The sequence below is a fragment of the Cimex lectularius genome, unplaced genomic scaffold, assembly GCF_000648675.2.
Source record: "Cimex lectularius strain Harlan isolate CLEC.00 unplaced genomic scaffold, Clec_2.1 scaffold183, whole genome shotgun sequence".
Lineage (NCBI taxonomy): Eukaryota > Metazoa > Arthropoda > Insecta > Hemiptera > Cimicidae > Cimex > Cimex lectularius.
This window is the reverse complement of record NW_019392802.1, coordinates 756728-900906: the sequence shown is the minus strand read 5'-3', so window position 1 is coordinate 900906 and position 144179 is coordinate 756728. Positions and strand designations below refer to the sequence as shown.

At 35.0% G+C, this 144179-nt stretch overlaps 7 protein-coding genes and 1 non-coding gene across 15 annotated transcripts in view; 2 read left to right on the top strand and 6 right to left on the bottom strand.

Annotated features, from left to right (window-relative positions):
- Nucleotides 1–36965: 36965 nt before the first annotated feature.
- On the bottom strand, nucleotides 36966–40557 carry LOC106669085. 3 transcript variants are annotated; one of them, XR_002910509.1, is made up of 4 exons: nucleotides 37854–37877; nucleotides 37398–37560; nucleotides 37227–37325; nucleotides 36966–37168 (listed from the first exon to the last, which is right to left on the bottom strand). XR_002910509.1 is itself a non-coding variant. In XM_014398352.2 (4 exons), exons 1-4 carry the CDS (start codon nucleotides 40498–40500, stop codon nucleotides 37095–37097), a joined length of 351 nt encoding a protein of 116 aa, XP_014253838.1. In that variant the 5' UTR covers nucleotides 40501–40557; the 3' UTR covers nucleotides 36966–37094. The 3 variants fall into 3 exon arrangements, 1 of the variants encoding a protein (XP_014253838.1); XR_001340861.1 differs by lacking the exon at nucleotides 37854–37877 and adding an exon at nucleotides 37796–37828; XM_014398352.2 differs by lacking the exon at nucleotides 37854–37877 and adding an exon at nucleotides 40486–40557.
- Nucleotides 40558–44781: 4224 nt separating this feature from the next.
- Nucleotides 44782–53651, bottom strand: LOC106669047. Of its 4 annotated transcripts, none has more exons than XM_014398295.2 (4): nucleotides 51413–51508; nucleotides 46075–46237; nucleotides 45053–45148; nucleotides 44782–44989 (listed from the first exon to the last, which is right to left on the bottom strand). In XM_014398295.2, exons 1-4 carry the CDS (start codon nucleotides 51425–51427, stop codon nucleotides 44913–44915), a joined length of 351 nt encoding a protein of 116 aa, XP_014253781.1. In that variant the 5' UTR covers nucleotides 51428–51508; the 3' UTR covers nucleotides 44782–44912. The 4 variants fall into 4 exon arrangements, with proteins under 4 accessions (XP_014253781.1, XP_014253780.1, XP_014253782.1 ...); XM_014398294.2 differs by having other exon boundaries at nucleotides 51386–51486; XM_014398296.2 differs by lacking the exon at nucleotides 51413–51508 and adding an exon at nucleotides 53545–53651 and having other exon boundaries at nucleotides 44783–44989.
- Trnav-aac lies at nucleotides 52141–52213 on the top strand. The gene has a single exon. It is a non-coding gene; the product is annotated as a tRNA-Val (tRNA).
- A 2114-nt stretch (nucleotides 53652–55765) lies between the features above and the next one.
- On the bottom strand, nucleotides 55766–57890 carry LOC106669045. Of its 3 annotated transcripts, XM_014398290.2 has the most exons (9): nucleotides 57643–57889; nucleotides 57435–57577; nucleotides 57340–57375; nucleotides 57236–57280; nucleotides 57131–57166; nucleotides 57027–57071; nucleotides 56915–56956; nucleotides 56015–56110; nucleotides 55766–55939 (listed from the first exon to the last, which is right to left on the bottom strand). In XM_014398290.2, exons 1-9 carry the CDS (start codon nucleotides 57741–57743, stop codon nucleotides 55863–55865), a joined length of 621 nt encoding a protein of 206 aa, XP_014253776.1. In that variant the 5' UTR covers nucleotides 57744–57889; the 3' UTR covers nucleotides 55766–55862. The 3 variants fall into 3 exon arrangements, with proteins under 3 accessions (XP_014253776.1, XP_014253777.1, XP_024083852.1); XM_014398291.2 differs by lacking the exons at nucleotides 57131–57166; nucleotides 57236–57280 and having other exon boundaries at nucleotides 57643–57890; XM_024228084.1 differs by lacking the exons at nucleotides 57236–57280; nucleotides 57340–57375 and having other exon boundaries at nucleotides 57643–57890.
- Nucleotides 57891–61770: 3880 nt separating this feature from the next.
- On the bottom strand, nucleotides 61771–79667 carry LOC106669044 (protein lethal(3)malignant blood neoplasm 1). Its single transcript, XM_014398289.2, has 4 exons — nucleotides 79437–79667; nucleotides 66728–66848; nucleotides 66536–66667; nucleotides 61771–62568 (listed from the first exon to the last, which is right to left on the bottom strand). Exons 1-4 carry the CDS (start codon nucleotides 79455–79457, stop codon nucleotides 61793–61795), a joined length of 1050 nt encoding a protein of 349 aa, XP_014253775.1. The 5' UTR covers nucleotides 79458–79667; the 3' UTR covers nucleotides 61771–61792.
- Nucleotides 79668–82577: 2910 nt separating this feature from the next.
- LOC106669040 (cysteine-rich with EGF-like domain protein 2-B) lies at nucleotides 82578–85388 on the bottom strand. The gene is made up of 2 exons (XM_014398286.1): nucleotides 84669–85388; nucleotides 82578–82730 (listed from the first exon to the last, which is right to left on the bottom strand). Exons 1-2 carry the CDS (start codon nucleotides 85386–85388, stop codon nucleotides 82578–82580), a joined length of 873 nt encoding a protein of 290 aa, XP_014253772.1.
- A 4762-nt stretch (nucleotides 85389–90150) lies between these two features.
- On the bottom strand, nucleotides 90151–96152 carry LOC106669078 (facilitated trehalose transporter Tret1-like). Its single transcript, XM_014398340.2, has 2 exons — nucleotides 96071–96152; nucleotides 90151–91473 (listed from the first exon to the last, which is right to left on the bottom strand). The coding sequence occupies exons 1-2, from the start codon at nucleotides 96096–96098 to the stop codon at nucleotides 90185–90187; spliced, it is 1317 nt and encodes a 438-aa protein (XP_014253826.1). The 5' UTR covers nucleotides 96099–96152; the 3' UTR covers nucleotides 90151–90184.
- Nucleotides 96153–127272: 31120 nt separating this feature from the next.
- The window catches only part of LOC106669075, an 89863-nt gene continuing 72956 nt past the window's right edge, over nucleotides 127273–144179 (top strand). Inside the window, exon 1 of the mRNA XM_014398336.2 lies at nucleotides 127273–127355. Within this exon, the coding sequence (XP_014253822.1) occupies nucleotides 127320–127355 (36 nt within the window). The 5' untranslated portion in view covers nucleotides 127273–127319. The remainder of the gene's footprint in view (nucleotides 127356–144179) is intronic.

Here is a 144179-nt window from a genome sequence, read left to right as displayed (position 1 = left end):
TCTGCACTACAGTTGCTACATAGTGGTGAGAGTGCGAAAGAATGTTTCCTACCGCCTGATCAAGTGGTGTATGTTGAACTGAGTGAGAATGGTGTATGATATAGAGGTAAATATCAAGAACCTTCATGAACCTTGACGTTAGGGTTATAAGCAGGGTTACGCAAGACTCAAGTCTGTCGCACTTGTTTAATTTCTTATTATTTTATTTGTATCTAACTCCTCATGCATTGTTTTATTCTTTGTAATCAAGTGATGTACTTTTCCTATTGAAACTGAGCTTTTGAGTAGAGCAATGAATTTATAAAACTGGCTTGAAAAAAGAAAATATGCGACAGTCAACCTGGCTTATTCCATTTCTGATAATTTTGTCGTCAAACCTCTTTCGGATATTCGAGTGATGTTCAGCTGTATGATATTATAAACAGCCCTGAAACGACATAAGTTTAGGAAAGGCATGACCTTTCGTCCAGAACGATCGTAGTTAAGCCACTTGACCTTAACCCCATAGGTTGTTTGGTTTGGGCCTCTGACAAATCACGAGTACCTCTAATCTGGGTCGGATATTCCGGATGTCAAGATTTCAAAGATGGCTACTTAAGATTATTTAAGGTATTTAAAGAATTAGAAGAAGGAAGAATTCATGCACGGCTTACACAAATCGAATCGGCACGATGGATCATTATCGTACCATTAAATTCTGAAACATTGTTCTTAATATTTTTTTATATAACGTAATTTGAACTGATAAAAATATTGGGGATTTAATGTTTAGCGATTAGTCTTGTGATTAATCCATTTATTTTTTTTCGTTTTTGAAAGGTAGTGACCTTTTCGAAACAGCTCCCAGGTTTCAATCTCCTGATTGACCGGACTCGGTATCATACAAATTGGGTTAATCGCGTCTGGCAGGACGATTTCGAGTCGAATCCTTCGACAGTCACGCAACCCCGTCAGCCAAATTACCGGAGCCGGACATATTACGATGCCACGAGTGTCAAGCCATTAGCCAGATTGCTCCTCTTTAGCCGATTGCTAGCGTGTCTGATCAAATTAAAGTCAAATTTGACGTAAGGGTTCAATCCAGGGTATAAAACGGCCTGCACTCCGGCCTAATGAAACACCGCTATACGATGTATAATTTGTTTGTATATAGACACCTGAAGCATCTTAGGATAATGAAATATTGAAATATTTCAAACCAAAGCAGCGAGGTTAAGCCGACAAAAACGATAGGTTCATCAACCATAGACTTCAACTTCAGATACTGTTTCTACTCTAGAGAAGATGATATTGTTCTACGTGGTGAGGTTCCATTACCAGTTGCATCAATAGTATTTTTAAAAGGAATCTGGGCTGATAGGGGACCGCGGTAGCCGAGTGGTTAGCGTGAGAGACTCTCGGCTCATAGATGCCACGGTCGTGGGTTCGATTCCCACCGTCGCCTCTGGCCCTTTTTTCACGATACCCCCCCCCCAAATATGAACACACATACAAGAATTCGTCACCATGGTTAATATGCAAGGATCATAAGGCAAAAAAAAAAAATCTGGGCTGATAGGGAACCGCGGTAGCCGAGTGGTTAGCATGAGAGACTCTCGGCTCATAGACGCCGCGGTCGTGGTTTCGATTCCCACCGTCGCCTCTGGCCCTTTTTTCACGATAACCCCCTCAAATATGAACACACATACAAGAATTCGTCACCATGGTTAATATGCATAGATCATAAGCCAAAAAAAAATCTGGGCTGATAGGGGACCGCAGTAGCCGAGTGGTTAGCATGAGAGACTCTCGGCTCATAGACGCCGCGGTAGTGGGTTCGATTCCCACCGTCGCCTCTGGCCCTTTTTTCACGATAACCCCCCCCCCAAATATGAACACACATACAAGAATTCGTCACCATGGTTAACATGCATAGATCATAAGGCAAAAAAAAAAAAAAAAATCTGGGCTGATAGGGGACCGCGGTAGCCGAGTGGTTAGCATGAGAGACTCTCGGCTCATAGACGCCGCGGTCGTGGGTTCGATTCCCACCGTCGCCTCTGGCCCTTTTTGGCTGATAGTAGGAACTTACCGTGCTAAACCGGATAGATAGTTTCTTCTAAAGTTTTAAAATGTATTGTGGACAAGGACAAGTTTAGGGCATAGAGCAACCAGCACCTTCAAGGTCTGTTTTAGGTCTGTTTTATATGCCTCTTCACTTGGTTGATTTCAGTTTAGAATGTAAACGAAAATAAAAGCTTAGCTGGACCGATTGAAATGTTGGATTTAACTGAGATTTAATTTTTTTAAATTAATTTTTACATCTGTAAAACAATTACAGGTATACGAATAACTATTATATTTAGTGTTCTATTGATCAAATTACTTTTTTCAATGAATTAATCTTTTTATGCAAGGGTTTGGTTGAAATGAAAAAGCTAATGACACGAGTGGGATTCGAACCCACGACCTTTAGCTAAATACGCCGCTGCTCAACAAATGGAACTCATTTTTAGAGTAGCGGCTTATTTAGCCGAAGGTCGTGGGTTCGAATCCCGCCCGTGACATTAGCTTTTTCATTTCAACCAATACCGTACATAATTATACAATACATACACAATGAGTATTGGACTGTGAGACGGTGAACTCATGCCCGACCGGCACTGGTTCACTTGTTGGGTCCGTCTTCACACGCGAATTTGTTAAATTACTCAAACGCGTTACGGCAATGCGCCATCTTCAGTGAGGCGTTTCTAGTTCGTTGAATTCCTCACTGAAGTTGGCGCAGTACCTTAAAGTGACCCAATGCCGGCCCAGTATGAATTCAGAGCCTGGATCTAGCCATAACTTACGATTTTCGACCTACTTAGATTAATAATTAATCAGATTCCAGGCAGTTTGGCTAGAAAAGTAACCCAATATCATAGTTAACTTTTAACTACAGCTTTCTTTACCGTGCTTCAATCCTGGCGGGTTAGTCAATCTCGCTCGTGGCACTAGCTTTTTCATTTCAGTCAAAACCTTAAATAAAAATATTAATTATATACGAATAATATTGAAACGAAAAACATGTAAAGAAAATCACCCAGTGGTGAGCCTCCTTTAGAAAAAATAAATAATAACCAATTTTCTTCATCACTATGTAGGGCATCACGTGGGCAAGGCGTCTCCGTCGACGGGGAGGATTATTTGAGATGGTAGTGGAACTGAGCTGACGGACCGAGGCATTAGGATGGGTGGAAAGGAATTTTTAGCTAGCTTTTCGCTACTTCTAAAACAAAGGGAATATTAAAGTCCCGGTGTAGGGTAAGGTTTGATACATAATAAAGAGGGTTAACAATTTTTCTTAGGACTTCAGATTGAAATCTTTGGGTTGTGAGGGTTGTCCCCCAGGGTTCGATGCCATAAGTCCAAATAGGTTTGGGAACTATGGACTATATTAATCTTTTGTAATTAAGTGGAAGTTTGGATAGTCCGTCGAGTACTGGTGATAGCAGTTTGTAAACATAATCGAAAAACGACCACATGACATTAGAAAGTCTAAAATGTTTCGAAATCTCCATTTTCGGTTAAAATGTGTACTTTTTGAGTCTTTCGAGCCTGAGAAATATTTTTACAAGGAGTGTCAGTTTAGAAAATATATATATATAAATGTAAACAAAACCATGATGAACTGTTCTCAAAGGCGATTTCAGCACTATAACTCCATTTAATAGCTAAATAGATGGAGATAATTTTCAGTTCGACACGTGATAAATATGATTTTCTTTACGACCACGGCCAAGGGACAAGTAAAGGAAATCTAATTAAGGCGTCGAAGGGCCGTGGGCGGGTTTTAATGCCCATAAACGACCCTTCGGAACACGTCGACCCGTGTTTGACACAGTTCGGGTGAAAATAGGCGTCATCTTAAGATTACAGATTAACGGATCCTTCGACCGGAATCTCCAATTCATGGTATTCGAACAGGTCGATTTCTGTCAACACCTCTTTTAATCCCAGGACGTATCTTTCTTCTTTTTTTTTCGTCTCGAAAAGGAACCGGCGAAAGACGGATGATCAGCGGTGCCCGCCTCGTCTTTTGATCCGGCGTGGGCGGCAGGCCGATGCAGACGGACGTTTTCGTTGTCGGGAGATAAAAGGTAAAAGCTTTCGATATTTTTTTCCTTCGTTTCAACCCTTTTTCTTAAAATCGATTTTTTTATTTATTCTGGTGTGGATATTTATACCAAGACCACCTATGACGACACTTAAAAATCGTTCATGTCCATCATTTCTCAGAACGTTTTCTTCGAGCAAATAGCCGTAATTCTGCCGACGGTTCTAACCTTTCCATTATCGGAATAGTCGCTCATTAAACTAACATTTAAAGGAAATTATTACTAAATTGACTACGCCGCCTATATGTTCCAGAACAAAGGATTCTTATAACGATTTCTAAGAATACTAAACGATTTGTACATAAGGGGTATTCACGATCTTTGTGTTAACCCTGTTAACTCTGTTAAGTCCTGTAGGTAACCAACATGGCAGCCATGAATTTAACAGCTGTTTTTGTTTACACGTATTTTTATTTTCAAATACGCATTAATTAAATCAGACCAGAAGGACAAAAAGGGAAAGAAGTATAAGCTCCGAGTTGCACGGGTAAATATCTTGCCTAAGCAAAGATATTAGTGGTACTCACGATGTTTGTGTTAACCCTGTTAACTCTGTTAAGTTCTGTTAGATCGAGAAAAATGACGACATAGGATTGTAAGGATCGGCTAGTTAACATTGTTCAATCTATTGGGTTGTCCGGAAAATAATGCAGGATTTTGGTATTAAACAAAAAAAAAGAAACTAGTTACTTTAAAGCAATGTTCTTTAATCAAAATAATTTCCCATACTCTCAATACATTTCTCCCAACGTGTTGGTAACTTATTAATTCCGTCTGAGTAGAATTCAGAATTTTTAGAATTGATAAAGTCAATAAATGCATTTTCCAGTTCCGTTTGATTTTTGAATATTATGTGTTGTAAGTAGTGGTCCAGGTGTCTAAAAAAATGGTAGTCAGTAGGCGAGAGGTCCGGAGAGTAGGGTGGGTGAGGCAAAGTTTCATAGCCAAGCTCCAATAATTTTTGTGACGTTACACGTGACACATGTGGTCGAGCGTTGTCATGCAACAAAATGGGCCCTTTCCGATTGACCAAAGAGGGCTTCATTACTGCCAATTTCTGATGCATGGTATTAATTTGGTTACAGTATGATTCAGCATTGATGGTTTCGCCAGGATTTAAGAAGCTGTAGTGTATTAAACCAAATGAAGCCCACCATACCGTAACCATTACCTTTTTTTGATGAGTTGGGGGCTTTGGAAAATGTATTGGAGCTTCTCCTTTGTCGAGCCACTGTCCAGAACGTCTAGTGTTATCGTAGAGAATCCACTTTTCGTCACATGTAACAATTCTGGCCAGAAATGGGTCATTTTTGTTTCGACAAAGAAGTGATGCACAAACATCAAAGCGCTGATTTTTTTGGCGATCGTTTAATGAGTGTGGAACCCAATTTTCGAGTTTTTTCACTTTTCCAATCGCCTTGAGGTGGTCAGCGACGGTCGTTTTACTGACTTTGAGTTGCTCTGCAAGTTCTCGAACAGTTGTTTTGGGGTTTTCTTCCACCACTGATCGCAGAACATCATCATTAAGAGAGGAAGGCCTTCCACGACCTTCTTCATCTTCAAGGCTGAAATCTCCCTCCCGAAATTTTTTAAACCACCTTTGCACAGTGCACTCATTAACACAACCCTCGCCCCAGACTTGGTTAATGTTTCTAGCCGTTTGGGCTCCGCTTCGGCCGAGTTTAAACTCGTAAAAGAAAATCGTACGAAATTCTCGCTTTGAGATTATAAGGATGACTGAATTATTTCCAAGTAGCGGAATGCTACAGAGGTAAACAAACAATATCATTTGGAAGAGGATTAATAAGTGTTGACATTCATACAAATGAGTAATCCTGTAAACTTAAACAGAATATTTTATATAGATTTTTTTTAATGAAAACTTAAAATCCTGCATTATTTTCCGGACAACCCGATAACAGGTGCCAATATTAGGCGTTAGGTCGAAAATGTAGTCATATTGCTATCCGTTAGGGCGTAGGTAACCAACATGGCAGCCACGAATTTAACAGCTGTTTTTTTACACGTATTTTTATTCTTAAATACGCATTAATTAAATCAGACCGATACATTTCTTTTGTTAACTTTTGACCTGTCCTTATACTCTCATTCATACTAGATACATCCCATATCCTATAAAGTTGCAGGCTATTAGACATTAAGATACAAGTTAGGTATGTTTGACACGAATTGATGCATGTCTTTTGTTAGCATTTTTCGAGTGCATAGATAAAAATTAACATTTAACATGCTAAGAAAAAGGTGGGCATTCACGATCTTACTGGACATTTCTCTATTCGAGTTAACACCATTTAAACATAATGCTCATAGGTAGGGATCCCCTGACTCTTTCACTACTGATGGAAAACACAATGGGATTGCTTTATGGGTGATGTTGTGATATAGATTTTCAATTAATCCTGCTAAACTAGAATTGATAATGTTTAGCAGGAGAAGAACATTAGATAATTTTAAAAACCCTAAATTTCAGGGTATAGAATTAAAGTTAGTGGATTCAATCAAATTCCTTGGTGTGATGCTTGACATGAAACTTGATTGGAAAGGTCATGTCAATAACATAGGAAAGGCACTATATCAATGGTACAATGTAGCGGTATTGTCGGTAAAACATGGGGCATCAAACCATAAGTAGTCAAATAGCAGCATCTTAAGAACACTTATGGAAAATAAAATTAAGGAAAAAGTTGATGACCTCAATGGGTATTGTACCAGATAGGACTAACACCACGAAGGCTTAAGCAAAAAAAAGCAAAAAATTATCATATTGCGAGTTCCGTGTTCTGTCACTAAAGAAGAATTACTCGAACAGTTAATTGACAATGGCCCGGAATTTAATGAAGATTTCAATACTGAAAATGTTAAACCCCTTCATACGGTACCCTATGGTGTACACCGTGAAGGTACAGACAAACTGGTATCTTGGGTTGTAGAAATGCTACCCAAGCAATGGGAAATGGTTGTGAAGGCAACCAAAATATTCCTAGACTACCAAGTTTGTCCAGCAAAAAAGTATGAGGAGACAACCCGTTGTTTAAAATGCCAACGATATGGGCATACATCACGCCTCATCATCATGCTAAATGTGCTGGGGAACACTCCACTAAAACGTGTACAAGTGAAAACCAAAAATGTGTAAACTGTGCTAGTGCGGGACTTGATAGCAAACATAGGTCTGACTCAAGAAAGTGCCATGTACACGCACGAGAAATACAGAAAATTAAGCACACCACAGAATACGGCAAGTTGCCCTCAGCACAACCAACTAGGAGCGAGCGAGCCCTAACTATGCAAATCGAAACTGAAAGTGCCATAATTACAACACCCACACCACCCAACAGTGACGAATAAGTGTAAATGTTAATCTAAGTATCAGTGAGTGATAAATTAGATTTAATTGTATATTGTATATTTAGTATTAGCATATTGTAGTTTATTGTATATATATTATTAGTGATGATCGACCAAACGGTGACCATACTCGTTTAAGCCAGTTATGGCTTAACCGTAAGGTTTTCCCTCAAAATTAGTTTGGGAAGGGAAGGAAGATTAATTAATCGTTTAATGAATACAATTAAAACAAAATTTATTAACGATATGGACAGGAAAATAAAAAGAACTCTTATGCCACACGAGGATAAACGAAATTAAAATTAAAATGAAAGTGAACCTTGTAAACAATTAACAATAACAATAACTGACACTCTTCTGTCAGGCATCTACTTATCTGAGTGCCTTTGGGCTTTGGTATTTCAAGTAATAAGCTGTCCACTTCTTGACTCTTACACTTCCGGGAACACACTTTTGCTTCCCACAATCCTCTATTACCTTTTCAGGAGTGCGCCTAGACGGGCTGGGGGTGTAGGTTGTAGCGTCACAGTATGTACGAGGGGTGCCCACTCTCTTTCTCTCCTTGGCGGGGTTCAATGTACGGGGAGATTGGGCACTCCTCATTAGCACGTAAGATATTTGTACGGTGCGACCCTCACGTCATATCCCGACGAGGCACTTCCCCGCCGTGGCTAACGCCTGGTGACGTGAGGGTTGGGCCTTCAGGGGTATATGGTTGCAAGACAATCCTGTGTAAGTCCGGAAACGGACATAGGAACAGGCAGCCTTAGACCTTTGAAGGGTATTCTACCAGATCCCTTTTGCCGTTTTTGCGAAATAAAAGAAAAAACGGCAAGGCACTACCAACAGAATGTGATAGGTATGCTACGTCTAGATTTGAAATCTTTGAAGGAGAGGCCATCACCAAATCACTCTCGGAGCTTAAATGGTCCAAAATCTTGGGGTTTGTGAACAGGTCCAAGAGATTTATGCAGAACACGTGAGCCGACCAAGTCCCAGACCTTTTAGGGAAGGGGTACGAGTCTACCCAGGCATTTAACCCCTCGGGTCTTGGTCGCCCACCCTGCATTATATATATATATATATTGNTTATATATATATATATAACACGATTTAACATCTTACAAACATCGTGAATATCCCTACTGGTCTATAAGGTAATACAGTTCGAGATTTCCAAAATCTCTAGAATGGCTATTGAATATATTCCATTAGAACGTGATATTCCACTTTTCACCTATTTACTTAAGACTCCTGGGTTATAAGCAAGCCCTATTTAATACTATTCTCTAAACTGCTCAAAAACGAATAGCGATATTTGTAATTTATTCTTTTTCTATTAATTTTGGACCTTTCCGTTAATGTGCCTCCGAGAACAGCCAACATATCTCTCCGGTCAAGTTGCTGAAATGCTTGAAATCCTCCGTTAAAGGAAATCATAGGTACTGAAACATTTTATTTGAAGTAATCTTGCAATAATAATTAAGAGTATAAATTGGAAATAAAAGAAATCATATTTGAGTCCCTGGGGGCCAAAATTAAACTATTTCACTATTTATGTAAGGTTTTGGTTGAAAAAAAAGCTAGTGCCATGAGCGGGATTCGAACCCACGACCATGACTTCGATCCACTCGGACCCCAACTTCCCACCTCAACCTACCTTCAATGGTAGAGCGGAGGTGTATTTAGCCGAAAGTCGTGGGCTACGAATCCCGCTCGTGACACTAACTTTTCATTTTACATAAAGTAAGTAGTAATCTTACATAAAGATTAATTAATTGAAAGAAGTTATTTCGTCAATCGGACACGAAATTCGGTTCTACGAAAACTTTTTCCATCGTAAACATATTTCCGTGCAACCTTCCAGCCATGGGTCAGCTCATCCATGCGAGTTTAACAATATTTTAATTGGAGTTATCCTTCTAAAAGGTTTATTATCTCTTTATAATAAAGCTGGATGTTCTTAGTTGGCCAACTGAGATGATTATCGAGCACAATATCAATAGTTTGATAAACTCTCGGGAGCAACGGCGATTACGACACGTCGTAATTCTTAGACACGGAAATGGTGTCATCGTGGATCATTTTTATCCAAAAAAAAATATTTTCAAGATACTCGATTTAAGATATGCTTTATCTATGTCTCACGATTATTTAAACTTCATTACATGAGAAAATTAAAAGATAAATGAAAATTGTGGAACAGTGGACTTAAAAATCGTTTCATTCTCATAATAATTACAATTAGTAAAACTTATTATATGGATATTTATGCTCGTTTTTTAGGTTCGTATGTTGTTTGTTGCTGCTTCAAAAAAATGAGTACCTTACGGTCATACACTGACCACTATCATCGTTAGAGCGAAGAAACTAACTTAAATTACTGAAAATTGTAAAAAAAAATTGTTACACGTCAAAAAAGGTTCTCAGTCTTTTGACATGTTGGCTGAGTTAGCTAAAGAATTTGCAATAGTAGAGTAAGAGTTTGCTAAGTCTTCTACTGCCTTAGGATATGATTTATGGGATTTGGTTCAAAATGACTGAAGAGGAATTCAATAAAACTTGGAAAAGTCAGCCAGCACTTTTATCCACATCTATGGCAATTTTTCGAATACGGCAGGAAAAAAAGCCAAATACATAAACTAGTTTTTAAGAGCAGTACAGCTGGATTTTTAAAGTTTTGTGTTTCCGCAAAAGAAATTATTTTTGAGATACTCGATTTAAGATATGCTTTATCTCTTTCTCACTAAACTTCAATATATGAGAAAATGAAAAGATAAAGAAAATAAGTAGGTAATAGAAGACTTAAAAATCGTATCATTTCAATAAAAATGACAGCACAACTTCCTGAGATCTATGAAAATTATTTTTGAAAATGACAACTTTTACACTATAACAATTCATTTATTTGAGACCATCTACTATTATAAACTTAATTATTATGCACTGTGGGTGTTACAACGAAGTTAATTGCGAAAGATCTGATAAAGACGTGATTGAAAGCAAATAATAATTATTTAACCGAAATTTATTGGCTAAAACGACTTCGTTAGAGATCCAAAGGAGGCCCCAAATTGGAAAATAAAAAGTCAGAGTCAATTTCTTCCTTTTAGGCCCTCCGGATATCCGAGCCGCCTTAGATCTCTGGCCGTCCACAATCGAAACTTTTGAACCGGGCATTGATTAGTCGACTGAAATTGAATTGAAGCTTAGACAATCAGACCCGGGAATTGTTTATGTTTTTTCGCCAGGACGCCCACGTGTAAATCTCTGCTGAAACATTTCGTCCTTAAGTCATTGGTGCTTAATTTTTTTTCCGGGACCACTGGGGGCTAAAGTATTTCTCCCGCTGCGACACAAAAGATCAATTGTGAAATTAACCCTTTATTTCCATACACCGAAAAGTGTACTATCTTCAAGGTAGTTGTGCACTTTGGGACTTTGTGTGGCCAGTTGTTGGGCTAATGCTTTGCAGTCAAATGCACCCAATGAATCTAGGGTATTCACGATATGAAGTAAGATGTTAACTCGTGTTAACTGGAATGAGAAATGTCCAGTAAGATGGTGAATGCCCCCTTTTTATCTTAGCAGGTTAAACGTTAATTTTTTCGCAATTCTGCGTGTGGCGATTGGTAGAACCAAACCTAAAGCTATAATAGTCCTTCAAGGCTTGTTGTTTGTTTTGTTTATCTTTTGTGTTAAATTGTAAGATGCCACAAGTTAATAAAAAGGGAAAAATAATTAACGCTTTCATTCAAAATGCGATCTATGAACTCGAAAATTGCTAACAAATGACAAGCTTCAATTCGTGCCAACATACCTAACCTATATCATAAGATCTAACAGACTACAACTTTATAGGACATGGGATGTTTCTATTATAAATGAGAGAATAAGGACAGGTCAGAAGTTAACAAAAGAAATGTATTGGTATGATTTAATTAATGCGTATTTAAGAATAAAAATACGTTTAAACAATAAACACCTGTTAAATTCTTGGCTGCCATGTTGGTTACCTGCGCCCTAACGGATAGCAATGTGACTATATTGTCGACCTAACCTCTCTAACATTGGCTCTGGCCTGTTAGATCGAGCAATGTTAACCAGCCGATTCTTACAAGTCTACCTCATCATTTTTCTCGATCTAGCAACATTAACAGAGTTAACAGGGTTAAAACAAAGATAGTGAATACCCCTATAGTCTTTCCACCCCTGTAACTTTGAAGCCTTACGCACCTCCATTACGCTACTGCAATTTTTAAAAGGCAATAACACCAAATAAATTAGCGACAGGCATGGGACTATGGCCAATTCACAAAAAACCGAAATCAACACACCATATTTTGAGTTTTTTTTAACTGCTGGAATGATCGTCGTCTAGCTTCTGCATCTTTCGATATAGTATGTAGGTCACTTGTTGGCAGTAATTTCGCGATATAAGCCATGTCCTGCGTCGATTTAATTGTGTACGTTAAGCAGGTCCTTCTCACATAATAGTTCATTTTTGTGTATTCCTATTTTACGCATATGCTTCTTTAAATACAATAACAGAGTCACGTTAATAAGAACATCAGATGTCCAGCATTGTTTCTACTAACTTGCGTTAGCCAATTTAGGCGTACAACTATTGATCTTTTGTTTAGAATACCACCAGGATCTATCGGGTTTTTCTGTCTTTATACCTAGCATATTAAGTTAAATTTGGTAGTGTTGGTATAATTATGAATGAGAGTATAAGGACAGGTCAGAAATTAACAAAAGAAATGTATTGGTCTATTTCAATTAATGCTTATTTAAGAATAAAAATACGTGTAAACAAAAAGCAGCTGTTAAATTCATGGCTGCCATGTTGGTTACCTACGCCCTAACGGATAGCAATGTCACTACATTTTCGACCTAACATCTAACATTCGCCCTGGCCCGTTAGATTGAGCAATGTTAACTAGCCGATTCTTACAAGTCTACGTCATCATTTTTCTCGTTCTACCAGCACTTAACAGAGTTAACAGGATTAACACAAAGATCGTGAATACCCCTAATATATCGAAGAATAATTAAATTAAAACAATTAGACATACAAGTTTTTTGTTGTCTTCGATCTTCTACCTATTTTATTAACTTGCTGCTTAACATTTCTATTTCTTTGATATACTTACGTGCAAAAGAGATTTTTTTTTGCTTTAGATATTATATTCCAATTTTTTCTCACGTGAACATGAGATATTTCGAATACCGGTCTGACTTTCAAGTGAAAAATTCTTGGGGAACCCATTACGAAAAGGGGGTACAAATTCCTTCAATTGGCGAGTCCGGATGCCGTGACAGAGAGGTATTAAGGTGTCAAAAATTTTTCGCCTAATACCTATCATTTGTAAGGGAGTGGGAGCAACACCTTTCCATACCCTCTGGTAAAATCCCTAACACGACTACCTAATCCTGAAGGTTCATTTAAATGTAATTAACTTCGTAATATTTTTAAATTAGCCGTAATTCCGCAACTCCGCGCTTAGCAGACTTAAAATCGTTAACGGATCTTAATCTTCTTAGTGACAATTTATTTTAAGTTATTACTTTTTTTTTAAAGAAACATTTCGTCAGACTTGCGTTTATCTCTTGGTTCTTTTGTTTCCTTCCAAAATTATACACGAGCAATATCGAATATTGTAATTATAGGAATTGTCTGCTGACATTTGTATATACCCTCTGGCCGGCACTTACGGCCCTCGATTCTACTCACGCCTAATATTCTAGAAACAAACAAAGTGCAACAAAGGAAAGGTTTGGTGAAGAATTTTTTCCTTCTTCTTTCCCCTCCCCGTTAATTTTTGGTAAAAAATCATACACTAAATCTTTCCAAAACTGCTAGATTGAAAATTCGTGAAAAACTAAACCACTTTTACATTTATTAAGCTTTGTAGAGGTGTACAATTTCCTTTAATTACATGGAACCAAAATGCAGACATTTTTTGCTAAATGGGGAAAAATTGGTGAAAGTGTGAAAAACGATGAGTGGCGTTAATCGAGTAATCAATTTTTTTTGTCCTAGGAAAAATTTCTTTCCCCCACTTTAACTTAATACAAAAATCGTAAAAGAAAGAAAACTAAAATAAAACACATCGTTTGATATATAAAATGGATCATCAACGATTTTTCCTTAAGCAGAAAAATTGAGTTGACAAAACAATAAAACATAACGATTCTATTCTACAACTCAATTCATACATCAAACTCTTTTTAGAAGGGCGAAAAATTGAATTACAATACAATTATTCAATTACAACAAACACAATTCTTGGTAAATTTTAAACGAGGATTACTAGTTTCATAATGTCTGCATATTGATTTGTGTGAAAGTACGATAGCAGTTGGGTTAACCTATACTCCGTCTGTGACGTAACTAGGACGTATGCTTTCTCTATGGTAGAAAAATAAATCGACGGTGCATATATTATATATACTTATACTTTGTATATTATTTATAACTACACTATATCACATTTTACCTATATTATACTTTATATATACTAAATATATCATCATGAAAATATTATATACATGAATATTATGTACATGAATATGTACACACATATATTATGTACATGAATTTAGAATTGTTAGACTTAATTACTTAAATTGCTCGTGTAACTATTTTCCCTATTCCACCTTTTAGATGACAATTTTTCTCCTAATACCATGTGTATATTCATTCCATAGCAAAGTAAAGGTGTTGTTTTCTGTTTTGAAAACATTTTCTGCAAGACATTCATCAACCGTTAAATCTATTCAGCTTAGAACGGTCTAAAACTATTGAAAAATTTAATTACTATTAACGATTAATGATTTCATAATGTCCGAGAAATATTGTGAAATAAGTGTAAATAGTTAACCAATACTCCGTTTATGACGTAGCCTTTCTCTATGGTGGGGAAACTAAATCGCTTGTTCGTATAGGTATATTTCATTATGTGACCATTCAAAATGTATACGTAATCGATATTCGTAGATGTGGTTTTATTTATTTTATATTTTCTTGTTATTTGGTAAATTCTTTATTTAAAAAGAACAGCCATGTATTTGTGCTTCTGTTGTCCTTCCCACTCATCAGGCAGAATTTTTTCTTTTTAATGTACATACATAGCAAAACGTAATGTATTCGATGTAGTTTTAGTTTTGGTAAAATTTCATAAATATGTGCCTGAAGTTGGCTTGCTAGACTTAATTATTTAAAATGAATTTATAACTAGTTTATAAAAACTGTTTAGATTACAAATGTCATCGTAACGGTCATACATTTTTAGAAATTTACATTTAAATACATTATGACCACTTTGGACATATGCAGTGAATTATGGGGTTGGCCAAGCAACACATCCAATCCTTCCAATCAAAAGTTTTAAATAAAATGCCAATGCTCCTTACTAAATCACTAACCTCACCATCCACAATAACCTCAACATTCCTTTTATCCACAAAAACTTCTAAAAGTTCTCTTTCAAGCATTCGAACCTTATATACACCTCCTATCCCGAAAATACGCCTCTTCACCTTAAACGAGGATGCCCTCGAGACCTCCTCGCTCTGTAAAATGTTATATTAAATGAAAACGTTTTTTCGAGAAGTAGTATTCAAAAAATCATTTGCAGAACTAATGTACGTCTTTGAAGAATGGCAGAGCATCTTTAAATACAAAGTTGTCATTCTTTGTAGATTGTGTTGATGATAGATGGTTGATAAATAAATAAAAATGTGTACATAGGAGTCCGTTGAGAATTAAGAATATATACATTTTCAATATATGCAAAGCTTTTAAATTGATTTAACAGGATTGTGTTTTACAGAAACTTTCTCGAGTGAGGCGAGTGCTTACTCTTCGGATATAAACGGAATATTGTCAGAGATGAGATGTTACGATTCATGGGCCTTTCTTTTTTCATTCTTAGAGCATCGCAATATCTCGGATTTATAGGAACATAAAAACATTGGGAATCACTTTACACGTATCTTAATACCGCAGTACATAAGAGGTTTTGTATAAATGAAAACAATCATAGTATCTGGCATGTTGTTTGGCTTGAGTTGTTAGGCTCAAAACTACAGCAGGTCAAAGGAAAAAGCTGTTCCATTTTTCGAGGCGTTTTCTCCTGTCAATATCAACGTTTGTTAGTCTTGATGCAGTATTCTGTTAATAAATAATTAAAATAAAGCTTATCAACTGAACTCATTATTGGAGTCATAATCAGGTTATTATCATTATTATTACCATCCGCAGTTGGCCGGAAAATACCTTACAACGCGGTTATAACTTTTGTTTCTTTTAGGAGGTAACTTACTTATTGACTAAAAAATAAACTAACTTTAACTTAACTAAACTAACTTTAACTTTTATTTCAACTACGAGGTTACAAGAATCCTCAGGGTGCAGGTGTTTGAAAAAAGCCCAGTTGTAAGTATGTCGGGCTGGAATGCAGGGCAGCTGGATTCGAACCCTGGACCTTTACTCGATGAGCGCCGTGTCAACGCCAGGTCGATTCACACGCATCAGTTACGTGACAGTGCTGTGACGGCCCTTATTCCCGGCACTGTGATCATATAGGGCTCTCTATTCAAATCGGTCAGTGTTTCATCCATGCCTGGCCGTGGACTTGAGTGGCCAGAACGCCAACGCTTCAGATGATGAATTTTTGATTACCGCATTGATTTTGGATGAAGAAGAGCGACCACACGCAAAAAAACGGAAGTGGGTCCATCAAGCAACAAGAAGGGAATATATTAACAATAAGTGGACGATGGAGCAAAATTTCGCTTACTGTATAACTTAAGACTTGAACTTCTTAGTACAATTATTATTAAGTATAATTAAGCATTAAGCTGCGAACACTACAAAATTTACAGCGATGAAATGCAACCGCAGATAGACGAGAAATATTAACTGATTTTTTCAATTCTGATGCTGGATTCTTCCCATGATTATCGAATATACAACAACCTGGAAACAAATTATAATTGTAGTTCATAATTATACCCTGTTGCTATTCATAATATAAACACTACTGAAATATACACGTACTTTAGTCACCATACGGTTTGATTTCTGCTCCTATTTTTGTCCAGAAAATATTCTTAAAATCGGAGTCCATGTATCTTGAGTTTGCCTGATAAAAAAGAGGATTATTTCGCACCAAGTCAATGAGTTTTTCGTCATTCGTGTTGTACGGCCGTGAAAACTGTAAAATATCGTCAACGAGAAATCCGACGATCACGGTCCGGTGACAACGGCAGCACTGTTGCCACGAGCCACGGACACGGTCGCGCGCCGGTCACGACACTGTCACTTCACTGATGTGTATGAATCGACCTTAAACCGTTTCGGCCACCGACGCCCGGTTATAATTTTGAAAAACTTCATTCGAATGGTATGCTTGGTAAGATCCTTTTTTCAAAGGGTACGGCTTGACAAAAACCCCTCTAGAGACCTTGTGTAATGGGAAAATCGAAGTTTTTAAAGGAAGGAAAAGAATAAATTAAAATTATGGCTATTTTTTTTATTACGTGGAAACCTGAAAAATACGGCTTAAAATTAGCATAAATGTTGAATTACGGAATGAAAAAGTTTAACGGATTTAAATATAACGAATTGTTGTTTCTTTAGTAGTAAAAGAACTGATGAGTGGATCGAAGTAACGATAGCTCAAGTGGTACAGAAGCGGAGTATTTAGCCGAAGGTCGTGGGTTCGAATCCCCCTCGTGACACTAACTTTTTCATTTCAACCAATAACCTACATAAAGATTGAAAGAAGTATTTGGTTAATCGGACCACGAAATATATAATGGAATTAATACAGGTGTTCCCCTAGAGCTTAATAAATCTTGAGGATCATCAGATAAGCATCATGTTGCCGGTATTCCAGGCCGTTAATCATAATCCCCAAATTCAAGTATACATACAAATCCTGGATTGAAAACATCAACGTAAACATCTTATTAAGCGAAAACTTTTATATTACAATTTATTATTCGGGTTTGTTTGATAAGCCAATTTTGAAAAAAGGTGATCCAGCAGTGATCCGTTAGATTTGAACCGACTAAGTGGTAACGAATTGGGGTTTCGCAGATGAATTATACTGATCGATTTGTTATTCTAATTGGTGTCATTGACACGTTCTGCGCCCGTATGTTTAGCACTGACACGGTTACATTCATTACTTCCGAACACGTGTAACAGGGAACCTATCGCTCCACAAATTGGTCGGGGTGAAACTTAACACAGAAAAAATAAATCATCAAGAGAGCTTTCTAAGGTGGTTGAGATTCATTCGATCAAATATGCAACGATTTATTATTGGAATATTGTTTTTTTAAACTATCCATACATTATGAAGCTGGGCATGTAACACAATTACTGCTGAGTATGTACTCGGACTATTGATCCGAAAATCGTGGGTTCCAATCCGATAAATTTTTCTTTTGCAAAACTTTGTATAATTAATTTGAATATTTATAACCGTCCTTGTTCTTTTTTAATTTGATCAACATTCCATTGAGTCTAGAAACTTGGTATGCTATTTTGAACGTTTGTCTAACCTGTTGACCCAGATGGTCAGACGTAGGAATCGCCTTATCTAAAAATTCTAAAAATCCCGTAGTTAATCGGAATGAGGGATTTGCTTGAATCACGCTTGTTTCTTTGCGGCAGGACTGAAAGAGCTAATACGCTAACGGTTCTCACTCCAAGGTGAGAATGTCAGTCGTAAAAATATCTTCTGAGGATGGCTCGCGTGGCTGAGGCGATTTTGCATCGTAATCCGTCATTCCAAACAAAATTTACTGGAAGCCTTATTTACATTCCCATTAAATAAAGTTACGACGCCGACTCGAATCGAAACTGCCGAACCAACAGGAAACATCCAAAAAAAATAAAGCCTGATGAAACTATATTTTACCTGCCTAAACTAGATTTACTTGATGTGAAAGGTCGTTCTACTACAAACTGTTTGACTGTTATTTGCTGCTCAGAACAGTCTGTGAGCAGAAAAATCTTTTCCAAAAAGTGCATTATCATCCTCACTCTATCACAAATTATTTCTATAAACTATTCATATATAGCTTCTGCTTAGGGTGAGGTACGGCGACGAGTTCTCAAAGTCTGACAGATGCAACCAGCCGTTCCACAAGGTCTTCTTCGTTACATCATTTATATTCTGACCTGTCATCCCCACATTTGCGGACGATGCCATACTTTCTAACCTCTAAATTGGATCCTATCCAAGCTACCACCAATATCTAAGAACATCTCATAAGCTAAAGATTGGTATAAAAGTGAAGGACAAGACTGAATGAAGAAACCCAGTTTTAGATAGTTAGTCTTGCCTCCCACCATATACAACAGTAAAGAGATACCTATTTCCAAGGAAAATACTCAGAACGATACGTAGTTAGCAGAATGACGAGGAACCCTCTCACAAAACTTAAGAAATAACTACTAAACAGAAAACTTGGACAACTAACAAGACTTCTGGGATTGCCGGGTGGAGCACTGGCATTGTGTTAGTGCTTGACCAGGGAATCTGTCTAGTAAGGCTCCAGGTTGTCAAATTTGAGTTACTACGTCGAGATCCCGACTAAACCCAGTGCAAACAGCCTAAAGTAACACCAAGAATTCAGCACTATTCCAAGTCCTAAAGATTCCGGAAGTTGCTAAAGCCTACGGTAAAACTACCAACGCCTGGACTCCACGACGACCACATTTTTGTACATTAGGGTGTGCACTCACGATGTTTGTAGATGTTAACTCTTGTTAACTCGAATAGAGTAATGTCCCTTCTTTCCTTACCATGTTAAACATTAATTTTTCCCCAATGCTGCGCGTGGCGATTGGTAGAACAAAAATAAAGCTATCACCTGTCCTTGAAGGCTAGTTGTTGTTTGTTTTAAATTATAAGATGCCATAAGTTAATAAAAAAGGAAAATTAACCAACTCAACCAACTTATCTGCAACTTTAGAGAATATGGGATGAATCTATTATGAATGAGAGTGTAAGGACAGGTCAAATGTTAACAAAGACTGAAATGGTTAACACAAAGTTCGTGAATACACCTTTTATTTAAGCAGTCACAATTGCTAAATTAAGCCTTAATTTTCGGTCCAAGATCAAATTTTATTTAGACAGTACAATAAATGTACCTTTTGATCTAGTCACCCTCATCAGTAATGATATCATATAAGACTAGTTTTTCGTTGTTGTTGAAATTTAGGCTATAACCAGTGGGTTGTCACAAAAAACAAGTATTTACGTTTGCAATTTGGTACGTTAGTTTTGGTTTGCCTCGCTTCGCTGTGTGGTTCTGTCATACCCGTTTATGTTTTCCCCATATTCTGGCTTGCGAATACAGTGAAAATAGAGAGACCAGGTAATGATTCAGTAATCGATAATGACGAATTTACAGGTCCATCGCCTTGCAAATCACACATTAATCATTTATTTACTTTGCCACGTACATACGATTTTCGCCTTATGTGAGGGTTTTTCATTTAAAAAATATCCCATGGAAGTTCGTGCTTCGTTGTTTTGACAGTACTACCAACTTGATTTTCACATAAGCGCAATACTTTCCCTTGTAGTCGTTAAATGAAACAACCGTTATGAATAAAACGCCCAAGACGTGATCGGTTTGTTATTACGACGAGGTGTGTCAGCGTGATTTATCTTAAATGACAAGTTGAGTGTCGACGACACGGTAATGAAATATACCTATCGTTAATGCTTTTCCCATAAGCCGGTCACCATACATCACGCTGGATCCAGCACAAATCATTTACTTCCTGTGATCGTTACTCAAGGCATAAATCTAGCGTAAGGGCCGGGGAAAACTGTTAATTGGGCCCTTAGGGGTAAAAAAGGTAAATCGACAAACAATAAAAACGTCAGTGCGTTTTTCTTTTGGACTCAAAAGACTGAAATTGAAAAATTAAAGGCCTGGGCTGGGAGAAATTGCACATTGTTTGCTCCACTCAGAGACGGCTTCGATGTTTATTGCTTAAGATTGAAAATAATCGACTTTACAGGTGATAATAGACTTTTTCAAAAACCTGATAAAGTCACCAGTTTTCGTGGTCCGCTTGACCAATTAATGTCTTTCAATTATTTAAGGTTTTTAGTTGAGATAAAAAAGTCAGTGTCACGAGCGGGATTCGAACTCACGACCTTCGGCTAGATACGCCGTTACTCTACCACTTACGCTATCGTGACTTCGATCCACTCGGACACTAACTTCCCATCTCAACCCCACCTTTTGAAAAAGGAGGGAAAATTCAAAAGGTGGGGGTTGAGATGGGAAGTTAGTGTCCGAGAGTATCGAAGTCACGACAGCTCAAGTAGTAGAGCAGCGGCGTATTTAGCCGAAGGTCGTGGATTCGAATCCCGCTCGTGACACTGATTTTTTTTATCTCAAGTAAGAATCTGATAAAGGTTGGGGTGTCTTTGCCCACCGAAGTGTCCCTCATTGTTCGTAATACAAAAAACATTCCATAACGTAAAACATAATAACATAACATAAAAACCTTTTTGCAATACACACAATTTTGTATTTACAATATACATTTCCCATTCTGGGGCTTGTAAAGGAAACTTCTTAACTTCCAATTTGATAACTTTTCATCTGAACCATTACTACCCTGAAGATGTTATAATATACAATGAAAGCTTCGCGCACGAACAAAACAAGATAAACAGTCAAACAATTTACCTACTGAGCTATCGTACCTGAGAGCACTGTGGGTTGGGCACTCTGTCGGTGACGTGGCGTCAGTGGTGCCCTGGATATGGTTGCCCCGGATCTCAAGTAAAGATTTGAAATTTTTCATTTGATGCAGCATGTAAATCTTACGATTATTGTCTTGGAAAATAAAATATTTACACCTAGCCCGTTTTTCGTCTGCGGCTGGGCAACCCTTCCTCCTCATGGGCTCTCTACGCGAGGAATGACTAATGTGTTACCCACAAAAAATGAGCCAAGGTTTACTGGTTGATTCAGCTTCCAGTTGGACAAGGAATAATGCATTCGAACGTATTGTTCTGAAACCATGCCCCGAAGCATTGTTGTTAAACCTTGTTGAATGCGAGCATATGATTAACATACGTTAGGGAGATATGTTTAAACTTCACTGTTTTTATTGATAAAGTAATTTATAAGTAGTGTCACGCTAAGAGAGATATCAGCGGGAGTGCCACAGGGCAATGTCCTTGGTCCTCTCCTATACCTTATATTGACTAAGTGACCTGAGTCACTTGCATAAAGAAGATTGGACTACTGTGGCTACGTTTGCGGATGATACCGCCATCTTGGCTACTGGAGACAGTGTTGAAGAAGCAACAGCCAAGCCAAGGACAGCAAGGTGGCGCATTCAATTAAATGAGACAAAATCTGTGCATGCAACTGCAAGAACTGAATGCAGCGAAGTAATTGGGTATGACTTTAGATGCCAAACTCAAGTGGAAAGAGCATATTAAGAAAAAATGCCAAGAACTCAAAATCAAATTTCGAAAAATGTACTGGCTCCTTGGTCGAGGGATACTCGCAGGTTCTCCTTTACCTGTATGGACTTATGGTACCCAGCTTTGGGGCGGTACTAAGAAAACTAATGTGAAGATGATACAGACGTTTCAAAACAAAGTGTTACGGAGCATTGTGTATGCACCATGGTATATTCGCAACGACCATCTACATCGGGACCACCGGGTGGAAACCGTTGGTGATGCAATTCAACGCTTTGCTGTGACTCATGAGCAAAGGTTTCACCGGCATCAAAATGAGCAAGCTCTACAGTTGTTGGAAAACAGCGAAGAAGTAAGAAGACTGAAGAGGACGAAGCCCTTAGACTTGATGCTTCCCTAGTTGTGTTTTTATCACTCGTGTTCATGGCAAAAGTGCATTGAAATTTGTTTCTCTTGGACTGTGGAGGTTAGTGAACTAATTGCTCCTTAATGTCCATTATGTATTAAAGTGAAGTAACTAGATGGGTATGTACTCAGTTGTTATCGTCCAATAATAATAAAAAAAAAGCAATCAAGTGGTTTCTCATAGAGCAGCAGTGTACTAGTAAATAGAACTTAAAATAAAAAATTTATGGCAATTGTACTCTAATGTGCGAGAAGATCGCACTAGGATTTTACGAGGTGACAGATTTTATCGGATAGGCTAGTGTTTTAGTAACAGTTTGAAAGGAATCGATCTTGATTCCAGTCTATTATAATAAAACAGAAGATTTTTATCAAGTATCTCATTATTCAACTGATCCTATCTGTTACAAACAATCCGATTGGAGTTATTTCATGCCGAGAGAAAAAGCGGTGGCCGTTGGATCTTGTAATTGAATGGAAAACCTAAAATAACTAGACCGTCCTGTCTTTCCCTTCGTGTTTTGTTTAATTGCTTTTCGTACGTTTCATCTCTTCGTTCTATTTTTTTAATTGCCGGTCATTGTTGGTTGAGCGGGCCCGATTTCAACGACTGACGGATATCACGATAACACGGCCACACACATACTGGGTACCAAGGTTGCCGAGGTAGACTAAGGCGTAGACATTTGATTAATGGCTAATTAAAAAAGGGACAAATCGAGGCCGGCTCACGAAATCATAAATGGAAGTTTAAAAAAAATTGTAGTTATTTCAATCATACTATCGGAACCTACCATATGCTATCGGAGACAGTTAACAGAACAGAATTTTATTTATAAATATATACATTATACATTATATAAACTGGTAAAGTGGAGTATCTGTCTAGCGATACTTACATCCAGCTAGTTAGAGTACAACAAATTTTTTATTATTTACATTCACTAGTTTTCGTGGTCCGAATTTTTTATTATTTACATTCGCTAGTTTTCGTGGTCCGCTTGACCAATTAATGTCTTTCAATTAATTAAGGTTTTTAGTTGAGATAAAAAAGTCAGTGTCACGTGCGGGATTCGAACCCACGACCTTCAGCTAGATACGCCGCTCCTTTACCACTTGAGCTGTCGTGACTTCGATCCACTCGGCCACTAACTTCCCATCTCAACCCCACCTTTTGAATTTTCCCTCCGTTTTGCCATTTTTCAAATTGTTGGCCAGTTGGTGCCTGTCGTCCCTCGTTGCCTATTTGGCAACAGGTTGTACTGGTACTAGCTTCGCATTGCTTAAAAAATTTAATAGTTGCATCTCTGATGTATTCCAGCACCGACAACATGTTTGTCGGATTGTGAAGTTCGGATATGCGTGTGTATCTGGGCGAGTCCTTCGCAAGCCTCAGAAACTTGTTCTGTACAATCTGAAGCCTGGCGACATTAGTCCTGCATGTCAGGCCCCAGGAGGGGCGCCCATACAGGAGCATGGCTCGACCACCACCTTGTACAAAAGAAGCTTACTGGCAGGCGACAGCCAGACCGGTGACAGAGCAGAGGGAAAAGTACACGGATAGCCACTTTGCCCTTGTTTGTCACTGACATGGGGAGTGAAAGTGAGTTTACGGTCCAATATCACCATATGATATTTGACTGACTCAGACCACGACACAGTTATACCTTCTAATTGAATCTTTTTGTAAAGCAACGGTGTACGCTTGCTGAAAACTATTTTAATTAATTAATTAAATTTTAATTTTCCAACGGTTGCAGAAACTTTCTAAGCAGCGCATTGCGTTGTCTAATCTGTTCGATATCGTGTCGATCCTCCAAGAAGAGAGCGATATACGGGGCGAGGTATTTTGTTAAAATATAGGAAAAACAGAATGGATCCAAGGATAGAGCCTTGAGGAACACCAGGAACAATGTCTCTCGGTTGGGAAAGGGATGATTCAAAAGAAACACGGAATTGTCTGGATAAAAGATAGGAGTAGACTATTTTTATCATGTATGGAGGGAAGCCATATTCCATCATCCTGCTGACTATACCATTATGCCAAACAGTGTCAAAGGCCTATAGGACATCTACCAGAACCATGCCAGTATGCTTTCGTAAGTTAAACGCTAGCGTTATGTCATGTCTATCCTGGCTAATTGGGTATTGGCAGATAGTCGTGGCCTGAAACCAAACTGCTCCGGCATAAAGATGCCGTTTTCATGCAGGAATGCAGCTATGCGGGTGAGCATAACCGCTCGAATATCTTGCTAACAGAGCTAAGTAGGCTAATATGTATGTAACTATGGATTGGATGGGGTCCATACCTGAACAGTTGACAGTCGAACGAAAATTATACGAGAAACCCATAGCCTGTACTTAGTTTATTCATAGTAAAAATGAAACAACTAATGTTGTTTTTATCTGGTTACGACATTAAAATTATGGCCAGTCCTTCAGAGAACATGTGGAAAATTAGCACTGGAATTCAACATTGAGTGGTTGGATCGTATGATCCAACACGGTGAATGAATGAATGAATGAATGAAAAAATACTTTATTAGATAAACAAAAGAGAGTAAAAGAAAAAAAATTGTACATAACGGCAATGGTTATCAACCGTCTGCCGGAGTCGGACTATACATTTTTAATAAACAAGAAACACATTTCTTCTTAAGGAATAAACAAAAGAAAGAGAAAAAACTATATAAGTAAACTAAAATAACAACATATCTATTTATGCACATATCACATCCAGGGTGTCTCTGATATATACAGTAAATATTAAATAATTGAAATAAAAAACAAGCATTTTCCTGTAGTTCCCAGCTTCCATCGCAAACTTTACCAGATTTAAAGACTCGGGGTTATTTAATAAAGAGATTAGGTGCTCTCTCGTCAACGTGGGCAAGCCTATATGCCGTGCTCGGAATTCCGCTAAAACTGGGCATTCTGCTAGAAAATGAAAACAATCTTCTCGAGCCTGCCTGTTGCAGAGAGAGCACCTATCGGACCTATTGACTCTTGTGGGGTTATAATTAAAGTACAGTAACTCGCACCTAATTTTGAAAAACCAGCGAGCTAGCGGAATGGACGGAATTTTGCGCTATGTTCAAGAAAGGTTGACTGATATTAAGGTCCTTATACAGCAAAAACCTAGAATAATTTTGAGCATGAAGGAGACATTTCATTCTGTGAGAAGTGCGGATATAGTTAATTAATTTTGAGTGTAAAAGTGGCCACTCTTTGAAATTGTCCAGGGAAAAATTTTCATTCAGCTGAAATTTTTGAGCCAAGTTATTCCAGGAAGAGAACCATGATATTTTGGACCTTACGATTTCCAGCGCTGTATTCTTAGGAAGGCGGTAGTTAGGAAGGTTTAGAACCCTGCAGACATAGGAAGTATGTAAATGTAATGTAAATTGAAACAAAAGTTCAGCTGAGGTCTCGAGGTAGATCATGTAGTTAGACGTGAAAAAAGGGAGGTGATAAATTTTACGGATAAAATAGCGTTGTAGGGATTCAATTGTTTCATAGCGCTGGAAACCCCAAGCCTGGGAAGCATAGGTCACAATCGAGCGGCAAACAGCCAAAAACAGCTAGTATTTGCTGCACACCGGGACAAGATTATTGGAAGTGAATTTAGCCCAAATTGAATTCAATGCATATTTTGCAATATGAGCTTTTCGCTTGAGATGACCATTGAGTGAAAGTTTAGGGGTGAGAATTAGGCCCATATATTTATACTCACTGACTGTTTCAATGCGAGAGCCCTTAACCAGCGTTCATTAGCCGCAAGACTGCCTCCCCTACGAAAAACCATAATTTTGGATTTGTTTAGGCTGACCGAAAGATTCCATATATTACAGTAAGTCTCTAAGGCATTAATATTTTTTTGCAGGGTAACCGGTGAGTCTGACCGAATCACAATATCGTCCGCGTGCAAAAGAGTCTTTATTTCAATATTTCCATAGCGTATACCGTCTGTGCCTTCAGTGCCGCTCCTAAGCCATATCTGGCTCCTTGCAGCTTCTTGGCTTGCGCTGCTAATAGCTTTTTCGTTTATAGACGGAAGCTATGCTTTATTCTTTCCTCTCTTTATTCTATTCTATTTCACAGACGGTCGCATCTCTGCTCCACTTAACGAGCTCTTCGTTACAGTAAAAACTGCGTCCGGGATGGGCCTCGCGGAGGCGGCTCGCTTGGGATTTAAGTGGAGGAGGAATATGACTCGTACCGTCTTTGCTCTTTTGTCTATTTAGGTTTCCAACCTTTTCTCTTCATTATACGCTTCCAAAAATGTTGAGTCGTCTTTAGCCCAGCCGTCGTACTTATTGCTTGTCTCAGCACCTCCATATTAGCCGTTTGTGCGTTGTTTTCGAAGAGCCATTGAACACGCTCTACAATGTACTGCGGACAGCACAAAGCCACGTGGCCCACCGTCTCCGGCTCTCCACAATCGCATAGGGGGCTCGCCTTTAGATTGAAGGAATGGAGCTTAGCGGCAAAGTCTCCATGACCTGTCAATAGCTGGGACATATAATGATCCGTTTGGAAGTGTTTTAGTCTTAATCTGTCCTTTATGACTGGGAAGAGCAGATGGGTTTCCACCTTTCTTGCCATTCACCTATCATCCACTCTTCCGCTTCTTCTTCGGTCGCGACAGGGATCGATGGCGTCCGGCCGTTTTTGATTTCCCATTTGGCGCAGAGCGCCCTCGCCTTTAAGTCAACAGGAGGCCTACCAGCGACGACCTGTAAAGCCGCCGTGGAAACCGTCCTGTAACACTGTGTGACGGCGAGGAGGGCCGTGCGTTGAGCGCGCTCCAGCACTGCCCAGTCCGCTGCGGTTAACTCGCGGATCCACGCAGGAGCCGCGTATAGCATCACGGACTCGCACAGTGCCGTGTAATACACTTGTCGTGTTTTGTACGATGCCCCCCATGAAGCTCCGCTCAGAGAGCGGATTGCCGCGATTCTAGAGGGCACTCTGTTCTTGATGGCGGTCGCTTTGACACCGAATTTAAGCCCTGGTGTCATAGATAGTCCAAGGTACGTCAGGGATTCCGGGCTTTTTATCGTCTCACCGTCTATACGAATTACTGGCGGTAATTAGCTCCATAGCGTATACCGTATTCAAGACAATCAGGGAGATCGTCGAGGAAAAGGGAGAATAATAAAGGACTTAAGTTAGATCCCTGTCTAACCCCTGAGCGCACCTCAAAATATCCCGAGATATCCCCCTCCCCAACGACTGCAGAGCAAGATTGTGTAAATAAGGATTTCAATATTGAAAGAATTTTTATTGATAAACCAAGGCTGCTGAGTTTAAGTACAACCTTCCTATCCACACAGTCAAAGGCAGCCTTAAGATCCACGAGGAAGCCATATACTTTCTTATTTTTGTTTAAGTGTAGATTAATAATGTTGATTAACGATCCAACATGGTATGATCATTGAAATGCAGAAAATTTGTAAAACGGATGATCCTGATCTGCATGTACTCACTATTTTGTCTAGCAAAGATGGCCAGATGGCCTTAATACCATTTCAATGATTTTGGTATTAAGAATCTTCCATGATGATGTTCGTTATAATCAACAACTCTTTCCTCACCCTTGGCAGAGAAAATCAGGGAGAACTTGAGAACTTTGTAGACCTCAACAATTTACAAGTATTTACAACAGCTTGATTCGTTTGAAGAGCATCTAACAATAAGATGTCCTACTCAACTGTCTACATGTGCCGTCAATTTTTACCGACCTGAAATTTCGATGAGCTCGGTGATGAACCTGTAGCTTGGGTTCTTTCCAGCATGGCATTTGTTTTGGAGATTATGACACCACTGATAAGCTGAAATATGCCAGATGGATCCAAACAAAGAGGATAGACAAAAATGTTCACAAATGAACATGTTACATCGTCTGACTTACATTGAAGACACAATTTTCTCAAGGTTGAAATATATGCATGAAACATTAATGAATCTCAATGTTTGACGGCTGTTGTAAGTTATGCCACCCCGAAGATGTTTAGTCATTTCTTAAAACTTTATTGCGCATCCTTCCGCTACATGGTCGAATGGCGTAATCAATGAGTCACCTTCATAAAGGATCCCAGAGGATCATCCTCGATCCGAGGACATGTTCGTTCTTAGAACGAATTCTGCTTTTACGAGTCTCGCGGATCGGCATTAATATTCATCGGCGGTCCCTGAATACGGGGTGAGCGGTGCAATCCGGCGAGATAAAGCCCTGACAAAATACTTTTAGGAAGGTGTGTACGAACCGGCTGCGAGAGGCTCGGGAACCTTTTAAACCGACCCGCGACATTTATCAACGGACACTTTATCTCAGGGGAATTAATCGTCATTCTGTAAAGGAAAAGAAGGCGGCTCAGGACATCAGCAGACGCCATCTCCGGGCCATTAAGCACGCAAAGTAAATTAATTATTGTCAGTCTTTTCGCCGGCTGAATGGTGACTTTTGTCCGACACTTCCGCGTCTTAAGCGTCCATTATGAGCACGTCTCAATGCCCCTTTTGTCTCTGTTCTCATCCGGAGATACGGATGGAATATTGGATCCACCTATGGGGACCCCGTTAGTAATCGGCTCCCCGCGGTCGAGGGTTGACCCTGCAGTAAATTACGAGGGAGCGATCGAATAGAAACAACCTGGTATTAATGTACCCAACACGATGCCTTCTACAATGAGGATAAAAGAAATTCAATTCCAAAAATCAATATACAAGCTTGTTTACAAAAAGAACCCGACAAACACGAGCTTTTAAAACCCTAACTGGTAAATTAAAAAGTAATAAAGAGCCCAACGCTTTAAAACGTTAAATGGGCATGAAATGCACATTTATCATCTTACATCTCGAAGCTAAACTTGTCTTACTTATGAACAATAGAAAATCTTTGAAACACCATCTGGCCATCTCTGCTAGACCAAATAGATAGTACATGCAGATGAGGATGATCCCTTTTACAAAATTTCTGCATTTCAATGGTCATACTATGTGATTTTTTTTAAACAGCCTTTTATTTTTAACGCTGCGAATTTTATTGTAGAATTTTAATCAATTGGTGCGATATCAACTTTTTTACATTCTAAAAAATTATACAAGAGACTCAAAAATTCATGGATTTGTTTTGGAGATATAAGTTGCCCTTTAAAACTTACAACTTCAACTGATGATGTAACTAGTTAAAATTAAAAACTAGTTAAGAATATAAAAAAATAAAAAATGAAAATTTAGTTGAATAAAATATGAAAATTTAATTTGTGCAGATTTTTTTTAAACCTAAATTTAAAGCGACTTTATCATGTTTTAGAAACGCAAGAACTTTAATAATATCACTTCACTCCTGAAGAGGGCAATCTCAACACGACACGCAAGAATGGCACAATTGCACAGAAGACAAACACTTTGAGCCCTGAAGATGATCTCAATAAAGATCGAAACGTTGGCACGATAAAGAAAATGTTTTTCTGAAACCTACATCACACCAGACCGCATCTCACGATTTCTGAATAATGATATGTATAACGAACATCATCCTGGAAAATTCTCAATACCTTTTCTCATGAGAGTACGAAATCATTGAAACGCCATCTGGCTGGCCATCTCTGCTAGGCAAAATAGTGAGTATATTCAGATCCGGATCAACCCTTTTACAAAAGTTTCCGCATTTCAACGACCATACCACGCGAATTTTTTTTAAAAAGGTAGCCTTTTATTTTTAACGCTGCGTATTTTATTGTAGAATTTTAATCAGTTGGTGCGATATCAACTATTATACATTCTAAAAAATTATACAAGAGACTCAAAAATTCATGGATTTGTTTTGGAGATATAAGTTGCCCTTTAAAACTTTACAACTTCAACTGATCGTGTAACTAGTTAAAATTAAAAAACTAGTTAAAAATAAAAAAATAAAAATTTAGTTGAATAAAATATAAAATTTAATTTGTGCAGATTTTTTTTTTAAATCTAAATTTAAACCGACTTTATCATTTTTTAGAATCGCAAGAACTTTAATAATGTAAGTTCACTCCTGAAGAGGGCACTCTCAACTCGACACGCAAGAATGGCACACTACGCAGAAAACAAACACTTTGAGAGCTGAAGATGATCTCAATAAAGATCGAAACGTTGGCACGATAAAGAAGATGTTTTTCTGAAACCTACATCACACCAGACCACATCTCACGATTTCTGAATAATAATATGTATAACGAACATCATCCTGGAAAATTCTCAATACCTTTTCTCATGAGAGTACGAAATCATTGAAACACCATCTAGCTGGCCATTTCTGCTAGACAAAATAGCGAGTACAAGCAGATCAGGATCATCCCGTTTAAAAAAACTTCCGCATTTCAACGACCATACCACGTGAATTTTTTTAAAAGACAGCCTTTTATTTTTAACGCTGTACATTTTATTGTAGAATTTTAATCAATTGGTGCGTTCAACTTTTTTACATTCTAAAAAATTATATAAGAAACTCAAATATTCATGGATTTGTTTTGGAGATAAAAGTTGCCCTTTAGAACTTTTCAACTTCAACAAATCGTGTAACTAGTTTAAAAAAAATTAAAAAAATTGAAAATTTAGTTGAATAAAATATGAAAATTTAATTTGTGCAGATTTTATTAAACCAAATTTAAACCGACTTTATAATGTTTTAGAATCGCAAGGACTTTCAATATGTGACTTCACTCCTACTTTTATGAACAACACAGTTCTTTTATTTTTATTGTTACCTTGGCCAGTTTCTGAATGCGGATCAAAACATCAGGACCATGTTTGCTCACAAAGGTGAGTGAAGGGAAGATAGAGAACTCATAAGGAAAGAAAAAAAGTTAGGAAACAGTAGTTTTACTTTATAGATGGAGAGATAGATAATTTTATTTCCAACCATCGAAATTTTTTCTATGTACCTAATTATTGTAGTTTCAATTGTCTTTCAGCTTTATTTTGTTTCCTCTTCCTTATTTGGTTAGTAATTATGTCTTTCATTTTTGTTGTTCAGTTTTTACTCTTTAATTGTATTTTTATATTTATCATTTATATTTACCATTTATATTATTACCATGTATATACGTCCTTATTCTTTTTATATACATTATTTGTATTTTTACATATATTATTTATATTTTTTGTTATTGTAATTTTTTTTTATAGTGGATTTCGATCCGTAAATAAATAAATAAATGTAGTAGGGAGCGTTCGTCTTTACGACAGTGAAACATGCTTATCGAAACTTTTTTTTCATGAGTTTTTATAAGATTATTTGTATTTTTGTATGCGCCTCCATAGCATAATCATATCCCATTTTTTTAGCAGAAGATCGATCTCTATTAGAAAATGTAACACTTTTTTTTAGTACATCTACTTATGTTAAAGAAAATATATGTTTAATATATAAAAAAAAATATATGTTTAAATTGTAGGTCGATCCTATATAATTAGTAAGATATATAATATTTAATTTTTCCTAATGTTTAACAATAATTTTTATACAGATGTAAAATAAAGTGTTGTCCTGATTTATAGTAAAGTAGATGTTTGCGTTTTGTTTGGGGCAATGTTCACCTAGTGTGGAGCTAGTAATTAAAGTAAGTATTCACTCTCTGCGCCCAACAAAGAAGGTATTACCCACCAAAGGGATAATTAGGGCCGAGTGGGTGAAAAATAGATGGTTTTCTGTTGTGGTAGGTAGGCCGCATGTGTGGTCCGTCGTCCCGTGGGTGTGTTCTGTAACTAACCACGGTTACGGTCGACTCAGCTCCGACTGACTTACAATTAACCGGACCGACGGTGGAAAGGATTTCTGTAAATCCTTTTAATTAAACCGACCGACGGTGAGAAGGCGGGGTTTGTCGTTTTACATCGGAACGAAGGTTTTTGATCAAAAAAACATTTTTTTGCACAGTTCTCAAATCTGCACCTCGAACTGGCCGTACCAAGCACTCAATTCCAACCTCATTCAGGTAGTCATCCGCGAGCGCTATAGGGCCTGCCAAAATCCTGCATTAGCAAGAATCTGTTACCGATGTGGGAAAAATGGCACTACATGTTCTTCGATTATGTCTTATAAGTACCGGTTAAGTTAAATTGAAATAAAGGTTTTATAGCAATAAACATTTTTTTGCAGTTCTCAAATCTGAACCTCTAGCTGGCCAACCAATCAATTCCAACCTCATTCAGGTAGTAATCCGCGAGCTCTATGTGGCCTGGTAAAATCCTGCATTAGTAAGAATCTGTTACCGATGTTTACTACATGTTTTTCGATTGTCTTGTGTGCCACTTATGGAATGTTCACACCGTACACTCTGCAGCCATTCATAGCCCTTCCGAATATAAGCAGGGGCACTGCCCCACTGTAACCAGACTCGTCTGCCCGACAAGGTCTCACCCATCATTAACGGAACACCGTCATCGATAAAAACCACAGCAAGGGTACTCGCAGAATTAGCCTGATTCTTGCCTTCTTGCTAAAAACGTCAACTGCTGCACTCGGGTCTCTTCAACCACTGCGAAGTCAACCGACTCATGGCCCCGGACCTCAGCCAATGGTTCATCCGTCACGGATCACCACCAATGGCACATACACGGTCCCAGCCTCGTCCGGGCCATCTCGACCCTATCCAACAATACTGGCTCTTTTCAGGTCCACTATAAACTCCCAGTCACTAAATCTTAAAAGTACTTATGTGAAGAGATCTTTCTTGCACAACAACCAATTTGGTGCAAGCGTCTAAGGAAACGCTACTCCAGAACATCAATGGCCAACTGTGGAATGCCACCTGAGGAACCATACATCTTGGGGTGTACCTTTCACCTGAGCACCTCCATATGTAATTAGCTGTAATGTAAGATTTAACAGGCCAACCCTTACCTCATCTATGAAAAGGACTTGTCCCCAATTTTCCAATGTCCAATTCACATGCCCCTGTGATAATTAAAGCCTGGGCATTTTCTGAGCTGTGATAAAGAGGTTGAAGAGCCGGGTGTTAGGCTCTGTGCTTTTTTCACTAACCCTTCTTACATTTCTGGAGGAAATCGAAACATTTCAGACTCCTTATATCATTTTCTGTAATGCTTAGAGGTAGAGCTTGAAGACAGAGGAATCTATCATCTATCTCGTCCGTAGACCTAGGCCCTGTCCTGGCTTTCTAGTGCGAGGTCCTGTTTTTCTGAAGCACCAAAGCCCCTCCTACTGCATAGTGATTTACACTCATTCTCCTTCCGCTTCGCACTGGCTGTGTGAATCCTCTAATAATGTTAAGGTCTTGACACTGTCATACTCACTCAAATGGAGCTAGTGAATAAAGTTTAAGAATAAGAATATCCCTGTATCTCTGAAGTGCCAAAGAACCCTTCCCTTGTAGAGTGAGTCAGTCTCCTGGCGACTTCATGCTGGCTGTATTCACCTATTGTCTCCGGCATGTAAACCTAATTTACTGTTTATTTTAAGTATGATAACGCCTAATTGGCTGTAACTGACATAGAAAGATAGTGGTTTTAATTTTTAATTAAATAAATTGATTGGTGCGTTAAATTTTTCCTCCAGTGTAGTAAATAATTCTAATCAGTAATGCTTTCACATATATTAAAAACATATAACATTATAAACTTGGGTAAAAGAAAAATTGATGAAGTGATGACAGACAATGATGATTGAATAGTACAAAATACTTATTTAAAGGACAGAAAGTCTATACAAATTTGAATAAAGTGCACAGGAACAACCGGGCTGAGTGGTTACCTTTCTTCAAACTCAGGGAATCAAATGTTTTAATTGAGGTTAAAAATTTAATGAGGTTAACAGATTGATCTCCCCGAGTAGAGACTTTATAAATGTTTATTTTAAATTTGTCTCTTTATAATCTTTGAAAAAAATCATAGAATTTTCTGTAGATTTGATGAGTTTTTTAAAAGTCTGATGGCTGCTGGAGGTGACTCAACAGATAGCAGCACAATCATGATTGATGAAAAAAAATGTGGCTTCTTACATTATTTTTTTAAAATTAATACAGAAAAAAATAAATATATATGGCACCCTTGGTGTAAGTGTAGTAAATCATGTTTAAGGGCTGACAGCAACACAAAAAAAAAAAAAAGTAATGAATGAGTAACATAACATTATCAACCATGAGAAAATAACATAATAAACATAACAAATGGCAGAAAAATAATGGTTACACATTGTAAGAATTATAATTCTGAGAATTGTACTTTCCCCCAAAGGAGTGAATGTGCACTTGTTTATGCAAGTTAGAATGATATAGGTGCTAACAAAATTAATGATTACTTCAAAAAGAGTATAATAGTATAATTAAAGATAATTTTAACACAATGAATGAAAAGAAGCAGTATTGTATAAACAAAGAATTAAGCAAACAAAATTATGAGATAATTGGTGTCCTTTTACAAGTTGATAAATTAATGTTTGAAAAACACAAAAACAAGTAACTTTTTTATATAGACAAAATAAAGAAAGGGTCTCAAATTCGTTTTAAAAAATCAAATGAATGAAATAATTTTTAAAAATAAATTAATCATAATTTTATCCCAGTGAAACAAAAATAACGTAACTCACTTGTATAAACACAAAAAAATAAACCAAAAAAATATTATGAGATAAATGGAGTTCCTTTGACCAGTTGATAAAATAATGTTGGAGTGACAAACACAAAAAACGTATCTTTTTTTATATGTATACAAAATAGAGAAAGGATGTCAAATTCGTTAAAAAACTTAAACCAATGAAATAAATTTTCTTGCATAAATTAACGGTAATTTTAACACAGTGATACAAAAATAAAATAACTCACTTGTATAAACAAAATATTTAAGCAAACAAAATTATGAGATAAATGGTGCTTCTTTTACCAGTTGTTAAATTAATGTTTGTGTGAAAAACATAAAAACAAGTATGTTTTTTTATATATAGAAAATAAAGAAAGGATCTCAAATTCGTTTTAAAAAATCAAACAAATAAAATAATTTTATTAAAATAAATGAATGATAATTTTAACACAGTGAAATGAAAATAAAATAACTCACTTGTATAAAAACAAACAACAAAGTAAAAAAAATGAGATAAATGGAGTTCCTTTTACCAGTTGATAAAATAATGTTTCAGTGAAAAACACAAAAAAAGTATCTTTTTTTTAATATACAAAATAAAGAAAGGATCTGAAATGAATTCAAATAATAAATTGCAATTCAAACAATTGATAGTTAATAGGGTTAATAATTCAATTTGACTTGAAAAATAATGAACAAAAAGTGTCTTATTTTTTGAAAAATCTCCTTTTCACTTTCAGCAGCAAAATAATAACAATAATAATAGTAATAACAGTGATGAACAACAATGGACGAAGAACACTGGAATGGAAATTTTCAGTCTTTTAAACCAGATGAACTTTTTTTCTATATATACAGAAACCAGACCATCCAAAGACTTTTCTGTTGCACAGGCCAGCACAAAACCAACAGGCCCGTTCTTGTCAAAGTCTCTCCCCTCCTCATCAATGTTGCCAATGTAAGGGCACGTTTGGCAGCTATCATAAATACAACTAACACACACACACACACATACACACACCAATATCACCAAAATTGATATGAAGAAGGGAAAGTTGGTGGACTTTGATTGCAACATATGCTGGGTCTGCCATGCTGCCATGCTGCACATTATTCCTCAGCAGCGCACACTCACCAGCAAGGTGGAGAACAAAAGGCTCTTCTCTCTGCACTAGTGGGTGCAAAGCATGCCTGTAATCCATGAAAAACGAGAAGCAGCAGATACTGGTCGCTCCGCTACAGTAGGTTGCACTTCCCAAAAAAAAGATTTTCATACTCATTCCTCGGCTTACCAAGGTATATTGAATTTGTTATTATATGAGGGTGTAATATATTTTAGCCAAGCCAGAGGGGAAGTGTTACATTTGTTATGTAGAAAGTAAATATTTCTTAAACCGTGATGAAGATGTTCTTGTACTAAATCGAAACAAGAAGACGATTCGATAGAGATCAAATAGGGGTTATCACAGTATTGGAGACAAGAAAAGTTAATGTTTAAGCCAGTGTGATCGAATTTCACAGATTAAAGCACATGAACTTGGATTTAGTACAACTTTAAATTTACTGTACTACTTTACTTAAGTGAAAGTTGTTTAAAAGCAAACCATTCACTAAGAAGTCCCATGTCACATTGCATCTACCTTTCTAAATCTTTCCAAGATTTGCCAGACTAATGAACGAAATATCATCTACCTCAAATAAACAGATAATTGCACTTTAAAGATAAATTATGCTGGGTTTTATGCAACGAAATGCAAAATCAAAACATGCCAAATTGCAAAATTGTGCTGGAGCAATATTAAATATATGCAGGATAGACAGATGATTACAATTATGCATTATTTAAAAAAATAAATTTAGATTACAAGCATCTTTTAACAATTCCCTTGGGTTAATAGCTGTTTCATGTTATTTTTCAGCCTCTATTAATTTATAAACAAGTTATTCCGGATTTTTAAATAAAAGAAAATGCTGCTTCACTTTTCGCAAATAAATTTATTTACCTGTTTAAAGAATTGAGAAATTACCTAGCGTATTGAAAACTAACTACAAATAATAGTTAATGAATTGACAATTGCATAATAAGGCTTTTTAAAGATTATATTTAAACGCTTGTAAGACTTGCCAGTGCACCGTAACTGAGTCTTCTCTCAAGTTCCACCTCAGCTGTACAATTCTCTGCAAAAAAAAATTACATTTTAGGAAGAAATATTGTGACTGTTATTTCTAGGTGTACCTTCAAGTATTTTCTTCCCTTCGCTTTCAATCTCTTCTCTTGTCTTGTCTACAACAGTTGTTAGTTGGCCATTGTCCTCAATTGTGAAAGTGCAGTTTACTTAAAAAAAAAACAAAAAACACAACATATACATGTGTATATATAAAATATGTCAGTATAAAAATAGTTTACATGTTTCTAATGCCAAGTTTGCAACGGTAGTGTTGAGAAATTCAAGTTGTTTTTCAAAATCTTCTGCGATGCTAAAATTTGCAGGCGAATATGTATGATTTTTATCCGTTTCTTCAGTGTGGATTTCATGTAGTAAAAGAAGAAATCCAAAAACGACAAAGAACTGAAATGAACATGTGTTTAATTTAAAGTACTAAAGATGATTTTGCGATTGTAAATTTCAATTAATATTTTTAATGGGTCTCAAATAATTCTTTACGATATTGTTTATTTTCCATTGTAAAATGCCAGTGTTAACTAGAATTTTATAAACAATGGTAGAAAGATGGATTATTTAAGACAAGCTAAATTTGGTATACTTGTGCTCAAAGAAACAAAAAAAAATCAAGTTTTTATACTTTCACAATATTTATGAAGTTATTCACTATAAAAGATATATGTAAAACACCTGTTTACCAGAAAATCAATTCCACAAAAAGACAATTACATTTCACTTCAAAAATGAGAAATAACTATTGGAAAGTTTAGGTTGGTCGAATGAAAAAATCTCTTTGTTAACCTTTAATTCAATAGCTAAAAGCCTAGGAAGGTTTGTTAGACACAGTTTAAAGCAGTAGCATTTCAATGATAGAAAAAAATTTAGAAAAATCTAAGATGTTAAAAATGACTATTCATCTAGTCAGATACAATCTTACAGAAAGTACTAATATAAATTCTATACAAAGTTAATAATGAAGTCAAATGTATGGTGATTAATGACCGTTAATCAACAATTATTCAGAAATCGTGAGATGCAGACTGGTGTGATGTAGGTTTCAATTTTCTTTATCGTGCCAACGTTTCAATCTTTATTGAGATCATCTTCAGGGCTCAAAGTGTTTGTCTTCTGTGTAATTGTGCCATTCTTGCGTGTCGTGTTGTGTCCACTGGCACTCTCAACACGACACGCAAGAATGGCACAATTACACAGAAGACAAACACTTTGAGCCCTGAAGATGATCTCAATAAAGATCGAAACGTTGGCACGATAAAGAAAATGTTTTTCTGAAATCTACATCACACCAGTCCGCATCTCACGATTTCTGAATAATTAATGAAATCAAATATCATACACACAAAGATAAAACTCCTATTTTGTTATTTCTTTCAAACGACATAGTTATGTTAATGTAAGCCAAATTAAAAGAAGAAAGATCCATTCTAAATGATTATCACTTTGGTATGAGGGACATGGGACATTGATTCTAACCCGTACCATAACACTGTCTTTGAAAAGGCTACAATGATTCACACATGGCACATGAAGCAAATTGTTCTCCAGCATGGTCCGTGTCATCAGATTACTGCAAACCAAACCTACACTCATTCATGAAGGTTTATAACCATTGCCGAAATGTGCTTTTTGATTATGTACAATTTTTTTTTACTCTCTTTTGTTTATCTAATAAAGTACTTTTTCATTCATTCATTCATTCATGAAGAGAATATCACCTGTTGTTCAAATGACCAAGATGCTGATTTGCGAATAGTCGAATTACTCAAGGCCTCACAAAAAGAAGAGAACCTGATGCAGGACATCTTGATACTACGCTATTCTTCTCGAAGCCTTTTGGTGGCTGTTTTAGAGCTCACCCTTACATTACAAACTGTTTGAAGTTGGCCACCGTTAAATGACGGTTCCGTAGTACAATAAAATAATCATCTCTAGCCATCGTACATTGTGGTCGACCAGTATCTTCTTTTCGATCAAGAGTTCCAATGGCCCTAAACTACTGGGATTGTGGATGGTAAAGTGCAGCATACCCAGCACTTGGACTATATAGAGGATCGACTGTCATTGGCCAAAGTATTATTGTCGGGAACAATAAAAAGAGCAGTAACGTGAAAAATACTTTTAATTATAAAAGGAGCAATACACAAACATGTGTCAGCGGATAACTCACAAAGTAACAACTTCACTCTATTACAGTTACCGGTGTACCAACATTCATTTTATAAATTTATCTACCAATAAGTATCTGCCCAGGGGAGATCTCGACATAAAACCATGCCTTTTTAGAAGAATAAATTATTTATTAATTTTTTCTTCAAATTTATTGTTTCATCAAAGAAAGCAATTAGCAAACCAATTGACTCACTTGACAAGTTGGCTCTGGAAAGGACGAAATTGAACTGATTTTCTTTATTTTAATCTAAACAGTAAAGTAATTATACGCTATAAACAACAAGTTATTAATGTTATGACTAGTTATTATGGAAAATAAACAAATAAATAAAAGTATCTGGTTTTTTATCTTTTAGGGTATAAACATTGCGACCAAGTCAATTGATCAATCTACAAAGATAAATCCGTGTGTCAAGCATGTCAAAGGGCGAGGTCATCATGCCATCTGTTCAGAGATTCACTGGAAAACAAACTACAGACTATTTATTTAGAAATCGTGAGATGCGGTCTGGTGTGATGTAGGTTTCAGAAAAACATTTTCTTTATCGTGCCAACGTTTCGATCTTTATTGAGATCATCNATAATCCTGAAAGGATAATCTGGCCGAACCATTACCAACACATTTTTTCCCTTCGTCGGCTCCTTTCACCTCATAGAAGCCGACGCCTTATACAAAAATGTCTTTTCTATACCGACATCCTTCCCCACCCCTTCAAAATCCAACGTACATAAACACAAAATAGCAAAATCTCACTGGCACTCTCGACACGACACGCAAGAATGACACAATTACACAGAAGACAAACACTTTGGGTGAGTAGAAATACTTTGATTGAATATGTAAAAAATATATTTTGCATTGTATAAATTCACTTTTCCACATCCAAAATGTAATTGTAATATGTAAACAATGTTTGTAAATCCCAGGCCCTGAAGACGATCTCAATAAAGATCGAAACGTTGGCACGATAAAGAAAATGTTTTTCTGAAACCTTCATCACACCAGACCGCATCTCACGATTTCTAAATAAATATCGATTAACGGTCACTAATCACCACACAAACTACAGACTATTCAAAGGATATTTTTCAACGAATACACTGAATTCAAACTGTCTTAAACAACAAAGAACGTAGACATACCGATCTGGACAACATGGCGTTAAGAACTGGTCCAACTCCTACTCACTTTTAACCTTGCGATTCCGTTAGGCGAGTTAATTTCAGCATCCCTGCTAAAAAAAACTTGTTTTCACCATCGGCAGAGATGTCACAATCAGATCTTACTGTCTGCCCTAAAAGGTAGGATTTCCTAGGATAGTCTGTCTGGCTTTTAATTAATTAAATTTTTAATTCAATAGAGAGTATTTCAATGGAATCCACCTTGCCACGGGTCTTTTATGTTACACGACCACACAGCTTAAACTCTTAAAGCAACTTTCATTTCTATTGTTATTGTATGTTGTGTAATAAAAGTCCATATTGCCGGAGTTTTTAGATGTTTTTAGCATAATTGTCATGAGGACTTTGTTCCCCAGCGTTGCTATCTGAGTTTGACATCAGTGGAGGGTTCCGTTGACAATTATGTCGCTCATACTGTGGGTGAAATAAAATATTAAAAAAAAGGCTGTTGATTTCTTGCGTTATAAAGATATTCTGTATAATAAGCGATTTCGTGTTAACGGGTAAGCAATGACTGTTAAGGTCGATTCAGACACATCAGTGACGTGACAGTGTCGTGTCCGGCATTTTGTCCAACCGGCGGGTTTGAAAATATTCATGTTCCTTTCGCCATACAAACGATAAAAAAAGCTCATGGATTGGTTCTAAATAATCCTGTTTAATCGTTTGATATAAACGATTCGAAAAAGAAGAAGAAAATAAAAATAATTTCTTAAGAAAATTTAATAATAAAAAATCAAATTGAACGAAAATAAATGAGAACATTAAAGTGTGCCAATGTTTCAAATTAAATGAAATAACATTAAATAAAACCATTCACCCGAAACTCACCTTGCTGAAACTTGTCGAATTCACAGCGGCGACGCAACTTCGGGCCCGAGTCCGCCGTAGTCACCGGTGTACAGCTTCGGCTAATTTTATTGGTAGTATTAATTTCGGGTTGAACCAAAAAAATTAGTTAAATCACTGGCACAACTTTAAATACCGAAAGCGGTATTAAAGTATTAAGTTCTGCAACAAGCAAAGTTTTGCTCCATGGTCCACTAATTCTTAGTAAAGTGATAATTTGGAGATCGTGAGATGCGGTCTGGTGTGATGTAGGTTTTAGAAAAACATTTTCTCCATCGTGCCAACGTTTCGATCTTTATTGAGAAGTCCTCAGGGCGTGGGATTTATAAACATTGTATAAATTAAATTCACTAATTTCGTGGTCCGCTTGACCAATTAATATATTACAATTAATTAAGGTTTAAAAATGGCAAAAAGGAGGGAAGATTCGAAAGGTGCGGTTGAGATGGGATGTTGGTGTCCGAGTGGATCGAGGTCACGATAGCTCAAGTGGTAGAGCAGCGGCGTATCAAGCCGAAGATCGTGGGTTCGAATCCCGCTCGTGCCATTGACTTTTTTATCTCAACTAAAAACCTTAATTAATTGTAATTGTTTAAATTATATAAATACATGTAGGATGTGAATAGGATATTTGTATTCACTCAAAGGTTTGTTTTCTGTGTAGATGCGTCATTATTGTGTGTCGTATTGAGTGCCAGTGAGATATTGACGTTTTAGAAATGATAAATGATGGAGTGAGTGTGGTGTTCAATCCTTTTTAAAAAGTTCCTACTCACAGTAAGTTGTTTTGCAACGATCCGGATTTCGAGCCTTTTAGCTCATCATCAGGTTGAAGGATTTCTACAAACACGTCTCTCGACATGAATTGCCAAATTGAACCCGCTGATACTTCCGCCAAAGCGACGTCCCAATTAGCAGCTGATTTTTTTAATGGCGCTCAATTTGAACGTGCGAAACGCGGAAATTATAACACAAATAAATATTATACTAGTAAATACTTAATATTATTAAATTACTATAAAAATAATAACAATTAAAATAATTAGTTTAATTATTTGGATGTTTGATATTATTTATGTACATATTTAAAATGGGAGGTAGATCAAAATCTGTTATATTATTAATGCATTTATCACAATATTCAATTTTACATTTTTTAATTTCAAATTTCTCAAACCAATCTAATTCTTTCCCTTTGTTGAAACTATGTAACACTCTTGTATTTAGATTTGAATTGAAATTATGTTTTGTTTCTTTTAGATGGTCCTTAAATTACGAAAATTTGCTCGATTTAGACAAGTGTTCTTTTACTCTTGTTTTTATTTTTTGTTCTATATATTTAAAATCACAATCATTACAATTGAGTTGGTAAACCCCGTTTTTTGCCAAGTTATCTACTTTGTCTTTAGGTTTTGAGAGGATGTTTTTAACTGAATCCGAACTTCTAAAAGCTATTCTAAAACCTTCTTGTTTATAAACTTCAACCTGATGATGAGCTAAAAGGCTCGAAATCCAGATCGATGCAAAACAACTTACTGTGAGTAGGAACTATCTTTTTAAAAAGGATTGATGTTTTATGTATATAAGTTTGATTTTGACGGGGTGGGGAAGGAAATAGGGATAGAAATCCATTTTTATATGAGAAGTCGGTTTCTTTGAGGTGAAAGGAGCCGACAATGGGAAAAAATGGGTTAGGGTTCGGCCAGATTATCCTTTCAGTGTTATATAGACGGGGTTAGGGAAAGGAAAGTCAAATTGTGGAAGAACTAGACTATGTAGAAATGTGTCTATGTGAAGATGATCTCAATAAAGATCGAAACGTTGGCACGATAAAGAAAATGTTTTTCTGAAACCTACATCACACCAGATCGCATCTCACGATTTCTAAATAAATATCGATTAACGTTCACTAATCACCACGCCTTATATTAGATGTTTTGTGTGATGTGATGATATATGTAAGTTATCGATATTGAATTTGATCAATCGTATCCTAGCTGCGTATCTGTTCTGTAATTGATGCTGTGTTTATCCCTGATGATGTAAACCATTTCTAAAAAGTTACGTTTATGTTTGTTTTGTTCTGTGTGTAATATTTTGGGATTGTTGAAGCCGAAATAGAGATGATGTTCCAAATGATAGGTAGCCAGTTTTGTAAGATTTTGTTTGGGTTTTTTGCAATCATAGATATGTTGCTTTACTGTCATATCCAGATATTAGGTTGTAATAACGATGTATGTTGACGGACAATTTAAACAATTGATTTTGTCAATTACATCAGACCTATTTGTTGATATTGTCGGTGTGGGATCTTTAATTTTGGGAAAAAAAGTGCTATTTTAAAGTTATCAGAAGATAGAAATTGGTTTAATTTATGTGATAGGCCGTGAACGAATGACATATGTATGTTGGTTTGTCTATGTTTGATAGAATTGATGTAGTATTATTAGTAATTCTTTTTAATTAATTAAGGATTTGGTTGAGATAAAAAAGTCAGCGTCACAAGCGGAATTCTAACCCACGACCTTAGGCTAATACGCCGCTGTTCTACCACTTGAGATATCGTGGCCTCGATCCACTCGGACACTAACTTCCCACCTTCCGCTCGTGACACTGACGACAGCTCAAGTGGTAGAGTAGCCGCGTATTTAGCCGAAGGTCGAGGGTTCGAATCCTGCTCGTGACACTGACTTTTTTATCTCAACCGATACCTTCAATAAATATTAATTAATTGAAAAATGTTTAGAATATTGTTCAAATCTTTAAATGAAAACAACTTAAGGTTTAAGGACCAAATAATAGTTATTAAGACATGGGGGAGCGTGATCGCTCTGGGGGTGCTGTGTTGGCTGGCTAAGGTGGACTCTGTGGTTTGGGCAAATGGTCCCCGGGAAGCGGAGAGGGTGTGGATCTTTTCCAGGGGCATCTGTTGCCATGTCAGGTTTTGATCCAGATTCTCCTAATGCTATCGATATTCGGTGTATACCCGAATGGTAGTGGGTAGTGCCCTTTAGGGGTGGCCCGGGTCGGTTGGCGCGGATCCTTGAGGTGGCGAGGGTTCTCACGAACAAAATGATATTGGCTGAATTAAAAAAAAAATTGTCATGATTTATAATAGATTCCTTGTGAACGTTCAACAGCGTTTAGATGGTCATAGAACAACGCACATATTCGGTCGATTGTGACGTGTGTGCGTCGATTGTTTACTCTTTTAAGTTCGCGTATTGTTGTTTGAAGTCTTTTGACGTGCTTAATAATAGCTAATTTGTCATTCAAATTGCTTTATTTATCCATTAACAAACCGGTTATTTGAACTAATGTCATTCTTCAAACATCAATGGACTCGGTTATATCCTTGAAATCTGTAATTACACTGTAGACGTGATCAATGGGACTTTATCGACTAACTTTCTCATTTAAATTCCACTTTTTATTACAATTGCTTTTTTGTCAATTTGATAAAATTAAATGTCAATAAATAAATAATTTGTAATTATAATTAATAAACTGTCTTTTGCATTGCAAGGGAGAGTTTATCTTCAACCGCAGCATAGACTCGCAAGCGCTCCAGAACTGATTCTGTCCCCATTCGAATCCAGATCGCCTTCACAAATCTCTGCAAAAATATGAGTACAGTTTTAATGTGAAACTAAGTTTTAAGTTGTCTTTCATCAGGTACCGTCGAATATTTTCTTCCCTTCGCTTTCGATCTCTTCTCTCGTCTTGTTCATACTGATCAGATGGTCATCCTCTTCCACCCTGAAGATGCAGTTCCCTTTTGAAAATCAAAATTAGACTGATATACCATAGAGAAAAAAATAAAAACTATGTTATCATAAATTGATACTTTTGTTATTTTTTTTAATAAGTTGTTTTTTAAAGTTTATTATTTATCTTATTATTATATTCACGCTTCATATCTTCAGCTATGAACAACTAACTTTTTACTACTTAATACTTTTTTACTACTTACTAATACCTTTTACTACTTTTAAAGTTAATAAAGCTGAAGAGAGTGATTACCTCAAATCGATACATGTACAATAATACAAATATAAAAAAATAAATAAAAATAAGGGTATTCACGATCGTTGTGTTGACCATGTTAACTCTGTTAAATTCTGTTAGATCGAGAAAAATGATGACGTAGACTTGTAAGAATCGGCTAGTTAACATTGCTCGATCTAACAGGCCAGGGCCAATGTTAGATGTTAGGTCGAAAAGGTAGTCACATTGCTATCCGTTAGGGCGTAGGTAACCAACATGGCAGCCATGAATTTAACAGCTGTTTTTTATTTACACAGCTTTATCGGATAGGGGGTGTATCTATTAGGACTGAGAGTATAAGGACAGGTCAGAAATTAACAAAAGAAATGTATTGATCTGATTTAATTAATGCGTATTTAATAATAAAAATACGTGTAAAGAAAAAACAGCTGTTAAAATTATGGCTGCCATGTTGGTTACCTACGCCCTACCGGATAGCAAAGTGACTACATTTTCGACCTAACATCTAACATTTAGCCTGTTAGATCAAGCAATGTTAACTAGCCGATTCTTACAAATCTACGCCATCATTTTTCTCGATCTAACACGGTCTAACAGAGTTAACAGGGTTAACACAAAGATCGTGAATAACCCTGGCATGTTTTTGCATGTTTTCGTCTAAGGAATACAATGATGATAAAAATAACTATTTACTTGTTTCAAACTGCTGGTTTTCATCAGTAGCGTTCATAGTTTTCGTTGGCTTTTGCAACTCGTCAACTTTTCCCAAGTCTTGGAGAAAATGTGTTTTATTTTCATCAATTCCTCTGGAGTGAATTTCGTGTAGTAGGAAAAGACATCCACTCAAGATGAACATCTGGAATGAATCGACGTTAATAAAATAAATTAATACTACAATAACTAAATTTTATGTTTTAATAAGTTGAGACATATAGTATGATTATTTTTAAAATATTCCCACTGAGCGAAACATTCTAGAAATTCAACTATTAACACCCCAATTCTTACGATTTCCGAGACATTTTTGAATCCATACAATCGATAAAAGTATACAAAAAATTGACTCGGCAAGCCTTGTTGAAAGAAGTCATCATGGTTAGGTTATATTATCAAAGTATGGTTCTATGTTACAGAATATCAATTTTACTATAAGTATTGACGACTTATTTAAAAAATTACATAATAGAAAATTAATGAGATGTCATATCATTTTATTTCGGAATTCTCGAGCAAGGAATATGATACCCAAGAAAAAAAGTCAGAAAACCGCCAAACCTGAACAACTGAATCAGATACCCAAGAAAAAAAGTCAGAAAACCGTCAAACCTGAACAACTTAATCAATAGACAAGTTGTTGCAATAACACTCGATAGGTTAAAAAAATTTAAAAAACCGCAACATATTTCTTTCGACTGATATAATTTCACGGGATGTATTAATATCAGATTTGATATAATCTTATAATGACGTCAAATAGACATGGACATTATTGCTGACTATTGTTTCTCAAACGTCGCCTAAGCAGATAAAGCTGCTAAAAACCGCCCTAAAATGTTTCACTATTTGTTCAAATTTTTTCTATTTTCTGTCTTCTGTTTTTTAAAAGGTTTGTACAAAAGCAGAACAACAGCAAGCTACATTAACATTAAAATAAACAATTAATGTTTTAGTGGTCAATTGACCAAGTTACTTCTTTCAATTAATTATTCTTTTTATGTAAGGTCTTGATTGAGATCAAAAAAAGTCATTGTCACGAGCGGGATTCGAACCCACGATCTTAGGCTAAATACGAGAAGTCACGATAGCTCAAGTGGAGCAGCGGCGTATTTAGCCGAATGTCGTGGGTTCGAATCCCGCTCGTGAAACTGACTTTTTTATCTAACCAAGACCTTACATAAAAAGAATAATTAACTGAAAGAATTAAAATAAACCTCTAGATGGAAAAATACAAAACATGTAATAATAGATGCTAACATTAAAAATTATTTGTTTACTCAGATCTAATCACATAGAAAATAACGAAAGAAATTTTTTTAATTTTGGTAAAGATGAAGATAAATTGACATGGACATCATTTATAAAATCCACAGCGACATAGCTGATACAGAGGTACAACAAGCTGCTAACTAGCAACAAAAGCAACAGTACACACAGCACACATTATTTGTCGCAGATCTTCAAACATGGAAAGAAAAATACAAACCTAAAATAGATCTCAACACTAAAAATCATCTTTCTAGCCAGATCCTTACTAAAAATCTGTTGGCACTCTCAACACGACACGCAAGAATGGCACAATTACATAGAAGACAAAGTTTGAGCCCTGGAGATGATCTCAATAAAGATCGAAACGTTGGCACGATAAAGAAAATATTTTTCTGAAACCTACATCACACCAGACCGCATCTCACGATTTCAGAATAACTAAAAATAATAAAATGACATTTAGGCTGTAAGGAAAGATAAAGGCAATTAGACATGGACATCATTCGTAACACCAATAGACACCTTATGCAGCGGCACAAGAAGCTAGTAACAAGCTGCAAAAGCAACATTAAGAAATTTTTTGAAATTACATCTCCGTAGGTAGAAAGAAAAATACGAAACAGAAAATAATAGGTCAACTAGCCAGATCTCGTCAGACAGAAAAAAAAGAACGAGAAACTTTTGTCTATAGTTATAGTGGATAAACCGAATACCAAACATTTTGGTATGTCCACTCTTATTATTAACAAACATTTAGATAAATTATATTTACAAGGCACTTGAGTTTTAAGAATTTTTAAATAATAACGACAAATCAACAATTTTCCCTCTTATCTTTGAAAGTTTGGTTGATACAATAGTTCATAGTCAGTCAAATTTATACGTATTTTATAAGCACAGTTTTTTAAAAACGTGTTTTTTTTCTTTTTAATGAGGGTTTGCAACAGCAGAGGTCATATATACCCTCAGGGTGCCGGTGTTTTTGAAAAAAAAAGCCCATTTGTAAGTAGTAAGTATGTCGGGTTCGAATGCAGGGCCGCTGGATTCGAACCTGGAACCTTCACCTTACAGTGATGAGCGCCGTGTCAACGCCTAAACCGTTGCGGCCACCGACGCCCCCTTCGATTTTATATAGACGTCAATACGAAGAAGTTATTCTATATTCCAATAGTCCACTTAGAGAGAATTAGAGAAAAATAAAACCCCAGTATCTCACAAAATATTAAACATACTGTAAATTAGATTTCATCAATGTAAAGAACATTAAAAATTCCTATAAGATTATTTTTTTTATTGCAACCTTAATTAATCAAATTACAAAATCAGTTAGAACATAATTTTGACGATTTTTCAAATTCATTGTCTAATGTCTTTTACAAACGGCTTAAAACAATTAGTCATTAATGTGCTGAAAATTTTATTAGCAAGTAATAAAATAATTCAAATTAAAAAAAGACTCTTTGCTATAAAATTAAGCATTAAAAAACACGCTAAGATTTAACCGAGATGGAAAATTCTTAAAATGAAGTCCATTCCGTATATGTCACAGCTAAGTACGAGCTCGTAGCAAGTATTCAGGAATCCTGTGCTTTTATGAAAGTGGAGAAGCAGGATGAACTTTTGAGAACAGAAAAATATGTCAGGAAACGATGTCAACATGAATCCTCCAAGGAGGTGTATATTTTGGACATTTAATTTTTTAAAGCTTGTCGATTTTTCTTATATTCGATTTTGTACAAAAAAGACATTTTGGCGTCCTTTGTATACTTTCATTATTTTCTAATAGAAGATTCGATATTTTAATTAATTTTTTTAAATCATTTATAACCCATAAATCAAATTTTTAGCAATAAACATTAATTTTTCACTAGTGATAACTGACGGTTGAGAAATTAAGTACATGTTAAGTACATGCCATTAGTTGGGGTAACTTTCCTGTAAGCCCTATATCTGACAGTATTTAAAGAACCAAGAAAAGCCTAAAATTTTAGACAAAACTTCGGGAAATTGCCAAAATTTATCTATTAACTAAGCTGGACAGTGGAGAAGCAGGATGAACTTTTGAGAACAGAAAAATATGTCAGGAAACGATGTCAAGCTTGAATCCTCCAAGGTGTATATTTTGAACATTTAATTTTTAAAAGCTTGTCGATTTTTCTTATATTCGATTTTCTACAAAAGAGACATTTTGGTTTCCTTTGTATTACTTTTATTCTTTTCTAATAGAAGATTCGATATTTTTAATTAATTTTTTTTTTTAACTATTTGTAACCCATAAACCATATTTTTCGCATTAAACTTTAATTTTACACTAGTGATAAGTGATATTTGAGTAATTAAGTACGCGTTAAAGCTCCTTAGCTTGGGTAACTTTCCTGTAAGCGCCATATCTGACAGTATTTGCAGAAGAAAATCCTAAAATTTTAGACTAGAACGTTGAGAAATTGTCAAAAGTTATCTTTTAACTAAGCTCGTACTTAGTTTTCTAACGGTTAAAATAAAAAAACACAGAGGAATCTGGAAGGATTTTTAGTACTCTTTTTATTGATGCAATCAAATTTGCAGTAGGATTAATATTTCATTAATTTTTAAAATGATTTTACGTTTTTATAGGAAAAACTTGTGAAAGATTGAAGAAAAACGAAAAATGAAATATCACAAATTTGAGAAAGACTATGGACAATTTTGACTGGGTAGACGCACTCCACAAGTTCAATAACTCCATGAAGGATTCACATTCACAAGATACCCTGTATATTAATTTTATAAAAAAAACGACCACACCTGTGAGTTGTAGCAAAAATATTTTTGAAAAATTAACTTTGGAAAATTCGAAAGTATTTTGGTTATGAAAATCTAAGAAATTAATTTTTTTCAATATTTGGTAGTGTAACAATTAAACTGAAGTGAAAAACACCTAGATCCTTAATGGTGAGATGCAATCAAATAGATATGAAAATAATTTATAACATCAACTTACATAGCCGATGCAGAGACAAAAGAATCTGCTAAAAGCATATAAAAAGTAGACAAAGAAAAATGTAAAATAGAATAAAAGGTTATCAAACCAAAAACATTATCTCTAACCAGATTTATTTCCACAGAAAATGAAATGAAAGCTTTGATTATGAAGCAGGGCAGACATCCACATCACCAATAATGAATTCATATCTTTCTAGAAGTTTTATAAAAATTAAAAATATATTAATCGTTTTGTGTAGGGTATTGGTTGAAATGAAAAAGTTAGTGCCACGAGCGGGATTCGAACCCACGACCTTCAGTTCAATATGCCGATGCTCTACCACTTGAGCTATCGTTACAAGTGGTTAGAGCAGCGGCGTATTGAGCCAAAGGTCGTGGGTTCGAATCCCGCTCGTGACACTAACTTTTTCATCTCAATCAAGACCTTACATGGATTAAAATGTAGTAAAGGCAATAAAACTTTGTTCTTTCTTCTAGGCTGACCATAATTCATTCACATAAGGGGGAAAAAAATGAAAATTTGAACTTTGCTCCTTTAGCTAAAAATGAACTTGAATCCACATGAAAGCCATCACGGTGTTCTTCAATAATTTATAGTAAATAAAAATCTGATAATTATAAATTTAAATTATTTAAAGTTATCATTTATTTCATAACTGATCCGTGATAAGCTTATCAGATATATCCTTACAGGAAAAACAGAACATTTGAATTATTGACGTTAGCATCGTGAAAACCTCAGTCTAATAATGACCATATTTTCGCACTGTTCTGACAAAATCCGGCTTTTTGTAAAAGAAGAAAAAATATTCTCGTTTTACTATTCGATTAATCAAGTGAGCATAAATTTAATGATTGTGAGGGTAAATTCATATTGAATTTATTGAAAATTTAAGAAATTGCCTATTTTCTATACATGAGAAGTGATGAAAACAGGCGAATAGCGATCGACAAAGTCTAAAAGGCTAGTGAGCCCAGTTAGAAATAAAAGCAACAAATAACAACAATCAATCAAAAGCGGTACAAGTAAACATACCGAGATTCCGGATTGGGATAGGCTTACCGATCTGAACGACATGACGTTAAAGACTGACCCACTGCCGCATCCTACTCCACCGGCGTTTTATCCCTCGCTAATCCGTTAGCCGGGGGGAAAATCTTACGCACGGCAGAAACGTGTTTTGCCAATAAAACTGGTCTCGAGTCATCGCTGGGAAATCACACTAGAAAACCCCATAACCCCAAAAGTTGCTATTTTGTCAATATAGTTTCACGAAAGCGCTTTCGAATTTGTGTGATATTTTTTAATGACAGGCCAATCATTGATAACAGTGTGAAAAGCGTCAGACAGACAAAACCTGCTAGGTAGACTATAAATGTCAGAAAACAACAAAAATATTAACTTTTTGTTTCATTACATTAAATTTTGCAAATCAAAACATAAAATATAATTAAATAATATTTCTAACAAAACAACGAATTTTGCATTTATCATATACTCCAAATGTAATATGGCCATAATAATTTAAACAAAACTTTATATTTTATTAAATTCACTAGTTTTCAACTAAAAACCTTAATTAATTGAGATATATTAATTCGTAAAGCGGACCACGAAAACTAGTCAATTTAATTAGTTAAAATGAAGTATACCTTCACTAAAGCTCTCCGTGGACATTTCATTTGTCGCCGAGAATCAAATAGATTACACGACATTTGAAAAATGGCAAAAAGGAGGGAAAATTCAAAAGGTAGAGTTGAGATGAGAAGTTAGTGTCCGAGTGGATCGAGGTCACGATAGCTCAAGTGGTAGAGCAGCGGCGTAACTAGCCGAAGATCGTGGGTTCGAATCCCACTTGTGACACTACCTTTTTTTATCTCAAATAAAAACCTTAATTAATTGAAAGATATTAATTGGTCAAGCGGACCACGAAAACTAGTGAATTTAATATTATATATTGTTCTTGAGTTTGGTCAAGATCAAGTATTTTGTGTCTTGAATTTGTAGACGAGTCTCAAGAAAGAGTGGGGTTGAGATGGGAAGTTAGTGTCCGAGTGGATCGAAGTCACGATAGCTCAAGTTGTACAGCAGCGGCGTATTTAGCCGAAGATAGTAGGTTCGAATCCCGCCCGTGACACTGACTTTTTTATCTCAACTCAAAACCTTAATTAATTTATATTATAAATATTTATAATATAATTATTTTATATTTTATTTTTTACAAATTTATATATTCGTTACAATAATTAAAACAGACAAGACAAGTACAAACTATAGTCCGTTATACCAATAGACCAAATAACTTTTTTCAATTAATTAATCTTTGTGTAAAGTATTGGTTGAAATGAAAAAAACCAGTGTCACGAGCGGGATTCGAACCCACGGCCTTCGGCTTGATTCGCCGCTACACTACCACTATCATGACTTCGATCCACTCGGGCACAAACTTCCCATCTCAACCTACAACTTTTCGAATTATCCCTCCTTTTTGCAATTTTTCAAATGTCGTGTGATCAAGATTCAATTCTCGGCGACAATAAACTGTAGTATTTCTCTCAAAGAATTCCGGTTTTGAAGGGATATTACAGGGCGAAGTTTTAAGTCCCTTTCTTTATTCTTGTCCGATATCGCTCAACGTTTCACAAAATCGTTTGTATTTCCACTATATAGGGGTAAAAATTTACCCCTGTCGACCTTGTGCTACTATCACTTTCTTGGAACGAAACCCAAGAAAATTTAAATTTACTTAATAAACACTTTGCAGATATCGTTTTAACTATTAATACCAACAAATCAGTGGATATGTGTTCACGAGATCTGGGCACTGCTGGAAAAATGTTTTATGTAGTGATTCTGGTACCTGGGTGACCCGTTTCCATCTTCAGCTAAATTTTTACAAGCCAGAAAATATTTCTTGGGGAAAAATACTATAGCGACCCGCTCAGCAACGGAGCGATTAAAATCGTGTAAAAGTGATAATTGGGATTGAAAGTGCATTCTGTACGACTAAAACTTGGTCAGTGTGCTATTGTATACCTCGAAGATTCACGATAGCTCAAGTGGTTAGAGCAGCGCCGAATTGAGCGTCGTGGGTTCGAATCCCGCTCGTGACATTAACTTTTTCACTTCAACCAAAACTTTACATAAACAAAATAACAAGACTTAAATTCTACTGACTTGGAAAACAAAAATACCTTAATTTTAAAGACATATTCCAAAACGTTTCAGTAAATTTGGAGTCGTAGTTCTTCAGGATTTGAACCTATTTTCAAAAATCTAACAAAACGCTACCATATATTGCAAAAACAAAATGATTATGATATCGAAGCGTTGCAGTTTTGTGTAGTATTTCTATGTGAAAAATGACCACATTATCTAAATAAAATCCCTCAGAGTTTATCTTTTAACTTTGACCCTTGCATATTATCGATTGCAGATTGTTTTTTTAGAGGTTTTATTACGGATCAGCTTTTTACTATGAATGTTTTTGACTTTTGATATCACTTACATTCATTGTTGTGTTAGTTGATTAGCACCTCACTACCAGGTGTACACAGCTGACCTCTTATCCCATCTTCAAACCATCAGCCTAAACTTATTAGGCGATACAGCGATGCTCTCCAGTAACTCGGATCCAGTCTTTTCCATTCAAATCTTAATACAACATCCTACCCTACCAGAGGGAGTCTCGGTTGAAAACTTCAGGGTATTTTCCAACTGCAGTCTATCGACAAACTCTTGACGAGGAATCCTCAGACGACTGATACGTCAAGAGGTTATGATAGGATACGGAGTCCAATCCGATTACACGACATTTGAAAAATGGCAAAAAGGAGGGAAAATTCAAAAAGGTGGGTTGAGATGGGATGTTAGTGTCCGAGTGGATCGAGGTCACGATAGCTCAAGTGGTAGAGCAGCGGCGTATCTAGCCGAAGGTCGTGGGTTCGAATCCCGCTCGTGCCATTGACTTTTTTATCTCAACTAAAAACTCTAATTAATTATAATATATTAATTGATCAAGCGGACCACGAAATTAGTGAATTTAATGAAACCAATTAAGTTTGTTCGTTTTGTCAACTCGTGGATTTATTTTTATCGCCCGTTATTCTCCAGAGACTAAAACATTTCCTACTCAATCATTATTTCATAATCTTTAAAAATTACTAAACCGATCGCGGCAGAGTTAGGTCCTCGGAAATAAAATAATACAAGCCGGCGTCCCACAAGGGAGCATTCTTGGTCCCATCTTGTTTTCCATATAGACTGCTGACTAGACGGATGATAATGAAATTTTGTTTTCCTACCCGATACTATAATTAGTACCACTGTATCAATACCCAGGAACACCTCTTGCACTAATACATCCAAATTGCTTTTACGTTAAAAAATACTTTTGCCCTAGACTATACGCCAACGACAAGGAATGAACGATATGCAGACAATACTTAGAACTATACCTAGACAGCCCACAAGAGACTGAAGCGACAGTAAGTAAACAGAAGACTTGGACAACTAAGAATACTGCTTGGACCAAAATCAGACATGGCTATAACAAAAAAACTGACACTAATAAATATTTGGCATAGGAATCGAAGCTATGGGATGTCATGAATCATGATCCATCCGATAGGTGCTTATGTACTCTCCATGCTACTTAGTACATCACTAACCTAACATTCCTGATGTTCCTCTCTTCTATCTCGCATCATCTGAGTCTTCTTCGTCGCCATGGCCATTGACTCTCCTTTTCCTCGTCAGTGAGAGTTTCAGCTAAGTAGTCTCAAGACAGGCGTCCTCCCGGAGCGCAGTGATTTGACCCGGTGAAAATCATAGCAAAAATTTATAACATGAATGAACCTACGTGAGACAATAAAAATAAAAAATCCAAAGAGATAAAACTCATATTTTAGAAAAAAAGACATTCAAGGAAAAGTTGTATCAGTTTTGACGAAGGACGTCTGGATAATTTCAATGGTTATAAACTACCGTGATAATGGCATCGTGACAGGCAGATTTTCGCAATAAAAGGATTCTTATTAACTTAAAAAAGAATCATCAGTCAAGTCAGAATTATCCAAATCTTAGAAATAGTATTAAACGATAGTTTAAAAATAATCCGAGATTGATCCTTAAAAATGAGATACCACCTCCAAATCACGACCATGCCTATCAGAGTCCTTTGAACAATCTATTAAATAAAATATCATTTAAAAAATCTTCTAAGTCTTTTTTTAAATAACCCTTAATATTCGATCTCACAGTGTATTCAACTATGAATATTTATTAAATTTATTTATTCAAAAAATTCTGCATAAATTAGTAATAATTAAAGAAGTTCATTAATGAAATGAAAATAGAACTTTTGTAAAACAGCAAGTCCCTGGGAAAAAAGTTGAAATCCTTAGAAAAACAATATTTTCTACTATTTCAATTATCCAAAACTTTATTTACAGATTAACATAATTAACAGTCGAATTTTACACTGGTGCTTTTATTTTCTCTAAGTAGACCTTTAACCGCCGACCAAGCTGGCAAGCGCTCCTCGACTGACGGCTTTTAATTCAGGACCGCTATCTCCTTCGCACAATACTGACAAAGGGAAAAAACTTTTAATTAATTTAATTTTTAACAAAATTTTTTATAAGAATTATTGGGTTTACTCACAATCTAGTACGTTTTTCCCCATGTCCCTGAGTTCATCCATGGTGCCTTCGTAGTATTTTATCGTTTCATCTTCTTCCACCCTGACTACACAATATTCTGCAAAGAATAAACACTAGTAAGATGAAAGAAAATTAAAACTAGAGTAAATTTTTTAAAACGGCTTTTGGAGTTATGATAGTTTAAAAGGAAAGTTATCATTCTTTCCAATAAGCCTATAAAAGTATTTAAAATCATTCAAAATTATCCATTTTTAGCGGGGAAATCGGCAATTCATTGAATATCCTTTTGAAAATACAGATTTCTCCATTTTTACTGCTTTCTATCTAAAATTGCACTGTTTCCAACTTCAATTGTACAAATAACAAGAAAAATAGTTATTTTAATAATATCGGCTTATTAATAATTTTTACAATTCGACAATTGCCTCGTGGAATTCTTAAGGAAGAGGACCAAAGGACCTCCGGCTCGATGACGAATCCTTCCGAAAGACAATTGCCGATCTCAACACATTCCGGGTAATAAATCATTGAAAAAGTTATTTAAAAAAATATTTCCATTCGAAATATGCATTTATACATAAAATATACACAAGGATAAATAATTTAAAAAAAAATAAAAATCTGAAACAACTACGAATTCAAACGTCGAATAGGATGATTATCATAAAATTTATTATTTTGATTAAATCAATAAATTTTTTAATTATAACTTTATTAAACTGTCGGTAAATTTAATGACCTATTTGGAAGGACGTTTTGTTTTGACTTCGGGGTCGCTGAGATTCGAACCCATGCCCTTCCCAGGATGATTCGCCGTGGTAACCGTATAATATTACATATATATAGAATGTATACATATTTCTTATTTTTTCAAGCAAAAAAATTTTTTTTTCGAACTTACTTTCATATGTGGATGTTGAGTTTTCAGTTGTGCTGTTCATGCCTGAGGATCATGAAATGATCATGTTAAACAATAAAGATCGTATTTCAGTATTTTTCATAATAAAACTCACTTTCAAGGTAAACCGTTTCTAGATCATTTTCAGTGTTGTTCAGACCTATGAAATAATTATTTTAGTTAAATCTTGTCCAGAATGGATAAACAGGCACCACTTACTTTCATGCAGTTCTGTCCCATTGACGGACACCATGTCTGCGAAATAGGATTTTTTTTTAATAGACAGCTTTATAACAAGTATTTTTCTTTAAAAAAAAAACTCACTTTCGAGGTGAACCATTTCTTGGTCAGTTTCAGTTTTGTTCACACCTATGAAAAAATGATTTTAGTTAAATCTTGCCCAGAATGGATAAACAGGCACCACTTACTTTCATGCAGTTCTGTCCCATTGGCGGACACCATGCCTGCGAAATAGGATTTTTTTTAAATAGTCAGTTTTGTAATTTTTTGGCTTAGTACTTACTGTCAAGAGGTTTGGCGTGTTCGGACTTCGCCGCAGGATATGGAAGATCGACGCTTCCCGTCCTGGCGTACACGTACATAACAGAACCCGATCTTTCCTCAGGCGGTATGTGCATCTTGACGTTTTCTATGCTCGTCGAATTTCTATTCCAATATATGTATTTTTAAACAAGTTTTTAGTTTATCTAATTGAAAGAGGTGATACTTACACTATAGCTACTTTCGTTTCTTTCTGGCCTAAAACCGCGAGAAATAGTGCGAAGAAAACCGCACTGAGCGTAATATACAATTTTCCTTTGAATAAATACATTTTGAAATATTTAAACTGACCTTCTCCACGAGACCAGGTGTGAGAATGAACTGGCCAGTTCGACCGGTGACTTAATCCTTCCCTCTCCAGGATCCTGTCGGCTCTCCCACAAGAACAATCTTATCGTGGTATCTTGAGAAAAAGGGAACTGACAAGGATCTTCGGTTTGACTGTTGATTTTTGTTTTTAGGATTTGATCAATCGCCTCGCGAAGTCTGTAGGAAGGACCTGGCTGCGTCATCCTCCTTTTAATTGCCCCTTCAAGGCTAACACGAAGGTAAAAATAGTCTAATTTGCTCGATTTCCACGTAAAAATTATTCAAATTATGGCCGAGTGATGGGCTGTTTTTATGGTCTATTATAATTTATAGTAAACAGTTGCAGATGCAACTCTTTTCCAAGAAGCTTGATTCGCACCTTTTCAGATTCTTAAATTAGTTTCCCCCAATAAAACAACAAAAACAATAATAGATACTGGAGGTTGAAGTCTTCTTTAAATTGTAATCGATTGATTAATGAATCTATATAAGTTCGGGCCCACTATGTAAACTGCTCAAAAATGAATAGGAATATTTGGGGGCATCGGTGGCCGCAACGGTTTAGGCGTCGACACGGCGCTCATCGCTGTAAGGTGAAGGTCCCGGGTTCGAATCCAGCGGCCCTGCATTCAAACCCGACGTACTTACAAATGGGCTTTTTCACCCCGAGGGTTGATATAACCTCTGCTGTTGAGAACCCTCGTTAAAAAAAAAAAAAAAAACATATTTGTAATATAGATAGTAGTAAGATATCGAATAATTTTAATTAAATTAACTGATATATTCTTCTCAGTTGGATAAAATAGAAAATACAGACAAAAAAAATTGTTAATCCTCATTTTTAATTAATGATTTACTTAAGAATAGTAAACATGAAGAATACTCATTTTTTAAACAAACACCTTTTCTCGTCTTTTCCCCATTTTAATCTAGCTGTATTCTCTTTAAAAAGGAAAAACATCATCTTGAACCAGAAGCTCGCAATATTTACGCAAGAATGAGTCATCGAGGTCAACGGCAAGTGGATATCGCAGAGGCAGATGGCGCTTCTCACAGTGGTACTTAACCGATGCCACGCTACCCGACGCAAATCAAAAGTCCATTTTTCCGTAAGATTGTATTACCCCCATGCACATGTGCCTGATGCCACGCAACGCTACCCTACACTACGCAACGCGATCCCCACTGTCCAGATTTTCGTCGGGTAGCATCGAGTACAGTCGAAGAGAAAAGAACCGGACACTCATATTTTTAATCAAACTACGTGTATTATTGTCGTTATATTAATTACAACATACTTATTTTAATATAAACCAAATTAACTGTGATTAAAAATTAATTAATTCTTGCATGTCGTGTTGAGAGTGCCACAGAATGGCACAATTGCACAGAAGACAAACACTTTGAGCCCTGGAGATGATCTCAACAAAGATCGAAACGTTGGCACGATAAAGAAAATGTTTTTCTCAAACCTATCACACCAGACCGCATCTCACGATTTCTGAATAATTTGCTCCATAATCCATAGTTGTCTAGAGTACGCTAGTCCTATCCGATCTCCCTATCAAAAGTATCTTTGAACCAAAGTTGAAAGAGGCCAGACTACATTTTTAAGATATGCTGCTTTTAAATTAAAAAATCAATTCTGCGGATTACTTAGGATCACTTGTACTTAGCCCTAAACCTGTTACCTTTGAATCCTAGAAGGGAGCAAACTGATTCAATTCTCCTCTCTTAAGCAAAATCATAACAAATTTGGGGCGTCGATGGCCGCAATGGTTTAGGCGCTCATCACTGTAAAGCCGGGAACACAACGCTATGCGACGCTACCCGATGCAAATCCAAAGTCCAATTTTCCATAAGATTGTATTACCCCGTGGACACCTGCCCGTTACTATGCAACGCTATCCTACTCTAAGCTATGCGATCCCCACTGCCCAGATTTTCGTCGGGTAGCATCGAGTACAGACGAAAAGAAAAGAACCGGACACTCATATTTTTATTCAAACTACGTGTATTATTGTCGTTATATTAATTACAACATACTTATTTTAATATAAACCAAATTATGTAGGGTCCAATCTTCGTAGAGGTCATTAGACAGATGAAAAAAAATTAAATGCTGGGTTCACCGAGCTTTCAGTCGGGAACACACTTACGCCATGCGACGCTACCCGATGCTACCCGACGCCTTGTCACGTTTTGGTAGGGTGTGCACATCTATCCGACGCAAGCACACGTCGCGTACAATCCACAGCGTTTATCACAATCGCAACGCATCTTTTATTCTTAATGCACTATTTTGAGCAAAACTTTGTAATAAATTGTTAGTTAAATTTTATGAGCACAACCATCTAATGAATTGTTAGTTAAACTTAATTGTTTTAAATAAAGTTACTCCTAACCATCATAATTAAACAATGTTTATAAAAACTTTTGCATTTTTTATCTCGTTTAGTTTGGTTTACATTAAAATAACATGTAATTAATATAACGACAAAGTTACATGTACTTAGTGTGAAATAAACTACAAAAAACATGAGTGTCCTGTTCTGATGCTACCCGACATTACAAAATGGTGTAATTTTACGAGCAAAACTATGAAATAAATTGTTAATTAAATTTTATGAGCAAAACTGTGTAATAAATTGATCTAATTTTAGTATATGTACCGCCGAAGCGAGTACCAAAAAATCGTATTCCGTTGTTTTGATTCATTTTCTACCAAACCGTTAAAATTAATTTTTTAAATAAAACGTAATTAATTTTCAATCACAGTTAATTTAATTTATATTAAAATAAGTATGCTGTAATTAATGTAACGACAATAATACATGTAGTTTGAATAAAAATATGAGTATCCGGTTCTTTTGTCTTCGACTGTACTCGATGCTACCCGACGAAAATCTGGACAGTGGGGATCGCGTAGCGTAGAGTAGGGTAGCGTGGCATAGCATCGGGTTGATGTGCACGGGGGTAATGTATCCTTATGGAAAATTGGAGTTTGGATTTGCGTCAGATAGCGTCGCATGGCGTATTATCGGGTAAGTGTGTTCCTCGCTTTCGGCACGTTATAGTGCCATCATAAGGGCTTTCCCAAGGATGGAGAAAACAATTAACATGGAAAACTAGCGTTTTGGGTTTAAGGTTATGGAGCACATGACTAGTATATAACTGTAATTTTAGTTTTAAATATATAAAAAAGAAATTTTTATAAATATTCTCTGTGATCACAAAAGTACCTGTAAGAAAATGTAGCGGTGTATTTAGCCGAAGGTCGTGGGTTCGAATCCTGCTCGTGGAGCTAAGATTTTCATTTCAACCAAAACCTTACAGAAAAAGATTAATTAATTGAAAGAAGTAATTTGGTCAATAGACAACTAAATATAATGGATTTATATTTGTTCTTGATGATTTATTTGTAAAAGCTAAGTAGTTCTGATTTCAAAATGATTTAAAACAGCATTGATGATAAAGGAAAAATTCATCTTTGAAGTATTATATAATGTGGAATGTACTCAAATAATCCTTTTTTTTGTTTTTATTCACGATTTGTCTCAAATAAAAACAAAAAAAGGACTATAAAAGAAAAATTAAAAAAATAAATGTTTAAATTCAAAACTTTAATTTGTCTAAATGATTATCATTATTAAAAATAATATTAGAGAATTAATTATCTTAATCTTTAAGAAATAAGAAATCAATGAACAAAACAATGACTTAATTATTATTGATTACTTGATTAAATTATTTCACAAGTATGCTCCCAGTCATGTTTATGGTTTTTAAATCTTGTGTTTCAGGTTCATAAAGGATAATGAAGATTTAGAGAAGCCAAATTACAAAAGAAGCTAAAGCCTTGAAAATTATAATAATAAACAAAACTTTGCAACTATGTTTATAAAAAATATTTTTTCTCATCGGTATAATGATCAAATAAAGGTACTCATTTGTAAATAAATAAGTTCGAAAATGAAAGAATCACAGTCTGGTGGTTTAATTGTTTTCACTTTATTGGTAATACCATACGAATTCGTTTCCCAAAAGTTTATTCAGCTCTTTCTCACTTCCTTCCTCAGGAGTCTCGTCCTGGCCGACCCTAACCAACGTTATGTTGGGCTGGTAGCCGAATTCGTTTGCTGTGTAATTCACCTTCCTCTTGTAGCCGTCTCTTCCGTTGAAGAAGTAAGAACCGTTCTTTTCGCCGGCCCGGTTGCCGACTTCGTCGTGGCCGTGGTATGTCAGAGTGTAGTTGAACTTGTAGAAAAGTTTCATCAAGTCTTGGACGCTTTCTGGTACCTTTTCGCCTTCCTGTGAGCCTAGGTTTGAATCGAATTTATCTCTATTTTTATCTTTTTCCCCAGGTTTTTCTAATCTTGGGTTAAAGTGGTCGACAGAAGGTGAATTCTTGCCTGGAATTCCTGTCTTCATCGACTTATGAAATCCAGGACTTGCAGGGTTTGAAGTAATAAACTGTTCGTTCTGGTTTTTGTACTTTTCCCCTGGATTTTCCGTTCTCGGATTTAAAGAGTCGACGACGGGATATTTTTCTGGAAGTAGAGGTTTACCGGCGTAAGCGGCAGGGCCGACTTGGTCTCCTGCAGATCCGCGGAGTGGCTCGACTTTAGACGATTCTTTCTCTGGAGGTTTCGGAGTTGGAAGCAGGCATCCTCCGCAACCCGGTTTTCCGTCGAGTTTTATTTGTTCAGGCTGGTTCTTTATTTGATTGACACTATGGGGTTTTCCGCCTGCCACACCTGGAATCGAAGTCATCGGTTTCTCCGTGGCTAAAGGAAAAAAAATCAAATTTAGTCTGACTAATTTTCAAATATCAAACCTACAGCTATCATTAATGACCAATAATTAAATTGTACGACCTTAAAAATATTTCAGAATGTTGTTCAAACATTATGCAATCCATTCATATAGTTTTCCTAATTAGCATTTCGATGTGGAATGTTTTTTATTTAGTACTATGATTTTACGGTGTGTTTGGATTAAAATATAATAACGACGATTTTATGTAATATGACAATGAACCTTTTTCCACCTGCATGATCGTGTAAGGACGAAAAATTTGTTTATGGCTTTTTGAAGTCCAGTTCCTTTCATGGGCCTCAAGGATATCGAGAAGCAAGGTGAAGGTGAAAAAATTGGATATTTAGAATCACCACGAAAGCTCATATTACATGATCAAATGCAATAAAACTAGATTTTTAGACTTATGATAAGGAAAAAGGTAAGTTATCATTCTTTTAAATAAAGTACTAAAAAACATACAAAATTATCCAAATAGAAAGCTATTTTAGTGAGAAACAATTCATTAAATATTCTTTTTAACATTCATAATTTCTCCATTTTTACTGCTTTCTGACTAAAATTGCATTGCTTCCAACTTCAATTCCTTGTACAAATAACAAGAACATTCGTTATTTTAATATCTGTTTACAATAATCCTTACAATTCAACAATTGTCTCCTGGAATTCTTAAGGAAGAGCTCGAGGACCGAAGGACCTCCGGGTGGATGACGAAAATCCTTCAGAAACACAATGGCCGATCTCAACACATTATAGCTAATTAATTATTGAAAAAAATTATATTTTATATTTTACATATGAAATAGTTTTTTTAATTTATTGACAGTATGGGGTTTTCTGTCTGCCGCACCTAAAATCAAAGTCGTCGGTTTCTCCGCACCTCAAGGAAAAATTTAATCTGAATAATTTTCAGTAGTAAAACCTACAACTAACTCATTAATGACCAATAATTAAATTGTACGCCCTTAAAAATATCTCAGAACATTATGCATTCGAATCATATAGTTTTCCTACTTAGCACTTGTTTTTTATTTATTGTTTACTACGATTTTACTGGCAGTTTGTATTAGCATATTAAACGTCCATTTTATAAATAACAATTAATTAAGGTTTTTAGTTGAGATAAAAAGTCAATGGCATGAGCGGGATTCGAACCCACGATTTTCGGCTAGATACGCCGTCCATTTCATTTGTCGTCGAGAATCCAATCCGATTACACGACATTTGAAAAATGGCAAAAAGGAGGGAAAATTCAAAAGGTGGGTTTGAGATGGGAAGTTAGTGTCCGAGTCACGATAGCTCAAGTGGTAGAGCAGCGGCGTATCTAGCCGAAGATCGTGGGTTCGAATCCCGCTCGTGCCATTGACTTTTTTATCTCAACTAAAAACCTTAATTAATTGTAATATATTAATTGGTCAAGCGGACCACGAAATTAGTGAATTTATATATAACAATGAGCATTTTTCAGCCTGCACCCACATGTAAGAACGAAAAGTTGGCTTCTGGCCCCTAGAAGTCCAAGTTCCTCTTCCATTCCACTTCAAGGATATCGCAAAGCAGGGACATGGATTGGGTAATTAGAATCACCACGAAAGCTCATTTTGCATTCTCAAATGCAATAAAAGATCCAGAAATATTTTGCAAAATTTAGCATTTATTATCTTATTATTCTTTTTTTTTTAATTTTATTATTAAAAACCAGATTAGGAATTGCCAAGCAGGACGAACTATCCTGCTTAACAAGTGTTTCCGTTTATACTTAATATAATTTTTTTATATTGCAAACTGATTAAATGTAAAACTAAAAAAAGTTCTTTTAAAAATACTATCTAAAAATCTTCTTCTAAAAAATCTAAAAATCTCTTTCTAAGGCCAAGGATGAGTATTACTAATGTGGCAAATATATTGTTAGGATTTTTGACTCGCCGTACTAAACTCTAGAATCATATCTGCACTATAAAAAAAAAATTTGCTCCATAATTCATAGTTGTTTAGAGTACGCTAGTCCTATTCGGTCTCCCTATCAAAAGTATCTTTGTACCAAACTTGAAAGAGGCCAGACTAAATTTTTAAGATATGCTGCTTTTAAATTAAAAAATCACTTCTGCGGATTACTTAGGATCACGTGTACTTAGCCCTAAACCTGTTACCTTTATACCCTAGAAGGGAGCAAACTGATTCAATTCTCTTCTCTTTAGCAAAATCATAGCAAATTTGGGGCGTCGATGGCCGCAATGGTTTAGGCGATGACACGGCACTCATCACTGTAAAGCCGGAAACACACTTACCCGATGCAACGCTATGCGACGCTACCCGATGCTACCCCACGCAAATCCAAAGTCTAATTTTCCATAAGATTGTATTACCCCCATGGACACCTGCCCGTTGCTATGCAACGCTACCCGACTCTACGCTCTGCGATCCCCACTGTCCAGATTTTCGTCGGGTAGCATCGAGTACAGTCGAAGACAAAAGAACCGGATACTCATATTTTTATTCAAATTACATGTATTTTTGTCGTTACATTAATTACAGCATACTTATTTTAATATTAAACAAATTCACTCAGATCAAAACTTCATTAGTTTTTATTTAAAATAAATATTTTTAATGGTTGGGTAGAAAATTGATCAAAACACCGGAATACCATTTTTGATATAATGAAATTAACTACCAATTTATTTCATGGTTTTACTCATAAAATTACTTTATTTTTGTCGAGTAGAGTCAGAACAGGACACTCATATTTTTTGTAGTTTATTTAAAAACTAAATATATGTGATTTTGTCGTTATATTAATTACAACATTCTTATTTTAATTTCAACCAAATTAAACGAGCTAAAAATTCATGAGTTTTCATAAAAAATATTTAATTATGATGTGTGGTGATTAAAGATCGAAACGTTGGCACGATAAAGAAAATGTTTTTCTGAAACCTACATCACACCATATCGCATCTCACGATTTCTAAATAAATTTAATTATGATGGTTAGGAAGAAAATTTATCAAAACACCGGAATAACTTTGTTTAAAACAGTTAAATTTAACAAACAATTTATTTAAACTAACAATTTATTACAAGGTTTTGCTCAAAATAATGCATTAAGCACAAAAGAGCGTTGTGATTGTGGTACTGATTTGTGATTCACGCTGTACGTGACGTGCGCTCGACTTCGCATAGATGTGCACTCCCCACCAAAACGTGACAAAGCGTCGGGTAGCATCGGGTAGCGTCGCATAGCGTTCCATCAGGTGTGTTCCCGTCTTAAGGTAAAGGTCCCGGGTTCGAATCCAGCGGCCCTGCATTCGAGCCCGACATACTTACAAATGGGCTTTTTTCAAAAACACCAGCAAAAAGTGAGCTCTAACAATACTCGTATTCTCTTTCCTTTTTCTGTCCAAACTCAAAAATATAATTAATTACTTGCTTGTATGACTAGTACTTACTTTGTCCTTTTTATAACTTTAGATTGGTTACTATTGTTTCTTTGTAAATGGGCTAAATGTCGGTCTTTATTAATAAATAACTTTAGGAAGGTTTTCGTCCCTTTTCCCCCAAGAAGTTACAGGAAAAGCTAAAGTCTCGACGAATTTCGTTGGCAATATATCCATATATATACATTATCAGTATTACAATTTTACAAGGTTTTTAGTTGTGATAAAAAGTGAAAAATGGCAAAAAGGATGGAAAACTTAAAAGGTGGGGTTGAGACAGGAGGTTGGTGTCCGAGTGGATCGAAGTCATGATAGCTCAAGTGGTGGAGCAGCGGCGTATCTAGCCGAAGATCGTGGGTTCGAATCCCGCTCGTGCCATTGATGTTTTTGTCTCAAATAAAAACCTTAATTAATTGCAACATATTAATTGGTCAAGCGGACCACGAAATTAGGGAATTATCAGTATTTTTTTCTGTGATCGTAGTTTTAGAGCACTTACGCAATCCGATTTTGATGTTTTTCATTTTGATGATCTTGAAGTTGCCGTTTTCGTCTGTCGCGTAGACGGTCAGATGATAAACGCCGTCTGCAGTTATGAACCCGTATTCGCCCATTATAATGCCTTTTTCATCTGGAAAATTTCTCAAATTAGAAACAAAATCGCTAATAATTTTAATTCTCGGTTGCGTACTTTTTTCTTCGTATCTGTGCTGATAGCCTTCGATGTTGAAGCCGAATTTGTAAGGCCGGTTTTCGTCGGTGAAGCCGTCGCCTTCTTGGCATTTGACCAAATGAAGCCCGACCAACAGGATCTGCGATCAATGGAACCGTTGCACATTTAAATAATCCTTTGCTCTCATTCCATAAAACTTTATTCAGGACAATTATTTAGGAAAGGTCAGGTTTTTTAATAGTATTTAAACGCTTTCTTTCACAAATCTACACATTTTTAAAAAAGTGCCATTTTTAAAAATCGTCAGATAAGATTTATTGATTTTTGAATTACTGAAATGAAATAAGTGATTTTTGCAATCGAAAAACTTGACTACAAACTTTTCACACTTTTCGAGGAAACTGGAAGAAGTGCTAAACTGAAGTAGCAAGGCCAGGGTGTGTTTTTACGATGTTATTTTTGTGGAGTAATAAATGTTTTAATGCTTTTTATTATCATGAAAATTGCTGTGTGATTATTTATAAAGCATTAGTTGCTGAAATTCGTTGTTGAGATAAATTTTTTTTTCAAATTTCAATATTGCATTACATGATTATTTGGAGATCGTGAGATGCGGTCTGGTGGGACGTAGGTTTTAGAAAAACATTTTCTTTATCGTGCCAACGTTTCGATCTTTATTGAGATCATCTTCTGGTTCTGAGATTTGTAAACATTGTTTAGATTTTGCAAATACAATAGGATGTGAAAAAAATGAATTTTTGCAATGCTAGAAAATGTTAGATTCAATCGAAGTATTTATATTCACTCACCAGACCGCATCTCACGATTTCTGAATAATTGTCGATTAACGGTCACTAACCACCACAAATTGTATTATATTGTGCAATTTTCTAGCATTGTATAAATTCATATTTTTTAAAATTTAAAATGTCATTCTTGTTCCTCAACACGACAGACAAGAATGAAACAACTACACGGAAAACAAACACTTTGAGTGAATATAAATACTTTGATTGAATCTAACATTTTCTAGCATTGTATAAATTCGTTTTTTTAATCTAAAATTTTCTAGCATTGTATAAATTCATATTTTTCACATCCTATATGGATTTATAAAATCTAAACAATGTTTACAAATCCCAGGACCTGAAGATGAGCTCAATAAAGATCGAAACGATGGCACGATGAAGATAATGGTTTTCTGAAACTTGCATCACACCAGACCGCATCTCACGATTTCTGAATAAGTAGTACAATGTGTGGTGTCTAGTGACCGTTAATTAATGATTATTCGCGAATCGTGAGATGCGGTCTGGTGTGACGTAGGTTTTAGAAAAACATTTTCTTTATCGTGCCAACGTGTCGATCTTTATTGAGATCATCTTCAGGGCTCAAAGGGTTTGTCTTCTGTGTAATTGTGCCATTCTTGCGTGTCGTGTTGAGCGTGTCCCAGTGGGCTTGTGTAATTGGCAATTGTATAAATTCATGTTTTTGAAAATCTAAAATGTCATTCTTGTTTCTGAACACGACAGACGAGAATGACAAATTTACACGGAAAACAAACACTTCGAGTGAGTACAAATACTTTGATTGAATCTAACATTTTCTAGCATTGTATAAATTCATTTTTTTAATCTATAATTTTCTAGCATTGTATAAATTCATTTTTTATCTAAAATTGTTTAGCATTGTATACATTTTTTTAATCTAAAAATTTCTAACATTGTAAAATTTTTTTTCACATCCTTCGTGTATTTGTAACATTTAAACTATGTTTATAAATCCCAGGCCCTGAAGATGATCTCAATAAAGATCGAAACGTTGGAACGAGAAAGAAAATTTTTTTCTAAGCCTACTTCACACCAGACCGCATCTCACTATCTCCGAATAATCTTCTTAGTAGTTAGTTACACAGACTTAGTAGTTCTACGATATTTGAAAAATGGCAAAAAGGAGGGAAAATTCAAAAAAAGGGGGAGTTGAGATGGGAAGTTAGTGCCCGAGTGGATCGAAGTCAAGATAGCTCAAGTGGTAAAGTAATGGCGTATCTAGCCGAAGATCGTGGGTTCGAATCCCGCTTGTAGCACTGACTTTTTTATCTCAACTAAAAACCTTAATTAATTGAAAGATAAAGTGGACCACGAACACTAGTGAAGTTATTTTTTATTGTACGTGTTTGAGGCATTATTTCACTATAAAAAAACAGCCAGATTTGGTCTTGTAACCAGTTGATGTTTCAATCTTTGGACATCACAAAAATGGAATTCATAAAATGTTTATAAAGATGTGTGTGAATGCGATATTCACAAGTATAATAAATAATGATTCTAATGATAAGTTTTAACCTTTATTCATCCTTTTTATTGTACAGTATGCTATAGATCAACGATTTATGTTTTTAATGATGTCATATGTAAATGTCACAATATAAATATGGTACTTTATTTTACGAGTTGTCTTTTGATGGCCTCTGCGCCGTCGTAATTGTGTTTAATTTGGGTTATGGTTTGAATTATGTTCATCGAAATTTCAAATACTGGACTTCATGTTTACGCAATTCATTTTTTGATAGGGGCTTTAATATGTATAAGCAAAATATTGAACAAATCAACGACAATATGTGAAAACCGCCCACAAACGAGTGTTGCTGCAAACATATTTCGTAAAACGCTTATATAATAATCAAAGGTAATAAATTAAGTTTCATGTACATTAAAAAACTCTCGTACTTTATTAGTATGTTTTTCGGTATTTGTTAATTTTTTTTAACGACGTGGGTTATTTTGATTAACGCGTATCAGGTGAACATGCTATACAACCGAGGATACATTTGTAAAATCAATTTTATGATTTATTTTATTAGGTTTCGTGGTCGGCTTGACCAAATAAATTTTTTTCAATTAATTGAGGTTTTGGTTGAAATAAAAAAGTCAATGTCACGAGCGGGATTCGAACACACGACCTTCGGCTAGACACGCCGCTGCTCTACCACTTGTGCTATCGTGACTTCGATCCACTCGGACACTAACTTCCCATCTCAACCCCACCTTTGGAATTTTCCCTCCTTTTTGCCATTGTTGACTTTTTTATCTCAACCAAAACCTTAATTAATTGAAAAGAATTTTGGCCAAGCGGACCACGAAACCTAATAAAATGTAATAAGCAAAATGAAGCTTCACTAAAGCTCTCCGTGGCCATTTCATTTGTCGCCGAGAATCAAATAGATTACACGACATTTGAAAAATGGCAAAAAGGAGGGAAAATTCAAAAGGTGGGGTTGAGATAGGAAGTTAGTGTCCGAGTGGATCGAAGTTAAGATAGCTCAAGTGGTAGAGTAGCGTCGTATCTAGCCGAAGGTCGTGGGTTCGAATCCCGCTAGTGACACTGACTTTTTTATCTCAACCAAAACCTTACTTAATTGAAAAGAATTTATGATTTATTATCCGTCATTCTGCCTTCTTTCAACTTTTCGCGGATTGCTTTCACTTGAATTGTTATTGTTTTGTTTTTGTTAGCCTTGATGAAAAGTTTGACCAGGATGAGTCGTCTTTTTATGTTCGTTGTTAGCTCAAATCGTGGTAAAAGTTGTAAATGTCGACGATAATGCTAAACCAATAAATCTCCGATTGTCTCGTGAGCAGGAAGAAGCCGGCGGACCTTGACCGTTGCGGCTTCGCTTCCCGCGACGCCCGACGTGAAAGGAGTATCGAACGCTTTGCCATTATCGATATTAACTTTTCGTCTCCAAAGTGCGATCACGTAACGAGAATTGCGGAATAAACGGTTATTTAAAAAATATAAATAAATAAAAGCCCCGATAATCGATCCTTCGTTTCCGATCCGACTGCGCAACCTTGGGCTGTGAACTATGACCGGTGCTGATTTACCACCTATTTCCCAACGAGGCAACACCTTATATGAATGATTGCAAAATTGTTTGCCTGCGGTGTCCAAATGTATTAATTATTATTATTAATTGGCAGTCCGTGCAAGACCAAAATAGACTTTGATCAATAATACCACATCACTAATTATCATTAAAAAAACGGATTTCGGCCCTCCCATTCACTCCCTATCTCGCCCGCGTGAGTTTAGGAGATTTTGGAGAGAGAAAGAGAGGTATAGAGAAAATAGATAGAAAAAGAAAGAAATCTCGAGAAAGTCTAGTAATAAAACCAAGATTGCGTAGAGCCTTACCTAGATTTGTTTGTTGTGGTCACTGAAATCACCCTTTTTGTTGAAAACAACACAAAGGTTGTAAAGGTAAATGTTTACTTATTAAATCCATTATTTAGTGGTCTATTGACCAAATTATGTCTTTCAATTAATTAATCTTTTTACGTAAGGTTTTGGTTGAAATGAAAAAACTAGGGCCACGAGCGAGATTCGAACCCAGGACCTTCGGCTAAATACGCCGCTGCTCTACCACTTGAGCTATCCTAACTTCGATCCACTCGATACCAACTTCTCATCTAAACCCCACCTTTAGAATTTTCCCTCCTTTTTGCCATTTTTCAGATGTCGTGTATTCAGGAATCGATTCTCGGCGACATATGAAGTGGCCACGGGGAGCTGTTAGTGAAGTTAAACATCGTTTTACTTATTAAATCCATTATATCCAGTGTTCTATTGACCAAATTACTTCTTTTAATTAATTAATCTTTTTATGTAAGGTTTTGGTCGAAATGAAAAAACTAGTGCCATGAGCGGGATTCGAACCCACGATTTTCGGCTCAATTCGCCGCTGCTTGAGATATCGTGTCTTCGATCCACTCTGACACTAACCGTAAAGGGTTACAATAAAACAGGTTTTGGACTTGAATGATTGGATTCTATCGGAGTTTGATGCCCCATATTTCCATATGTAAGCTCATATCAATTTGTGTTGTATAAAGATAAGCCTTTTATTGTTGAGGGATAGTTTGAACCGCTGTCTAAGAGTAAAGAGAAAACGGTATTGACTATTATATTTATAGAAAAATCCTGTTCGAACGAATTTTGTGTGAAAGAATAAAATATAAATTGAACTGTTTAAATAACTAATTAGGCAATATATATATTAAAGCCGTGAACACACTTACCCGATGCAACGCTATGCGACGCAACCCGATGCTACCCGACGCAAATCCAAAGTCCAATTTTCCATAAGATGCCACGCAACGCTAACCTACTCTACGCTCTGCGATCCCCAGTATCCAGATTTTCGTCGGGTAGCATCGAGTACAGTCGAAGACAAAAAAACCGGACACTCATATTTTTATTCAAACTACATGTATTATTGTCGTTATATTAATTACAACATTCATATTTTAATATAACCGAAATTAAACGAGATCAAAAATTCATGAGGTTCAGAAAATTTATCAAAACACCGGAATAACTTTATTTAAAACAATTAAATTTAACTAACAATTTATTACATGGTTGTGCTCATAAAATTTAACTAACAATTTATTTCATGGTTCTGCTCAAAATAATACATTAAGAACAAAAAAGGCATTGCGATTATGATACTGATTTGTGATACACGCTGTGTGACTGTACGTGGCGTGCGCTAGACGTCGCATAGATGTGCACACCCTACCAAAACGTGACAAGGCGTCTGGTAGCATCGGGTAGCGTCGCATGGCATAGCATCGGGTAAGTTTGTTCCCGGCTTAAGTAAGACGATTGTTTTATGGGTTCTTAGATAAAAGAACTATTTATGATTAAAAAAGAAATTCAAGAACATTTTTGAACAATTTCTGAATGTTACAAGTTTTCAATCATGCATGTTACGAACGTACAATTTTTTTTAAATCTATGCAAATTCCGCCAATTTTTTGTGTTGAAAATCACCATTTGGTACATCCATTTTTTATCTAATACTTCACGACCAGAACCAAAAATTCAACTTAAAAATCAAACAAAACACATAAAAAAGAGACAACGAATAAATACAAATACAATACAAATTACTTGTAATTTTTTTGTATTATAATGTACATATTTTGACCGATTTTTCCGCTTTGGTTATTCGCCATGTTTGTTGTCTTTTTTTATGTTTTGTTTCATTTTTCTTTCCTTTTTTTTAAAAAAAAGTCAGTGTCACGAGCGGGATTCGAACCCACGACGTTTGGCTAAATACGCCGCTGCTCTACCAACTTGAGCTATCGTGACTTCGATCCACTCGGACACAACTTCCCACCATGGAAAATCAAAAAGGAGGGAAAATTCAAAGGGTGGGGTTGAGATGGGAAGTTAGTGTCCGAGAGGATCGAAGTCACTACAGCTCAAGTGGTAGAGCAGCCGCGTATTTAGCCGAAGGTCGTGGGTTCGAATCCCGCTGGTGACACTGACTTTTTTCATCAAACCAAAATACAGAAATTTTATAATAATTTATAATAGTTTTATAATAATTCAACCTTTAATCCTGAGCAATTTTATTTCCCATGTTCATTTCATTAACATTTGGTACATCCATTTTTATCTAATATTTCACGACCAGAAACTCGAAAAAAAATCACCTTTCCTTTTACCTGAGATTTATCGTTAAAAACTCAACGCTCCCGCATGTTCAAGGTACCGAATTCATTACGGACTGAGTCGAGACAGATATGCATCTCATGTGATTGGATTTCCTTGGGAAAAGTTGAGAAATGCAAAACGGGCACGGTTCTTTCTCAACGAGATCCATTCCGACCGGAGAAGACTGACAGCAACGAACCATTGTTAATTACTACAACAATCCTGCTATCTTTTGTTGGTGCCAATCCAAAAACAACCGAAATCTTAGAAAGATCAGATGGCTCAAGGAAAAACCATATCACAGTAAATACTAATTGATCAATCACTAAGCAATACTAGAAGATAATTGTACAAAAGTTTCCTTGTTGAGAATCAACCCTGAAAATCACTTTACCGTTATGTCGTGATCATAATGTGATTTCATGTTTATTTATGAAATTGTAAAACATTATGTTATCCATTAACCTGATTGGTCATAAGCTGGGTAAAAATTCATTTTCTGCTTTGAATATTGACGAATTTTACTGTTAATATACCGTTATATAATCGATAAGCGACCACTAAGTTTCACAACATTTCAAAAATAGTATTAAATTCTTATGATTTTCATTTTATTTGTGAATGGGATAAATAACATGCTTAAATAACATGATCAAACAAAAACCAATATTTATTCTTGTAGGTTTTTAGTAAAAATTCAAATTTTAAGTAACAATGGGGAGGCTACAAACCTAGGATCATCTATTTAAATAAGACTTCTTTTGGCAATACTAAGTAATAGCTTTTTTTTAAATTTGGTTTTCGATCTTTATTGTGGATACATTTCAAAATTATATATATCCATTTATATTTTAGTGGTCAATGACCAAGTTATTTCTTCAATTAATTCTTCCTTTTATTTAAGGTCTTGGTTGAGATAAAAAAGTCAGTGTCACGAGCGGGATTCGAACACAAGCTACAGCTTTCCAATGGTTGTTATAATTTGAACAACAGATATAAGGGGCGTCGGTGGCCGCAAGGTTTAGTCATTGACACGGCGCTCATCTCTGTAAGGTAAAGGTCCCGGGTTCGAATCCAGCGACCCTGCATTCCAACCCGACATACTTACAAATGGGCTTTTTTTCAAAAACACCGGCACCCTGAGGGTTTATATGACCTCTGCTGTTGCGAACCCTCGTAAAAAAAAAAGTTTTTATAGAACACCGGATCATCGGAGAAAAAGAGCTCCTTCAGCCTTGGTTGATAATCAATTGAGTATAAAGTAAAAGATTATTTGGAAATCGTGAGATGCGGACTGGTGTGACGTAGGTTTAGAAAAATATTTTATTTATCGCGCCAACGTTTTGATCTTTATTGAGATCATCATCAGTGCCTGGTGTTGTCTGCATTTCAACAAAAAAGTTTGTGTTTGAACAGTGATTGAAATGCAGACAACACAAGGCCCCGAGGTTGATTTCAATAAAGATCGAAAAGAAAATGTTTTTCTAAACCTACGTCACACCAGACCGCATCTCACGATCTCCAAATCATTAATTAACGGTCACTAAACACCACATATAAATTAAAAGGGTTCGGGAATTTTTTGCCCATTTATCCTTGTTTTTTCTCATTTATAATGTACACAAAAACAAAGGGGGTTGGCATAGGATCAAAGAATAGAAATACAGCTTTCCAATGGTTGCTATAATTTGAACAATATATAAAATACAGAGATCTGAAATTTTTATAGAGCACCGAAGCATCGGAGAAAAAGAGTTCCTTCAGCCTATACAGCTCAAAAATGTCAATTTTATTGTTTGCTGTAAAAATTCGTATTAAAAAATTTTTTCATATCGCTTAAAACGAATCCCAAACTTTTATTAAACAGTGACGTTTTTGGCCTATTTTACTGGAAACTTCTTTTCGTTTTTGTAATTTTTAGTCAATCTCATTTAATACTGCACTAAATATTATTTTCTTACTTAGATATTAGCTATGAATTTTTAATGGAGCGATAATTTTTTCGTCTTTGAAATGCCTCCGATTTTCTCCAAAAATCACAAAAATGGTAGTCTTTAAAAAAAAGCTCCAACGACCTAAAAGACAGTTTACTGAGATTTAAAACTATAAACTAAATGTGTAGAGATTAGTGACCGTTAATCGATAGTTATTCAGATATCGTGAGATGCGGTCGGGTGTGATGTAGGTTTCAGAAAAACATTTTCTTTATCGTGCCAACGTTTCGATCTTTTATTGAGATCATCTTCAGGGCCTGGGATTTACAAACAATGTTTACATTTAACAATTACATTTAGGATGTGGAAAAGTGAATTTATACACTGCAAAATATATTTTATATTCAAAGGCCCTGAAGATGATCTCAATAAAAGATCGAAACGTTGGCACGATAAAGAAAATGTTTTTCTGAAACCTACATCACACCCGACCGCATCTCACGATATCTGAATAACTATAAACTAAATGTTTAATCTATAAAGAAAAAAATTTAACTTAAAAATCAAACAAAACACATAGAAAAGAGACAACGAGTTAATACAAATACACTTAATTTTTTTATATTATAATGTACATATTTTGACCAATTTTTCTGCTTTGGATGTTCGCCATGTTTATTGTCTTTTCTGTGTTTTGTTTCATTTTTCTTTCTTTTTGTGTTTTTTTTTATTAAGCTAAACTTGGGAAATAAAGTTGCTCAGGATAAAAGGTTGAATTATTATAAAACTATTATAATTATCAAATTTCGGCATTTTAGTTCGATGAAAAAAGTCATTGTCACAAGCGGGATTCGAACACAAGCCGAAGCGTGAGTTCGAATCCCTCTCGTGACACTGACTTTTTTTATCTCAACCAAGTTTTACATAAAAGGAATAATTATATGTATCAGTCGGTTTGTTTTGGTAACTAGGATAAGATATTAATATACAGGATAGTATTAAATCTGGATTATATATACATATATATGTATGTATATATGTGACGACAAAGTTCAGCAGGTGTTCATCATAACTCAAAGGAAACAAAAATGTTCACATGAACCTGTTCGAATCTTAACCCTTTACTCATGTTTAACATTTTATGGGTTTTTTCATTTTTCATTTTTTGTCATAAATCTACTTGGAGCTATTGAACTATTCTTTTTGAGAAAAAAAAAAACATTTAAAAGAATGTTAAATTTTCTTTAAACAGGCACCATACTAGAACGTTCGATTTAATTTTTGGTCAAAAAATAACACTAAATGTAAAAAGAGCCCAATTTAAAATTTATTAAAAAACTAAATTAACAACATAATTGGAAAAATTTACGGTAGAGGTTGGCAAATTTCGTAACAACTCCTTCGTTTAACAGCATTCTAGCGGTATACACTTTTCATTAATTACATCGAACCAAAATGGAGAAATTTTATAATAATTTATAATAGTTTTATAATAATTCAACATTTTATCCTGGGCAAAATTTATTTCCCAACTTTAAATTAATAAAAAAAAACACAAAAATGAAGAAAAAAGAAACAAAACGCATACAAATAGACAATAAACATGGCGAACAACCAAAGCAGAAAGATTGATCAAAATATGTACACAAAAAAAAAGCGTCCCAAAAAAATTACAAGTATTTGTATTGTATTTGTATTAATTCGTTGTCTTTTTTAGGTGTTTGTTTGATTTTTAAGTTGATTTTTTCTTTATACATTAAATATGTAGTTTATAGTTTTAAATCTCAGTAAACTTTTTTTTAGGTCGTTGGAGTTTTTTTTAGTCATCACCGTTTTTGTGATTTTTGAAGAAAATCGGAGGCATTTCGAACTGCAAAAAATTAAGACAAATTTGGAGCGAATTTACGTAGGATAAGAAAATAATATACAAGATCGTATGAAATGAGACTTTATACATAAAAAGTTCGGCTTCTAGTAAAGTATGGCAGAAAAAAATTTTGGCTAAAATTTAAAAAAAAAATCGGATTCGTTTTAAGTACTCTTTAAATCCTTTAAATACGAATTTTCACAGCAAACAAAAATTGGGCATTTTATAGCTGGATAAACCGACGGAAAATTTTTGTACGATGTCTCTTGATCCACTTAAAAATTCAAAGCTAATATTTAACTAAGAAAATAATGTACAGTATTAAACGAGATTTATTAAAAGTTATAAAATCGAAAAGAAGTTTCCAGTAAAATAGGCCGAAAAAGTCATTGTTTAAAAAATGATTCGCATTCGTTTTAAGCATATTGAAAACGTGTAATGATTAGTGACCGTTAATCGATAGTTATTCAGATATCGTGAGATGCGGTCGGGTGTGATGTAGGTTTCAGAAAAACATTTTCTTTATCGTGCCAACGTTGATAGAATATAAAAAATATATTTTGCATTGTATAAATTCACTTTTCCACATCCTAAATGTATTTGTTAAATGTAAACAATGTTTGTAAATCCCTGGCACTGAAGATGATCTCAATAAACATCGAAACGTTGGCACGATAAAGAAAATGTTTTTCTGAAACCTACATCACACTCGACCGCATCTCACGATATCTGAATAACATATTGAAAACTTTTAAATACGAATTTTCACAGAAAACAATAACATAGACATTTTTGGGCTGTATAAACTAAAAGTAATCTTTTTCCACGATGTCCGGTGTCCTATATAAAAAATTCAGATCTTCCCTGTATTTTATATATTGTTCAAATTATAACAACCATTGTAAATCTGCATTTCTCTTCTTTGATCCTATGCCAACACCCTTTGTTTTTGTGTACATTATACATGAGAAAAACAAGGATTAATCGACAAAAAATTCCCGAAACCTTTTACTTTATGTGTGGTGTTTAGTTACCGTTAGTCAATGATTATTCGCGGAAATCGTGAGATGCGGTCTGGTGTGACGTAAGTTTTAGAAAAACATTTTCTTTTCGATCTTTATTGAGATCATCTTCAGAGCCTTGTGTCGTCTGCATTTCAATCACTGTTTTACACAAAATTTTTTTGTTGAAATGGAGACAACACAAGGCCCTAAAGATGATCTCAATAAAGATCGAAACGTGGGCGCGATAAAGAAAATATTTTTCTAAACCTACATCACACCCGTCCGCATCTCACGATATCCAAATAATCTTACTTTCTACTCAATTGATTATAAACGTTATTTCGAAATGTAAAATTTCTGCCACAGACGTGATTCGAACCCTCGATCTTTTTTATTTTGTACCGGATAAAAAATATTTTGACTTACACTGCATTGTCGATTGGTCAAAAAACAATTATTGTATTTATAAAGGAATTATTGTATTTCAATACAAAACTAGAATTTACTCTCATGCAGATTACTTCAAAATGCCCCTGATTTTATTTTCTTAAAAAATTACAAAAGTGGAGCCAACTGTGAAAAGCCTCGTCCGATTCACAGGCAACTTTAAGTATTTAAGAACCGTGTAAACTACACTACTTGCTTAAACTTGACATTATTAATTAATTTATTATTAACTAATCTCATTTTAATACGATTCTGTCCATTATTTTCTTATCGCAGGTGAAAAAATCAACTAACGTGCAAATATATACACAATAAAGGCAGAAATATATATTTTAGAAAATTATTTAAGTTAGGTACTTAAAATATTTTTATCGGCTCCTAGGTTTATTAGATAGAACTCTCAGAAAGTATCTAACATTTTTAAACTTATTATCACCAAAAAGATTTTCATTAAAATCTGTGATCCCAAGTCAGTCGCCTTCCAATACAATGTTTATTTTGACCCTTAGAAAAGGCAACAGATTGATTATGGAATTAGTTATATCTATCTAAATTTTGTTTAAGTGTTATCATTATGAAGTGCAAGTAGTTCAGTCGTTGCAAAAACTGTAAAGAGCATGATTGCAAATTGATTAATTTATTTTTCCGGCCCACCCAAAAATCTGAATTGCTGAGGTCTTTAGATATTTAAAAATAATTGACTTATAAAATAATTTAAAATGGTTTTATTCACTCGCCGTTTTCAAAACAAGGGATTTTTCGACCCCTGTTCACTAACAAGAGGTGTAATCTTCACTTTTATGAACCATTGAATGATAAAGCAAACTTTTTTTTATGGTTCCGAACTATATCAAATTAAATTTATAACAGTCTGATTTTACCCATTTTTCCAAGGGTGAGACCGTTTGAACCGGTTGTGAGTAAAGTGTATTATTTCAAGAACCACGGCCCTCGTGGTCTCTACATACCTCTAGGATGATGATGATCATATCGAAGATTTCACGACAATGGCAATGGTTTAAGACGAGCCGCAAAGCCCCACTCGCCAAGGAGAGCCCTTACCACTTTCCAATGATTACAATATCCTCCCGATTATAACATTTCCGAGGATTTACGGTCAAACAGAATGTCATAAGACCCGGGAAGAGGGTTTCGGATTTAAGACCGATGCCGAATTTTGCCGCCTGTAATGATTCAATATGTTAATCTAGACAGATGTTAAACATTGTAAATCATTCAAATAGCATTAGAGAATATTTGTTTAATTAATGATAATACGATAAAAAATCCAAAGGAATCGTTATTTGCATTTTATTGATGCCTATTAAACAGTCAAACAAAAATTATAATTCCATGATGATATAATATAAAAATCTTTAACATATCTCTTAGAAAAAAAACTTTCCTACGTTTTTATTTAACTAAAACAAAAGTAGATAAGTCATTCCAGGTAATTTTGTCCACCTATCATTTCAACGATCCATCTTAACCTGGAGTTCCTTAGGGCTCAAACTTAGAGCCTCTTTTGTTTCTTGTTTTCATAAATGACAATTACTCTGCGCTCAGTGATATAAATTTTCTTCTCTTTACTGAAGATAACACTAACACCTCAGTTTTTCAGGCGTAAATCTGGGCCATTAATGTGCAGAACACTTATGGAAAAGAAAATAAAATTAAGGGAAAATATATTAGAATTTTTTCTGACAGTCAGGCTAGTCTTAGGGCACTACAAAAAGATTTGTCAACCTCACCACTGATGGAGGAAACTGTAGATCTTATCAATAGGATCTCTTCCAGGTTTGAGAACAAGGTAACCCTTATACCAGCACATAAAGGACACTATGGCAATGAAAAGGCAGTTGGCTGGCCAAAAAAGGTTCTAATACTGCGTTTGTCAGGCCACAACCGGTACTACGACACTCTATGAGCACGGTGAAAGAGAGTATCAATAACTGGGCATGAAACAATTCCTTAGGGGGTGGAATATATCCCCCGGACACAGGCAATCGAAAGAGTTAAGGCGATCAAACCAGCAGAATCGAAATGGCTACTCTCTAACTCAAGGAAGGGAATTAGGAGGCTGATAGGTATCCTGACAGGCCACTGCCCACTGAGAAGACACCTCTCTGTAATGGTATTCTACCAGATCCCTTTTGCCGTTTTTGCGAAATAAAAGAAGAAATGGCAAAGCACTACCTTGCAGAGTGTGATATGTATGCTAGGTGTAGATTTGAAATCTTTGAAGGAGAGGACATCACCAAATCACTCCCCGATATTAAATGGTCCAAAATCTTGGGGTTTGAGAACAGGTCCAAGAGATTTATGATGGACACGTGAGCTTACCAAGTCCAGAGTAATTGTCATTTATAAAAACAAGAAACAAAAGAGGCCCTAAGGAACTCTAGGTTAAGTTGTCTCTTTAAGAGTAAAGAGAATTTAAATAGTTTTGGAGGATTAGATGGTCTGAATAAGAAGAAACAGGTTTAACAAATGTACTCTGTACTTACGTTTTAGGGATGGGGTACAAGTCTACCCAAGCAACCAAAACTATTTAAATTCTCTTTACTCTTAAAGAGACAACATAACCTAGAGTTCCTTAGGGCTCAAACTTAGGGGCTCTTTTGTTTCTTGGTTTTATAAGTGACAATTACTTTGTGCTCAATGATATAAATTTTATTTTCTTTGGTGATGATCTTACATTTGTTAAACCTGTTTCTTCTTATTCAGACCATCTAATCCTACAAAATTATTTAAATTCTCTTTACTCTTAAAGAGACAAGATAACCTGGAGTTCCTTAGGGCTCAAACTTAGGGCCTCTTTTGTTTCTCGTTTTTATAAATGACAATTACTCTGTGCTCAATGATATAAATTTTATTTTCTTTGGTGATGATCTTACATTTGTTAAACCTGTTTCATCTTATTCATACCACCTAATCCTCCAAAATTATTTAAATTCTCTTTACTCCTAAAGAGACAACATAACCTAGAGTTCCTTAGGGCTCAAACTTAGGGCCTCTTTTGTTTCTTGTTTTTGTAAATGACAATTACTCTAGGTTCAATGATATAAATTTTCTTCTCTTTGCTGATAATCTTACAATCTTTAAACCTGTTTCTTTTTATTCAGACCACTTAATCCTCCAAAATTATTTAAATTCTCTTTACTCTTAAAGAGATAACTTAACCTAGAGGGCTCTTTTGTTTCTTGTTGTTATGTATATATTTTTCCATAAATTATTAAATAATCTGATAAACTGTCCTCAACTCCTTAATATTCCATCCAAAACAACAGAAACCCTCAAAATTTCAACCCAGCCTACAGTAGGAACAATTATACTTTTCATTCTACAATCAACAGAGCTCAGAGACAAGCAAACTCATTGACATAGATTTTTTCATTGATAAAAGCACAAAAATTAGAAAAAATTTCATCTTCCATTTTGAAATTGTATCTAGTTATAGTTATATATTTTTATATCCACTTATAGTTGGGTGTTCTCACACATTTACTTATGACATATATTTTAATTATATGTTGTTTACCTAGTTTTTATGACTAATTAGGCTTTTAAGCATATGTTTGTATTAAATAAAAAAATCAAATAAATAGATGAAATAGATTATTGCTTCTGGATGACATCATTTGGTGATATTGAACAAATCGTAAGTTCTCTAGGTTTGTTTAACTTTGCCTAACCATCCCGCTTTAGGACCTTGCATATAACTACATATCAAATCCAAAAAAACAAGATATGCAAGAAACGGGCAAGCCCAGCTTCTCCTCTTAAGGGGTTGTAAAACTCCAGAGGAAGAGAGTGCTAGACCAACCCCACCCATATCAGGGGTGCAGAAAAAGGAGGCAACTCCAAAACCAAAAACAAATCCATCAAAGGGGACCCCATTGCCCCAAGAAGAAAAAAGGATGATGTACAAAAAAGAAGAAGGGACATGAGAACACATAGACCTCCCCTTCCCACAAGATGTGGTTCCCCTGTTTCTCCAAACATCAACTTAGGGGAAAGAAAACAAAGGGTTGGAGGAGGAAATAAAATCCACAGCACTGGAGTGCATCTATGTGAATTTGCACATTGCGACAACTTAAGCTGCCTCTTCACCTGAAAACACCTAGCCGTCCTGATCCACCACTGAGGCACCAAGGAAAGTGTGCACTTTCCAAGTTATGACTATAAGCAACAGCGGTTCCACAATAGACCTGTTTAGGTTGCAGTAGGCAAGAGCTCTTCTGTATCAACTCCTCAAAAACCTTTAAAAAAAAGAACAATATTGGTCTTATTTTATTTTATTTTTATTTTTTTCAGGAGAATGTTGGGACTGAGCTGGTCTTCATGGAAATTTTATATCGCCTGTAAAAAACTTTGATATTTCAATCTGTAGACATATTTAAGATAGCTTTTGTTGCTTTTGCCATGATGACCTTAAAATAGGTCGAAAGCTTGGCTGTAACAACTGAATATGCTTTCTTCTTCAAACACCTTAGGGGAGAGCATATTCATTCACCTTGATCCAGAGTGTTCATTGGTCTATTGTGCCATCTTATCTAGAGCTTTTCATTAAGCTTAAGGCATTTTACCAGATCTGAATACTTTGTTAAGAGCTCTCAGGTCCTTCAAAACTTGTCTTTTCCTCTTGCAGGAGTAGGATCTCAGCCTGTATAGACTTTATTGCGTTTTTTTATTAAGTCATTCTAGATTCAAGATCAGGATGATTAAGATTAAAAAACTAAATACGCAATGACATCATTTATTACAGAGTGTTTACAAAATTTATACAAAAATGATCATGAGCACAATTAACATTAATTTTGGAATGGATGTTGCAACATCAGTACCTTGGGGTGTAGACAAGCTTCTTAATACTCAACCAAACAGGACAAACGACTCTACTATACTGAAGTGACTACACTTTCTTAGGGATGGTCTTTTTTATTTTTCCTTTTACACACTTCCTGCGAGGAGTGCTTAGCACCCTGTAGCAGTGTTTCCACCGGACCGCTATAACCTTATCACTAACTTCACTAGTTTCCTGGTTCCCTTGACCAATTACCAATTGACCAATTTAATAAGTTTAAAATGAAGTATCCTTCACTAAAGCTCTCCGTGGCCATTTTATTTGTCGCCGAGAATCAAATTGATTACACGACATTTGAAAAATGGCAAAAAGGAGGGAAAATTCAAAAGGTGTGGTTGAAATGGGAAGTTGGTATCGAGTGGATCAAGGTCACGATAGCTCAAGTGGTAGAGCAGCAGCGTATCAAGCCAAAGATCGTGGGTTCGAATCCCGCTCGTGCCATTGACTTTTTTATCTCAACTAAAAACCTTATCACTAACAAAGGATATGCTCTGCTATTTCTTTTTCTTCCTGGCAATATTTGCAGTTTTTTTTTGGGGGGGGGAGGATTATTTTAAATTATCGCTCATGGACTTCTTGATATTCATTTTTATTGACTGTTTGTTTAGGGTTTTTTCCCACTATCATAGTTTCATAGTTAAAAAATTTTTTTTGCTGCTCCGTCTTCTACATATATACCTTTGGTATATTCCCCATCAGCAGTCCTAATTGTAGCCCTAATATATTTAATAGTTTTGCTGTTAGTTTCTGTGACGGTCTTTAATGAACTTAACGAAGTGAAGCACTGTTTTCTGCTGAATTCTCTTAACCTATTATTTATGTGTTCTCAGTTTAGGTTGGAGTAGGATTCATATAAAGTAATAAAAAAATTATGATTAAAATTGAAATTTCTGGTTTTTACAAGTTCTAATTCGAATTTATGACACACCACAACAACACTTTATGTATCCAATGATCAGTTAGAATGTTTAGTTAGGTCAAATCATCAATAGCAGTGTGCCATTACATTCTTGACAATCAATTTTGTTATATTTTATGATTTTTGTTATTTTTCATACATTCAGAACAAATAAAACTCTTTCTCCTTAAAGTTTTCTGTATGGTGTCCTTTGGTGACTGGCAATTAAAACTCTACGAACAATGTTTTAAAAGGTTAACTAGAGTGTTACAAAGATCATTGTTATTGAAAAATATCTAATGTTTTTTTGATTGGAGCTATAGTTTATTTATAATATCTCTGTAATATAAAACATATGCTGTAAACTTCATTAAATCAGTTTTTATCAGAATTCAAATTTGTTGAATTTAACAACAGTTCTTTCTTTGAACAGACACCATAATGAAGGCGGTATCCAGTGGTGCATTTGTCACACATATCCGGGCCAATTCCATGACAGCGGTTGCAAGATTTGTCACACGGTAGACATTCGAAGTGTCCATCTTTGTTAACGCAATGTTCATTATTTTTGCACGTGCCTTTTAATTTGCATTCGTTTATATCAACACAGCCGTTTTTATTTTTTTCCCAACCGTTGTTACACTCGATACAGTTTTCTCTCCTCGCTCCAGTACAACCTTTGCAAGCTTTGTCACATTCTAAACAAAAAAGGTAATTGTCGCTTCTATCTTCGTAAAAGTTATCTGCGCATTTATCACAATTAGCGCCGGTGTATCTGCAAGAACAGATGCACTTCCCATTGCCTTCTCTAGTACCGGACCCATTACATTTACCGTTATTCGTACAGACGTCTGGATATCCAGGGCAAGGAGTGCATTGCAGACCGAAGTGATCGACCGGGCAGCATGACTTTGTTTCATTTATGCACAACCAGTCATGAAGAATTCCGGGCTTCTTGTTGAACCACCATTTCTCGATAGCTTCTTCCCACTCTTCGACCAGCCTATAACACTGGCTTTGACCTTTCACTACATCAGAGCATAAGTGTTCCAAGACCTCCATTAGCCGAACTTCACTGTGAGCGTAGTTTCCTAATTTTTCAGCTTCCCATGCCGCGTCACCGCCTCCGAAATGTTTCTTGTTCGTTCTGTCCATCCCTCTTTTGATGCTGGACACGACAGTGGTGCATGCTTGGCAAATGGGAAATTGGGTTAAAAATTCCGGATTTGTTTTTGGATTTAAATTCGCCTTGACATGACTGAGAATAATCAAACCAATCAAACTCATTACAAAGTTCATATTTACAATTTCAATACATGAAATTTGTCTTATTTTTTTTTCTATGCATAAAAGTTAACCACATGACATTTTATTTAAAAAAACACCTGTTTTACAATCTTGGAATACATTTATTATTAAATAGCACTAAAATTTTTAGTAGCAAGTATATAAATAATTTTTATATAAATAAATAATATAAAATGGTACTAACATTTTATATTACCCTTTTTAGTACAATTTATTGTTCGACTCTAATCTTTCTTTTAACGATAAAATTCTCTAGTAATTTTGAGATATTGGGGTATGTTTATTAAGAAAATAGTTACATAATTAAAAGATAAACCTTTATTGACATAACACTAATGTTCTACTAGTATTAAAATTAGAATAAAAAAATTTAAAAAAAAGATGTACTGCAGTTTCGAAGTACTTGTTTTATTTAAGTAGCTGAAGTTGTTTGTAATAATAGGAGAATTTTTCAGCTTCTTTGAATAAGAGCCAAATGTCTCTCAATATTAAATTTAATGAGGATTTAATTTCTAGATAAATTCACTAATTTCGTGGTCCAGTACCAATTAAATCATTACAATTAATTAAGGTTTTTAGTCGAGATGAAAAAAGTTAATGGCATGAGCGGGATTCGAACCCACGCCGCTGCTCTACCACGAGCTATCGTGACCTCGATCCACTCGGACATCAACTTCCTATATCAACCTCGTTCGAATCCCACTTGTGCCATTAATTTTTTTTCATCTCGACTAAAAACCTTTTCTAGATAAATTTGACTTACACAAAGAACGTGAATTTTTCTGAACTTTGAAAGTGCTGCAGTAAATTGATTTTATGATTTTTTGCCAATGTTTATTTATAAGTATGTCGGGTTAGAATGCAGGGCCGCAGGACCTTTTACAGTGATGAGCGCTGTGTAACGCCTAAACCGTTGTGGACACCGACACACCTCGCAATTGCAAAATACAATTTTCTAACCTACATCATGCAGGTAATTCACAGCTATTTACAAAAAAGAACCAGGTTCCCTCAAATGACATTATCTCGCCACAGTAAAAAGATATTGCTGAGCTCACACAAGGTTCAGTTCTAGGGCCAACATTGTTCAACATTTTCATGAATGCATGCCATAAACTTTACTGTAAAATTGTGCTACTAATGATATATTGTTCATCATAGAGGGTGAATGTTTAATAGCAGCTGACCCATAGTTTTGGAAATTTGTAAAACTGAAATCATCTGCTATTCAGAATGTACAGTGGCCACAACTAAAAGTTAAATTAGACTCGATTTAGTTCAGTCAGAATTCCTGCTGTGCTTTTCAAGAAGGTAGAAGCATTAGCTTATACTTTATTTTAAAAAATCAATGAATACTATTGGGTTGTCCGGAAAATAATGCAGGATTTTAAGTTTTCATTAAAAAAAATCTATATAAAATATTCTGTTTACGTTTACAGGATTACTCATTTGTATGAATGTCAACACTTATTAATCCTCTTCCAAATGATATTGTTTGTTTACCTCTGTAGCATTCCGCTACTTGGAAATAATTCAGTCATCCTTATAATGTCAAAGCGAGAATTTCGTACGATTTTCTTTTACGAGTTTAAACTCGGCCGAAGCGGAGCCCAAACGGCTAGAAACATTAACCAAGTCTGGGGCGAGGGTTGTGTTAATGAGTGCACTGTGCAAAGGTGGTTTAAAAAATTTCGGGAGGGAGATTTCAGCCTTGAAGATGAAGAAGGTCGTGGAAGGCCTTCCTCTCTTAATGATGATGTTCTGCGATCAGTGGTGGGTGCAGAGCAACTCAAAGTCAGTAAAACGACCGTCGCTGACCACCTCAAGGCGATTGGAAAAGTGAAAAAACTCGAAAATTGGGTTCCACACTCATTAAACGATCGCCAAAAAAATCAGCGCTTTGATGTTTGTGCATCACTTCTTTGTCGAAACAAAAATGACCCATTTCTGGCCAGAATTGTTACATGTGACGAAAAGTGGATTCTCTACGATAACACTAGACGTTCTGGACAGTGGCTCGACAAAGGAGAAGCTCCAATACATTTTCCAAAGCCCCCAACTCATCAAAAAAAGGTAATGGTTACGGTATGGTGGGCTTCATTTGGTTTAATACACTACAGCTTCTTAAATCCTGGCGAAACCATCAATGCTGAATCATACTGTAACCAAATTAATACCATGCATCAGAAATTGGCAGTAATGAAGCCCTCTTTGGTCAATCGGAAAGGGCCCATTTTGTTGCATGACAACGCTCGACCACATGTGTCACGTGTAACGTCACAAAAATTATTGGAGCTTGGCTATGAAACTTTGCCTCACCCACCCTACTCTCCGGACCTCTCGCCTACTGACTACCATTTTTTTAGACACCTGGACCACTACTTAGAACACATAATATTCAAAAATCAAACGGAACTGGAAAATGCATTTATTGACTTTATCAATTCTAAAAATTCTGAATTCTACTCAGACGGAATTAATAAGTTACCAACACGTTGGGAGAAATGTATTGAGAGTATGGGAAATTATTTTGATTAAAGAACATTGCTTTAAAGTAACTAGTTTCTTTTTTTTTGTTTAATACCAAAATCCTGCATTATTTTCCGGACAACCCAATAGTATATTTACCTAAATATATAAAATGTTGTTACTGTCGCTTTAATGCAGATGACTCAAATTTTCCTTCCTACCTGCTGATTTACATGCTGCAATTCATTCAAGAGGATTTAAACTCGGTTATCTCTTGGGCTGCTGAAAATGATCTTAACCTTAACTTTAAAAAGTCTCCTGCTTTGAATCCACTTCCCTCCACCCTTTCTTGCATCCCTCTTTATAAAGTTAACAATCATGCTATTTCCTTCTGTACCACCATCAAGAACCTTTGGATTCAGACCTTTTTTCAAAGCCCCATATCACTCAAATTTACCTATGTTGCTTTTTCACCCTCCATCAGTTCTGTAATGCCAACCACCTGACATTTAGTACACCTCGTTTATTCTTTATCTTGATTATGTGAGGTGTATAGTGAATGCTCTGAGGACTTGAAGATATTTTTTTGTCTTTGGCTCCTCAAGAAGGTTCCACGTTCGTGATCTACACATTCTTTACATCAAATGGTGCCTTCCTACTGCAATCAATACTTCCTCGGCTTCTTCCTCAGATGATATCCCATTCCTTTTCTATGATGATCCTCCTGACTCTAAGATTCTCACAACCATTTACTGTAGGGTATAACAACAGTCACACTTTGCGTACAGCAGCATGCATGAAAATAACTGAACTATGGGTGCAAGCAAGTTCCAAGCCCACAGCTTGCTATTGGATTTGGGTGCCTAGGGTTCAAGGTGGGTCTCCTGGAGGGTTAGAGAGTTTACCCTCTATACAGTGGTTAATACTGTATAGATATATACAGTAAAAACACTTAAATAAAATACCAGGACTGACCGCCTGTCAGAAGTGTCTACGCTAGGGGTGTGCGCCTCCCCTCGGGGTTTTGATGGAGTTGCCTTCTGCAAAATGGGCAGAAGGATGCAAAACATCCTCATGTCCTTTTCAGGACACTGTCCACTCCAGTCAAACTTGCTCCCACCCTTCAGACCTCTATCCCCTAAATACGGAACTACACAGTCAGTGCATTTAGTTTCTTCCTCATCCGTACCTCTAGAGTCTAGACCATGTAATTTTTCCTCATTCAATCCACCGGGTCCCATCCCTTTCCATCTTCAAGTGCTATCTTTTTGTTTACCTCTTGATCACACAATTTGGCACCGAAGATTTGTAATTGCCCATTTTTAGTTTAATTTCTCTAGTAGAGTATTTTCTTTTATATGCATATATTTTTGTAAACGGACATCTTTGTATTGTTGTAATATCCATAATTATTAATATAAAGTTACTGAATTACAAGGAGGGAAAATTCACAAGGTGCGGTTGAGATGGGAAGTTGGTGTCCGAGTGGATCGAAGTCACGATAGCTCAAGTGGTAGAGCAGCGGCGTATCAAGCCGAAGATCGTGGGTTCGAATCTCGCTCGTGCCATTGACTTTTTTATCTCAACTAAAAACCTTAATTAATTGTAATTACTGAATTACTATTAATAGATAAAAAAAGAATTATTTGGAGGTAGATCTTGTATGGGTTTGGTATGCTACTGTAAATATGCTTGGCTTGATGGAAACTATTTATAGAAGTTGCTAGTCATAAATTTAATTAATAATAATCCATTTACGGTTAGTGGCCTATTTGACTATTTTTGATTATTTCAATTAATTATTATTTTTATGTAAGGTCTTAGTTGAGAAGAAAATGTTAGTGCCACGAGCAGGATTCGAACCCACGACCTTCGGCTCAATACGCCGCTGCTCTAACCTCTTGAGCTATTGTGACTTCGATCCCCTCGGACACTAACTCCTTAATTAATAATTAATTTATATGTAACTATATATGTATATACTAGCCTGCTGACATTTTGAGTTTATGAAACACTGTGATAGTCTAGGCTAGATCACAAGGTAGGTATGCGTGTCTTTTCTCGGTGTATGGTTGTTTTTCGAATGTAACAGAAGAATAATCCATTTATCTGGGTATTGGGCTAAAGTATCAAAAGGGGGTTAATTGTTTGTATATTTATTACTACAATAGTCATTACATTGGCTGTTGTGTTTGTATAAGATCTTTTTTCTTTGTTTCTGGAACCATGACGAAGACAAACACGCTGCATAACAAGCAGGATATTGAAAAGGCAAAGAAGCACACGTATATGCCGGCTTGGTCCTTCACGACTTGAAAGAGTTTTGTGACGGCGAAGGAAGCCGCAGCGTGGCAAAGGGTGGTGAAGGCTGATGCCAGCCCTTTGATGTGCGGTGGAAATAGCTCTCCTTGAAGCGTGTTCACGATCGGCCCCAACCCCAAGGAATACAGGATCGAGAAGGCGCAGATGGAAACGAAAGGGATCCAATTGACCTCGGGGATGACCCAGACGAAGTACACACCGGTCACGAAATGGGCGATCGCGCATCCGATGCTCGAGACGAGCAACAAAGGTCTTCTGCCCATGCAGTCGATCAAAGCAGCAGAAACGAACGTGAAAACGAAAATCAAAGCCCCGAATAAAATTGTGTATTGGTCGGAGTTCAAAAAATGGTCTGTAGACTGGAAAGTCGTAGCCGCGTACGCGACAACGGCAGACATGCCGGCAAAACGTTGGAACACTGCTACCAAAATCACAACAGCGAGTTTTCTGTTGTAACGAGAGGAAAACAGTTCTTGGAAACTGGCTTTACCGAAGTTGTCCTTTACGATTGTCTCGGCTATATCGTCGATTTTCTTTTTTAAATGTTCTTCGTTATTCGTTTTCAGGAGCCAGGAGAGATTTTTCGTCGCCTCGTCCATCCTGCCCTTCTGGACTAGAAAATGTGGAGATTCTTTCAGGAAAAAAGAAGTTATGAGCCAGAACGCTGCGAAGGCGATGGTGATGAACCCGAGGGTCGAGTAGGAGACGTAAGGCCCTGCTGAAAACTCGATCAAGTGGCCCATGAAGAGCATGGCTTGGAAAAGCGTGCTCAGAGCACCTCTCGTCCTGCTCGGAGCCACCTCAGCTATGTACAACGGTACCGTCGTGAACACGACACCCATCGATATACCGAACAAGAACCTGACGAAATAAAGCATAGCGACGGATCTTGTCGAGAGGACGAGGATCCATCCGCACACGGTGATCACAGATGCCACGATGAGGCATAGCTTTCTTCCGACTGACCCGATGGCGTAGCCTGCAGGCAGCGGGCTGAGAAAGTGTCCGACTTCATGCGCCGCTGCAAGCCAAGAGCTCTCGCTCTCCGTGATCGGCAGCACGCTGTCTGGCTTCCTCAACTTCTTCAGAATCGGAGTCGTCCATCCCACTGTGCATCCCACACTCAGAACTCCGACACTACCTGAAATATTTCATAATTATGCAAATCAACAATTTATAGTATTTCGACTCTTATTAAAAAACATTCCACGATTGTAAAGGTGAAATCGGCAAGCTAACAACCTAACACGCCTAGGCGACGGAGTTTTCTCTGACGCTCGTGCTCTCAGACTATCGCACAATCGGTCAATGAATAAACATGGAATGCAGCAAGTACTCACGTACTGAATTGTATTATTAGCAACACTTTCCCTCTGGTCAACATCGACAGAGCCTTTCAGAAAGAATAACAGGCGTAGAATTGAAAAATTGGTCATTAAAAGCCCCCATTGTGAGCAATATAAATTCTAAAGGATTAAAATTTAAATAAACAATATCAGATAATAGATTTATCAAAGATCCCTTTACTTGCCTGCGTTTTAATGCTTTAAAATGAGAAAATTTATCAAAATGAAGATTTAGTTTTTAAAGGCTTATTTGGGGGGCGTCGGTGGCCGCAACGGTTTAGGTTTTGACACGGCGCTCATCACTGTAAGGTAAAGGTCCCGGGTTCGAATCCAGCGCCCCTACATTCGAACCCGACATACAAATGGGAAAAAAAAGGCTTACTTAATTTCAATCCGTGAAAATTAATAGCAAAGGTCAAGAAAAAACGTCCTTACGGAAAAGCTTTTGATGGAACTTGTTGAAATTGTAATGTTGAAGACTGACCGTACTTTGAACAAATCATGCCAATATGTAAGCCTTTTCTTTTTCGTAACGTCCCAACTCTTCCAGCATAAAATTTGGCTGTTATGTCTTCTTCATGAAATTTTTCTGAATCGAACTGCAACATTAGTTTTTACTACAACCTTGCAATAACTTTCATATCATTTTTATGTTGTTTACTTCTTATCAATCACGCATCAACGAAAATTAATGACCTAATGACTTCTGTAAAGAACGATCGAGTCAATTGAACGGAACTTGGTGAATTAAAGCAAAATCCTTCCTACTAAAATTTTCAGTCATCATTATCATCGTATCAACAATCACGCTTGACCAACTTTCATTATTTTTGGATCATATTTCAATTGTAATAGTCGAAATATTATTTCTGTTCTCAAATCAGCCTATTATCTGATTTAACCTGGTGTAAATTTAATTTTGTTGTGTGTAAATAGTGGAAATATGGCTTTGCTGTTTGGACTTTTTAAAATTACAGATTTGTTGCTTTACGTAGGATAATAAAATAATAAACAGGGTTATTAAAGGAGATAAGATATATGCAAGTTTAAAAAAAGCTGGACCCGCATGGGATGATTTTTTTTGGGTCTGATGTCTAGTTTTACACTTAAATATTAATTTAAATAATTATTCAGATATCGTGAGATGCGGTCTGGTTGATTGTTATGGAGGATCTGTTTGTATATCTTTATGTTTTTGTGGTGGAAGGATTCATGGCTTAGGGGAATCATTCTGTGAAGTAACTCTTTGGCCGTGTTTATTATTATATGAAGAGGATGGTGAGATGTAAAGTTGAGTTAGCGATCTGAGTAGTTTGAATTTGATCTGTGGGAACTGCTGTCAATATATCATCTACGTATTTAGTGAGGAAGGGTAATGTGAAAGGAAGTTGTGGTATGACTGTATTTAGAAGATGTGTCATGATTATGTCTGCCAGTATTTTATATTTTCTCGGCTCCTTGTGACTATTGACATGAAAGTTCCAACATGGGTCCAATACTTTTCCACCTAGTATCACCAAAGAAAGTTTCATGAAAATTGCTAATTCTAAGGCCTAGAATTTAAAAAAACCTAAAGCTCTTGAATTTTGAACAGATTTGGTTGTCATTGATCTACACCTACCACATACACCGTACTTCATTAAAAAGACCGAGAAAATAAGAGGAAAACTTCACCAACACAAAAAAAGTTCTTTTAGCGTTATGTAAAAGCATGCATGGCACAGCGTCGTCAAATACGATAATAGTAATAAACTCGTAATAACTTTCGCTAACTGTAGGGGTCAATATAGTCGATATCTATATCTATTCTGTCTACCGATACTGGAAAAAGATAGTGTAAAGGAAAGAGAAAAATACTTTCTTCTATGCCGGCCTTGCGGCTTGGAGTAAACATTTTTTAAATATTTAAAACAATACAAAATTTTTATATAAATAAAGTTAAATTACAGATGCAAACTGGTCATGTAGCTTTTAAAAGAAAGTATATACAGGGTGTTCGGCTACTCATGTTACAAAATTTGCCAGTAGTTTCTATATTGAAAATGGAACCAAGAAGTCCTAATTAAGTATGGTCCAAATCTCAGCAGTTTCGGAGTTATTCCAATTTTTCTGTTTTTTTTTTCTTAATATTTCACGACCTCGCTTCAAATAAACAATAACACCAAAACAAAAAGGTTTTGGACAAATCCGTTGATACCACTGAAAACTACGTTAAATTTTCAATAAAATGTGATCAATATTAAACTTGTAAGCTTGGTGAAATAAGCTTTTTAATAGCTAGAACTTTGAAAAATAATTTTTTTTTAAGCTGAAAAACTTACTATAGTGATTCTAAACTACTATTTCCAAACCTAGAGAAACCAGCACATTTCAGAAAACGGACTCCATTTGATACCCATTTTAGTGGTGTAATTGCTTTTTTAATTAGTTTTTCAAAAATGAAGAAATTGATGTAGGAAAGGAAAAACCGTGGTTGACGGATTGGTAAGGGGGAAAAGAAAATTTTAAAAAAAAATTTAAATGAATTTATCAAACGTTTTTTAGTTTGGGTTCGAAACCGAAAGAGTGAAAATGTTTACTTATTTACCAACACGACTGTAACTTTGATTATAGGATTATTGAATTATTATTCCCCACAATAAAATGGTCTTAAGATTCAAAATATTTTTTTTTATTCATTCAAAATTTCCTTAATTTTTTATTTTTTATTATTATTAATCCTTCCACCTTACCAATCCGTCAACCACGCTTTTTCCTTTCCTTCATTAATTTCTTCATCTATGAAAAAAATTAATTAAAAAAGCAATTACACCACTAAAATGGGTATCAAATGGCGTAGGTTTTCTGAAATTTGCTGGTCTCTAGGTTTGGAAATAGTAGTTTAGAGTCAACATCGTAAGTTTTCCAACATAGAAAATTTTTTTCTTCAAAGTTCTGGCTAAAACGCTTATTTCACCAACGTTTACAAATTTCGTGATGATCACATCTTTTTGGAAATTTAACGAAGTTTTAAATGGTATGAACGGATTTGTCCGAAATCTTTTAGTTTTTGATTTATCATTGTTTATTTGAAGCCATGTCGTGAAATCTTAAAAAATCAGAAAAAGTGGAATAACACCGAAACTGTTGACATTCGGTCCATAGTTAATTGGTACTTTTTGGTTCCATTTTGAATCTACTGGCAAAGTTTGTAATACCAGTAGCCAAACATCCTATAATGAAAATTAATTTTTGCTGATTATTTGGAGATAGTGAAATGCAGTCTGTGTGACGTAGATTTAGAAAATATTTTCTTTATCGTGCCGACGTTTCAGATGTGTCATTATTGTGCTTCGTGTTGACACATATACACAGAAAACAAACACTTTGAGTGAGTACAAATATTTTGATTGTCTAAAATTTCTAAAATTGTATAAATTCATTTTTTCACATCCTACATGTATTTGTATAATGTAAACAATGTTTAAAAAACCCAGGATCTGATGATGATCTCAATAAAGACCGAAACGTTGGCACTATAAAGAAAATGTTTTTCTAAAACCTGTCACACCAGACCGCATCTCATTTCTCCAAAAAATCATCATCTAACGGTCACTAAACACCACACATACATTTTTGTTTAAAAAAAAGGTAAGCTTTAAATTAAACTGTAAAAACTAATATCGTTATGCCTTTTAATAATGTAGATGCTGATGATAAGTGTAATTCCCCGAAACTCCAAAATAATTGTTTAAATAAGTAATGAATATATTTAAAAAAATACCACATGAAATTGTTTTTTCATAACAAAAATCAAAGAAAAAAAAAAAAAGATAAATTTGTCTCAAAAAATGTCACGTTAGTAAAAAAAACTCCTGTAAGTAAAAATTGTTGATTAACTATTGTAGATTTAAATTAATAAAAAAAACTATATTTATATAAACAATATACAAACAACAATATTTGTTCGGAGATTTAAATTGATTTGAGGTTTTTCATTAAAAAAAAATTCCTAAGGTATTATATATTTCTTTTAACTTAATCATAAATGCGTGGTGTTTAGTGACCGTTAGTTAATGATTATTTTGAGATCGTGAGATGCGGTCTGGTGTGACGTAGGTTTTAGAAAAACATTTTCTTTATCGTGCCAACTTTTCGATCTTTATTGAGATCATCTTGAGGGCTAGTTGTTTCTTTTTTTCACATCCTACACGTATTTGTAAAATGTAAACAATGTTTAAAAAACCCAGGCTCTGAAGATGATCTCAATAAAGATCAAAACGTTGGCACGATAGAGAAAATGTTTTTCTAAAACCTACGTCACACCCGACCGCATCTCACGATCTCCAAATAATGATTAATCGTAAATTTTAACGCTAAAATATATATTTTAGGTTCGATTTTAAAGCTCACCGAGAAAAGCGGATAGATGTTGGTTCATCGTCGCCTGGGCAACTACTACAAATGACAAAAAGGTTCTTATCAAATATGAACCGATAAAAAGGCTGGGTAAAAATTACGAATATAACGTCCTTGAATTGTATGCCTTTTTTTAAATTGAAAGTGTAAATTAAACAAAAATTAATTAAAATTACAAAACTTTTAAAGAGTTTAATGATTAAACAAAAATAACTAATTAATTTATTAAATTTAATTTTGTGCGTAAGAACGCGCACTTGTGGGAAGTTACAAACAGAATTATTTGATTTTCGAGATTATTGAAAAGTATAAATAAGAATTAAAAATTTCGATAAACTAATCATTGGATTATGATATCTGACATATTTGCTGAATACCAAGTGGGGATAGTTTATAAATTCAGTGAACGAAGCGATCGTAGATATTTCTTTAGGTCGGTGGCCGCAAGGTTTAGTCTTTGACACGGCGCTCATCACCGAAAGGTAAAGGTGCCTGGTTCGAATCCAACGGCCCTGCATTCGAACCCGACATACTTACAAATGTTTTTTTTTTCAAAAACATCGGCACCCCGGGGGTTCATATAACCTCGTAGATGACACAATATTGCAACAATATAAATAAGTTTTTATTCATCAAATTGACGAGGGCATTTTTTCAGACAATTTTGCATAACCCACGTTCGAACGTCAAATAAAATCGCAGATGCCAATATGCAATATGTTGAGAAAATAATGAAATCTGACCCATAAAAACAAACGATTGATTTTTTTCCCTCCAGAGGTTTTCAATATAAATGACATTCAAACGCGGACGGCGTCGGGCTTGGCCTGCCCACTCCGCCCTTGAAGGCCGATAAGGCAGTCAACCCACCCGGATATTCCCTTTGTTTTTATCGTAATTTATTTATAATCCACATGGAAGGATTAGACGCAAATGGATCACAATAAGGATAGGTGTGTCAATTCCTTTTTTACCCAAAGATCCTTCAATTGCAAAGAATCCCGCGGAAGAACAGGCCCAAAGGGCACAATTTCTATATACATTTTTTTCCACTAAACCAAACCAAACGAACACTTTAATAGTTTTAAAATAAAAATTTAAATCAAATCAATAGCACTGTAAGCACTTTTCTTTTATATTTCATTTCTTACTCGTCAAAATTTCTGATGAGGAAGCCTGTAGAGCTTAAAAAATGAATTCAATTGAATAAAATATGCGTGGTTGTTTTTATTCAAATTAAAACTGTATGCACAACATAAAAAATTTAGGATTTTACATTATTTTTAATTGATCAAAATTCATTTTGGCCTTATGGATAGACACTGATGGACAAAATAAACCCACTAACCTTTTTAATTTTAATGTAGTTAGGTTTATTCATCTTTTTCATACCAAAAATAGGTTTGGTTGTAAAAATAATACATTTACAAAGAAAATGTTTATATGTTTATTACCTAATTGTAAAAAAAATTATTAAGTAAAGAACAAAAAAAGCAAATAAAAATGTAAAATTTTGTGTCCCCTTTAATATCAAGTATACCACCTGCAACAATATTTTCAACAACTAATTAAGGTTTTTGGTTGAGATAAAAAAGTCAATGTCACGAACGGGATTCGAACCCATGACAATTGTCGCCAAGAATTGAATAGATTACACGACATTTGAAAAATGGCAAAAAGAGGGAAAATTCGAAAGGTTGTAGGTTGAGATGGGGAGTTGGAGTCCGAGTGGATCGAAGGTCAAGTGGTAGAGCAGCGGCTTATTGAGCCAAAGGTCGTGGGTTCGAATCCCGCTCGTGACATTGGCTTTTTTATCTCAACTAAAAACCTTAATTAATTAAAACATGGCTTAATTTTTTTAAATCAATTGCTGTGATAAATAATGTGTGAACAGATGGTAATTCTTTATGTTTGAGTTGATTTGTTATGTATAACATTACAGAATATTTTTATTGTCATATTTCTTTATTAAACTAATGTACTTTTGTTCTATTTAATTCATTTATTGCTTTATGTAATACCTGGGGTATTTGATCTATTTTTCACTAATTTTTTTTAGATTCACTAGGAAAAATGGCAAAAAGGAGGGAAAATTCAAAAGGTGGGGTTGAGATGGGAAGTTAGTGTCCGAGTGGATCGAACTCACGATAGCTCAAGTGGTAAAGCAGCGGCGTATTTAGCCGGAGGTCTGGGTTCGAATCCCGCTCGTGACACTGACTTTTTTATCTCAACTAAAAACCTTAATTAATTAAAAGATTGTTTAATTTTTTTAATCAATTGCTGGGATAAATAATGTGTGAACAGATGTTAATTCTTTATGTGTGAGTTGATTTGTTACGTATAACATTACCGAATATTTTTATTGTCTTATTTCTTTATTAAACTCATGTACTTTTGTTCTGTTTGATACATTTCTTGTTTTATGTAATACCTGGGGTATTTGATCTATTTTTTCACTAATTTTTTTAGGATCACTAGGAAAAATGGCGAAAAGGAGGGAAAATTCAAAAAATGGGGTTGAGATGGGAAGTTAGTGTCCGAGTGGATCGAACTTGATAGCTCAAGTGGTAGAGCAGCGGCGTATCTAGCCGATGATCCTGGGTTCGAATCCCGCTCGTGACACTGACTTTTTATCTCAACTAAAAACCTTAATTAATTGAAACATTTTATTTGGTCAAGCGGACCACGAAAACTAGTGAATTTTTAACAACAAGGATTATCCTTTGGGTTAGGATAAGTTAATCCCCAACCGCAGGCTCGGGAGTGCGAGCTGAGACAGAAAAGGACGTGGAAAGACCCCTTTTCAAGTTGTTCAAGGCACCTCTTTTTTTTACAAATGGCAAGGAGTTATGTATGACACAGATCACTTTATTTTATTTTCTTAATCTTAAAACATTTATTTTAAGAAGGTTATTGTTTTAATTTATTATTTAGTGATCGTGAGATGCGGTTCGGTGTGATGTAGGTTTCAGAAAAACATTTTCTTTATCGCGCCAATGTTTCGATCTTTATTGAGATCATCTTCCGTGCCTTGTGTTGTCTGCATTTCGACAAAAACGGTCACTAAACACCACACGTTTCTACACGAGAAAAAAAAAATCTATGAACAGATTTCAACTACATATGTACCCCAAGCAAAGAGTATTCTGAAGGACATCGCCAACAATGGGAAGAAACTTGCATCGGCTATCAATCAGAGATGTGTTTTGTTGAAATGCAGACAACTCAAGGCCCTGAAGATGATCTCAATAAAGATCGAAACATTGGCACGATAAAGAAATTGCTTTTCTAAAACCTACGTCACACCAGACCGCATCTCACGATCTCCAAATCAGTGTTGGGCAAAAATTAGTCATGTCTAATGATTAATGATTGATCACTCAGACCGTTAGTCATGATTGGTAGTAAGTGACTAATTTAGTCATTAGTCGCCATATGTGATTGATGGCTAAATTAGTCATGACTAGTAATTAAATACGAGGCATGACTAATTTAGTCACAATATAGTTAGTCATGACTAAATTTCGATAAATCATGTTCAAATGGGTGCTCAAAAAATGAAAAATACACTTCATCACTTTTAAAAAATTTTCTAACAGAAATTTATTTCATCAAAACGAAAATCCTTCAACACCTTATTTAACAAAAATCAATCTTCCAATTATAAGTAAAACTCCGTCGTTATGAAAAGCCAAAAAATAATGATAATGATAATAATAATAATAAAATAAAATAAAAAAATCCTAGAACAAGCTACGCTTTGAAAAGTAAATATGTTTACATAACCGATCAATGGAAAAAATATTTCTTTGAATTAAAATTTATTCCACTTAAAAGGAGAGATTTCTACATTATTTGGAAAATACACCATCTAGGGGTCTTGATTGTAATAAAATAGACATGTAGAATAATTATGTAACTTTGGTTTTCGTTTATGATAACAATTTTTGAAGGTTGGCCTTGAGCACGACTCTCATCTCAAAATTTTTATCCGGAGTCGGTTGGATTTTGGTAAGTTGGTCATTGTAGCCAGAGTTGGGCAAAATCAAACTAATTCAATCATGATTAAGAATTTTGATTGAAGTTTAATCATGATTGAATTAGTCATGATTAAATAATGTAATGATTAATTTACTCATGACTAATTCAATCATGATTAAACTTCAATCCAAATTCTTAATCATGATTGAATTAGTTAAATTTTGCCCAACTATGCTTCAAATAATCATTAACTAACGGTCACTAAACACCACGCACGTTTTAATTTATTTGGGCCAGGTCCCGATTTTTGTTTTTCTGTAGTTAATTTGTTTGAGTTTGTGGCACGGATATTTTTTTTACACTCGTGAGTGACACAAGTTGCTTCGTGTGAAGAGGATTCACGCAGAGATCGTCATAGACCGAATCTCGTTCTTTAAGGGTCTTTGTATTCCTTGGAAAACATTTCTGGTAAAATCCTGAGGAATTCTTTCCCATTCATCAAGAACAACCGTTTCCAACTCTTCTATGGTGTTAGGACCTGGAATTCGTTGTCGTGCTAAGTTGGTCCCAAATGTGTTCGATTGGGTTGAAATCTGGACTTCGAGTTGGTCACTCCATGCATTCAACTTCATCTACTTCATGTACTGTTTGGGGCCTGACATTATCACGCATTAGGAAGAATCTTTCACCGATGTGGGGGCAAATGGCACTACATTTTCTTCTATGTCTTGTAGTCATATAAGTACCTCCGTGAAGTTAGAGCTCTTCCGAGCACAACAACAAATTCTGAACAGGCGTCCAAAGAAATACCATCCCGGAGCATCAATGACCCCACTTGAGGAACCATTGGACGTACCTAAATTACTCCCATCTGAAGATTTGAGGCCAATTTTCATGACCTTATATGCAAAGAGACCTCATCCCCAATCTTCCAACATCTAACTTACATGTTTTGTGCGAATGGAATCCTGGCTGTTTTCTGAGCTGTGGTAAGAGCAGGTCCACGAACAGATTACCTGGCCCTGAGGTTATTTTCATTGACCTTCTTCTTGCATTCCTGGAGGAAATCGAATCATTTCGGATTTGTCTCATCAGATTGAATCTATCGTCTCTCTGGTCTGTAAACCTAGGCAGACCATGTGGTATTGTGACATTCCTTCTAATGTGAAACCGTGTTTCTCTGAAGCGACGAAAAATCCTTTGTATTGTAAAGTGATTTACGCTCGGTTTTCTTGTAATTCGTCTAATAATGTTGTCACCCTGACTCTTTCATACTCACTCAAATTGAGCCATTGAATATTGTTTAAGAATAAGAATTAATTATTCGTTTTATGTAAGGTTTTGGTTGAGATGAAAAAGTTAGTGTCACGAGCGGGATTTGAACCCACGACCTTCGGCTCGATACGCCGCCATTTACCACCATTTCAAGTACGTGACGTCACGATAGTTCAAAAGGTTAGAGCAGCGGCGTATTGAGCCAAAGGTCGTGGGTTCGAATCCCGCTCGTGACATGGATTTTTTCATCTCAACCAAGGCATTACATAAAAAGAATAATAACAATAATATCGAATGAAATCAACCAAAGAAAAATTTTTACTGAAAAAGATCTTTAGGCGTAGCAGAATGGTAAGGAATGTTACTTTTTGTGCAAATGGGATTAACCAGTGGAAAAGTAATCAAAGGATGTAAACACAACATTATTTATCGTTTGTCTACGATAACTCCTAATTGCCTGTAACTAATGTAAAAAGATTTAATTTTAAAATAAATAAATTGAGTAGTGCGTTAAATGTGACCATCCATTTATTTCATGGTATGCATTTTTGAGGATTTTAATCTGATATTGACATGTGTTCGATAATCATGTATGATTTGACCTGGCAGCCTGTTTGCAACCGGTTGTTGCTCTGTCCAACCTTTTTCGTCCGATTTGTTCACTCTATAATATTTTTCTTTTTATTGCAGTAATCAGGTCGTTGACGCGATTCTGCAAAATCCAAGGTTCAACGGCCAAAGAGTCGTCGTTTTTGATATAACTTCAGCTGACGGAGTTGGCAGATCCTTTCTGGGCGCAGCCGGGTGGGTGTCGTGCCCACGCCGCCGAGGACGTCTGTCCTTTTACGAACAGTACGAGACATTGAACTCCGGTTTTGAACTTGTTCCATTTTTCGAAAGAAATAGAGGACGCCAATAAAATAAAAATCATACGTCGATTGCCTTTGAATTTAAGAAACTGCGTGTACAGGACGAATAGACAACACTAAGCTACGAAGATTTTTGAAGTATCGGTGTGAACACTCGTCGAACCATAATTGGCTGTCGGTTCGCTCTTGCAGACTAGTTTTGGTCCCCGGTCAACCTCGTTCCTAGAAGCCATCGTCGTTACTTTTTTGGCATACGCCCATTTTTGACCGTGTAGGCGAGATGGGAATTCCGGAGGTAGGATGAGCTCTGTGATGGCTGCGGATGTGGGAGTCGTGAAAAATGTGGCACAAGGTTTACGCGCTTTCGCGAAACGTAACGACCGGCATACCTACGCGCCTTGTACTTTAGCTGAGACGCATAAAATTCCATAGAGCTAGGAGATATGACATTCGTAGGGTCACGACCGTCCGAGGTTCTTTTACATTCTCGGCACTATAAACAAGTATGATATACAAGTTTTTTTTATTAAATATTCTAAATTTTATAAGACAAAGAAACAAAAAGATCAAGTTATTTCGATTTGTGGCAAATTTGTCGTACAATCCAAGATAAAATATGTGATTTGAACATTCTACTTAACAAACAGATTAGTCTATCTCATCTCTGAGAGCCCTTATGTAAAAATTCCAATAAAAAAGTTATAAGAAATTCAAGTGCATAGATTAAAAAATAAAAGAAAATAAACTTTGGGAATTTAATGAAAATATCAATAGAAATGCCTTCAAATATTGAAAAATTACGCGTTGATATGGACCTTATGTTAAAATCCTCAATTAATAAGATATCATTTACTTTTAAATTATTTGATGAAGAATTTGATTTACCGCGCTACCGGGGGGGGGGAGATGGGTAGGGTTAGGTAAATTAGTTAGCGATAGGCGTGGGGTTAAGTTAGGTTAGGAAAATTTACGGTTGGACTAGGTTATCTGCCTCAAATGATAATTCAACATATACGAACTTGTTTACTTAATACATCACTTATAGTTGTAAATACCAAATAAACGTAATAGAAAAAAAATTATTTGTTACCTATACAGGATTGTATACTATACAAATATGTACACATGATTCATATATCATTCAGCACAACACTAGCTCTAATGCCAGCACTGCACCGGTAGAACACATGCTTTGTGGAGCCAGCCATTGCTGGCACTCAGTGTGTATGACTAGGTGTCATGGAGGTCCCGAGGCCATCGTCGGTTGAGGCGACGTGGTGGGTTGTCAGGATGGGAATGAGTGGATAGGGCTCGAGCAGTATGGTAGGATTGTTCGAAAGGTTGGTATGGAATGTTTGGAGTCTGGACCGGATACGTTCGTTGACAAAAGGAATGTTGAGGTCTTTGTGGATAGTGAGGTTAGTGACATAATAAGGTGCATTGACAATTTGTCTAAGGACTTTCGATTGATGGACTGGATGCGCTGGATATTGGAAGGCTTGGCAGTGCCCCACAGTTATACTCCGTATGTCCATATTGGTCTTAGTAAAGTCTTATACAGTGTTAGCTTTATCTTAATTGTCAAACGATGATTTCCGTCTTCAAAATCTTCGTAGCAGTCCAAGTCTTGTATTATGCTGCTGTGTTTTAAGTCTTGTGTGGGGATTCCATGTCAGTCTGCTGTCGAGATATAGTCCCAGGTATTTGACCTGAGTGGAAACTGGTATCACTTTGTTGTTGATGTACACTGGAGGACAAGACTCCTTTTTAAGCGTAAAAAGTACACTGAGTGCATTTTTCTTGTCCTCAATTTTGTACAGCAGTCTTCAATAAGCTCAAGGTGTTCCTGGATGTTGGAGGTAGCTTGGGCAGGATTCGAGTTGCAGGATAGGATTGCGGTGTCGTCCGCGTAGGTGGTGATAATAGTGTCAGGATGTGTTGGTAGGTCAGCAGTATAAATGATATATAGGACAGGACCAAGGATACTACCTTGCGGTACACCGGCCTGTGCCTGTTTGACTTCCGAGTATTAATTGCCGCACCTCACTCTGAAACAGCGATCAGTTAGGTAGGATTTCGTTAAAAGATAATCACGAGAGGGTAGGAAGCGCTTAAGTTTAAAAAGTATGCCTGCATTTAGTTAATAGAATAAAGTTGCAGAAAATGTTTTCACTGTCACTCATTATGCCACTTTTTTTCAGGGAACATATCTCTATATAACATCTTTGAGAAAAAGATCTCTTTCTTTGTCAAAGGGTGAACCCTGAAACTGATATCGCGTATGTAATGTTATCCCAAGGGCAAAAAACATTCCTGTAGTGCTATGAGGAGATATTTTCAGATCCATCCGTAGCATGAGAGGACTTGAGTCATTCTTTAGGAAAGATGGACATTGCATTAGGTCTGGAGGTGTTACGGAATAACAGCTCGGTGGGTTGATCTCTTTCAGCATGCGACAAGCTGTCCACATATATCTTTGGTACCGAACTGTAAAATATTGGCAAATATTTTGAACCAAATTGCAAAGTTATTTAGGGTTTTTTAAAGTTGGTACAATGAAGAAAGCTGGATTTTGAGTAAATTTAGCTTTATTTTTTTATGAAAGTTATTTTATTTTTAACAATCAGTGATGTGAGGGTCGTTTGTCGAACTCCGCACCAAAATGAAGCCGATAGTGAGTGGAAACGAAAATGATGAACACAGGTCGAAAGGCTCAAATAAACCTAAGTGTAGAAAACGCAGGGAATTTATAAAACCCTGGACCCACCACGACCAAACGAAAATAAAGAGAGGGCCAGCGCCAAGTGGAGCCCATCGAGCTGATAGCGTTCTGCTAGTCTACATTATCCTGTCGGTTCGGTTAGGTTACGTTGAATACATTAGGATTTGGTTATGAAAGTTTTCAAACGGTTAGGTTACGTAGGGGTAGGGAAAGGTTAGGACAGTGTATGAATGATTGGTTAGGTAGTGCTAGGGTTAGGATGGTTACGTTAAATAGGATTAGGGTTAAATGTTGAAAGTTTAGCAATGGTTAGGATAGGTTGGGTTATGTAAAGTTAGGATTTGTTAAAAAAGTTAGAATTAGTGTTAGGTTAGGTTAACCGTAGGTGGTACATAAGAGGTCGTAAAAACGCCCGATCATTAAAGTCTTTGATTGTCTCAATCATATTTTCTAAATTAAACTTATTTTAATCGTTCTTCACGACATTTGGTAATAGATCATATTTGTTCTTGTATGTTTTATATGTCACGATTTTATCGGGTTGTCCGGAAAATAATGCAGGATTTTAAGTTTTCATTAAAAAAAATCTATATAAAATATTCTGTTTACGTTTACAGGATTACTCATTTGTATGAATGTCAACACTTATTAATCCTCTTCCAAATGATATTGTTTGTTTACCTCTGTAGCATTCCGCTACTTGGAAATAATTCAGTCATCCTTATAATGTCAAAGCGAGAATTTCGTACGATTTTCTTTTACGAGTTTAAACTCGGCCGAAGCGGAGCCCAAACGGCTAGAAACATTAACCAAGTCTGGGGCGAGGGTTGTGTTAATGAGTGCACTGTGCAAAGGTGGTTTAAAAAATTTCGGGAGGGAGATTTCAGCCTTGAAGATGAAGAAGGTCGTGGAAGGCCTTCCTCTCTTAATGATGATGTTCTGCGATCAGTGGTGGAAGAAAACCCCAAAACAACTGTTCGAGAACTTGCAGAGCAACTCAAAGTCAGTAAAACGACCGTCGCTGACCACCTCAAGGCGATTGGAAAAGTGAAAAAACTCGAAAATTGGGTTCCACACTCATTAAACGATCGCCAAAAAAATCAGCGCTTTGATGTTTGTGCATCACTTCTTTGTCGAAACAAAAATGACCCATTTCTGGCCAGAATTGTTACATGTGACGAAAAGTGGATTCTCTACGATAACACAAGACGTTCTGGACAGTGGCTCGACAAAGGAGAAGCTCCAATACATTTTCCAAAGCCCCCAACTCATCAAAAAAAGGTAATGGTTACGGTATGGTGGGCTTCATTTGGTTTAATACACTACAGCTTCTTAAATCCTGGCGAAACCATCAATGCTGAATCATACTGTAACCAAATTAATACCATGCATCAGAAATTGGCAGTAATGAAGCCCTCTTTGGTCAATCGGAAAGGGCCCATTTTGTTGCATGACAACGCTCGACCACATGTGTCACGTGTAACGTCACAAAAATTATTGGAGCTTGGCTATGAAACTTTGCCTCACCCACCCTACTCTCCGGACCTCTCGCCTACTGACTACCATTTTTTTAGACACCTGGACCACTACTTACAACACATAATATTCAAAAATCAAACGGAACTGGAAAATGCATTTATTGACTTTATCAATTCTAAAAATTCTGAATTCTACTCAGACGGAATTAATAAGTTACCAACACGTTGGGAGAAATGTATTGAGAGTATGGGAAATTATTTTGATTAAAGAACATTGCTTTAAAGTAACTAGTTTCTTTTTTTTTGTTTAATACCAAAATCCTGCATTATTTTCCGGACAACCCAATATTTAATCACGTTTGATTTGTTTTTATCAAAACAAACTCGATCTTTTCAGTTAAATTTGATATTTTTATGTATGCGGAAATAATATGCTTTTTGAATTGAAGTTATGGTGGATGACTAGGTTAGGCTACGTTATGAAAAGTTAGAAATGGTCAAAATAGGATTAGTGTTAAGAACGGGTTAGAGACCTGGTCTGAATTTTTTTTAATCTCCTTTCAATTATGCGACATTTATCAGAAGTGATTTTATTTCAACTATAGTTTTAATTTCGTATTTCATATTCTGTATTTCATCGTGATTACTTCGTTGTTCTAAATTAATATTCCCTGTTCATGTGAACGAAGTTAATTAAGGTTCGATTTCTTGCGCATTTCATCTGCATAAATTCAATTTTAAAAGAATCGATTAGTTTTTATCTGGTTTGATCAAGAACAAGGCAAAAGACCCCGTCTGATCAATCTTCTACACGTAAGATATCAGACCGGAATGGGATTTATCGAGCGGAAATCTTTTCATTTTCTCCGCGTGTTTTTTTATCGTAGTTTCCGTGGAAGGATGTGTTTTAATTTTTGGAGATAGACAATCCCCAGGATGTACCCTGGGACAAAAAGAACCTTCAAGAGCCCGACAACCAGACGTCAGGGGTATTCACGATGTTTGTAAGATGTTAACTCGTGTTAACTCGAATATAGAAATGTCCACTAAGATCGTGAACGCCCCCTACTTTTCTCAGCATGCTAGACGTTAATTTTTCCGCAATGCTGCGCGTGGCGATTGGTAGAACCAAAAATAAAGCTATAACAATCCTTGAAGGCTTGTTGTTGTTTGTTTTCGTTTTCTTTTGTGTTAAATTGCAAGATGCTGGAAGTTAATAAAAAGGAAAATTAATCAACTCTTTCATTCAAAATGCAAAATCTATGCAGTCGGAAAGTACTAACAAATGTCACGCTTCAATTCGTACCGACATACCTAACTTGTGTCTTAAGGTAACAGCCTACAACTTTATAGGATAGTGGATGAATCTACTATGAATGAGAGTATAAGGACATGTCAGGAATTAACAATAGAAATGTATTGGTCTGATTCAATTAAGGCGAATTTAAGAATAAAAATACTCGTAAAAAACAGCTGTTAAATTCATGGCGGCCATGTTGGTTACCTACGCCCTAACGGATAGCAATGTGACTACATTTTCCTCCTAACACCTAACATTTGCCCCGGCCTGTTAGATTCTTGCTTACAAGTCTAAGTCATAATTTTTCTTGATCTAACAGGACTTAACAGGGTTAACACAAAGATCGTGAATACCACTCATATCTTTGCTTAGGCAAGATTTTACCCGTGCAACTCGGCGCTCATACTTCTTTCCCTTTTTGTCCTTCTGGTCTGATTTAATTAATGCGTATTTGAAAATAAAAATACGTGTAAACAAAAACAGCTGTTAAATTCATGGCTGCCGTGTTGGTTACCTACGCCTTAACGGATAGCAATGGGACTATATTTTCGTCCTAACATCGAACGTTGACTCTGGTTAGATCGAGCAATGTTAACTAGCCGATTCTAACAAGTCTAAGTCATCAATTTTTTCGGTCTAACATGACTTAACAGGGTTACACGAAAATCGTGAATACCCCTTTTATGATAGGGCGTCGGTGGCCGCAAGGTTTAGTCTTCGACACGGCGCTCATCACTGTAAGGTAAAGGTCCCGGGTTCGAATCCAGCGGCCCTGCATTCGAATCCGACATACTTACAAATGGGCTTTTTATCAAAAACACTGGCACCCTGAGGGTTAATATGACCTCCGCAAACAAAAAACCTTTTATATAATTTATGCTTTCTATTCTTCTACTTCCATAAAAGGACAATTTTTTTTATAATAAGTACCTTATTTAGGTTTGTCCCTATATAAGAAAGTAAATATTGAAACATATTGCTCTGGAGGAATGACAAGATAAAATGAATAGGATCAAGACAAAGACAATCCGTTCCAGATGTGGGCAGTTCGTCTCAGCCCACGTAATCACCTAGTCTTTTTTTATATATTATAGTTCTTTTCGAGCTAAGTTATCGTTTCATGATAATTCTTATTACCCTTAGAGTTCTTATATTATGAACAAGCTCCACTTATTAATATACGGTCGTGTGTAAATGCCAAAGGTCGCCAAGTCAAAAGGTTCATCACGTGTTAACACATTTTCCTTTATAATAGCCCATTCAGACTTGAAATTAACATTGATTATTTCTTGTAAAAATCCTTCAATTTTTAGTAAGTTCAAGGGTAGAATACGAGGATTCATCGTAAATTTTTCAAAAGGTAAAGGTTTCGTCATGATGTTCGATTCTCTCTGCTTCTCACCAAATAGAGCCTACACACGTATCATCGGAATACGTTTTTAATTCAATTAGCAACAGTGGTTGTGAATAATTTTGACCTACTTTGGTCTATTTTGACCTCCATCGTTTTCCTAATGTATTTATAGTAAAATCCTGGGGTGTTAGAGAAAAAATATTTAAGCGAGATACGTTCCAATCCTTTATATTTTTGTGGCCTATTGACCAGATTACTTCTTTCAATTAATTAATTTTTTTGTGTAAGGTTTTGGTCGAAATGAAAAAGCTAGTGCCACGCGTGGGATTCGAACCTACGACCTTTGGCTTAATACGCCGCAGCTCTACCACTTGAGCTATCGTGACTTCGATCCCGCTCGTGGCACTAGCTTTTTCATTTCGACCAAAACCTTACATAAAACGATTAATTAATTGAAAGAAGTAATTTGGTCAATAGACCACTAAGTATAATGGGTAGTGAACAACAGCGAAGCGAGTATTTACCCTTGTGGCATACCTGCAAACACTTCTTCTATCCCAAAGTCTCCGTACCTTGGTTTATTGCGATAAATCTGTCCTTAGGGTAAACCTTACAAAAAAAGATTAATTAATTGAAAGTTGTTCACAATTTACCACTGATATGCCCATAAATGAGAATACACAGATGACACCGCCATATTAACAAGTCATCGCTCTTCTACACAACTTTCACTTATGTTTCAAAACCACATAAGAAAAATGGAAAAATGGAGCAATCTTTGGAAAATAAAGTTTAACCGCTTAAAGTTACAACATATCACCTTTACACTCCGTCTTGAGACTTGTCCTAGCTTATACATACAACGAACCTGTTCATCTGACAAAGTGAACTATTTAGGACTTACATATGATAGAAGTCCATCTTGGAATCCACACACACGATAAAAAAACAGACATTCAACAAACGATTTATAATGATTTATTACCTACTCAACCGACAATCAAATTTACTACTAAAATCGAAACATTCAACATACGCATACCTACTCAAACCTGGATGTACAAGTGCCAAGATTTTGGATCGGCCAGATATTCCAATATTTAAAAATTATAAAGTTTTCTAATTCAAACTAATTATAGAATTATTGCTTGGGGTAGTGTCAGTAATAGTTTTTTTTTTACAAAAACTTCATACTGCTCAGACATTATCAACAAAGTCATAATGAACAAACATCCGAGGTATAATACAATCACTTTATTTGAAGAATTTAATGTTCATAACATAAAACTATTATTTATATTATCTTCCTGTATTCGTGTGTATAATTTAAATCTCTATAATTACCATGAATATAATACGCGTTATTCCAACAATACTAATGTAATTTTACCAAAAATTAAAACTGAGTTGTATGCAAGACATTCTTATATTGTTGCGTTAAAAGTTACTAATACGCATCAGATTAATTTTAGTAATTTTTCTAAATTCTATAAGTTAATTTGTTAATATCTTACAGTTCATTTTTCGTTTTTGAAGTTTCCCTCTTTTTTGCCATTTTTCAAAAGTCGTGTAATCTATTTGATTCTCGGCGACAAATGAAATGGCCACGAAGAGCTTTCATAATATTATAGATAATTATAACTTCATACTAACGAGGTATACTTCATTTTAACTCATTAAATTCATTCAATTTGAAAAATTGCAAAAAGGAGGGAAAATTCAAAAGGTGGGGTTGAGATGGGAAGTTAGTGTCCGATTGGATCGAGGTTACGATAGCTCAAGTGGTAGATCAGCGGCGTATCTAACCGAAGATCGTGGGTTCGAATCTCGCTCGTGACACTGACTTTTTAATCTCAACTAAAAACCTTAATTAATTGAAATATATTAATTGGTCAAGCGGACCACGAAAACTAGTGAATTTAATAATAATAAACTAGTGAGTTTATTAGTTAGTTTATTAGTTTAATAATAAACTAGTGAATTTAATAATAAGTAATAATAATAATATTTCTTCCATATTTATTTGTGACGTTCTTTAGACTATTTATATTTCATTCAATCTGACATATAAATAGACGTATATTCAATTTTCTTATTTACATAGCGTGTGTTACATATACCTCTCTAGTAAATTGCATAAACTTCGCAACTCCAACTCTATATTCAAGCTCTGCTTGCTGAGAGTGGGCTTCATAATAGATAATTATTCAGAAATCGTGAGATGCGGTCTGGGTGATGTAAGTTTCAGAAAAACATTTTCTTTATCGTGCCAACGTTTCGATCTTTATTGAGATCATCTTCAGCGCTCAAAGTGTTTGTCTTCTGTGTAATTGTGCAATTCTTGCGTGTCGTGTTGAGAGTGCCGTAAGAATGGCACAATCACACAGAAGACAAACACTTTGAGCCCTGAAGATGATCTAAATAAAGATCGAAACGTTGGCACGATAAAAAAAATGTTTTTCTGAAACCTACATCACACCAGACCGCATCTCACAATTTCTGAATAATTATCGATTAACGGTCACTAATCAGCACACACTTCATAATAGATTTCATATAAGATATGTAATAAGTAATAATTATTTGCATTTTTATAAATTATTATTAAAATAATACTAATTATATTCGTATTTATATGTGTGACCGTTACTTGATGATTATTTAGAGGTCGTGAGATGCGGTCTGGTGTGACGTAGGTTTCAGAAAAACATTTTCTTTATCGTGCCAACGTTTCGATCTTTATTGAGATCTTCTTCAGAGCCTGAGATGTATAAACATTATTTAAGTTTTACCAATACACACATAAAATTACAATCATAACCTACATGTATTTGTAGCAATAAATTATCCAATCTGCTGATTGTATACAATAAATGAAGTTAAAAAAAATGCGATGTGAACAATATTCGATTTTTCCTGTCTCAGTTCTGATTTTATTTGATTAAAATTGTATTAGTTTTAATATTTGTTTGTACTTGTCTGAATACGTTAAATCATGGTTCTCCCTCTTCAAAATTTTGACGTATACGGTCTGATGTATACTTTGATTTTTAAGCATTTTTTTATCTAATCGGCTTTGCTTTCATTATCTATTATCTTGTTTTCGTTTTCGAATCGATCATTTTTATACAATCATATTCTGTAACCTGTAAAGCTATACTTTACCTGCATTTCATCTTGTTTCGGTGGTAATTTATTATAAAAACCGTACACTTATAAAACGTAAACACAACATTAGTTTCTTTTTAGCATGGTTTTAAGTCGATGAGATCGCGCCCGAGCAGATTAGCAGATCGCAGATGCATTGGTCCACGACAGACGTCGCGTCCCAAGTTCTGGGTATTCCGTGCTTTACCAGCCACGATGGTCTACAGAGGTTTAGGGTAACGGGAAACATCAATTGAAGGGAAGGTTGTTGTCGGCCGCGATACGATTGTTTTATTCCTCTTACGCACTACGACCGTAATTTAACATAGTCAACTCCAAACGGTCCGTAATGTGAGAATGTACTCTTAAGAGTGAGCCATGAAAGGCTTTGTGCGAATAGCCTAATTTCTAAACGTCCGGCATCATGTTCTCTACTACTCGAGATCGAGTAGAAAGTCGGATGTTCTCAAACCAGCATCACGCTTGGACACTTGAACAATGGGGTGATGTTTTCTTCATGGATGGTCAGTTTAGTTTGTGTAAATCAGATGACCGAGAACACGTGAGGAATGCTTTGCTTCATATTCCATCTTTGAGCCTTTTCAAAGAAAGTTATGGTATGGGGTGTAATCAACGTTGATGCCCTTACCGAACTGATTATCATACAGAATCTATATTGACTAAGGACATTGAGGAACTTCCTATAAAAGCTGTCGTCCCATTCGCTCCTATTATTGGGGGGGACTTTGTTTTAATGGTCGACGTCATGTAGCTCGAGTTTTCATTACTTGGTGTAAGTAGGGATTACCACAGCTCGTTCTTCTGGCATGAATCCTTTAGAACACTTATGGGGCATGATAAAAAGACGGGTTAGACATCGTAGAACAGCTTCAAACCGCTCTTGTTGAAGAATGGGATTCTTTTTCAACGGATGAAAACTGGTCGATTATTCAACTGATTCTTCGGAGAGTTATGACCCTCCGAAAGGTCAGAGGAAGTAGTACGCGTTGGTAAGAGCAAAACTAGGTAATAAATTTATAACCAGATCATATTTTTTTAAAAACTAAACTGATTTAGATCATTTTTGTATATTTGGTTTTATCATAGCTTTATAGAATTTTTCAATAATTCGATTTTATCCCGCTTGTGTTTTTAAGGGAAAATTATTTAGTCATTATTTACACATTCTGAAAACGGGTTAGTTAATGAATTTTCGTGCCTTTAAAATTATACATTCTACTAAGTTGTTACATAATATTTATATTGTGTAGTGCAATGTACAAACTAATGAAATAGCAAAGGACCTGATATAATAAAAAAATAATAAAATAAAAAAATTAAACTAATTCAATTTTCAATTTTTTTCAATAATTTTGACTTAATTTGGTGGTAATTTTTTTTAATAACTAAACACACTATTTTGGTGTGTTTAGTTTAAAAAAATTCAAAGTTCTAGATTTAAAATATTAAACTGATCGTAAAGACTTAGAATTAAGGGGAGATCAGGTATATTCATTTTTATTTTGTGTGTAGCTGTATCAACACATCTTCATAATTAAATTATACACGTAGAAAACATGTATGGTATATCAGCTATTAAAATATATTTTTTAATTGATCCCAATTAACACAGGTTCGTATACCCAATCTCTCAAGAACAGTGATCATTTATATAATATTTAATTGTCAAGTTAATTACAGTAGTTAACGTACATGTAGAATATTTTTACATATGCTCATAAGAAATAAACAAATAAAAATAGTAGGGGTATTCACGATGTTTGTGAGATTTTAACTCGTGTTAACTGGAATAGAGAAATGTCAGTAAGATTGTGAATGCCTCCTTATTTCTAGGTCTAACAACCTACAAATTCATGGGATAGGGGATATCTGTTATGAATGAGAGTATAAGGCCAGGTCAGAAATTAACAAAAGAAATGTATTGGTGTATTAAATTAACGCGTTTTTAAGAATAAAAAAGCAAAAAACAGCTGTTAAATTCATGGCTGCCATGTTGGTTACCTACGCCCTAACGGATAGCAATGTGACTACATTTTCGACCTATCATCTAACATTGGCTCTGGCCTGTTAACTAGCCGATTCTTACAAGTCTAAGACATCTTTTTTTACGATCTAGCAGGACTTAACCAGGGTTATCACAAAGATCGTGAATACCCCTTTCATATAATTTATGCTTTCTATTCTTCTGATTAGTGACCATTGGTCGATAATTATTCAGAAATCGTGAGGTCTGGTGTGATGAAGGTTTCAGAAAAACATTTTCTTTATCATGCCAACGTTTCGATCTTTATTGAGATCATCTTCAGGGCCTGGGATTTACAAACATTGGCTTTCTACAAAAACAAAAAATGTCTTTTCTATACCGACTTCCTTCCCCACCCTTTCAAAATCCAACGTATATAAACATAAAACAACACTCAAGAATGGCACAATTACACAGAAGATAAACATTTTGAGTGAGTAGAAATACTTTGATTGCATATAAAAAATATATTTTTATTGTATAAATTCACTTTTTTCCATATCCTACATGTATTTGTTAAATTTAAACAACGTTTGTATATCCCAGGCCTGAAGATGATCTCACCAAATATCGAAACGTTGGCACGATAAAGAAAATTTTTTTTGAAACCTTCATCACACCAGACCGCATCTAACATCTAACATTGGCCCTGGCCTGCTAGATCGAGCAATGTTAACAAGCCAATTATTACAAATCTACGCCATCATTTTTCTCGATCTAACAGGAACTAACAGGGTTAACACAAAGTTCGTGAATACCACTAGTATAACCTACAACGAAATTCCTATATAGTACAGACCATTTATAAAAGTAATTACAATAATTACAACATATAATAATAGATATATTAGTTAGTCATTATAATAATTTATCGCCAACGTAATTATAATTTACATAATAATTTTTAATTATTAACAACATTTTTGGGGATTTCAATTGTTGATACTCAATTTATTATGGTAAACTTAGATTAAACAGGTATCAATATAAAAAATATTTACAATGTGTCTAGTTAAATTATCCATATTTTAAAACATACACGATATAACAGTTAATAAAATATATTTTTTAATTGATCACAATTAACACAGGTTTATATATGCAATCCCTCAAGAAAACTGATAGTTTATATAATATTTAATTGCCCAAATAATTTCAATAATTAAAATAAGTACATTTTATTAGTGATCTATTGACAAAATTACTTCATTCAATTAATTAATCGTTTTAAGTAAGGCTTTGTTCGAAATCAAAAAGCTAGTGTCACAAGCGGGATTCGAACCCACGACCTTCGGCTAAATACGCCAATGCTCTACCACTTGAGCTACCATGACTTCGATCCACTCCAACACCAACTCATCATCTCAACCTACAACATTTCGAATTTTTCCCCCTTTTTCCAATTTTCTTTAAAATAAGTGTCGAAATAGAAATCAGATGAGTGTGTTAGATGAAATGTGTAATTTTGGTATAAAATAAGGCATATTTTCTTAGAACCGAATGGAAAATTATTATATTATGACTTTAGAAATAATTTCAATTAATGAAGGTTTTTAGTTGAGATAAAAAAGGTAGTGTCACAAGCGGGATTCGAACCCACGACCTTAGGCTAGTTACGCCGCTACTCTACCACTTGAGCTATCGTGACTTCGATCCACTCGGACACGAACTTTCCATCTCAACCCCACCTTTTGAATTTTCCCTCTTTTTTGCCATTTTTCAAATGTCGTGTAATCTATTTGTTCTCGGCGACAATTGTCGTGGGTTCGAATCCCGCTCGTGACACTGACTTTTTTATCTCAACTAAAAACCTTAATTAATTGAAATATATTAATTGGTCAAGCGGATCACGAAAACTATTGAATTTAGAAATTATGTATTAAATGTTGTAACATTAATTTTTAGACTGCTGATCTTATTTAATCATTAGAAATTACGATTTGAAAGTAATGAATGATTGGTTAAGGTATATAAAATTACGTACGATATAAAGATTAAATTAACCAAATCATGACCCATACTGGTTATTACCCATATTGCTTTCTTGCTCGAATTAAACTTAAATTGAAAGGAAATAGATTATCGCCGGTCACTTCTATTATTTAGGTTATTTCTTCCATCTTTCAAGGTGAGAAAAGATTTGCAATATTCGGTCACGATTCCGATTGGGTTGTTTTCAGCTTCATTTCGACCCGGTTGCAACGGAAGGTGAGGATTCGAAAAGGGCCGAGAAGTTCGAAAACAGTGAGATTTTATTGCGCCAACGCGTTGAGTAAGCCAAGGTAGGATCTTTCAAAGAAGAAACGGCGGATAACGAGACAAGGATCTCGTCTAAATGCAGGGCGTTACTCCATTTTCCTAACCGTTTTGCATAACAGGGAGCGTTTATGGAAAAAAATCCTACTCGCCTGTTTCGAAGAGATTTTGAAAAAATAAATCAACTTAACAATGAACAACGTAAGAATCAAAGAGTATTGGAACAAAACTTTTTTTCGAAGGTATTTTACCTTTACTAATAAATATTTATGTAGTAATCGTGAGATGCGGTCTGGTGTGATGTAGGTTTCAGAAAAACATTTTCTTTATCGTGCCAACGTTTCGATCTTTATTGAGATCATCTTCAGGGCCTGGGATTTACAAACATTGTTTACATATAACAATTACATTTTGGATGTGGAAAAGTGAATTTATACAATGCAAAATATATTTTATATTCAATCAAAGTATTTCTAAATACAATAAAGATCGAAACGTTGGCACGATAAAAAAAATGTTTTTCTGAAACCTACATCACACCAGACCGCATCTTACGATTTCTAAATAAATATCGATTAATCACTAATCATCACACATTTACTAATAAATACTAATTATGTGATATTTTTCGCCGAATCTTTCCAAAAATGGCTAATTTTTAAGTGATCTTACTAATAAATTAGTTGGATGGCAAAAAATGGTACTTTACGATATTTATAAAGCAACCCTATGGGAAGGCAGGCACTTAGAGAAAATATGGTACTTTCAAGTGTTTCTTCGATATAATTAGCATTTAACTTTAATATTATAATTTTAAGTTAAATAATAATCAGAGCTTATGATAATTTGAAAGCAGAGAAGGGGGTTAATTGAATAAATCGTTATCTAGATAAGTTGAATTGATGATTTTTTTATTCCATTATCTTCTGTGATGATGACCGTCATTTAGATAACGCATAATCTAGGTAATGCATTATTCGTGAAATTTGCGGATGACTGTTTATTCGAATAAATTGATTATTCAAATAAAGCTAGATAATGGAAAATAACATATCATTGGCAGGGTATAGATGGGTCCACAATTCAGTTTCGTTTTACTTCCACGGATTTCGCGGCGCAATATTTCAGATAGAATAGATATTGAAGATAGTACAAACACTGTAGTAAGTGCATACCTATCCACTGCGAAGTGAGAGTAAATCATGTACTTCAGCTTCCGTACAGGTTTTTACTTATGTATTATTCGATCAGAAAAACAGGCGTTTGGCTAAATACGTTTTATCGTTAATGGTCAACTTTTCCGGGTCTAAAACCAAGCAACAACCTTAATTCTTTCATGTTGTAGCTAGCAGGAAGCTACTTCATTAAAAATAGCCGGTACAAATGTCAATGCCGTTAGCTGCGATGATTAACCTAGTAAACAAACCAAAGTTCATGCTCATACTTACTGAAATTAAAATAATTCCTTTCTCATTGTACATCAGCTTTTGTAAGAAACTGAGAGAAGGGGGGAAGGATTAATCAAACTGAAAAACTATATCAGCTACAGCAACACATATGAAGTGCAATACAAGCAAAGCGTACTGCGTATAGGTACTACTCACTTGATTGAAGTTATCTGTAAGGTTATCTATGCCACGAATAACGGATGATTTTTCATCTAGATGATTTCTCAACTAGACGATTCTTCATCCATGGCTCGGCAGATAATTTTTTATTCGATATTCGGGGGCGGGCACGCATTATCTAGATCAAAAATTATCTACAAAACTGATGAAAAATTGTCCGTTATTTGTTATTCGAATGAAAAACCCCCCTAGTCTGTTTGAAAGCCAAAAAAAGTGTTCCTTTCTTAGCTTTTTGAGGAGTATACAGGGTGTCCTTTGTGATGGCCCGGCTGAATTTCTCTTGAACCAATGATGCTATAAAAAAAACGAATTTAATATTTTTTATTTCAGTTTCAAATTGAGAGATCCATGGAGTTAATATCTCTACTGCTTTATTCATAGAGGTGGTATTGCGGGTCGTGCAGTACGCACAGAAATTTCCTGATCGTCTCAGAGTAAACCACAAAACTTCGTGTTGCCCGCAATATGAGGAGATATGGATGAGTTACTGTTCCACCACCAAGAAATCGGCAGCGTAATTTTGACGCGGAGTTGAATATTTTAATATACATTCGGGAAAATCCGAATTCTTCTCACCGAAATGAACTAGGTCAAGGTAGGTTGCGATCGAAAGTTGTGTCCGAGGGGATTGAAGTCACGATAGCTCAAGTGGTAGAGTAGCGGCGTATCTAGCCAAAGATTGTGGGTTCGAATCCCACTCGTGACACTAGCTTTTTCATTTCAACCAATACCTTACATAAAGATTAATTAATTGAAAGAAATTTTGATAAATAATGGTAATTATGTTAGTTATTGTATGATTTTCGAGATATTTTTTAATTATTGATAAATATTGTTGTGGATTTTTAAACTCTAAATTTAGGTTAATCGGGTAGGTGTATTGGCTCAATTAAGTCGGATCAACGTATGGAGTTTATATTTCCATATGTAATATACCCAGCATGTTTGATCTCTTTCATTATAAATTTCATTCTTAATTTCATTTTACGTGAAACCAAAAGTTTCTCCATTTTAAATATATGTTCATATTAGTTAACTTTGTATATTATTAATTATAGTTCAATTAATTAAGGATTCAAGTTGAGATTAAAAAAAGTCAGTCCTTTTTAAAAAGATTGTTCCTAATCACAGTAAGTTGTTTTGCAACGATCCGAATTTCAAGCCTTTTAGCTCATCATCAGATTGAAGGAATTCCACAACCTGATGATGAGCTAAAAGGCTCGAAATCAAGATCGTTGCAAAACAACTTACTGTGAGTAGGAACTATCTTTTTAAAAAGGATTGAACACCACACTCACTCAATCATTTATCATTTATATTAATTTGCTAGTCAAAGCAGTAAAGGATTATAACACAATCAATAACATCACCTCCGCTTACTTAAAAAAAGTCAGTGTCACGAGCGGGATTCGAACCCACGACCTTCCGGTAGATAGTCCGTTGCTCTACCACTTGAGCTATCGTGACCTCGATCCACTCGGACACTAACGTCCCATCTCAACCCCACCTTTTGAATTTTCCCTCTTTTTTGCCATTTTTCAAATGTCGTGTAATCTATTTGATTCCCGACGACAAATGAAATGGCCACGGAGAGCTTTAGTGAAATATACTTCATTTTTAATGATTAAAATCATTAATTTCGTGGTCTGCTTGACCAATTAATAACTTTCAATTGATTAAGGTTTTGAGTTCAGATAAAAAGTCAGTGTCACGAGCGGGATTCGAACCTTCTACTAGATACGCCACTACTCTACCACTTGAACTATTGTGATTTCGATCCACTCGGACACTAACTTCGCATCTCAACCCCACCATTTGAATTTTCCCTTCTTTTTGCCATTAATGCCTTAACTAACTTAAAACTAGTGGAATTAATTATAGTTTTAAAGTCTTGATGTTGGGGATAAATTCCTCCAAATTTGAACGGAGGAATTGACCGTATTCTATCCAACTGATTTTCAAAGTAAATTTTCAATACGAATTTTGTAATTGGCCTTTTCCGTGAGTTTTTAATAAAAATTTTAAGTTTTTCGGCGAAAATATACATTTTATGTGAATTTTTGACTGTCGTAAAAATGTTTCAAAAAACGTCGACTTACAAATAATCTGCCTGGTAAGAAATGACAATTTTTGTAAGGTTTGTGCTTCAAGTGTTTAGCTCAGAATTATTTACGTGTTGTTTGTGCATGCATGTTGCAAATTCTTTTCAAAAAACTTAATTTTAAATGAAATCTCTTATAAAGTTAGGAGATGAAATATCACTTTTTGAAAATATTGAACCTGTAAACGTTACTGCAAGAATATACACTTGTTTTATTGTCCGCAGAATCTTTCCTAAAATGTGTAGAGATTAGTGACCGTTAATCGATAATTATTCAGATATCGTGAGATGCGGTCTGGTGTGATGTAGGTTTCAGAAAAACATTTTCTTTATCGTGCCAACGTTTCGATCTTTATTGAGATCATCTTCAACGTTGGCACGATAAAGAAAATGTTTTTCTGAAACCTTCATCACACCAGACAGCATCTCACGATATATGAATAATTACTTTCCTAAAATGTTCAATTTATTTGTGGTTTAATATTGATTAAGACCTTGTTTTAATATATAAAAATTAACACAAGATGTGATGCAATCATGGTGATTATGTAATACCTAAACAGAAATTTCACTACCCCAGTGAAAGACGACTAATCACCTTGATGGCCAGATCGTTTATAGATTTTCGCTACTCTTCGAAACTACTTCCTTTCATGAAGGTCAGACACCTGAAAAAAGAAAAATATATTTGTAAAAACAATAGAAAACAAGGAATGCTCATTATTACCAGGTGGATAAATTTTTGACAATGTAAAGGATAGGACTTTCAAATCGTGCTGTACTTTCCAAACTATGGCGAAAAAGAGCTCTTTGGCCCATTGTTCCACAAGAGTTGACAATAATTTACGACCATAATCATAATCAGACGAAATGAGCCGGATGATGATATAACAGCATCATCAGTTCAAGTACGGTCGGAAGAAGAGATAGGACGTTTATGAATTTATCAAAGAAAATGTAATAATTACCTCTGTGTATAAATCATAACAATTGTCATGATTTAAACTATCAGAGACCGTTTTTACATTTAGATTTAGTTGTAGGTCGTCAGAGCTAACAGATTGGGGAGTGATGATATTATTATGATCTTCACAAAAATAAATGTTGCATACAAATTAAAATATTGTATTTCTTGAGAAGAATTTTTTAAAGGGACTAAGGCCAGTATTATCTCAATACATTTGGAACAAGCAAATAAATATAGATCAAGATGATCTTAGATGATCAGGTTGTAGATTGATCACCTCGCAGACCTCACAATTTTTCATGTTCAATTAAAACAAATTATTCAGAAATCGTGAGATGCGGTCTGGTGTGATGTAGGTGTCAGAAAAACATTTTCTTAATCGTGCCAACGTTTCGATGTTTATTGAGATCATCTTCAGGGCCTGGGATTTACAAACATTGTTTAAATTTAACAAATACATGTAGGATGTAGAAAAAAAGTGAATTTATACAATGCAAAATATATTTTTTTAATATTCAATCAAAGTATTTCTACTCACTCAAAGTCTTTGTCTTCTGTGTAATTGTGCCATTTTTTGCGCGTCGTGTTGAGAGTGCCAATGAGATATTGCTGTTTTATGTTTATATATATTATAAATGTTTATTGTTTAATGTTTAATGTTAATGTTTATTTATATTATAAACATAAAACATCACTATCTCACTGGTACTCTCACCACGAAACGCAAGAATGGCACAATTACACAGAACACAAACACTTGAGTGAGTAGAAATACTTTGATTGAATATAAATAAAATATATTTTGCATTGTATAAATGCACTTTTTTCCACATCCTACATGTATTTGTTAAATGTAAACAATGTTTGTAAATCCCAGGCCCTGAAGATGATCACAATAAAGATCGAAACGTTGGCACGATAAAGAAAATGTTTTTCTGAAACCTACATCACACCAGAGCGCATCTCACGATTTCTGAATAATTATCGATTAACGGTCACTAATCACCTCACATTTAAGAAAATATAATAGGAAAATCCGTTTTAACCAATTGGCAGATTGTCCATGATCATCACTGGTCTGCTTTTTTTTTTGCTTTCGGCTGAGACGGGTCTGAACTCTTGGAAATCAGATTAAATTAGTTATCGATTTCTTTTGAAGTCCCGTTACATGATCAATCACCCAACTCTAATTTTAATTGAATTTATTTAATTTAAAACAGTGATGAGAGGCAATGGATGAAAAAGAATTCCTGAAGGTTAACCGTTTTACCATATCAACGTGGTTATAATGACAGCATATGCATTTCTTTTGTGACGTCTACTCCATTATGCAAAGAGTAGTACAAGACGAGTTAAAGGAGCTTCGGACAATGGCATTTAAATGGGAGAAGGTTGTTGCCTGAGAACTGGGTTATGTTGTTTTGTAATTGCCGGCCGTTTGATGATAACTATCATGCCACCGTGACTATGTTTACTCTTTTTCTTCTTCTTTTTATTTTCAACCTTTGTTATGGCCGGTGTTAACTCGCAACCTCGCTGGCCGTAATGTGTGAATTGGACATTCACTACATTTGTCAGTAGGCAAATAAAATATTTTTAATTTTAAATTTTCGCCTAGCTTTCGGAACTTTATTGTACCTTCTTCAGGGCTTGATTTTTAGTCAGAAGTATATAAACTTAAATTCGTTTCTTTTCATGTTAACACTGAACCTTTTCACTTTTTCCTTCACCTTTCAATTATGAAATCATTGTTAGTAATACGATTAGTTTTATATATCAGAAACAGTAAAAATAAAAGTACAAAAATAAAAATATATAGTATTTTTATTTTTACTGTCTGTGAAATTGTATAAATCTCGTCTAGTCTTTACAAAGTTGAAAAGGTGAAGGAAAAAGTGAGAAGGTTCAGTATTAATATGAAAATCAAAGAATTTAACTGGCTAAAAATCAAGCCCTGAAGAAAGTACAATAAAGTTCCGAAAGCTAGACGACGATTTAAGATTAAAAATATTTTATTTGACCATATCTCTGACAACAACCAAGAGAACATTAGGCGTATTCACGATCTTTGTGTTAACTGTGTTAGGTCCTGCTAGATCGAGAAAAATGACGACGTAGAATTGTAAGAATTGGCTCGTTAACATTGCTCGATCTAACAAGCGCCAATGTTAGAGGTTAGGTCGAAAATGTAGTCACATTGCTATGGTTAGGGCGTAGGTAACCAACATGGCAGCCATGAATTCAACAGCTGGTTTTTGTTTACACGTATTTTTATTCTTAAATACGCATTAATTAAATCAGACCAATACATTTCTTTTGTTAATTGTTGACCTGTTCTTATATTCTTATTCGTAGATAGATACCATTCTCAAAGCAGAAATGCTTCCCATTCCACGAGCAATGGTCTCAGCTAAAAACCTTAATTAATTGAAAGATATTAATTGGTCAAGCAGACCACGAAAACTAGTGAATTTAATAATAAATCTTTATTTCCAAGGATGTACATTACATATAAATTTAAAACAAAAAATAATATTTTGGTATGTCCCTGCCTGCTGGCAAAAAGCAAGACTAGTACTAGACAGCAGGAGATTTTGGAGATAATTAGAGAAATAAACAAATTATATCTTTACAAAAGCATACTGAAAAACAAACAAATAAACAAACAAATCCAAAATAAAAGTGAAGCAAGAAAAAAAATAAATCTTAGCTTTAAAATATCTTAACTACAATTTAAATTTTTGAAGTGACAGTTGTAGTTTTTGCAATTTTGAATAATGATCCTTTCTTTATAAAAAAAACCGTTTAATATTGCAATTTTGTATTAAAAATCGTGGATGAGGCCTTACGGAAAGGAATTTTTTTTCGTCGTGCTTTTGAGAAGTACATCTTCTCATCAAGATTTGAGAAAAGTTACATATTTAACAAATATAAACAAATATTCAAAATGGTCAAACCTGTGGTTTCAAGTAGTATGAAATTAGAAATGAAATTTATATTGAACAAGATCAAACATTCTTTTACTTACCTATATACGCACCCATTTGACCAAAATGTACCACAATAGTGTCCACTTGTTGTTCCTTGTTTCATTTTTGTTATAAATATTTATTTAGAAATCGTGAGATGCCGTCTGGTGTGATGTAGGTTTCAGGAAAACATTGTCTTTACCGTGCCAACGTTCCGATCTTTATTGAGATCATCTTCAGGGCCTGGTATTTAAAACATTGTTTACATATTACAATTACATTTTGGATGTGGAAAAGTGAATTTATACAATGCAAAATATATTTTATATATTCAATCAAATGTTTTTCTGAAACCTACATCACCCCAGACCGCATCTCACGATTTCTAAATAAATATCGATTAACGGTCACTAATCACCACACGTTATAAATATTTCTTTTTTTAGTGTATTTGACCATTATTAAAAGAATAAAGGAGGTGATTTCTTAAAATAGGTAAATCTCTGAGCGTTCTGATTTATAAGTCATCAGTCACTGTGGGCCTGGTATTTCCGTTTAAGTAGTAAATACAAAAATGACGACACTGATGTTTTCATACGAGTGATGATTATATTTTTATGATTTTCGACATTTATCAAATATGAAAAGATACTTGTATAAATTTTGTTAACAATAATTGTTTTAAATTAATTTTCAAACAAGAAATAAATCAAGCATTTTTCTTAAGATTTGGCAAAAAGAATCACGTAGAAAGTATAGCAGTATCATTTAAAATCATAAAAAAATAAAAGAAATATTTATAAGTACAATAATTTGTTGAAGTAGTGAGGAGCGGTCAAGAATGAGATAGTTTAGAAAAACACATTTTTTATTTTTTGGCCGACGTTTCGACCTTTATTCGGGTCTTCTTCAGGGCATAAAGTGTGGTGCTAGTCTTGTGGTGTCATATTGGTTTTGGTGAAAGTCTTATCTTTCTGAACTACCTCATTCTTGACCGCTCCTCACGATTTCAACAAATCATGAAAACAATGTCACTAAGAAACAAACATTGTTGCCAAATATTGTCAAAAATTGATATTTCATCCCCTCATTTTGTAACTGAATTCCGTTTAAATTATTTAGTTTTTGAAAGATTGCGCAAAAAGAAGTAGATAACAAATTACGGGATAAACATATAAAGCACAATCACTGTGACATTTCTTGCCATTTGTTCACTTGAAATTGGGCATTTTTGGAAAAATTCCGGGGCAGACAAAAAATCATATAAAATCTATATGTATTCCGATCAAAACAATTAACACGTTTCTCACACGCGATTTCGAGTACATCTATCCTTTCCCAGGAGTTTTGAAAATATAATTAATAATTTAAAAAATTAACGAATGTGAACATAAAGTATTATTTACAATATTTTTTTCAATTTACGAGATAAAACATGGTCTGTCCGTTCAATATCACAATATAACCTCCATCCAGTTATATTACACAGTTCAGCCAACACAGTCACCCTGTTAACCTAAATTTTTCATAATAATATAAGCAACAACAGTTGAAATTGTCAATATTTAAAAATTATCATGTAAACAATTCTACGTACGATGTCGATGATCATAACTAACTAACGTAATTGCAATGATTTACTGGAATTTTTGCATATATGGTAGAAAACTTGACCTACGAAGGATAACTGGAATTTTATTGAACTTGAAGCCTTTACAAGGTTCATTATTGTAAATATATGTTCTTATTTGTTAATTTTGTAAATTATTTTAAACGATTTCTATGTCTTGATGATGGGGATATATTCGCAGAAAAATTTGGGAAGGATAATGCTTGTCTTTTCTTTCAAATTGGCCTTATACTTGATTTTGAACTTTTATCCTATCTTTCAATTAATTAAGGTTTTTAGTTGAGATAAAAAGTCAGTGTCACGAGCGGGATTCGAACCCACGATCTTCGCCTAGATACGCTGTTGCTGTACCACTTGAGCTATCGTCACCTCGATCCACTCGGGCATTTAACTTCCCATCTCAACCCCACCTTTTGAATTTTCCCTCCTTTTTTGTCATTTTTATCTCAACTGAAAACCTTAATTTATTGAAAGATATTAATTGGTCAAGCGGACCACGAAAACTAGTGAATTTTATTCTATCCCTGATTAATTAAAATATTTAAGTTAAATACCATTTATATTGGAAAAACACATAAAAGTATCATATTTTTTTTTAAATTTTCAAAAGTTGACAAACATGTCCATATAAATACAGTATTAAAACTTATGGTTTCAAGTATAATGAAATTACAATTGAAATTTGCAGTGAACGAGATCAAACATCATGTAAGCAACAATATTCGTATACCTAAATCAACAAAAAATTACCAACTGATAAACATACAATCACTAATAATTGCTTGTATGTACAGTCAACATGACAGGATATTTAGATTGATCATCAAGAAAACTGGGATTTTTTTATATCTCTGAAACGACCTGGTTTCCTAATGTCAAAAGCTTTTTAAGCATCCATAGTGGGCGTCTGGTTTAGAGGCAGGTTTAAGGTTCAGACAACGCTAATGAGAACCAGCGAGACTAAGCGACCCCAATTGTACTATAAAGCGAGTTTCAGAGCTTGGGAGTCGGTGTAAATGTGAAAACTTTTCAATTCTTTTGCTGATCGGACCTGGGCGAGGCCATCGTTCGCGTTCCCACTGCCGCAAGAGCATATCAAACACAATCTAATTTTTTCCCTATTGTTATAAATCACTTTCTTATAATGTGTAACTTTTTTTTTTTTTAAAGATCTAGGGTTTTAGCTGGCAATTTATAGCTCCTTTCTAAAAATTCTTCTTTTGCCAATCCCTGCTCCACTAAAAGCATCTTATATGCTTCTTCTATTAGGACCGAATTGAAAATAAATGTCGTTTTTAGAAATCCACGAGGATGCAAACTAACCTTCCCATAAATAAGATTTTACAGGCCCTGCCCATCGTTAAACCGGCCGGCTTTAAGTTAAAAAAACAAGATACAAAATCGATCTCCTGCGGAAAATTGGCAAAGTTTCTCCCTCCGGTCAACGCCGTACCTCGGAGGATGGAAGGGATCAGGCTAAGCTCTCCCAGCTCAGTCCTTATCTAGTGACTGTTCCGGCAACATGCCTCCTCTATCATTCTCCGCTACTATTATAATCGTACGTCAAATATATAAACATTTACGTAATTTTAACCATTAATTTATTTAGACTGTATATAAAATCCAATATCATCGATTAACCAAAATAAAAATTAATTTTTACTGTGACATGAAAAATACAACACAGTTTTTTATTAATTTGATATAAAAACATTTTTAAAAATAATTTTATTCTACAGAAAAGTAATATAGACTTAGAAATTCATGCACAGCAGAAGCTCAGCGTACAAACATTTATGTAATTTTAATCATTAATTTATTTAGACTGTATATAAAATCCAATATCGTCCATTGACCAAAAAAAAATTAATTTTTACTGTGACATGAAAAATACAACACAGTTTTTATTAATGTGATATAAAAACATTTTAAAAAATTATTTTTTATACTGAAAAGTAATATAGACTTAAAAATTCATGCCCAGCAGTATCTCAGCTTACAAATATATAAACATTTAGGTAATTTTAATTTTGGTTAATGTGTGATTAACCAAAAGAAAAATTAATTTTTTCTGTGACATGAAAAATACAAGATTTTTTATTAATTTGATATAATTACATTTAAAAAAATAATTTTTTATACAGAAAAGTAATATAGACTTAGAAAATCATGCACAGCAGAATCTCAGCGTACAAATATATAAACATTTACGTAATTTTAATCATTAATTTATTTAGATTGTATATAAAATCCAATATCATCCATTGACCAAAATAAAAATTAATTTGTGCTGTGACATGAAAAATACAACACAGTTTTTATTAATTTGATATAAAAACATTTTTAAAGATAATTTTTTATACAGAAAAGTAATATAGACTTAAAAATTCGTGCACAGCCAACTCTCAGCATACAAATATATAAACATTTACCTAATTTTAACCATTAATTTATTTAGACTGTATATAAAATTTATTATCATCCATTGACCAAAATAAAAATTAATTTTTACTGTGACATGAAAAATACAACACAGCGTTTTATTAATTTGATATAAAAACATTTTTAAATATAATTTTTTTATACAGAAAAGTAATATAGGCTTAGAAAAGCATGCACAGCAGAATCTCAGCGTACAAATATATAAACATTTACGTAATTTTAATCATTAATTTATTTAGACTGTATATAAAATCCAATATCGCCCATTGATCAAAAAAAAATTAATTTTTACTGTGACATGAAAAATACAGCACAGTTTTTATTAATTTGATATCAAAACATTTAAAAAAATAATTTTTTATACTGAAAAGTAATATAGACTTAAAAATTCGTGCACAGCCAACTCTCAGCATACAAATATATAAATTTTTATGTAATTTTAACCATTAATTTATTTAGATTGTATATAAAATCCAATATCATCCATTAACCAAAATAAAAATTAATTTTTACTGTGACATGAAAAATACAACACAGTTTTTTTATTAATTTGATATAATTACATTTAAAAAAATAATTTTTTATACAGAAAAGTAATATAGACTTAGAAATTGACGCACAGTAGACTCTCAGCGTACAAATTATACATTAAAACAATATTTTTTAACATTTATATATAAAGTATATATTTATATGATATATTTCTTCAAAATTTCATATAACCTAGTATTTTCTATCATTTCTGCTTATATAGATATGGTTAGGGATGGTTAGTTTATAATGTATCATATTTTTCTTGATGTAAGATTATATTTAAAAAATAAATAATTCTACGTATATTGTTACCCGCTTAGAAGAGGCGATAACTTCTTAAGTCCTTTATAAACTGACGCGAAATAACTAAAAGGGTTGAAATTGATCTGGGCATTACTACTCAAAAAACTAAAAGGATATACAAAAACGCTGACTATAATAATGTCAATTAAATATTTCCAAAAAAATTATAAATATGTATGAATTTTATGACATATAATTTTTGATTCAAACCATTTGTTTGCGCATCTGTTGGTTCTAGGGCATTATTGCACCTTTTTGACATAGTCTGCATTAAATATAAGGAGAATTTTTTTTATTCTGGGCTATAAAAATACACTTTAAATATAAAAGATTTTAGTGAAAAAATAGATCAAATACACCAGGCATTACACAAAACAATAAATGTATTAAACAGAACAAAAGTACATGATTTTAATAAAGATATAAGACAATACAAATATTCGGTAATGTTATACATAACAAATCAACTAACGCATATGGACTTAACATCTAATTGCACATTATTTATCACAGGAATTGATGAAACCCGGCAAACACACATTTCCTTTTTACAAATTCACTAGTTTTCGTGGTCCGCTTGACCAATTAATATTTTTCAATTAATGGGTCAAGCGGACCACGAAAACTAGTGAATTTAATAATTTGAAAAATGAAAAAGGAGGGAAATTTCAAAAGGTGGGGTTGAGATGGAAAGTTAGTGTCCGAGTGGATTGAAGTCACGATATTTGACGTGGTAGAGTAGCGGCGTATCTAGCCGAAGGTCGTGGGTTCGAATCCCGCTCGTGACCCTTTTAACAAATGTTCATTATTTTGCAAACAATATTGGTTTGAGTCTTTTATGCTTGTATTTACGGTATTTTAAGTCTAATCTATTATAAATAAATAAATTTCTATACGTATAATTAATTTATGCATGAATTATAAAAATTTACATTCAGTAGTCTAACGAAGTCGAAGTGCAACCATCCATTAATTCTTATAGTAAACTACATAAACTACCTGGGTCTTAGAAAATTTGGATTTAAACAGTGTCAAACCTCTCCAATGTGAGAATTTATTAATGTACATGTGTATGGATCATAGATAAGTTTTTTACTTTTTACTGTCCACACATAAACTTATTAAAGACTGGGTAAAGTCTCCTTAAGATGGCCCATGCTTTTGAGCATTTTTTTTTTCTATGTGTTAACTAATTTTAAGACTGGAATCCCAGATACATTCCAATGTGTTTAACTTTCTTAGCCTATGGTATTGGCAACTTATTTAATTTGACATGACTGACAATGTGTGGTTTGCCTTATGTCATGAATAAATATGGTTGAAGTGTAATTTCTGATATTTCTCTTCCAGAATAGTCTATTATTAAGGTTTTTTATGTTTGTAGTATATATGAAAATATTAGGTAAGCTTCGCTATTTTTCTTCAGAATTATCAGTTCATTATGTTAAAAATAAAAAAATAAATCTTTAGTTAATCGACATCGCTTTCCATGGGGCGAGAACTTGGTGAATAGGCCTTTATAAATTGACGACTAAACCGACCAAAACAATTCTACATACTACTACCTTTTTTTAATAAAAATAAACTAAATATATCGATCGCTTAAATATTTTTAAAAAAGAATATAAACATGTATCTCAAGGAAAAATTAAGGTTATAGTGTAATTTTTGCCATTTCGATTAGTTGGGCAATTCTTTTTTTTTAATCTTTGTAGTATATTAGGTAAAAAAATCATATCTTTATTGAATTTATTGGCAGTACGTTATATTAATAATTTAAAAACTTAGCTTATTTATCGTCATCTTACTCGAAAGAGACTGACCCTCTCTACTGACGTAGTAACCAACCAAAAGGCTTGAAGTATATCTATACTGTTACTTTTTTTTCAAAATATCAATAAATAATCATCTCTAATAATAAAAATAATAGATCGATAAAAGACAAAAAATATCCGTTAATTATTTACACTAATAAGACCAAAATAAAAAGTTAAGTCAATACTTCCATAAATTGAAGCCTTTATCAAATGAAAAGGGGTGAAATAGATCTATATAATACTACTTTTTGTATAAGAAAATAGACTAAAAAGATTGGGCAAATATTATGTATACATAACAATAATAATAATGATGATTTTTTAATGAAAAAATTTGTTCCATGTGTATTTTTCGTTATTTATATCTCTTAGTCGGCCGTTGTTTTATTATTTAATTTTTTTAAATATATATTTGTTGTATGATAAAAAAAAAATTGCCTATCATACATTTATTGAATTTCACTACACCAAATACCTCTGAAATTTTCAAAGCCTGGTTTATTTAATTAATCATTTTTTATTTTAAATTTACAATTTTGACTCTTTAGGATTTAATTATTGAAACAGTCAATTATTGCAAGTATTGTGTTTTTATTGTACATTACAAACTTTGAATTTCGGTTAAATTGGATGCGTTGGTTGGTGGGAAGTGCAGATTATTATCTTCGTGGGGATCAACATCGCTGATCACTCCTCAATAAATAAATTATATATTTCTATTTTCTGCTTAAAGGAAAGTATTATTGTGTAATTTTGTTTTTCATTTTACACATTTTGAAATCAATATTTATCTTACAAAAAAGCTAAATAAATTTAGAAAAGATTGTATATAATTAATTATTCTTTTTATGTAAGGTCTTGATTGAGATAAAAAAGTCAGTGTCACGAGCGGGATTCGAACCCACGAACTTTGGCTAAATACGCCGTGGCTCTACCACTTGAGCCATCGTGCTTTCCCCACCTTTCGAATTTTGAGATGGGAAGTTAGGGCCCGAGTGGATCGAAGTCACGATATCTCAATTGGTAGAGTAGCGGCGTATCTAGCCGAACGTCGTGGGTTCGAATCCTGCTCGTTTGGGTTCGACACTGACTTTTTTATCTCAACTAAAAACCTTAATTAATTGCAATTTTTCTTATATGGAATGATCGTGGCCACATCCCCTGTTAAAAAAAGTCAGTGCCACGAGCGAGATTCGAACCCACGACCTTCTCTACCACTTGAGCTATCGTGACTTCGATCCACTCAGACACTAACTCTCCATCTCAACCTACAACCTTTCGAATTTTCCCTCTTTTTTGCCAATTTTCTTTAAAATAAATTCTCAGCTTACTTACTTATACTTCTTTTTCTATCACTTCAGTAACAGCTCACCGTGGCCACTTCATAAGTCACTGCGAATCGAATCCTGATTACACGACATTTGAAAATGGCAAAAATAGGAAAAATTCAAACGGTTGGAAGGTTGAGATGGAGAGGTAGTGTCCAAGTGGATCGAAGTCACGATAGCTAAAGTGGTAGAACAGCGGTGTATTTAGCCGAAGTTCGTGGGTTCGAATCCCGCTCGTAACACTGACTTTTCTATCTCTTCCAAGACCTTGTATATGTAAGATGTAGATGTAATATTCGGGGTGTAACATACTGCGCCCTTTAAGAGCTATTGTATCCCCCGTGCTCTGCCTAAAGCACATCGGTGAGTCCTATTTCATCAAGAAACTTGATTAATAGGCCCGGCTTCAGTGGTTGAAGCTCTTCTACGGTCACAATACATTTCCTACTGCGGGCTAGTGTAGCTCCGCAGTTTGTTAGTAAATGTGTTGGTGTCTCTTCTGCCTCCTTGCAGAATCTACATGTGCCATCTTGGATTGTTCCAATTTTCTTTAAGTGTCCATTTAATCTGCACTGTCCTGTTAGGAATCCTGTTAGGATTCGCAGTCTGTTCCTGCTTCCTTTGATACATTCTGTGATTTCTTTCCTACCAAAATTGGTTAGAAGATTCGTGGATTGTCTATGTCCAATGAGTGAATTGCAAAGTTCCCTCATTTTCTTTTTGTCCTTCTGTCTGAGATATTCGTTAACAGTGTGGATTCCTATGCCACAGAAGGGTTCGAGTTATATCAGCGGTGTAGCAGTTCCTTACCTTGCAAGGGTGTCCGTCCGCTTCCTCGTTGCCTTCTACTGCCATGTGTCCTGGGACCCAGCAGAGGCTGACTTTGTTCTGCGTACCTAATAAGTTTAATTTGGTTTTGCATTTTAGCTCCATCCTTGAACTAATGATATTTGAGCTTAATGCTTTGATGGCTGCTTGGCTATCTGACATGACAGCTATATTCTTGTTTTTGTACCCTTTACTTCGGTTGAATTGGGTACATCTTTCGATTGCATGAATCTCAGCTTGGAAGATACTGGTGTGCTTTCCCATGGGTACTGAGTATTTGGTTCCAGGTCCAAATGCCCCCGTACCTTCTTGTGTTCTAGATCCATCTGTGTACCAGAGGATGGTGCCATTACCAAGACCTTACATAAAAAGAATAATTAATTGGAAGAAGTAACTTGGTCAGTTGACCACTAAAACATAAATGGATTGTATATAATATTTGGAAAAATTATCCGAAATTAAAAACTAACCAAGACTTCAAATTGATTCATTATCAAACCAATATTGGCATAATTTTATTCATATTTTTCTCGATAGTTAAAAATTCACTAAACAACTGGGAAAAATTTGTAAAGGAAGGGTTTTGTTTTTAAATTTTAAGTTTACTCACAGTCTGATGGTTTAATTAATGGAACAATAGATAAAAGCAAACATTGTAATTTTTGTATGGGCGTTATTTCAGGGTGAACCGATAGGCGATTATTGGTGGGAAGTGCTTATATTAGGACAATAAATCAGATCATCTCTTAGGTCCACTTATCCGCGCTGATCACGTTTCGATAATCGCTTTTTCGTTAAGACTTACCTGTACGAACTTTACTTTGCATAAATCCTAATTGTTATTTCATTTATTTATTCGAAACGGTTGCACCTCGAGGGCTATATTTGCCAAATGAGGTACAAAAATTATAAGAAGTGACTATTTAAAAAATCGAGGTATTTATTTTGGTATTTTAAAAATGTATGTAGAATTTTTGGTATTTTTTTCATTTTTAAATTAATTTTTGACAAATCAGAAACAATAAAAACTTTATGAAATTAATAATTTTGTTTTAACGTTATAAGTAAATACGAAATTAGAGAACAGCAGGTGAAATTAGAAAGACTAGTCGAACATAAAGGTTGAGCATTTTTCATGTTGAATGAGTCATCTTTGGTCCGCCTACTCTCGCTGGTCGCATGTGTTTTTTTAATCGTTGTTTAAAGTCTTTTGTCCAACTGTTGTGGTATTGGTCGCCTTCCGTTTTGATAGTTCGGTTAGTTGATTTTTTTCTTAGGAATGAATTGTATTAGGCGATTGATCAGTTAATGATTTGAGGTTGTTTAAAAAGATATGACGATTTCTGTCCTAGACCGTATTTCCTGGCCATTTGTGGGTTTCAACGTGTGTTTGCTGTCTGAGTTCATATTTCACACAAACGAGAAAGTGCAGGCGTACAAGATAAATGACATGATCACTCTCAACTCTCAAAGCCAAACCGCAATATGATTGCCAATTATACATTTATCTATTATCGTACAATTATCATAACAAATCGCTGAATTAACTTTAAAAGTTATCGTCTAAAAATCATCATCAATCAAAAATCACCTTTTTACAAAAACACCCGATGGTTCATATAACCTCCTATTTGAAATATCCTCGTAAAATAAAAAAATCACTACATATACAAGTTTCCAATTTACAACAGGATCCGCTGTTCAATGTTTGCTAATACCTAATAAATTAAATTGTGAAACGATTTTACTTTCGTGTTTACGTGGGGATCTTTTAAAATTCGCCCTTGACTTTCTTTCTGAATAACTTAACAGGCGGGACTTCGGGGCGTTTTACCCGAGGTGGAAAAAGTTACGCCTTGACCTCGGAGTGATCAACGTTGATTTTTAAGGCGAAAAAAGGATAAAGCGGTGAATATCAGCGACGACAGGTTACCCAGAAATAAACTAGATAAACGGATAAAATTCGGCCTGTCTATATACTTAATCGATCATCATCATAGTACATAGTTTGAAAAAAATATTTCAGATAAATCGCCTTGTATAGTTTTCCGTTTGGGGAATATACACATAATGGCTTAATTAAGGAATTAATTTTTCAGTGTAAAATAAATAAATCGCACCTTTTCTCTAGGGATTGTTTTGTTGGATAACTATAGCTATAAAACAATATATATTTCAAAAATGTTAAATTTTGTTATGTGTGATTTGGAGGTTGTGAGATACGGTCTGGTGTGAGGTAGATTTTAGAAAAACATTTTAACGTGCCAACGTTTCGATCTTTATTGAGATCATCTTCAGGGCTCAAAGTGTTTGTTTTCCGTGTAGATGTGTCATTCTTGTCTTGATGTGTTTTGTGTTGAGAGTGCCACGACAGACAAGAATGACACACCTACACGGAAAACAAACACTTTGAGCCCTGAAGATGATCTCAATAAAGATCGAAACGTTGGCACGATAAAGAAAATGTTTTTCTCAAACTTACGTCTCACGACCTCCAAATAATTACGTAACGGTCACTAAACACCACACCTTTGTTATGAGATTGTTGATATGGGATCAAATAAAAGACTTATGAAATATTATTATGTACAAAATAAAGTAATTCTTAATTTTATGCTTATAATTCTCGTAAAAGGGATAACCTTCTGAATAAGCCTTAATAAATTTCTGTATTAACTACTCAAATGTGTTTAAATGATTATATATATATATATATATATATATATATATATATATACACATATTCTTTAGCATAGATATTTATATAATGAAATATGCTAAAGAATCAAACACTTTATTACTTAAAGACAAAATACATAATTGAAAAATTGGAGTATTAAAAACAAAATTATAGAAAAAAAGTTCTTTACTGTTAACTGATTTGTGTATGCCGAATTTTTCACAGAATATACATACATACATGAGTCCTTTTAAAAAGATAGTTCCTATCACAGTAAGTTGTTTTTACGATAGGGATTTCGAGCTTATAGCTCATCATCAGATTGAAGGTCATCTACAACCACGTCTCTCGACATGAATTGTAAAAGTTTTCTTTCTTTTTCTTGTACAATTCATGTCGAGAGACGTGGATGTACAAGTCCTTCAAACTGATGATGAGCTATAAGTTCGAAATCCGGATCGGTAAAAACAACTTGTTTGGAGTAGAAACTACCTTTTTAAAAGGATTGAACGCCACACTCATTCCACCATTCATCATTCATTTCCTCCTTACATGAGTGTACAATTTACAGTAAATTACCGGCAGGTCTCGACAATCACCCACAAATGTTTTAGGCAATCTTGGAAAAGACCTTGTTCTTATCCGTCGTCCACCCGAGTTTTGGGTCAGGAAGCTGCCAACAGTTAGGTCATTTCAGCCCCCATCGCAATCAGTTCCTAAACCTACTCATTCTTAAAAACGTTCTTTCTTATAAATAATAATATTATAATAGCAGTCATTCAGTTAGGGTGGTTGCTCAATATTCCTCCCCCATTCCACCCTTTACTGCTATTGTATAACTGAACTCATTGGGGGTCGAAATCGGCCTTCACGCCAATAAATACATTCCCTCTCAATACACCTTAGTTACACGAAAACATCATTACTATATGCAATAAAACAACTATGTTTACTCAAACATTTGGAACAGGGGGTGCAGATATCCGATGCCGTGCTAAAGCACGATTCTCATCAGTTGGCATTCCTACACCCTCTCTGTAACGAGCCAAGGAATTGCACTCTTCAATTAAGTGGGACATATCGAGCAACCTTTCTGTTCATCCATTATATTTCTTAGTCCGATTGACCAAATAACTTCTTTCAATTAATTAATCGTTATTTAAGGAATTGGTTGAAATGAAAATTTTAGTATCACGAGCGGGATTCGAACCCACGACCTTAGGCTTTCTCAATATGCTGGAATTGATTATTGAAAACAACATTCATTTAACTTACAAGTACGATAAGAAAGGAAAAAAATTGTGATAGTATTGAGATCTTTTTTAAATTTCCACTGTAGATTTATAAAATAATATTCTTTTTAATGTCTATCACGAATACCTTTTCAATTCTGGCAGAGATTCTTCTCTCGTAAATTAATAGAGGAGGGAAAGGTGGGGGTTGAGATGGGAAGTTAGTGTCCGAGTAGATCGAAGTCACGATAGCTCAAGTGGTAGAGCAACAGCGTATTTAGCCGAGGGTCGTGGGTTCGAACCCCGCTCGTGTCACTGACTTTTTTTCTCTACCAATACCTTATATTAAGATTAGTTAATTGATAAATTATTAGTGCTGAAAATTCCAAGCAAAGGGTTTACCAATATTTACACTACTTTTTATCAATTATTCTTGATTAGCATATATTTTGAGAAAAATATATTTGATAACTATCAAGGTTTAGTATGTTTTTGAATGTTTTTTTTTTATTGGTAGGTATCGCGTATCGTCCGATCTTCGAATCCTCAAACTTTGGTGCGAGTTCTTGATGAATCGGTTCAAATCCCGCACGTCGAATTTAAGCATTTTTCATCTAGAACCATTTATACAATTATTTGTTCATTTAGAGCTTAAAATTAGATTGTTCGGGTCGGATAATAAGAAAAATACAAGAAAAAGGCGTCGGGGTGAGCCCAACTTCCATCTTTCCTATTACTTTTTCACCATATTTTCCAGATTCATCGATCGAAGTTTAAATTCTCATGCGTCCTATGAAAAGAAAACATTTGGAAAACAATTTATCAAGTTTATCGGCGCCTTTTTATTTTTATCTCCTGTTCTAAGAACCAAATGCGTGTCGGAAAGATTGAAGATCGTGAGAATGCCGTCCGCTGAGCCCTCGGACGTTCTGAACTATCGACAGCCCTTAATGAACTTAACTGTCGGCGGGCATTCCAAAACGGTTAATTTAAAAGTCTGACAACTTGCAACGACGGCCGGCAAAGTTAATAAACGATATTCTTTTCCTTGAGCTATCATTAAATCTTTTTTACTGTAAATAATTACGGTTAGATCTTGCCTTTGGGTTATTTGGTTAAACAGAACACTTATAGTTTGATTTATTACTAACAAATACAGAACTAAGCTATTTTATTGTCAAACTATGATAAAGAAACACTGGAAAATGGAAAAAAATTACATATTTACAATTCAATTTAATTTCATTTATACGAACGAAATCTTTAGATGTAGATGTGCTATAGATATACTGCTTTTTTTTACAAATAAAAACAAAGTTACTGTCTACTGACACATTTGATATTGGTTGTGGAATTAATATTAAAAAACGGAAAATTTCAATTTTCAAATTTTGTTTGGGCGAAACCAGGTTCTTTTACAACAACTTTTACAAAAAGTCACTAGTTTTTGCGGTTCGCTTGACCAATTAATATCTTTCAATTAATTAAGGTTTTTAGTTGAGATAAAAAGTAAACGTCACGAGCGGGATTCGAACCCACGACCTTCGGCTAAATACGCCTCTGCTGTACCACTTGAGCTATCGCGACTTCGATCCACTCGGACACTTACATCCCATCTCAACCCCACCTTTCGAAAAATGGCAAAAAGGAGGCAAAATTCGAAAAGTGGGGTTGAGATGGGAAATTAGTGTCCGAGTGGATCGAAGTCATGATTGCTCAGGTGGCAGAGTAGCGGCCTATCTAGGCGAAGGTCGTGGGTTCGAATCCCGCTCGTGACGTTTACTTTTTATCTCAACTAAAAACCTTAATTAATTTAACAAAAGTTTGATCCAAATCCGTTTGATAAACGTTCCAGAAAAACAGATATAAAACGGACCGATTATTTCATTCCAATTTCCCTCCACAATTTTAATGAAAAATACACAGCAAAGAAAACGTTCAGAAGTAATGAATAAATAATGAATTTGTTAACATAGCATAACACATAACAAAACAAGTCCTGATTTATTTTTGATAGATTTGAAAGAAAGATACATTTTTAATTGAAATATGTTCCTTTTCTACTTTTCTCATCAACATAAGTTAGATGCTACGTTCCTATCAGTTTTTCCTTTGCACTGCTTATTTGTAGCATTGGGTTGTCCGAAAAATAATAACAGTCTAGAGCGATGTATGAGAGTACCGTTCAGATAAAGTTTAAACATTTTCGAGAGTGAGACTTTAGCCATGAAGACGAAAAAAGGTCATGGAAGGATTTTTTCCCTAGGTGATGATGTTCTGCAAGCTTTGGCAGAAGAAAATCCCAGAAGAATTGTTCGAGAACTTGCAGAGAATCTTTCAGTTAGCAAATAAATCGACGCTGACCACCTCAAGCCATTTTGGAAACGCGTAAAAGCTCGAAATTTGACTTCCTGATACATTAAACAACCGCCGAAAAATCTTCGTTATGACGTTTGCGCAACACTACACCTCTTTGCAAAACAGAAATGAACTTTTTTTTAAAAGAATTGTTACTTGTGAAGAAAAGTAGATTCTCGATGATAACAGCGGACGTTCTGAAAAGTAGCTCGGAGGAGAAGCATCACCACATTTTCCAAAACCCCCTACTCATAAAAAATGGTGATGGTGACATATGGTGGGCTTCATTTCGGCTCATTTACTTCAGCTTCTTGAATCTTGGGGAAGAAATCAATTTTGAAACGTACCGCTCTCAAATGGAAGCAAATGCACCAGAGTTTGACGTTATTGAAGCCATCTTGGATCAGTTTTACCTCACCTTCACTATTCTCCAGTTCTCTCGCCTACCGACTACCATTTTTTCAGACACCTGGACAAGGTTTTACAACATTAAACATGTATTGATGCAAATGGTGAATTTATGGTGGGCTTCATTTCGGCTGATTTACTACTGCTTCTTGAATCTTGAGGAAACAATCAATGCTGAAATATGATGCTCTCAAATTGAAGCAAATGCCCCAGAGTTTGGCATTATTGAAGCCATCTTGGGTCACTCGGAAAAGGCCGATTCTTATTGCACGTTCATTGGTTATGACTTATGAAATTCTACCTCACCTTCACTATTCTCCAGTTCTCTCGCCTACCGACTACCATTTTTTTTCAGACTCACCTGCATTATTTTCATTATAACCCAATAGTTTCAACATGGAATTTGTCATCTCCCTTTTAACCCTGTTGTGTCGAAAGTCGTTGAAACGGCCTCATCTATTTTAAATTTCACTTACAAAAGGGCTAATTTGCCCGTACGAAAGCTTGTTATGATAACGACTGCTTTTGCAGGTAGGACAATGGGACGAAAGGCCATGTTTGGCATCGTTACATCAGTTTACGTGACGGATTCGCCACGGGAACGAAAAGGCCGTTTTATTTTGCCACCCCTCGACTCGAATGATTTGGCTCGTCATATTGTTCTAGAATCGGCGATTCGGTCGTTTTTCGCATTATTGCGATAACCGTTTCAAAATCGGGCCGACAGTCGTTTTAACGGACGCTTTCCCCTGTCCGCTTATCAGATTTTTTGATTCACCTTTTTTTACGAATTAAAAAACACTCGCGGCTTTTCCGAGAACGACCCACGGGAACGCCTTCGTCGCTTTGTTTATTAAGCAGTCTTGAACTTCATTCAAGCACGGAGGCGTCAAATGAGGTTAAGTTCAGCACGTTATTTCAGAAAAATAAAATTTTCTACACCCAAGGCAATAGACAAAAACTTATAAAAAACTCGAAAATCGAACAATACAAGCTTTACTCTGATCTTCTCCTTTTTATGTCCTTTATATTATGGAATTATTTTAAAGTATCAACATCAATAAAAATGAAAGTTAAAAGGAAAGGCGAGGCGAATGAATAAATAGAGTAATTACTCGCCTTATCCACCCGAAATTGGATCAGTCACAGATATCACCTAAAATATCCGTACGACATACGTTTTAAAGCCTGTAATTTGTTACCGTTTATAATTTTAAAATAAACATCGGATATTATTTAGGAAATCATTATTTACAAATTTTAATTAGAGGTGATGACACTCTTCCAAGGTGAGTGAACCGAGACCTTCCGATTAAAAACAAAAATTTCATCCTCGTGGTAAAACCTGAAAACTTAAAATATATCATTGCCTTTATATTTCATCAATCTGTTCTTTTCTATAAACCTTTTTGTTGTAATATCACTAAACTTTGTCTTTGAAGATCCCAGAAATTCTCTTATTATGTTTTTTTAAATGTCTATTGAACGCTCATTTCCCATTCGGCTGTTATAACAACTATCTTTCTTAAAAGTCTGTCGAACTCTCATTTGGCATTCAGCTTTTATGACAGCTATTTTTTTAAAAGCCTATTGAACTCTCATTTGGCATTCAGCTTTTATGACAGCTGTCTTTTTTAAAAGTCTGTTGAACTCTCATTTGGCATTGAGCTGTAATGACGGAACATTAAAGATTAAATTATTTTGAAAATTTTGCCACATTCTATAATATCGAGACATGTTAATTGACAGTATTGATCAACTCTGCATGGTTATTCAGAAAAGTCATCTTAAATAGACTCTCGTCTCTTAGAATTATTTTGATGCTAAGATCCCATTTAAATCACGGTCTTTCTTTTTAATAATAATAATTTATTCTTTATTGTTAGGTTGAAAAATTCCAAGATCTCCGAGGTTCAAAACATTTACTCAATTTAGTAAATTACTAGACGTTTCGGACTCCTGGCCCATCATCAGAAACTAAACATAGAGAAATCTTATGGTATAATTGCGCTACAATTTTGTTATGACGTCACGATCGGGGAAGGTTGGATGCGACTAGGAGGCTTACATTTTAATATATTAGCACATAAAATTCCTACATGTTTCATGTCTGATTTGTGGTTCATTGTTTTGTTATGATTTTCGCAAATGTATGTTTTCCAGGATTTCACGTTTCTTCAGATTTGTTTCAGTGTCTAATATGTTATTATTTAATTATTTATTATATTGTATGAATTATTTTAATGCTAAGATCCCCTTTAAATCATATCATTATTTTTAATAATAATAATAATTTATTAATTATAATCATTGAAAGCATAACGACTCGAATTCAAGACAAACAGCGAGAAACTACGAATCCAAGGACCGATAAAACTGTCGATTATTCTTACAACAAAAGATCAGAATGCACAATTCTTTTATATACTTTCACTTTTATACATATTATGAAATGTTTCAGAGTAACGAGTATAGGCAGAATTTTATGAATTTCTATGCTGAATTGATAATATGTTATTTTCATAGCGGACTGAATTTGTATCGTTGTTGCTACATAAATTATTCAAACTATTCAGTGCATAAGAAACGTGATCCTTATTTCGAATTTTAAAAAAACAACACAAGGAATATTTTATTTTCATGTAAATAAATTTATTTTACCGATATGGTCCAACGGTGTCCAAAAGGAGGACTAACGGTTAAAAGATCGCAGTTATACATCTTTCAAACGGATGACGCCTCATGAATGGATAAACGGGGACCGGGATTAGCATAGATTATCGTTCCATATACAACAACGTCGCTGTAATTGACTTCAAAGACGAACTTGAACTTCTAATCGCCTCAGGTCCTTTGCGTCCTTTGCTTTTTTCCTTCGCGTGAACCAGTGACATGGAAATCCACCGTTGTGAAACCGAAAGGAGAGAAATATGCTGATATGCTAATGTGCGAACCGTTCTCACACCCACCGGAAATCAGGATATTTCCGACTGGCTTCGAAAGCAAAACCGCCGGTTGAAAAGTTTATTTTTCAAGTTTTAAAAAGTCCCTTTCGATTAAAATGTGTGTCCAACGTCAGGTAATATGTAATATAATTTAATAAATAATTTTGTTCTTATATTCTCAAAAATAAAAAATAGAATTTTAAATACGAACAGGAAACAAATAAAATAATTGATTCTGCTATAAAATTAAGTCTTATTTTTATTTATCTTATTATTACTTCGTCCTCGTTGATTTTATGAGGATTGATGATATGATTATGATTTGATAACATCGCCTTATTGAAACTTTATGATTTGCCTATTTTTCCACTTAAATAAAGTTAACTTAATATTCATTATTTTGAACATAAAAAATTTATATTCTGAAATATCAATGATAATACAATATAAACAATGTGTGGTGATTAGTGACCGTTACTCGATAATTATTTAGAAATCGTGAGATGCTGTTGAGATGAGGTTACATGTATTTTTACTCTTAAATACGCATTAATTAAACCAGACCAAGACATTTCTTTTTTTAATTTCTGATAATATATGCTTACAGTCTCATTCATAATAGATACATCCCCTATCCTATAAAGTTGTTAGCTGTTAGAGGTTAGGATAGAGGTAAGGTATGTCGGCACGAATTGAAGCTCATCATTTGTTAGTACTTTTCGAGGCATTTTGAATGAAAGAGTTGATTAATTTTCCTTTTTTATTAACTTCTGGCATCTTATAATTTAACACAAAAGAAAACCAAGACAAACAACAAAAGCCTTGTATTTTTGGTTCTACCAATCGCCACGCGCAGCATTGGGGAAAAATTAACGTTTAACATGCTAAGAAAAGAAAGGGTATTTACGATCTTACTGAACATTTCTCTATAACACGAGTTAACATCTTACAAACATCGTGAATACCCCTACTATTGTTATAAAGTACATCCTCTGCTCCGCATCAAAATATTTGATACTGAACAATAACGAAAGCGTCTTGGACATCTAATGTGCTTTTAAGTATGGATTACAACACTTGGTTTTTGAATGAGCAATTTGAAATTCACCTAGTTTTTTAAAAAGTGGAATATCAAGTATCATCAATCTCCAAAGCTCGAAAAACCAATTTTAAAACTACTTTTTACGGAAATTCTAACGAGAATACACTGAAACTTCAAGATTGAATTTCATTGTGCGAAATTTAAAATTTCGTCGTTGTGCATAGTGAAGAATGAAGGTTGGAATTCATTTGATCAAGAAAATTATCACAACTGGTGAAAATTTATTATTAATTGGTCCTCCTATTTTCGCTGGTAGTTTTTGTAAACTATTTCGTATTTTACTTGACCCATCATTCTTCCCTCTGAAGGTTCACACTATTTCGATTTAAATGATCCAATTTTCAACATCAAAAGATTTATTTTGGGCGATAGCAATAGCATTTTAAACCACTAATGTGCATTTTT

What these genes read in the sequence shown, in the direction of transcription:
- LOC106669085 (XM_014398352.2), bottom strand. An exon ending in AAACTTGGCATTAGAAACAT is followed by an intron (nt 37,326 to 37,397) that starts GTAAACTATTTT and finishes TTTTTTTTTAAG; the next exon opens with TAAACTGCACTTTCACAATT. An exon ending in AGGGAAGAAAATACTTGAAG is followed by an intron (nt 37,169 to 37,226) that starts GTACACCTAGAA and finishes TTTTTTTTGCAG; the next exon opens with AGAATTGTACAGCTGAGGTG.
- LOC106669047 (XM_014398294.2), bottom strand. Translation starts at nt 51,427, where the DNA reads ATGTCGTTCAGATCGGTAAGCCTATCCCAATCCGGAATCTCG. An exon ending in TATCCCAATCCGGAATCTCG is followed by an intron (nt 46,238 to 51,385) that starts GTATGTTTACTT and finishes GATTCATTCCAG; the next exon opens with ATGTTCATCTTGAGTGGATG. An exon ending in AAACCAGCAGTTTGAAACAA is followed by an intron (nt 45,149 to 46,074) that starts GTAAATAGTTAT and finishes GATTTTCAAAAG; the next exon opens with GGAACTGCATCTTCAGGGTG.
- LOC106669045 (XM_014398290.2), bottom strand. Translation starts at nt 57,743, where the DNA reads ATGTATTTATTCAAAGGAAAATTGTATATTACGCTCAGTGCGGTTTTC. An exon ending in CTCAACATCCACATATGAAA is followed by an intron (nt 56,111 to 56,914) that starts GTAAGTTCGAAA and finishes TATTCTTTGCAG; the next exon opens with AATATTGTGTAGTCAGGGTG. An exon ending in GGGGAAAAACGTACTAGATT is followed by an intron (nt 55,940 to 56,014) that starts GTGAGTAAACCC and finishes TCCCTTTGTCAG; the next exon opens with TATTGTGCGAAGGAGATAGC.
- LOC106669044 (XM_014398289.2), bottom strand. Translation starts at nt 79,457, where the DNA reads ATGATCATCATCATCCTAGAG. An exon ending in GCACAGATACGAAGAAAAAA is followed by an intron (nt 66,668 to 66,727) that starts GTACGCAACCGA and finishes GAAATTTTCCAG; the next exon opens with ATGAAAAAGGCATTATAATG. An exon ending in AAACATCAAAATCGGATTGC is followed by an intron (nt 62,569 to 66,535) that starts GTAAGTGCTCTA and finishes TTTTTCCTTTAG; the next exon opens with CCACGGAGAAACCGATGACT.
- LOC106669040 (XM_014398286.1), bottom strand. Translation starts at nt 85,388, where the DNA reads ATGGACAGAACGAACAAGAAACATTTCGGAGGCGGTGACGCGGCATGG. An exon ending in GATACCGCCTTCATTATGGT is followed by an intron (nt 82,731 to 84,668) that starts GTCTGTTCAAAG and finishes TTTTTTTTAAAG; the next exon opens with GTTTTTGAGGAGTTGATACA.
- LOC106669078 (XM_014398340.2), bottom strand. Translation starts at nt 96,098, where the DNA reads ATGAACCAACATCTATCCGCTTTTCTCG. An exon ending in ACATCTATCCGCTTTTCTCG is followed by an intron (nt 91,474 to 96,070) that starts GTGAGCTTTAAA and finishes GAAATATTTCAG; the next exon opens with GTAGTGTCGGAGTTCTGAGT.